Source organism: Oenanthe melanoleuca, chromosome 3 (assembly GCF_029582105.1).
Source record: "Oenanthe melanoleuca isolate GR-GAL-2019-014 chromosome 3, OMel1.0, whole genome shotgun sequence".
In the NCBI taxonomy this organism is placed as follows: Eukaryota; Metazoa; Chordata; class Aves; order Passeriformes; family Muscicapidae; genus Oenanthe; species Oenanthe melanoleuca.
Genome location: NC_079336.1, coordinates 48,653,791 through 48,794,742, shown reverse-complemented (window position 1 = coordinate 48,794,742; position 140,952 = coordinate 48,653,791). Strand labels below are relative to the sequence as shown.

Below are 140,952 nucleotides of genomic sequence, written 5' to 3'. Positions count from 1 at the left end.
CTGCTTTGTGTTGAATTAAGTTCCTAGCATAGTAAATCATTATCAAGGACATAAAAAGCTGATCTATATGGCTTCCTACTCACTGCATAGGAGTTGTGGAACACAAAAAATGGCAGATGTTCCCACAAGGATTTAGCAAGGGTGTTTTACTCAAGATCATGCAAATCTATGGGAGATCTGGAAAGAGAACCAAGCACAGCTTTCCAGCCAGCTCCCTGATTAATCAGCTATCCATTCACAGTGTGGTAGCTGCACCTTCTGCAGAAACAGGCCTGTTGAAGGAATGCCTTCCATCTGCACACCAAAAATTTTTATGTGGTCCAATAGTGATTGAAAATGCAAATCTCCAGCAAGCTGGAAGCTTTACAAAAGAAACCCTGATGCTACATCCAGTTCTTCTTTGTCTCTGAGTATGTATTTTTGTTCTTGGCAAAAGGTCAAAAGCATAACAATAATGCATCCATATCCCCTTCAGCAGAGATGTTATTTTGATTCAGCAAACTTCTATGATCTTAGCTGTAAACAAAAGACCCTGACCAAGGATCAGAGAAACAGAGATTAAAATGATGGGATGTTTTTGATGGAAAGGAGCAATATGATAATAATTAAAGTATTTTCTATTTCTGTCTTTCTCTGTATGTAAATGCATCATGACTCCTGGTCTCCCTCATTAGTGCCTAATTAAAACACTTGCAGATTCACATTGATTTGTAGATTATTTTTTAAGTGCCTCATATTGCATCAAATATTATGGACTTAGTTATACAAAAGGGTGAATTATATCACCATAGCAATCATGCCTCTGAAGTAACAGTTAACAAAATTGTAGATGTAGAAACACGTATTGTAAAGAGGTCAGTCAGAAATCCTGTTGGAATATTTAATTTGGATCCAAAGCTACCCCAACAGCCTCAGTGCATTACAGCTCTTTTCATAGTTTTTTAAAAACCCTTAGATATAAGCTAGGGCAAGAGGCAGGCTGTAGGGCATGATGAGCCAGTGTTTTGATCTGATATAGCAATCCTATGTTACTGTGGTGGAAAAAAAAACCAAAGCATACAGATACAAGAATCCTATTCTGTAATCAACAATGTTCCTCCCAATATTGACACACTTCTTCCTATATATGTTGAAGAGGTGAAGAAAATCAAAAGGCTCATGTCAAAAATTATTTTTAAAGTACCCATGATTTTATAGCTTCAGAGAAAAATAAGATAGGAGAAGAGAGACTTTAAAAATTCTGCATTGAAATCAGATTAGCCATGCCTGTCATTTTGCTTCTCCCTATGTCTGTTCAAATGTGAAGTGCTGAACACACAAATATCAATACATGCAAGCTGTTCCGAAAAACCTGACTCTCTTTCAAATATATGAGTTTTATTTGACCTTATGAAAGGTTAGATAAAATGCCAGAAATCTCCCTTTGTGAGAGAAAATTCCTTAATCTGCACAGACTTTTCTGCAGTGGAGAAAATCATTGCTGGCAAGGCATGCAAACATATTTCAAAGAACACCTCCATGCCTTGCAGTAACAGTCAGGATTTAAAGATGAGTTATATTCTGTGCAGGAGGATTTGAGTTTGCAAAGTCACTCACAAGGCTCCCAGAGCAGGAGGCTAAAAGAGGAGATTCACCTGACTAAATGGCTGTCTTTGCAACAAGTCACCACAGGATTTGTTTTTCCTGAATGGAGAACTTCTTTACAATGTCAAAGGTACAATTTATAAAATGAGCATCTGAAAGAGATGAACTGGAGCCTTCTCCATTGTCTGCTGAAAAGTCTGTACTGTCTAGCTCAGGCAGATCCATTACCTCTGCTTCTGCCCAGGACACATTTTTCCATTATTAATAGAGCTGGTACAAAAGTGATTCTGGTAAATACTATAAGTGAAATTTTCTTGTATAAATGTTTTTTGGGGTTTTGTTTCTGAGTATCATGTACCCTTACACTGCTGTTCACTGGCTTAGGGAACTAATGCAATTTTTTTGGGGATGGGAACTTGGGATATTCCTGCTCCAGTGTGCTCAGCATTGAGGTCGGAGGGGGCTGCTCAGGGCTGTGCCCCCTCGGGGCTGGAAACCCCCAGACCAGAGCCAGCACAGCTTCCCTGGGCACCCCACACCTCTGCCCTCTGGCCCCAGGGGAGAAATAAGCTTTCAACTGCTGCAGAACTGACAGGAGACAATGCATAAAGAAGAGCTGACTTTGTCTTTCCATTCACCACACTTCCTAGGAGACCTGCTGAGGTACCTGTACAGCAGCACTGCTCCACCACAGCACATGCTCTGTGTCAGGACTCACTCCACTTCTTCAGGCCAAAAGAAGGTGACAGAGAATGTGGTGGCAGTAAATCTCAACCTTATTATGAATAAGAATTTAAGCTTTTTTTCTGGTCTGCAAGTGACCAAATACTGCTGAGAATATAAAGTCAAGATAAGGTTAGGGATAATTGTACAGCAGTCAAAGCCACTATTACTTACTGCTGGTTTAACTATAGAAAAAACAGAGCACTTGAGAAATGTTGTTTTCAGTACACTCAGGCTTCAAATATGATTTTCAGTCTGGCCTTTGCTAATAGGTCTGTTTCATGCCCATTTCCTACTTTATATCTTCAATCAAAAAAGAACAACAGATCACCATCAAACGTGTAAAACTTCTCCAATTTGAAGTCTTAGAATTATGATTTCCAGACCTGTTTTTCTCACTGGATTTGGTTAGATGAGCACAGCAAAGTCATGAACTCGTGCTGTTTTGCAGTCTTTGGGATTTCTTTCCTGTCATATTAAATCATGGCAGGGAAATGAAAAAAGATATCTGAATGAATGTCTTTCAGCAATATTACATTTGAATAATTTTCTGAGCACTGTTTCTGAGTCTTTAAAGTCATCATTTCATATTACTTATTTAATATTATGCTGATTATATTCATATCATCAGCATAATATAAAATAAATAATATGAAATAATACTTCATGCATGTCTTCTATACAGATAATACAGTATTTTGACTATACAGTTACCAAAAGTAATTATACACACAAAATAGTTTAAAAGATTCTACACTTATTAAACTACAGTCAGGTTATTAAATTTCATATATGATATTTAAGTTTAAAATCACTAAGTTCAGGGGGGAAATAATTTAAATTATTTTAAGAAAATCCACATCAACAAAAAAAAAAAAATTAATTTTAGTAAGAACCAGTATCAGTTTGCTTTGTCCTTTTCTGTGAGCAGGTGGTGTAAACACATATGCATATTTCCAAAACATCCTCTGATACAAATACATCCAGCTCTATGGTGATTAAAATCAGATCAGACCTTCAGGACATGTTTAATCAGCTCTGAGATAATTTACTTTATGTGACTTGGAACCAGTTGTAGTTTTCTCGATTCCAGAGAAAGATATATTAGTCTACCAGAACAATTCCACATCACAGAGGTTAAAATCAAAGAGTGCTATTACATTCCCAGCAAAGAAAGACACTGATTTAGAGAAGCCAGTAACAGGGCTTGCAAGATACTAGATTGCAGAGTTGTTGATTACAAGGCACATATTGTTCAGATCTGACAATTCCATTGGTTCAAAAACCAGGTTTCCAAAATTTCAGTATCTTTAAAACTGTAAAGATTAATTTTATCTAGTTTAACTGAGACTTCATCATTCTATCTGTTTATCGGTCTCCAGGATTCACTGTTGCGCATTAACTATCATATTAACCACGTTTTGACAGAGGTACTGAGGTCTCACCAAGTTCCTGCAAATGCAGGGAAAATCACCAGCCAGGTGGAGTGCCAGAGGTGCAGCAGTGGTGGAAAGGCAGGTTGGCACTTCTCTTTCTTGCCCCACAGCAGCAGCAGCCAGCAGTCACCTTCTCTATAGCACTGGAACAACTGGTGCTTGGCCAAGAACCATCATAAAGAAACAGGTTTGGCAAAAGGGGTTTCTGGAGAAGATCAGCATCTTTTGACCTGTCAGGAAAAAGAAGTTCCTACTCTGACCAGCTGAGGAGGGCTTGTAGGAAAATGGGTGGTATCGTGGTGGGGAACACAGAATTATGACGGTGAAGGAGCAAAAAAGAGTCCAAGGGAAAGTAGGGTTCCTCAGTTCTGCTGTTCACAGAGAATGGAGTTTTATAAAATCCTTCTTGTGTTGTGTCCTCAGGCTATCTTGGAGTCAAGTATTCCAGCTTTTCCCTGCAGGTAGGAAGTTACTTTGAGTTTTTTCATTGACAGCAAACGTTCTCACAGCTCTGGGGGATGAAGCATAAAAGAAAGAAACTAAAATTTTAAAAAGCCACTCAAACCCAAAAAACCAGGCTAAGCAAACAGACAAAAAGAAAGAAAACACAATACAGTTTGAGATATGTGTCTTTAATCAATAAATAACAGAAAATTAAACTGAAAAGAATCTTGAGTATGTAAGATAAACTGTGCCTAAATTATTGCAAACAGATTTTTAGCTGCCTTATTTTTTAATCCCTCCAGTAACAGAGAGGTCCCCTGGGTCCCCTGTTCCAGGGCTTCAAAATCTCTACATCAACCTTACCAGCACCTCCTGCACCCATAGCTGGCACTGTCACTGCTGATGCAATACTTCAGAATAGCAGGAAACCTCTTACCAAAAATGAATTGAGGATCATTGTAAGCCCCTACAAACTGAAATATTCAGAATTTATTCAGAATTTACAGAAAGAGAGGACATATGCTCCTTAGCCATACTACAAAGGCCAATGATCTTTTCCATTTACCTTAACTTTTAATGACATTAGGAAGGAAGAAAGGACCTCAGAAAACCATCCTGTCAATGAAACATTTTAATAGAAACATGAGTTCAGCAAAATTAAGGCAGAAGAGAAAGTCTTGTTTCAAGTTCTTGCCATCACATCTACAGCTACACAAGTTATACAAATGTAATGCACAAAAATTCTTATCAGCCACCTGTAAGTAAAAGTCTTCTTTTAGTAGGAGATCTGCTTTACTTCACTTTAATCTGTGAAGAATTTTCATTGAAAAAACTAAGTTTTAAGTCAATTGCATTACTTTCTTTGGATTTTGGACAGACACTTGTTGACATTCTTCTGTAGAGAACAAAGTAAAGGTTCCTTTAGAGACAACTTCAAGATGCCTCTTACCTTCAGTTTCCCAGCCTACTTTTTTTGCTGCCTACTACTAAGAAATTTTATGATATGCCACCTCTTTGAATGACAAGAAACTTGACTCAGGATCTGGCCATGGGCATATAGACACATATGACAGACTGAGACATAAGAGTAAATTTAATTCATAGCAATAACTCCGTGTTAAAATATTAGAAGGAAAGATTGTGTTTTCTAAAGACATAGAATAATTTTTTTTCTGTAGCTCTTTCTTAAACAATCTAGATTGCTGCAAGTAAAACAGAAATGTGACTACTATGAAACCACTGCATTGTGAATATTCATCCTTATGCATCATTCTGAAAGAAAAATCATCATTTAAATGTAATTACTTTACCCCAGGGAAGAGAGGCACTTACAAGGAAAAATCCTGATGACTGTAAACAGGTTTTATGGCAACATTAAAATAAAACCAAATAAACACCAAAATACCAAATAAAAAGATAATTTTCTCACAGAAATTATGAAACTCAGTTCTAATTATCAGTTTGTTTTGCTTCATATTTTGAAGGGAGTGCTTGTGTAAATGTATGTCTCGTTATTTAATAGTGCAGAAATACTTAGAGTTTTGAAAAACAGCTAGAATAATACGGCTATGACCTTGAATCTGAATTTGCAAAGATCAATGATCTTTTTTATTATCCCTTTAAATGGTGTCATCCTCCCTTCCTCTCTCCCAAAGGAAGGAGTAGCCACAGCCAAGATTCCTGTGAAGAAACCTGGTTTGTGTCAGGTTCAGCTGCACAGCTGGCACTGGGGAACCAGGAGTCACATTGACACCTCCCTGATCTGACTGCACCATAGCCTTCAGTGAGGCAAATCTCTGCAGAGCACCACTAATTTCCACTGGCTCACATCACCCTCAAAGGTCACTGCTCCCAGGGTGGGCCATGCAAGTGATGCACCAGGCTGACAGGTATTTACTGCTGCCAGCAGAGTTCCTCTTTATCACTTCTAGAGAAACCTCTTTCTGCAGACTCACAGGCTGCTAATATAAACTTCATCACCACTCCCTGCTGTGTCTGGCAGCCTGGTCCCTGCATGCCAGCTGCTTGAGCAAGTTGCCAGGAGCTGGATGGAGATGGATGCCTCCAAGCTGCCAATGCACCTCAACCCATGCTCATGCCCCTGTGTTTCATGCTTTCACTCAGACTCTTCTCAGCCCCAGTACCAGGCAGGCTTTTCTGTAAGAGAGCCTTATTTATCCAAGTCAGGAGTAGTGGATTCAGAAGCATAAATCCTCATTATTTTCTGTATGAAATCTTCATTAAAATAACCAAATTATTAAAAATAATTAAACCAAGTGATCATTAAATAATTAAAATATGTCATACCTATTTTATTAAAACTTTGACTTTCGGTGTTCTTCCAGCTTTTTGCCTGATACTGCACATGGCTTTTTTGGGTACAAATTTCAGGAAAGATGGAAGACTCTACCTGTATGAGTACTGACTTACTTGTGGTCTCTCCTCAGTAGCTGCTCCAGCTTCCCAGTGTCAGAAGGAGCTCCTATCAGAAATGCAGCATATGAGTCTGGGGGTTAGCACCATTTCCACAGTTACCTCCCAGAAACACTCAGAGCTCAAAGCCAGGATAAGAAATGACAAAAAATAGACTGAAAGTCAAAGTCATTTTGTTCTTGAGAGACCTTATGGATTATCCATCCCTGACAGCATTGACTGCTTGGATTAGCCAACTTTCAGAGGGCTAAAGCCTTCATGATTGTTTCTCTCTTGGACACTGAAATTACCTGTAAACTGTCCTCAGGGACCTGCCAAAGGGACAAGCATATTAAGCCACTGAGCCACTCCTTTTCTGGAAACAGACACTAAATAAAAAGGCTAGAGGACAAAGAGGAACTGTAAATGCCTGTGAAACTGTATCCCACTGGCCCATTAAAATTTTTCTATTCTGGTGTTTTTAAATGAATGTGCAATTACTAAGAATACATAATTCTAAATACAACTGTAAAATAACAGAATTATATAAAGAACAGTTGGAAACACCCTGAGAATATTAGTTAGCCCAGCTCTGGCAGGATCAATTATCCCTGTGTCATTCATGAAAGACATATGGCTAAATTGTTTTTAATATCTCCAGCAATTAAGATTTTACAACCACTGCAGATGCCTGCTCATACAGAGCAAAGCTGTGACTAGCAGTGTCAGTTTCTTTTATAAGGAGGAAGTGTTTCCTCATATCCAACTTAATCATTCATAATAAAAACAAACCTTATTGATGTTTCTCTATCCACTAAAAGCTTGGGAAACAATTTATCCTCTCTTTTTCTGTAGCGGACTTCCATATGCCTAAAATCTATTACATTGACACAAATATTTTTTATTCTGTTTTATCCCTTTCTAGAAGTTCTCCTGGACTCTCTCATGCCTTTCTCAAAGTGTAATTACCACAGCAATGTAGCTTGGCAAGAGAGGTCTGAAACTCTGTGGGCTGCATCCCTGATAATGTGTCCCATACATGATGCTCACAGCTGGACAGCCCTAGTAACTTATGTCCAGCTTGTGATACACCACATACCACATTCTGCCTCAAAGGACAAGTATTTCATCCTGGTTCTGTTTTGACCATTGTTCATACCTGCCATTAAGCTTCAACTTTTTCTTTCAGACTAAATTGTGAAGATGTGTCTACATGCCTGCAGTGTTACTTCCCTGTTCTTGATACTATCCAGAGACTTTTGGGATATGCTTTGTACTTCCAGGTACCAAGTATCTTATCTTCTATATGCAAGACAATTCTTTTTTGCTTCTCCCTTATTTGCCCTCCCTGAACTTAGTATAAAATTTTTGTTCATATTATGAATTATCCCATCTCTATTATGCTGGTTATTTCACAACAATGATGAGATTAAGCTCTTTGCACTAATATATAGATGCCTATACAGTATTTATGGCATTTAGTCTAGGAAGCTTTGACGGTTTGACCAACTATTCCCATTTTTATTCTTTCTGAAAAAAAATCTTTAGGGACTTACTGGCTACTATGAATAATATTTTTGTATCTAGAATCTTGTTGTTTGTATTTAGCTAGGATCTTGTCACATACCACTGCTGATGAAGTCTCATACCCCTCCTTCCTAAATCAGAAAAAGAACAATTTAGGATTATCTAGGTGATATCTTGGTGAGATAATTCTCCACTTTTCTGCTGTGAATTCAATTTGTCAGTTGATCACTGAACTTTCCAGCTGAAAAGATCAAAGCTCATGCTCTTGATCAACATTAAGATAGTCAAAATTTGAGTTTCAGTTACAAAGAAAGTAATTACACATGCAAATGTGTCAATTACTTATGCAAATTACAGGTTATATGAGTACCTGTTCATTTGCATGCACGATTACCCAAACTGAATAAGAAACCATGACAAATTTAATGTTCCAATTGGGTGTTCAGTCAGGCATTCAGCTAACTCATGCCTAATTGGGCACACTACATTTTGAAAATTATTTTCCCAGTTTTCTGTTTACCTTTAACATTTTGGGTGAAGCTTCTATAGTAATTCTTTCACAGTTATAAAATTGAACAAAGGGTAATTACAGCTGTCCACAAAGAACACACAGCAGCACTGCCTGTAAGCCTTTTTCTACTTTTCTTCCCAGTTCAGTCTTGTCTAAAAACTACACAAGGTTCAGGCCATGATGTTCATGTCATTAATCAGTTTACAGACTCAATTTCACAGAAATCTATTAATTTTTTTAACAATTAAACATCAACTGCACCAGCTTGCAGAGATTATAACTGACTTTTCTCTCAATTTTTGGATTTAAGGATTGAACTACATACACCTAATGCTTATTCAGCATGAAGTTATGTTTTAGCCAGGATGACATTTAATTCACTGGGGACCAGAATTTTGGTGACAAGTAAATATAGATATTTGTGGATGCCTGATTTATGTGCATAAGTGTCAGTTGGGTGATCATAAATCAGATATCTGCACACAAATATACTTATATGGTGAGTGGCTCTGCACATAGGCAAACTGATAAAGGTATACAGATCCCCTCCTAAATCAGACATGGGTCAATGCCTGGGGTGCAGCACAAGCACTCACACTCTTGTTAGTCACAGCTAAACTGGCTGAAAATTGCTGAAGAAGAGTCTCATAATTAAGCTTGAAAATATTTCAGGAGGAAACCATAAATGTAAAGTAAGTCTCATGAAGATAAGTAATTGTAATTCTATATGTACAGCAGCAGCTTGCAATAAGATTTTATGACTCAAAAATGAGACTGTGGAGATTCTGTGAACAGTTCTTTGGGAATGCAAGCACAGTACTCAGTAACAGTTACAAAAAAATTAGTACATATGGATTTTTTTAAATTTAAATTAATTTTTAAATTTTAAAATTTAAATTTTTTTTATCAGAAGAAATAATGGAAAACATAAGAACTATGATATATTATTTTTCATAAAATATAAGATAAAGGGCATAAAAAGAAATTATAGGCAGCAGGTTTAATATTAACAAAAGGAAGCAAGTTTTTATGAGGTATATAATTAAACTGTGAAACCTTTTGCCACAGGATGATTTAGACAGCACAAATAAAAATAGATCCACACATTTTTTAACAAAACTTGGGAACTACACTTAGGTATTCTAAAATACGCTGTTGGAGATGTCAATCCACTAAACTCTAATCTCAAGTGTCAGAAGTGCAGAGTCAGGAGAGGTGGCATTCTGTCCTTCCTGTATCTTGTAGTCTTTCCCTAAGCATGAAGTGATGCTTACTGTCAGAAACAAACACCATTGGACTGATGACCTTGGTCCATGTGCTTGTATTCATAATATATCTTGATCCTTTCCTTGGGAATTCCTGTTTTCCCTTTGCCTGCCTTGTGTTCTGTTCTTTTCTCATGTAAGTACAGTGTTTGTTCTCAGGCTTATTGAACTGCAACCTATTTTTTTCTGACCATTTTGCCAACTTGTCAAGATCAGATATTTGAATCCATTTCCTCTCATCTTCTCTAGTAACAATAATTACCTGAAGGAATGCCTGATGACAGTAACACTAAACCTTTGAAGACCTGCACAATTAAATTACCCTAAAGCTCATAAAAATGACTGATGCCATATACAAAAGAATTACAGCATTTGAAAATTGTGACATAGATGTCAGGATAGATCAGGAAATATGGAATGTTATGATTCCCAAAAGTCTATATGATTTTCCTTGCATGGAGTTATTTTGCATAACATCACCATTAGTATGGAATATCCTAAGAGTTGTTCCTGACTTATTAAAGTTTGTAAGATTGTTGTATGCACATGTTAGATTAAGACAAGCTTTAAAAAAATGTTTCATGTGATATTATTCTGAATTATTTAATATTACACATTCAATGTAGATTTTCCTTCTATTACCAAATAGTGATACTTAGAGGCACAGAAGCCTTCATGCACTGAAAGCCTGCCCTTGGCCTGAAGACCCCAGAGTTCAGTATTTTCACTTCTGGCATTAGGGCTAGGAAGACAAAGAGCTGCTATGTGCAATATAATGTTGAAGACATTAAAGGACATTAATGCTAGCAAAGTCCCTTGCTAAATGACAGCCAGGCTTGGACTGGGGGCTGCACATGGACAGTGACAGACAGCAGCCTGAGCAGATATCCTTTTAGGTGTCCAAAAATGGATTGCACAAAGGCAGACTTGGGAGATATCTGAACTAATCATTCAGAAACAGAGATGGAAGGAAGGAAGGAAGGAGAGCAGGGAAGAATTCAGGCACTCTATCCTGTTTTGCACCTCTTTCTTGTCCTGTTCTGCCATCTTGCTTTCAGAAGATAAGGAAGAGCCAGTGCTTTTTTTAAAAGTATGTCTGGAACAGAGGGCCTGCATAACCACTCAAACTCCCTCTCCTTTTCTTCAACACCAAGGTGCAGTAAGGTCTCTCTCACAACCTATGATAACTCATTTGAGGAGCAATGTATTCAGGGAGGAAACTGCCAGAAAGAGAGAAGCAAAAGGTATCTCCATTCCCTTCCCCTGGAGATGCTAGACCTTATACTAACTCACTTTCACGAACTTACCTGAAAGTGGACTGCACCTGGGTTAGAGAATTCCCTCAGTGAAATTAGCCATAAATAAATAATTTAATACTTTTCACTTTAAAAGACATTTTGATTTAGATTCTGTAATTCAGTCCCCAAGATGACTGTAGCTGTGATTTTCTTTTCTGAGATTTTTAACTTGTTTGACAAAAGTAATTGAAAAAGTCTGCCTTTCATGAGGTGTTTGATTTAGTGCCACATATGAGTCTTATTACAAAATTAGTCTCTTATACACCAGGAGAGAACACATTAAATGGATTAAGAATGCACTAATTGGCAGAAGCCCAAATGCAGCTGTCAATGGAGAGTTATACTGAAGTGAGGAATATTCTAACAGGATGATCCCTGTACAGGGATTAATTCAATAATGTTTTATTAATGCTCTCTAATACTACACAATATCACTGCTGGTAAAATGTGTGGATGACACATAGATTGTCAGAACAGCAGATAATAATGATGTAGACATCTAACTTGTCAGTCTAGGCCCCTCAAACAAATGATCTTTTCGAATGCCAAGTGTCTCTAGACAAAAGCAACTGGACCATGCCTGGGAAATTAAATATTGCATATGAAACAGGGACTTGCTGAGAACCACACAGAATTAGCAACTGAGCATGAGATTCCAGGGTGATGATGAGGTGAAAGGGAGCTAATGAGGTCGCTGTCAATATGCAAATAGTGGAGCTGAGGTTGGGGACTAGAGTATTCTTTGTTATGTGACACTGGTGGGGCCAGCATGAGTACTGGTGGAGGAATTTCCAACAATTGCCACTATCTTCACACAGGAGCAGCAACTTTCTCATGGTCTGTTGCTCCTCACAGCCTATTCTCCTGTGTCACACCCTTTGGACAAAGACACAGAGTTGTTTCAGGAGCAGGAGAGAGCTGTGAGCACTGGGCAGCAAAGCACTGCTGTGCTTGCAGCCCCTTTCCCTGTTCCTTTGTGATTAGTATCAGCCCTCCCAGTGCCCCATCCCAGAATGAAACAGCAGACTCAGACCCATATCCTTGCTCCCCCACAGCCTGATAACTTCCTTCATTCTTATCAAAAAATATGAAAGTATTTATCTTGCCAATGAAGCTTCATGTATGGCTGCATGTTTTTGGACATTTGGACAGGCATAAATCAGATATGCATTTTTTTCAGTAAGATAAATCTTTGCACACCCCATCACATTCTTGATATTTTAAAAAATATCACAGGGGATGGGGAAAATAATGCAGACTTTCTCAAAGGAGGGCCTGAAGCAGCAGTCTGAAGTGCCAAAATCACCTAAATCTGATCTTTCTCATAAATTCTTCCTTCCCTTGCATTTACAGTTGTTTGCTTTTTTTTTTTTTTTTTTCTAATGAATAACACACCAATCCTCTAGCATGAAACTGAGCTAGCTCCAAATCACACCACATTCATTCCCTAGAATCCCAGAGGATGACCATAATCAATATACAACGTCTTTTTGCAAGACTTTAAACACAGTAGGACTACAACCAATTAATGTATTTAAGAGAAGCCAGCCATTCTAAATCATTGGTAAACACAAGTCCAAAAGATTAGAATGCTGGAAAACCTCAGTGAGGTGCAATAGATTGCTATTATTAAAGTTTCTAATGGGTTCCCATGGAAGGAGTGATTGATTTCCAGTAAAAAGCACTGAAATCACAATAGGAAAGCTACCACCTGCTTCTGTTAAAAAAGAAGGTCTGAAAGTTATAAAGTAGTTTGTGTACAGCACTCTCTTTTCCTGCTGTTAATTCTTTAAATTACCTTTTAACTGCTACTGATACCATTTCTTTTTCATTCATTAGTCTTAGGTGGCCCTGTCACAGAATTCTCATAACAAACAAGAAAATATCCTTCAAACCTTTAAGGAAAACGTTGCCATCCAACACTGCACAGAAATGTGACTGTATAATGAAACAACACATACTCAGATGAATAGACAATTTCATGGCTGGAGCCAGAAGAATGTGGTTTAAGGATGCACAAGAGGGTAAGAGCTATTCCAGCATTACAAGCTCAGACAGCTCATGGAAAGACAGAGAGAAAGGTTTTTTTTAAATTGTTAAGAGGAGCAAGTTGTCATTCTGACGCAAACTTGTGTCACAGGGAGTTCTGGTTCCTACTGAGATGGATACTGTCAGGCCACACTTGGTTTTCAGGCTTCCAGATTTTCTGATGTTGCCCTCAATCATTCAGGAAAAAATAGCCAAACTCAGACACACCAGCAGTACAGACTGTCTCTGGTTATGCAGCCTGTCATTTTTGAAGGACAGCCATACAAATGTTGGTCCATCTCCAGCTTCCCATGTCTGCACAGCTAGCAGTCCTCTGGCTGCTTTCAACACCCCATGGCAAAGGGTGGGTGTCAGCTTAAAGAACTATTAATTTGAGAGCAGCTTCCAACACTGGATAGAGTAAAGCCCCAACAGACACATCGAGATAGACATCCTAATACATTAAACATTTTCCTGCCATCCCTTCTCTCACTTCCCTTTTACTCTTTTGCCTGCTTTAAATCCTCCACATACAAAGCTAGTTGTCTTTTTAAATTACAGAACAAGTGAATACCAAAATAATTTTCTCCTGACTGCTATAAGCAGCAAATAACAACCCTTCCTTTACTGACTGGTAGGTCAAGAGAACCAGACCTGCATCTCCACTCCCTGCTCCCGTTGAGTCAATATTCAGCCAGTACTCAAACACACAAATTCATTGCTCAGAGTAAAGGTCCAAGTTATTGACATCTCCCAAACAAGTTGTAGTAACTGCAATCCCAAATGGGTAAGCATTGCTAATTCTGAATATTTCCTTCACTCTACAAAAAATAGACAATTTTTAAATTTAAAGCTGTGGTAAGTTCTGTCTGCTCCAATTAAAATAGCTGTGTATGTCTGAGTTATGATACCCCCTCAGCAAAAAGATGATGAGACCTTGGAGTGAATCCTGTGACAGAAGCCTTTGGGTCTCCACTGCTGTTTGAATAGAGGCTGAGTTTTTCAAGGAAGAGGCTTAGCTGACCACACAAGAAGTATTCTCCAGATTCATAGGCAATGAGTACAGTGATCCAGCACAGGACCCTATGATTTTGGGATTTTTTAAATTTTTTAAGGAAAGAAGAAAAACATCGAACTGTAGTACACACCCATCTCATAAGCTAGTTTGATTTCAGTCTGTGTTGAATGTAAAAAGGCACAATTTGTTAAGAGGCATTGTGTCTTTTATTGATCCATCACCATGCAGATCAGTTGTTGAGGAAGCCTGAACTCATATTATTCACACTTCTGAGGACATGAATATTCACCATAATAAAGATCAATGTGAAAAGGTTTCATGCCACATCACAGTCCATTCCTTTTGCCTTGTCTCTCAGAAGAGCAGCTGGAGCACATTTCAGTGCTTCTAGCATGAGCAGATCCATCTCCTGGAGCAGGTGAAGGAGAGGTCAGATGTATGCAGCAGAGCCTCTTTGATGACCACAAGCCTTATCAATTGCATTTTATTAAGCAAGTATTGTCCTTTCGAGACCTACCTCTTAACTACAAATAAAAGGTGTAAGAACAGCTTCTTCCACTGTTTAATAACTTGTAAAGAAACAATTTTCTTCTCCTGTGGACTGCCTCTGTGCAGTGCATGGGCTGTTTCAGGTTCACGTTATGCCTCCTCTGCCAGTCATACTAAAGCTTTCCCTAGCTAAGATTTCTGCTTTAGGATATGATGAGTAGTGCCTTAGAAGTGACTGTTCCTCTTTATTGATGAGGTGTATAGAGTTAGGTCACATGTAAATGAAGGTTGGCCAAATAAATAATAAATGCCACCCATTTTGACTGAAGTAGTTATTTGTCAGCTGCTATAATTGTATACTGTCCTCCATGAAAGTATCCAGCAGCTGTATTTTTGCATCAAAACACCACACCAGCAAGAACTTCCCTACAGATTAACAATGCAAAACATAGCACTTGGGGCATAGATTTAATGAAGAGCCCTGGCTCAAGGCAGATGGTGAAGAAGGAATAGTGAGCAATTTAAGTGTCATCATGAAGAAAAAATGATCTATTATAGATACAGATTGAGGAATTGAAGAGGAATTGAAGGGAATGATTTTTGGCTTTGAAAATAATATATAAATAGTTAAAGGTGTAAGTATAATTGCAAGTATAGACAAAGATATTTGGGAAATTGTTTTTCACTGGTTGTAGGAAAAACATTGAGCAACAAACTCCTTTCCATACAGCAGAAAGACAGATGATTTTATCTTGAACAGAGAAACAATGGTCAAAATAATATGTTATACATCTGATACAATTCCACTGTGAATGAATTCAACCTCCAGGAGCTACACAGTCCAGTTTCTCTGAACCTAAGCAATAGCAGCCTTCTCTTCCTTGTGCTGCCCTTGAGATGCTCTGCTCTGTGTGTGCCTCCTGTCTGACATTATTCTTAGGCAGTTACATTTCCATTATACAGCTTTTCAGGGCCAGGAGTGATTTAACAGCATTTTTCTCATTCCTAGCTAGCCCTCTGAATTGTCAGACTGGGATTTTGGAGAATAGGCATGACAACCAAGCAAATAAGGTACTTTTTCTAGTCAAATTTGTATTTTGCAGACATGTTACTCTCACAAAGGAAGAAAAGGATCTTTCTGGATAAAAAGATGTCTTAACATCTTTGCGGACCCCAAAGCTGGCTGAAGTCCGTATGACAGAGAGATTTGCCAGCTGATTCACCCTTGCACTCGTATCTTAGAAAATATACCAATCTCTCCTTGAAAAAAAAAATTAAAGCCATGTTTCCTGCTCTTTTTTTGCAATGTGCCCACAAGGGAGGAAGTAGAACTAGAATACAACACTCTACTTACTTCCCTCTCTTACCAGTTCTCCCTTCACATATTCTCCAAGGTGGATGCCAGTCAAAGGCAGTGTGATTTAATCTTTTGGCTCCCTTGCAGAGAGTTCTGTGTTTCATAGCACACAGCTTATCTCCTAGGGGAGATGACAATAACCATGAATTCTCTTCTCCACTGATCAGAGCAGGGATTCACATATAGATGTCTCAAGTCAGGTAATGTGAATTTCCCACATCTATCTTAATGATATCAAGCCCCTGCAGCATAACAGTCTTTGAAGAATCCCAAAAGAGGACAGCTCTTACAACCAGCAAATCTCAAATCCATCACAGAGTTGGACACTAAATAAGCCTCTACCATACAAGCTATTTCAGTGCAGGCAGGAAAAGCCATACTGGGAAAGACTAAAGGTCTGCCTAGTCCTATTTCTGACAGTGGGCAGCAGCTGATGCCAAGGAAAGATATGAGAATGGATGTTCTCCTGGTGAACTGTCAAAATACTTGGAGTCCTGTGTCTCAAGATATCCCTGAGACAGTGGACATACTCCTTTTGTGTTTAATGACCCTGAATAAATAACCCTTTAATTAATATATTTTTGGAAGGCATACATAATTTCTGCATCTGCATGGAAACGGTAAAAATATTTTAATTAGGGGGTGAATGAAGATTCATATTTTCTTATGCATCCTGAATGTGCAGTCTCATAAATTTGTGTGGTGAGTCTTTGCTCATGTTAAAAAAAAAAGTACCAACAAAAAAACCCCAGGTTATTCAATTTCTCCAAACCAATCATGTGATTTTTGTCTTTTACCACACTTCAGACCACACTGGCTATTTTCAGGGCTGAACTGTCTCATCACATTTACTCTCCATGTGCAAATACCATTACATCATCTCTTGTATCACTCTATTAAACATTTTTAATTTTATTATATTCTCTCTGTGCAAGCAATCTCAATACTGCATGTTCTAGACTGACTCTTGGTGGTAGTCAACAACACTGCAAAGAGAATACAATTTTTAAAACACATAATAACCTGGTGTGCTCTGTGCTAAAGTAAGTTGATTTTCAGCTGAGAGCTGATCAGAAAAGAAAGGGAACCATTACATGCTGGAATAAATACTTTGAGCATGGTATTATTTATCCTAATGCTTATTTCCTTGCTATCACTGTCGCTGTAGATCTTCACTTTCCCCTCTGTCTTATCTACTCCCCTTCCCCTCCCCATTAGTGGTTATTTTTGCTTCCTTGATACACATGGGCTCCTTGGCTACCATTGTATTGAAAAATGTGTTAGTTTTCACATGTGAAAAATTAGAAAGTGATTCTGATATCCATATCAGAATTGTAGGATTTTCAAAAGGAAGATGCAAAGCCACAAACTGATTTATTTAATATGCATGTCAGAAGATCTCTTTGGCTGTCACCAGGTGACAGAGGATGAGGCTGAAGCTTTGGGATGGATGAAGAGAAAAGAAAAAATAGAACAAACCTTTAAATGGATGAATATGGTTCTGAAGGACTGGAGGCACACACTGATCAAATCATGACCTTTCTGAAAAGCACCTACAGCAAATAAGAGATGCTGGTCCAAACAAAAGATTACAAAGGAAGTTTAGTTCATAAGAAAAGTATATGGATTTTGAAATTATACTTGCCTCATATTATAATGAATTGTAAAAAACCCAAAGGTTTTAACAAAATAAAATATCCAAGTTGAAGCAGAAGTATTTTATGCCATTGTTTTAAAAAAATACCATAAAAGGAATAATTTTATCTAAATAAATGTATTTAAGCTATTTTGAAAAATTACTTCAAAAATGTGGATGGTATTTAAATGTTTTACAGTTTCAACTTCTTTTTTTTTTTTTTTTTTTAATCTAATCTAAAATCTTCAGTAGAAAAGACCCTCTTGGACAAATTCTGACCAGTCTCACTCAGGAGAATAGAGAGAAAGATGGGAAAAATTCAAAGGCTTAAATCTGTCCCTTCCCACACAGCCTGACTCATCACACAGATGCAGGAAGCCAAACAGGGTGGCATTAATCATCTGTGCCCTGGAATTATGGACCTCACTATCTGAGGATGGAGGCAATAAAGCTGAGGAGTGTGCAGTTTAAATTTATAGAGCGGGTGCAAGCATTAAGCAAACTTTTCAGAAGACTAGTCTTGCATTTTAAGATGGGAGTTAATGACACGATTATTTTTCTAGTTTAGTAAATCAGCAAGTAACTGACTTTTAGTGTCCTCTCAGGCTCTTTAATCTTATTTCAGTTCATCTGTTATAGGAACCAATATATATTTGCAACTTATGACTTTATATGATAGAAGTCAAGCAACAGAGCACATTCAATTTAAGATGATCTCTTCCATGAGAAATTGTGGCAGTTTGGCAAATGAAATACAGAACCAAAACAGACATGAGAACAAAATTTCCTTTAAAAAGTGCAATGCTAATCATTCAGACTCATGATATTGCTTTAATAATCAGAATAGCAGGCTTGATTTAAAAAAAAAAAAAAAAAAAAAAAGAAAAAAAAAAAAAAAAGAAACATAACACTTTGTTTTAGTATAGGCTATAAAAAGACAGAAAATCAATTTGAAAATCAAAGCCATTTTGAGAAGGAAAATCAAAGTCTGGTCATTTTAATCAAAATGCTCTTGCAAATAATGACTGCAAACTTGAACATTAAAATCAATACCAGTACTGCAACTAGCCTCTGGTAGTTTTCCTCACAATATAAAAAGTCCCTTGGGAAACTCAGCCTGGAAAAGCTGACAGTTTTATTCTCTGCCTTCCCAAAATTAGTTCTCTGATGGCACTGATACTTTTCTCCCTAGGGTGCAGCAGTTCTGTTCAGTGAAGCTATGTGACAAAAATCCCTTGGTAACTAAAACCCATATAAAGTACCATTTATAAAGAAGAGGTTTCCATATCTGAAATGCAAACCTTTAAATGCATATTTAATTACTCCAGCCAAACACAAACTTACTTCTACAATCTGAAACCCACAAATATCACTCTGCAAACAAGCAGTGGTAAAAGTGGTAAAAGGCAGGAGGCAGGTGCCTTTTCATTATATGGCACCCAACCAATGCCCAACTTTCCCTGACAGCCTTTTGTGGTAGATAAATTCTTACCTGGGCTTTAAAATATAAGAAATAAATAAAAAAATAAATAATAAAACAGTGGTCATCTTATTAGTGTTTTTTTTCCCATGTGTGACAATAAAAACAGGGTAAAATTAATTCTTTCCAGTGGAAAATACTCAAGATAAACCACATTATTTGCATTTTATTATCTCTGCAGAGGTGTAAATTGCTGTCATCTTAGGCTTTATATTGCACTGTTAAGGTGTCTCTAGGAAAGGGAAACTAGGCAGGAAATTGGCATCATTATGCATTTCTAAGGTGCTTATATTTAATTATTAAAAACAGCAAATATTTGAATAATAAATTGTGGAGAAAAGCCAAAAAAATTTTTTGTAGGTGCAGGATTGTGAAAACATCATTTGATGAATTACCTTGAAACTGAAAAAAGGACTTATCTGCTCCCCTTCCAAAAACAAACAAACAAAACCAAAAACCCACAACAACAACAACAACAGCAAATAAAATAAAACAGAAAAAGCCCCACCAAACACCTCACACAAAAATCACCTCATCATCAATGCAATTGGAGGACAGGAAAATAGCAATAAATGAAAATTAAAGAAATTCTTCTCTCGTAGATCCACCTGCTTCCTTTCATAATTCAGAACATTAGCAGAGAAATTTAAGGCAATGAACTTGAGAGAAGAACTTGAAGGAAAAAAGCAACGATAGCAGTTCACATTCCCAGCTTCCCTGAAAACCTCTACAAGATCCTCCACCAAACATCAAGTGGCAGAAGATGTTAGTTACAGGAATTGTGACTTCAGGTCAATCTCAGTTAATGACTGAATTTTAATTAATCCACACTGCACTGCAGTTGCCTCCATATTTTACTAAATTCTTATAATGAGGCAGTTTTATCATAATGAGAAATTACCAGAAAGCTAAATCTTAGAATCACAAAATGGTTTGGGTCACATTTTCCATCTCACCCTTAAAGATCATTTAGTTCCAACCTCTCTGCCATGGGCAGGGACACCTTCCATTAGACCAGGTTACACAGAGCCCCATCCCAGGGATGGAGCAGCCTCACCATCCTCTGAGCAAAGTATTTCTTCCTTACATCTAACCTATATCTCTCCTCTTTTACTTTTAAACTGTTTCCTCCTGTCCTTACACCACCTGCCCACGTAAAATTCATATTCCTTGAAGATATGCTCCTTTCCCCCTGTCTTTAATTCTGGAGGTTGAAGACTGTCATTTCCTAAAATGACTGCAAAACACATCTCTTTAAGAGACTATGTACAGGCAGGTTTGCAAGCACTTTTTTTAAACACTCTCTTGAATGCAGCATTATTATTTCATTATTAACCTTAGTCTGTAATTGTTTTTCAAAAGACACTACATGTCAAAGGGTTTTAACGACACTAAAACAACTTAGGAGACTATTGTGGTTTAGCCTGTAAATTTTGGTTTATACAACAAAATCTTAAAAAAAAATTCCCATTAAGATCAGCATGCCAACTGCTTCTTCATCAGGGTTAGGCTTTATTTGGTGATTCTAGGATTGAGATATGGTTAAAATCAGTCTCATTTTTACTTCATTGCTCCATAAGAAAGAAATTACATATCTGTTAAATATGTTTTTATTGTCAGAGACTGAAATGAAAATTAATGCTATCAAACCATATGATTATCTTGTTTCTGCAGCATTACCACTGCTGGAGATAAAATTTAAACAGTTATATTTAAATAATATTTTTATTAATATTTTTTCTGTAAATTTAATGACAAAAGCTGCAAAGTTGTATATCTGAATAGAAGAGAATGAGTGTGTAAAATAAAATATTATCTCCATTTTGACCAGTGTGACATATTTTTGCTACATAGGCACTTTCTCAGTTGCTAATCTCCAGAGGTTTCAGCAGTTAAGCTGATGGATGATGGGAAGAGGATTTCTTGACAGCCTGGTAATCTGTGCAGAGGGAAAGGATGCTGTTGGTCAAGGTTCAGGTACTGGAAGGGCTTTTGACTAGCCAACCATCTGTACATGTCTGGAAGGTCAAGGGCTGTTTTTCCCCACTACTCAGCTCACAGGAATGAAAACAGCACTGCTGAGAATCATGCAGGCAATGTGACAAAATACTTTATTTGCTACTGACACAGAGAACTTTCAGCTTTGTGAACACTTTGTTTCTATTGTGCTCAATAGAGATTTGTGTAAACACTGCCAGTACTTTTGAAATTATTAGCACAGCTCCAAGTTTCACTATCCATTCCTCTGTCCTTCATCACTGCAGCACTACTGTGGGCTGCACCAGAGCTGTGATAGCATGAGATGCAATTAATTCCACAGACAAGACTCCCATACACCTGCAGATCCTCCTGGCCATGCCACTACACTGGTGGGAGTTACACTGACATTCTCCTTTTGACTGTGGGTCGTGTACTAACTCCTGCCCACAGGGAGCAAAAAACATTCCTCTGCCCCCCTATCTGCTTTTGTGGTGCTACATGTCTAAAATGTCTGTGTAGCCCCAGTGTAGGTCCTGTTGCCTCCCAGTTCCCCCAGAACAAAGGCAGGTCTGCCCTCTTTTCCCATCCTCCAGCCCACAGGCTCTTCTGGCAGGAATTGAAGTCACTGGAGTTGCTGTGGACTGAGGGATGCTCCAGCCAGCTCCAAATCAGAGCCAGGCACCCTGAGCATGTCACAACATGCTGTCACAGGTCAACACAAGATGCCAGCTTGGAGTTCTCTGTCATTTTCCCACAGAAAACACCACTAGGGAAGGGGGTCCAACATGGGAGGTGGGTGAGACAAGCAGACACAGGCACACACACTCCCCCCAAAGATGCACACACGTTGTTGGCAGGGAAAAGCAGCCTGGTGACATACAAATGGGTAAAGGTTATACCCCAGAACACTGGCACTGCAAACCACACCATCACAGGGGCTTCAGCTCTGCTCAGTCAGAGGCATGCAGGTGAGGGATTTCCAAGGGAGCACAGAGCTCTATTGCCATGTAGCTTGTACAGTGATGTCATGATGAATTGCACCCTTGTGCAGCAATGGCTTGTATACAGTGTACAACCATGCAGCACCTGGGAGCTGAGGGACTACATTCCCACAGAGATGAGAACCCATCAACACTTTTTCAACTTGTTGGCATAAGAAATGCATCTGCATACACCACTGAAATTATGTGTGAAGCAGGAAGCTACTGCAGCCTATTTTTAGTTTTTTTTAATTTGTGTAAACCAGAAAGATATAGAAAGAAAAGGACTGAAGAGGTGAATAAGTGTCCTTGTGTCTAAAGCAAGACATACTTCAAAACTGACATTAAAGAATCACATAAAAACATTACTGTAATTTAGTGGGCCTCCCTCCCACAGGAAAAACAAAACATAGAGTGAAATATGGGAATTTGGCAGGCAATGCTCCAATGTCACACAGCCTACTCTATCCTACCCTGGTTAATCTCTCCTGAGAACAGAAACATTTTACTGGAGAAAAGGACATCCCTGTGAAGAGCTAATCCCTGATGTGGCACGAAAAGTCAGTGAACGCAAGATGATGCTAGGGAACACAGTACAGGTGAAGCCTAGAGGCAGGAGAGTAGGAATTTTCTTGGAGCGGGAAATGAGCTTTTTTTGACTTCCAAGAGACCGTTCAAAATGGTATTGTAAATGTGAAATATGTTAACTCTAAAACTTACTCATGGGTGGAAAGAGACAGTCAGTTTTACCAGACTTTTCTGCTGACATACCACTTGGTAAAAAAAAAATGCAATTCATCTTGTTAATGTCTTCCATACATGTTTTAGCACAAGGAAGCCAGACAAACACTCCCATGTACAAACACGAAAATATATATGTATTTTAATTTTCATTTGGTCATATTTTATTTAACAGAATGTCATTCTTCCTCAATAACCAATGATGATTTAAAGTAGTAGCACTCTCCAAAGCAGCCCATTGATCACAGAGAACCGATGATATTTAAATATACAATATAAAGAGTGATGTTTCACAAAGTTGCTTTACCTTCAGACTTTAGGTTAGAACACAACAGACCAAAATTAACCATTTCACTAGGTCCAAGAATAAAATTCAAACTGACAACAAGTCGTGAAAAGAGAATAGTTATTGAAACTTTACAGAGAAAGAACATGATTAATAAACTTGTCCTGGCTTTACAAATCTCAGACCCCCTGAGTCCTAACAGTACTAAACTGAGAAACAAACAAATTTTATCCTGAGGATACAAGCACTGTTTGTAAATTACTCCTGTAATTTAATTTTGAATTTTGATATGGTGCTATAATATTTTCCATAAGGCTCCAAAGTAGATTGCTGCATGCAAAAAGAACATTATTCAGTAGTTACTGCTATGCAAGTGCTACAGATCACAAGAGCCTTAAGGCACAGATTGCCAATCTGCAATTTTAGATGTCACCATGACTAGCTGTTAATCATTATTCTCATAACAGAGCTGTATTAATAGATAATGTGAGTGGTTTTGTATTTTCATGAGTGCAGAATCAACAAAGTCAACATGATTTGTGCACAGCCTTCACTGGGACATGAGTACTGCCACAACATGTGGATTAAATGTTGGGGCAGTAGTTTCTACGTGAAGAGTGACAACAGTCAGGGAAGGTAACATCTTAAATCACAGGAGCTGTTTCATCTACACTCCTAGCCAGAATCATTCATTTTGTATTCCCCTATGATGTGGTTGGCCTTGGTCTCATTTTCCATCTCACGCAGTTAACCAGAGATTTATACAAGGGGAATATTTAAAATACTGATCCTCAAGATCTAGTCCGCAGATTATCAGTGAGTTGGGGTTTTTTTACAGTTTTCTTCTGTTATTCATGGAATAAAGTACACACAGAAGACAGGTTGCTGTAGAACACAAGAGGGTAAGAGAAGGGATAAAAAGCTGGGAATGTTTTGCAGAACACATTTCACACAGCTATCTACAGGGTGAAAGAGCTGTAAGAAGCAAATTATTTAAAAGAGTCATTATTCTCAAGCTGAACACTAGCAGACTGCAAAACTATTTTTTAACAGTGTCAGGTAATCCAAATGTGTCCCTCTGAATACATCCATATCTTGAAAATGACATTTTTTACTATTTAATTCCTTCTACCTTTGCTGCATCAAAGATGCATGTGAGCCTCAAGGACAACCATACTTACAGGAAAGTGATAATACACTAAGTGCCACCAAGGATACAATGCAACCAAACCCTGGAAGTCTTTAAGTTATCATAATCTTGGGCATGACTTGTAACAATCACCAATTTAATATTCTTAGGCATTAAGTGCAATGCTTAAAGTTGTCAGTTTCCTTTAAATCATCTCTGCTCTGGGTGACTAATGGCTACAATTAACATCACCAGCAGCAGTGTTTAGAGACACGGGACACAGATCACCCGCCACAGCTCGAAGGCTGCATAATTAGCACAAGACACCAAGGTTCCCAGGGGAGATTTGGGAATCTCACCACTTCCACTCACAGCTTCCCACAGAGCAGACACTGATGCCAGGGCAAGGCAGGCTGTCACTTGAGCAAGTGCTGAATTCTCCCACCAAATTTTCTCTGCAGCAGAATATGTCCCTCCCTTCTTTTCCAATGGACAGGCTGGGGGGGCTCTACCCTTTCAGCTTCTGCATGCCACATGGTAGCCACATCCTGGGAGCTACCGTGGAAACAGCAGCACCAGAGGCACTTCAGGTTTAGCAAATGCATCAGGTTTAAATATACTGAAACTGAGCTTGTGTGGGAAAGTGAGAAACGTTATCTCTCCTTGCTGATGACAGATGCGTCATGGGGTTTGTAGGAGCAGGTGAAAGCCTCCCTCACTGTTAAAATGGCTAACCAGTTCACTCCAAATCCCTAATGTTGTTCTCTCTCCTGCCACCTTTCCTCACAGACATAGGGTTCCTTTCATTCTCTCCTTCCATGGCTTCCATGGCCTTCCAGGGCAGGATACAGCACTCCTCATATTCCTGGGACCCTCTACAGGTGAGGCTCTGCTGTCATGTTCTGACTACTTAAATCATGTTTACAAGCTCAGCTACAGCACCTACCATTTTACATGGTAGCTCATTTTCTAAAGATTTGGGAAACTCCATCGTGGCCATAGATGGTAGACCATGTGAAAAATGGAAACTCTGCTCATAATGTAGAGGGATCATAATAGCCTACTGATTAATTTCCTGGAAGTGTTAATGCAAATTCTATCACATTCACACAGCTTTCTGCTGCAAACTTGCTTCTGTTTTGATTTTTTAATTATTGTGTTTTATCATTTTCTATAATCTCTTCCCTTGATTTTTTCTGCTCTTAAATTTTTATTAACCAAGGGACCTGATTTGAGATGCCTGCCTTTAGGCACTGCTGTTTGTTGCTGATGATACAGCAGCCTCTTTAAGGAATCACAGCAGCATTTCCATATCAAATAAAAATCCTAATTAACTCCTGCCATTTGTCTACTGCAAAATGACAGATATGTCAATTCTCTGGAAGTGAATTCTCTGCAAAAGGATGCTTTGTCATACCTTTATCAAAGAGGACTTTCTGTAAGCCACTTATTCAGAGAGAACAGATTGAGCTGACCACTGTCCGTGCAGTCAAAATACTTTGGCCACACTTTAACAAAATGTGTCCCATAAGGAATTATCAGCACCTTCCTTTGGAGGTCTCTCTATTACACCTGTGAGCAGTGCCCCCCATCCCCTGGATTCTACAGTAATAGCTGATCAATTCAGATTTTGAACTCACTGCAGAAACCTCTTTTTTCTCTGTTTTTAAATTCATATCATGCAAGTGTTAACAGTCTTTTATCAATCAAAGCAGCTAACACGCAGGAGGAGGAGTGACAAAATAGTGGGAACTTCTGACCCATGTTTCAACTTCACCACTGCACAGCCCTGCACAAGCTGTTATTTTTTAACAACAAAACCACTCTGGAAACCCTGCAATCCAACAGGGGTCAATGCCATTTTTTGCCAACAGACCCTTATGAAGGAAACTTATTAAGATCCCAAAAGCTGATAGGAAAAAAATTCCTGCACAACTGAAAGCTGAAATCCAGTCTGACAGGAATTCAATCTGCTAAATACAGACTTTTGACACAGGATCATTCAAAGTTACAAGGCAATACAGGATGTGGGATTCTGCCTACCTGGCTTGCACTTTCATTTGGGGTCACCTGAGCATGCCTCTAAACAAAATGCTGATGTTCCTTGTATAGTTAATGGGAGGTAAGTATCTTGTTTCTTCCCTGACATTTGGATTAAACTACCTTTTTTTCCCAACAACAGACAGGGAAGAAGAGCATTTCATTTGGGGGACATACACATTTTTGCCATCCCCTCAGCAGAAATGGTTAAATGTGCATTCAGATTTAACTCCACAGGGAAGCAGATCACCCTCAGTTCAAAGGTCTCATGGTAAAGTGTTCTAAAGTAACCAGGCATAAGTGAATCGATTTCTTACACAAAATAGGGACACATTATTTTCTCTCCTTCAGTTAAAATCAGACTGAGTGATCAAAGTGTCATCTTTTCCATATAGAAAAATGTTTTCCATTGAGATATGTCTCTAACTCGCTGAGTTCTTGCTTTACTACCTGAGAAATGGGATAACTATTATTTTTCTCAATTTTATAGAATGTTTTGAAGCTTGTGGACAAAAGAACTATTCTCAGCACCAGAAGTACACACACACACAGGCTACTTACAAAATACCTTTCTTTAGAGGGACCTGATCCAGCTAGCCATGTGATTAAGTGTTCTTTTCAGTACAATCCTTTGAGACCTTTGCTCTTGTCTTTCATATTGATATTTATCTACCAAATTTGTCTTGGAACCCCACACTGCCAATAGCACAGCAAAATATTCTCCGGACACAATTAAAAATTATAAAATCTAAAAACAGTATCCCCCTAAAATCCTATTTTAATATTCTAAATAAAATCCTGAAGCCTGACTGATTTTGGTTTTTCTCTCTTGCATGCTCTTTCAAACATGACTTTATAAAAATACTTGACAAATACATACATTGATAATCACAACAAAACCGTATAATAACAGGGATATGACCAAAGCTTATTGCAAAGTGTTTTCCAAGTAATGCTAAGGGCAGTTCTTATGGTGCTTGACAAACTTTAATTTCCCAGACAGAAGAGGAAAATAATAAAAGGCATGAACAAAATACTGTCAGGTTACAATTTTGTCAGGTAGTGTGCTTAGGCTTGGCTGTGACTGTGATTAAATAATACAAAGAGCATTCCATGCAAGGTACTGAGCTAAAACATTTGAGAGCAACATTAAAGTGGATCTGCTCTTCCACATATCAGTGACCTCTGGAGGTCCCTTTTACTCCTCTTTTCCTTAATTCTGTGTTCAGTTTGTGACTAGGCATAGCATGTTTCTAGAGTGCAAAACATCTTTTTAAATATGCTATACAGTAAATTTACATTCCTGTAAAGACATCTCAAGCTATTTTACAACTAATAACTATTGGGAGGGAGTCTGTGTATTTGCTGGAGCTTAGTGGGTCTGATTACCTGTCTCTACAAAGCCAAAAGTCTATTGATATCTCTGATTACAAGGAGGTTTTGGTCATGGAATTTTCCATAACTTTTCCATATATTTTTAAACATTTGTGTCTTGGAGAAGTACGACGATATTTTTAGATCTTATCAAAGGCCCCAAATGATCAATTTTTACACTTTTTTTTAATCCTCCTTTTGTTTACATAGTTGGACAGGTATATCAAGATTCTCCACTAAGTTCCTCATATTGCAGGATATTTTATATGCATCTCAGCATGCGTGATTACAAGAAGGTTTTATTCTACCCAATACACAAGAAAGGTAAGAAATTAAGAGGAGTTCCTCCCAAGCATGTGCATTCTGTTTTTAGCACTTCAATTCTGCTATAAAAATTAGACTGCAATTCCTATGGTAATAAAGATTGGAAAAAGTTTTCAGTCCAAATTCATCTAATAAAAATTGAACTACCTATAAAGATTTTCTACAAGAAAGGCGGAACCCTTTATGTACCCTGATATGTAAAAGAGAAATGTCTTCAAAGAATACTGAGAGCAGGTAAAGTATATTTATTTCTCTTACCCATTTCCATATTCTTTTCCAATGTCACAACTGCAGTTACCACTGTCAGAATTTGCTTCAGTGAAATAAAAGCTGCAGCCAAGAAGACCTGTAGCCCAACTCTTCAACAGAGAGAATCTTATTGAAAAAGCTATTTTGCTCTTGCTAGATAATAAGGTCCCAGTTACACAAAATTATAATATATCCAACTCTCATTTTTTGGAAAGAATGTATTAATACTCATTACCTTAAAACCGAAATCAGACATCAGAAACTATTACATAAATTACAGTTAAGTGCATAAATAAAGGATTTTCAAACAAAAATTCATAAGCTTCAAAACAAATTTTAAGCTTTACACAGTGGAACAGATTTGCATTTTTTTATTAGACAGGTGGTGTACTCTGAAATCAGCATTCTGCTGTCTTACACCACTCTGGACCATGTATCTAAAAGGATCCATGAAAATTTTGATCACCACTGTGTCACAGCTTGTATACATGTGGAGTACTGACTAAATACTGAAGCCCTTATAAGGAGAAAATTTCTACTGATGTTTTAGTTTTATCGGATAAGAATTTTTAAATCATAACTATGACAATATACTATTCTACTAACCAGAAGTGTGGAAATATATAATGTACATTCAAAAATGGCACTTATGCGAGTACTGGAGACACATCTCACTTATACAGCATGATATTACAAGGAATGTGAAAAAACAGAACTGAATAAAATAGCACATAAGAACTGATCATTTTTTCAAGTCTCTCAAACCACAGAAGTAGCATTAGGACAGTTTCTACTACTGACAACTTGTAGGACAGACTGATAAGAAGTTCAGGCTCCGTATCTTTCCTCTCTGCATTTCCTAACCCCTACCATGAAAGCAGAATTAGAAAAGCAGAAAGGCAGTGAGTTGTTCAGACAAGTTCCTGCAAGGTGATGGTGTATTAGGGCATACACTATTTGCCAGTGCTGCTAATGACCTGTGAAGTAGGAAAGCTTTATCTGTGTGTTGCCTGGGCTAATCAAGGGTGATGCTGGAAGAGTCAGAGTCGTCTCAGCCCTGAGAAAGGCTGAAGCTGCCACCACAGGAGTTACAGCTAAACTCGAGACAAGACTTTCAAGTTTTCACTCTCTGCACTTAACTCATCTCAGCCTACCAAATCTTACAGCTGTAATCATCCTGGATGAGAAGAGGTGACCTACAACCAGCAACTTTGAAACTTCACTGATGGCTGAAGTGATGGAAGAAATGTTTTAAACTCTAGAACTTGGGAGGCAGGGTTGCTGTGAGCTATCACCTCCCCTGTGAATTAGTTTTCTTAACTAATCCCTGCACTGCCTGAACATGTTCTTACAATACCTCTAATTATTCATATTTCTTGATGGGCACCCTGTGTGTCTCCCCACTTTGACTGTCGATTTAAGTCCTAATAAGAAACTACATTCTCGCCTCAGCATACCACAGGCTGCACACACATCAGCCAGCTCACAGAGATAACAGAGCCCCTATGTTTCAGCTGATTTACCCAGCCCCTAGTGAAACCTGTTGCCCTTTTGAGGTAAAATGTATTTCTCTATTATGGCACATGTTCAGGATATACAGTTACACTACAACCAAAACAAAGGTGTCCTAAACTATAGGCTGAGACTACAACTTATTCACTTGCTTGGAGTGGGATGCTGTTGATCTATGGAAAGTTTTACTATATTAATAATGACAGTGTCTCAATATACAATCTATAATATATCTAAGTACATTGAATAAGTATGATTTCTTGTATAAACCTTCAATGAAATATACTTATCTAACAATGTCACCTTGTATGCTTGTCAGAGATTGGTAAAAATATATATATATATGTATCCAGTCTCCCAATACACAGGATTCAGTGATCAACCTCTGCTGCCAGGCTTTACTTTCAGATACTGGTTATTATACTGTATTTAGAGGACTAATGTCTCACTCCAAGGGAGAACAGAGTTCTGGAAAAATTCTTGATGTGCACCCAAAATGCAAGAGAAGTAACTCCAGTGTGTCCCACATTACAACACTCAGGTTATGGTACCAAGCCAGGTTACCTGTGTGAATGAAAGGTTAGGAAGAAACCTCAGAGTCCCATACAGCTAAACGACAATGCTATCCAAGAGTTGGTTCCAGTTCACCTGTGATCTTTCTCACAATGCACATGGTTTGTGCTAAATCACAATCCTAAACCCCAGTGTTATTTGAGAAACCAATTCCTGCAGCTGTGACACGTTCCACTAATTACAGCATCTCCCAAGTACTTATATTCCCTCTTTATCTTACCACACTATGTGAGCATTGCAGAAAAAATCCAGTAGTCAATGTACCAGTTGGCTTCCCATGGGAAGGACAACATTTAATTGGCTTTGATATTTTTCTTTGTTCAGTACATTTCTCTCTGTGCATGTGTGCGTGTACATGTGAGAACACACACATTTTCTTCTCTTTTTTATGGTGCACTTCACTGACATATTTAATAGTCACTCATTTCCATAGCACTTGTTTACCATAACTTACAAAGTAAAATTGGAGGATTATATTGTATTTACAAACAAGTTGGCACTTACAGAATAAATTATTGATTCCTTTTCTTTTTTATTTAATTTTCTTTTTTTTTTTTTCTCCACTTCTTTTTCACCAAAGGGCATCCAGAATTCAGGCAGAATAGTAACACCTGCTGCCAATATGCTACATTAACGTGAGTAAAATAGGATTCCAGATGTTACACTCTTTCCCAATGACTTGCTTGTTGCTGAGAGGCAATGCCTTCCACCTCAGTTCATGTCCAGTGCTCAAAAATTGTTAGTCAAGCGAAAGCAAAGGCTGCATGTTTTCTTCCTCATTCTTATCCATGCGTTTCAGCACCCCAGGATCCACAACTGACTGAGACCTGCAGAGGGACAACATGTTTATTTGACATTTCTAGATCAAGACAAATGAGGGTAAACCTCAGCTTTCTTTTGTTTATTTTAATTTCTGTCAGGGCTTAAAAATAAGGGCTCAGCATTACCCAAGCATCTGACCATTGCAAATCATCAGGAAATACCCTCATGGAGGGATAGCAGGGCTTTAAAGGGCTCAGTGCTGAGCTGTGAAGATAGGAGCAAAAGGTGAAATAAAGTGGATCCTCTCTTCAGTGAAATCATGAGGCAGGGAATATCCTCCATACACAAGAGCAAACTAAGCTGTCCTCAGCAATGACTGACTGTCTCTCCAGAAGGTTATACAACCCTGTGCTGGCAAAGAAGGTACAATTCAGCCACTCAGCTGGCTAATCACACACTGCAATTAGCAGGATGTGTTAGCTGGAAGCACAAGTTGCTCCTTTCTGAATAGCATCTTAATTCAACAGTGTGAGATCCTAAGCCAAACCTAGGAATAATGCCATAGCTAGCAGGATTTCTGGAGCAGCGGAAAAATGTGTCAAACTCACTTTTCAGCTCAACTGAAAAGGGCAGGGAAGGATGATCAGGGCAAATTCAGTGATGATTGTAAAAGTTCTCTAGATTCTCTGATTCAGCCTAGAAGCATAACATGGTACTGGTCCCCTGAAACAGCCATATGTGATGGACAAAGAGGAAAACCAAGTCTCCAGCAAAATCAAAATGTTCCATTGAAAACAAAGCCTGGGGTGTTAAAATGGGGTCTCACATCAGCTATGGCTCAGCTCATCAAAAAGTAGCCACTTCTGGGGCACAGTAAATGCAACCTTTGTTAGATGTTTCCTTTAGTGAGAAAAATCTCATGGAGGAAATGCCTACTTCTCTTTCTTTCTGTAAAGAAGATTTGAGATGACTAAAGAGCATGTGTACATCTCTCCAGTGCAGGCATCTATTTTTGATCAGTGGAAGCACACTGTGCCTGCAGGATTACTACAGATTTGGCCATTTAGAGGACTACAGTGCAGAGAAAAACCTTTACAAATTCTAACCTTTCCTAAGATAAGCATATGGAGTCAATCCCCCCCCCTTATAAACTGGCATCATCCAGTGAAACCAATGAATAAAGCTAATTAGGTCTTTCTCAAAAAAATCTAAAGAAAACTTAAAAAAACACAAGAAACATCTGACTCAAAGCCTAGGTGAAAACTTTAAAAAAAAGGATATTTTCTAATAATATTTATCCCATTCTCATACTAATACTAAAAATCAAGAAAATTAGCTTTAAAAATATGATCATCTCTCTTGTGATAAGCATAACTTAAACTTTTTTAATTAAGAGTGTACAATAATACTCATCCTGAACACCAGTCAGCTCCTCAGGCAGAAAACTAAACCACTGAATTAAAAAGGCTTTTTTAAAATCTTCACAGGATACCGTGCCAGTGCAAAGCTGATTGAAAATTTGCTGGTGGGAAGCTGCACTCATGGAAAATCCAGTTCATCATGATAAAAATTGCTGTGAAAGCAAATGAACTTCAAAGGTTTGCCAACTGGATGTAAGTGCTAAAACTGAGCCTTCTCCTCAGCTGCCAGTGACTGAGCAGACAGGATTTCCAGTTCTCATCTGGGGAAAGCTGAAAGGGAGCTGGGGTGGCAGCAAACCTGGCCTCCAATTACCAGTGAGGAAGTTTTGGCCATAAATTCCCAGGGCCTCCAAAACCCCCAATGCCAAGGTGTGAATGCTGAACTGCACAAATCCTGATCTATGGTTTGTAAGCTCAGATGCCCAAATGCCTTGAAGGAGGAGAAATAGTTTGTGCTCAGTTTTAAACCAAAATTTTCTCTCATGTGTCATCCCACTGAGCAGCAATTCACAAATGAAGGTATGTGAAAGGAAAAGCATTAAGTCTATAGCTCCTTCTCTTCTACCTACATCTCCCAAATAACTTTACTAACATTACTGAATACTTTCTGAGAAAACACAGTGGGACAGAGTTATTCTACAGAGTTATGCACCAAGTCCCACTGCAGAGGTGAGGAACCAAAGCACAGCTCCTCTGCAAAGTTTATCAACACGAGCATCTGCCCTGCTGGGTTAGGAGACAAGAGGATGCAGGTCTCCAGCTGGGTGCCTCAGGATGACAGCCACGGGTGAGCACAGCCACAGGCTAACCTGACTGCTGAGATGTACAGCTGCAATGTAGCCAGATGACCTAAACAAATTCTCCCCAGGGGTCTGTGCTACCTCCTTATCTCCATCATCCTCCCTCCCCGTCATCCAAAGGTAAGGTCATCCAAATTTCAAGGAGATCTGGAAGATCTAATTTTAAAATGGTAAGCTAAATTAAATAAAATAATTGTTGGAGATCTGCTAGATGCTCGTGAAATTTGTTCTAAGCAAAGATTTTTAATTGCCTTAGTAGTTTTTCTATATGCTAAAAATCCTCTGTGCTAACATATACTGACTGTGGGTTTAAACTGAGAGAAACAACCCATCGGTTGCTGAAACTAAGTTTAATTTAATTTTGAATGAAATACAGTTTATCTGTTTTCTGTGTTTTAACAGAGTCTGTGCACTTAATGCACTGAAGTCTTGGGACTTTCTGTCAGTCTTAGCATTAGCACAGTAAGTCTACTTAGTACTTTTTATGTCCAGCAGCAGGAACAAGGATTCCAGCAGATGCTGGAGGCATGCTAACTGAGAAATAATGCATAGAAGGTGAAGAAATTTTAGCATAATATTATCTAAATACAGATTTCAATATGTTTATTTTCTGCACTAGGTCTCCTACTTTGTTAGTTCACCCAGACTGAAAGAATGTCGATTTGAAGCTTATACTGAAGTGTAGTACAGTATGAAAAGAGTTTTCAATAACAAGTTAAATGAGAATAAAAGTTATTTTAAAAAGAGTTAAGAATCTGGTCAACTCACTGCTTTTCCACTTGATAATAGGCTTGCTTGAGACAATCTGGAAAACTGCTCCAAACAGGCTGCTCCAAAAGGACTTGCCACAGCCCTTCCCATAATTTTTTTGTTGCACTTTTGGATGAAGTTATTTACTCTCACAAAACCATTTTGCAGCAGAAAGACTTCTCCATTTAAGTTCCTTAATTCCATCCTTCTGTTTAAGATAGCTTCTCTATTGTCTTATAATTCTTGTGGTATGGGCAAATCATATATAAGTGTATTGCTCACCTTCCTCCTTTTCTGGGTCTTTTTCTCCGTTCCATTTTCTCCATTACTTGTGTTAGTGACACAATTCTAGCTTCATATATCTGGGCATTGGGGATTTTGGAGGCTCTGGGAATTTATGGCCAAAACTCCCTCACTGAGAATTTGAGACCAGGTTTGCAGCCATTCCAGCACCCATCATATAGTTTCAGAATATTTTTTAGCTTTATATCCTAGCTCATTTCTATCCAGTTTCTTGCTATTTCCCACTTTCTATAGAGTGGAGGTTTTTTTCAACACAAAATCCTTAAACTTTATTGCTTTTTTCTTTTTTTATTTTCTATAGCAATCTTATTTTGTCGCCTCTGTTTCCACAAAAATATCTCCCTTTTAAACCACACTGTCCTTCCCAGTCTAGGCAATATTTTCCAGCCAAAATCATCTTCCTGGCTGAGAAATCTGGAAATATTTTATCCTGTTTGATCTGCTTCCAGAGTTTCTTTTCCCTTTTCCCTCATATGCTGTCTCCTGAAACTGGGTTCCCAGCCTAGCATATCCTAACTTAATTTTAATGGCTTTATATATTGGTTTCTGCCTTGTTTGTTCTTCTTTGATCCATTGCTAGGCCTGCCCCTTATGAGCTGCATTCTGACTTTTGCTACCCTTTCTGCTGCCCTTCTGCTACCTTTTCTATCACAGTTGTAATCTTTACCTTTTTCTCTCTTACTGCCCTGACAAGCTGGAATCAGATTCATCCCTTCCAAGCTAATGACCTCACTGCTTCCATAGTTACTGGAGAGGTAATCAAGCTCTTCCTATACTTTATTCTGAATGGTAAAAAACAGCAAGCAATAACACTGTACATTTTCAAAGAGAAGAATATCAGAATGCCAGGATGTTTGCCAGACTAGAGTATAACAACTGGCACTTATTTTGATACTGGTTCTCTTCATATTTTCTCAGGCATGCAGCCACTGTTGGTTCAGATGTTGTAAATGTCCTGGCACCAACAGGCTGGTGGGTACCAGGCAGTGGGCTATGAGATGGAGGAATATAATAGCTAACATCACCACTCAGAAAGATAACTGGCCCAAATTTACCCTCTGCATGGAGGCTCACTCCAGCTAGCACTGTTTCCCTAATAAATACTGTAGGCTGAGGTGAGACAGCTTATTCCAAAGACAGTGCTGTGTACACAACCTATATGGCACCACAGAAATAATCAGCTGCACTGAGTTCAGAACTCACATGGGTAATAATCGAGGCCATGATCTCTCATCAACGCTGATCTGTTTAAGAAAAGGGGAAAAAAACCCAAAAACCTATGGTCTTCCTATATAATAGACTGAACTACCTACAGCTTCATAAAGCAGGAAGAAGGCAAATGTTAACCTCATGGCAATACTAGAAAACAGTAGTACCTTTACCTCACCTTTTCATGGATTTGGGAGAGAGGTCCTTTTCTATATCCTTTGCAGGAGTGCTGTAGGAGTCCGCATTGCATTCACTGTCATCGTCATACTCATGGTCCAGCAGTGTTCTTGCCCACGTCCCCATGTCATAGGGGGGCAACATTCCTCCAAACTCTGAAGGCAGGATCTCAGGGTGGATGAGCTGATGCAGGCTGTTGAGGTTGTTACCGTGCAGGAATATCTGTAAGTACACATGCAGGTAAAAACACAGGGGCATCACCAAAAAACATCAAAGCCCAAATGGCATCATCATTGTTAGGAGGATTTTTGTTCAATTGAAACATTCTGGTTGTGTTGGGCTAGCAGAGGTGCAGAGGAAGGCACACATCACCTCTGCCTTAAGAATGGTCATACCATGTTCATAAATCACCAAAGTGATTACAGCATAAATAACTTAAAATGTTTGCAGGGAAAGGGATTTAGGGGGGGTAAGAACTTAGGGGGTGTTTGGTAGCTAGATGGACAGAACATTAGATAGACAAGCTGCCTTGTTAACCTCTTGACAATTCCTCTCCCTAATTCTGTGAATTAAGTGAATAAATTAAGGCTATAATAAATAAATAAATATAATATCACCATATGTAACAAGGAATATATATTGACTTTCAGCATGCAAACATGAGTTCTATAAATAAGACAAATTGTTCAGTGTAATGATAACAGTGTTGGAAGTATTTTCTTCCTTAATCTAGTCATACCGGTAACTGCCATTTATACTTGACAATACAATGAAGTGAGTAATAACAGAAATAATCCCTGTGATATCACAGAGGGAACAGCTGATGGACTATTTTATATTTTGCATCAATGTTTTGGTAAAATGATGTTCATATATACTTTAGTTTAATATATCTGTGTATTAGTACAAGGTGATATGAATGCTTGTATTTATGTTCATGTTTAACTTTAGTGTTTCCCCTCAGAGATCTTTCCCATTCCAATTCACCTTGCAGTGACTCCTCTGGCTATAGCTTTAGCATAATTTATAAGAGTTAAATTCAAAAGACAGAAAGACAAAGATCAAAATATAAGCTTGTGTTTCATTGCTTACTTCAGACCACCTTCCAGTCAGCTGTGGACCCAGGAAAATTAATATGACTGTGCAAAACCAGTGATTTTCTTCCATCTCAGAAAGGAATTTATCCTTTTGTGAAATAACATTTATTGATGGTGAAAGTTATTAGCTTTATGGTGCCTTTACAGCTAAGTAATTCTTAGCAATGGTTTTTATATATAGCCTAGTACTGCATTTATCTGAATACAACTATCAGTTTCAAATAGACATGATAAATTAAAAAAATACATAATAATTCAGGATAAAAATAATGGATAAATAATAAGCCTAAATTTAAAAAACAAATCTAAAGAGATTTCTCTTAGGTTTGGGGTTTTTTTCCCAATCATTTGCTCTGCATCTAACCATTTCTTTAAAGCTGATTTTAAATTTCATGTGCTGGTCATAACTTTCACATTTTGACACTAAGTTTAGAACTGTAAATCAATATTTAACCACCTGACTACTTTTTATAGGCATTCAGTATTGACAAAAAACAGTTGTAAAAAGTCAGCATTTCTGAAAATATATGCCATTGATTCAGGTGTCTGAATAAAAATTTAGATGCTAACTGATAAGCCTCTGTGTTCAACTGCCTTGTCACTTATTTTTAATGCTGTAACACTCCTATGAGCTGCACTTTACTCCCTAGTTATGCACAGGCAGCACTTGAAAAGGCCTCAGACATATCTGGCACTACAATGTTCTCTGCAGAAGCTGCAGTCAACAGAGTGCAACTGAATCCTGCAAAATGGGGCTTCATTTACATATTTATAACAGATATTACATAAAGGGCTTTGTGATCTATAGTTCAAAATCTCTAGATACCAGAGGCCTCTCAAGCATAATCTGTCAGTAAAAAATCAGCTCAACACCAAGGATCATTGTGGCCTTGCAGAGTGTGTTTGAGGAGAAAAAAATACAGAGCTGCTTAGGAAGCTGATTCCATTAAAAAAAAAAAAAAATCATCATGTTCTTTGCAGTGCTGCTGTACATGATGTTGATTGTGCTTTCCTGGATGACAAAGTTCCTGTTAGAGAAATAATATCATTCTATTGCTATCACCACCAAGCTCTAATTTAATTGCACTGATGCAAATGGTACAAATTCAGAAACATCTCAGAGGCTGCTCATGCTTATGCACAGATGCATGCACACAAATTCCCTTTCATTGGCTTTCATTCAAATTAGTATTTGCAAACTAATACTACTAGATGCCAGCTGGGTATTTTAGCTCATGCTAATGTCAAGGAAATCACACTAGGAAAGGACTTTGTAGTCACTAACTCTGTTTTTAAAAGGAAGACATAAATAATTTTAACAGAAATTAAACAGAATGGAATTGAATACAATCTTAATAGAAACTGTAATGTTGGCAATATTTTTTTATATAACCCCCAGGAGCAAACATATGCTTGCATTTTAAAATACACTTAAGTGCACCGCTTGACTGTGTCCTTAAAGGATAATGTTGCATAAGTTTCTAAAACAGCTGAAGGTACCCTTTACAACACAGATATATTTAAACATTTTCCACTAATAGCAAGCTGATATCTCAGGTTAATCTACTTTATTAGAGTATGATGCATCTGCTGATGACAACTGCGAGGAAATGGACAGTTAAAAAGAAGAATACCCTTTTTCGTGTCTTCTCCTTCAGGAAGGGCCGGATAACTGTGTACAGGGCATGGATATACCACGGCTGATTGACGAAATGTATTCCTCCAAACCGAGCTGGAAAGCTGTCCTGTGTGTCACAAAATAAATACACACTATTTGAGCCAGTTCTTAACATATGGAGCACATGCATCACATACTTTCTTCTTTTTTTGTCCCCCGAATGCCTTCATCTTAATAAAAAACCTTTAACAAGAAGAAAGATTATTCAAAACTGTGTCCTCTCAGCTGTGCTCCAACCTTCCACACCAAGGAGCAACACACCTTGGACAGAGTAAGTGTGGAGGATGTGTGCTGAGATAGCTTTGCTATTCAAATAAAGGCCTCTAGCCTCCAGAAATGCTTTAAACATTTATGATTTGCCCATAATCTATCTATGCAATGTATTTTTCTCTTTTCCCACTTCTATGCATTTTATTCATTTTAATAGTAACAATCTCAACTCTTCTAGTGTCATTGAAGAGTGTCACTAAAAATGTCCCTCATCTCCACCTTAAAAAGAAAGTGTAACTCTAAACTACTATTCAAAATGTCTCCAACATTACCCATATTTCATAAAACTGAGGCTGCACTAAACATTATGCATAAACTGTTATGCAATATCCATGACAGTAATTCTTGTCACATAGTCAGAGGCCTTCTGGGAACTCAAATGTAAGGATAGCATATCTGTAATGAAGAAATGGTTTTTCTTTTTTACTTGCTGAAAATCACAAGGGGCAGATAACACACTAGGAAAAGATTCTGATATGCATTTTCAATTTCTAAGTCGAGAGAATATGCCAGAGGGTTTGGCAGTTTGAGGAGGGCAGCAACTCTGTCCTGGAATACAACTGCCAAATTCCTTGTGTTGTCCTCATTTTGTCTTTGCCTGGTTCATCATATGCACAAACAATAAGCCAGCTCTTATGTTTCCTAGAGGTGCTCCACTGAGCAAGGAGGAAAGAGGTGTAAACAGGTGCAGTTGATGCATGTCCCCTTTTGCTGGCTTATGTCAGAAACCTCCTCAGTGAAGAACCTTCTCTTAGTCACCCAGACTTACTAAATTAATGGCTTTCATTTGAAGCTTAAATCAACAGGTGACACAGCACAGGCAGCCAGGGTAGTCACTTAGACCAAAATCAGGTTTCTCACAGCAGCAGCAGCAGCTCCTGTTTGACCATACAGGCAACAAACAAGGACATCCTTTCCAGCTACACCTCCTCCTCTTCCTCCTCTTTTCCTCCTCCTGGGTGGATGCAATAAAGGCAACTTCAGGTCTGTGCCACTGGGATCAAAGGCTCAAAAGGAGGCAATCAAATGGTCTAACATGGTGCTTTGTGCAAATAGACTTATTTTGCCTTCTCTGGAAAGCCCTATGGAAGCACCCAGCAGCTTCAGTGTAATCTGCAAAGCATCACTTGAAGCATAGGGTCATACAGCACACACCAACAAAATGGCCAATAAAAGAATTATAAACTGCTCCAGCCAATCAAGAACTGTCACAAAAGCAAGGCAGAAACTGCAGGAAGGAAATCTTTAATTAAATGTTTCCAGATAGGAATACACTTTGAAAAAGTTCAACTGCCTGCATATCCACAGAATCTCTCTAGTTCTGTGAACGTGTTTAGATCTGTGGGAATAACAAAGTGCAAATCACAGACTCTCTCCAAGGATCCATTCACATCCTGTCAGGCACACCAAACCCAGGAGCTCTTTTCAGCAAGGCACCTGTTGCCTTCAAATTGAAACAACTTGCTGGATTTTCCTTCAAGGAGCCAGTACCTTGACAATAATTTACAGTGAGGATGACAAGCACAACACACACCACTCTCATCTGGCTGGCCAGAGCACAACAGCCAATGTAATCAATGGTCTGTGGTCTGTTTTGCAGCTTTTCTCCAGAAACTTTTGATTAACAGCAGCTTTGAAAGAAAATAATCCTATTGAAAGATTGCTGCAGAAGCCTCATTCTGCTAAATGCCCAATTCCTGTCGCCTCTAACTAAATGTCAAACAGGATGGTTGATAATTTGACAGGTAATTCACCCTGTAAATCCACAAACACCTTTCTGAGGACACAGCTATGATGTGCAAAAGGTAGTAAATTATGGTTGTATCATAGTGATCCAACAAATCCATTAGGAAGGATAAATCATGGATGACACCTTAACCTTTACTTAGAGGACATACAATTCATCTACAGAAGGTTGTATTTATTTGGATTATCAGGGCTGGTTCTCCAGCAAAGAAATCTGGTGCTCCATGCTGCAAACCATGCACAAGAGAGCACCCACTCTGCAGAAATCTCAGCAGAGCTGAGGGCCACCCAGAAACTGAGGACACCTGGTGAATAAGATCTCAATAGGCAAACTGACATGTACAAACACAGATTCAGAGCAGACTGCCAACAGCATTTGTATTCTAATGTGGCCTCAGAATGCTCTGTATCTTTGTAAAGATATAAAATTTCTAGCACACAAAAGGATTGTCCTTGAAAAGTACCCCTTTGACACACCTACTATCTTCTCCTGCCTCTTGGAAACCATTTACATGGAGGATCACGAATATATGTGGAATGATCCTCACCTGATCTTAAAAGCCAGTTTCAGTGTTTCTCAGAAATTCTGAAGGCATTTTCTGGAACTAAAGAAGATAGGTATTTATCAGTCTCTGTGACTGAACCGAGGTGCCCAGATTCAGAAGCACTTCCTAAGGTGTAGTTAGGACCACAAAAAAATTGTGCCAGAAACAGAAAGGGTGATTTGGTCAGAATGATCCTGCATTGTACACAGTGCTTAGACTAACATTCAAAAGCTGCTGAAAGCAGATCCAAAAGCAAACCTCAAAAGCACCTGCTGAAAAAATAAAAAAGCAGAATAAGCAACTACATCTGCTAGAGAAACAGGTGTCAGAAGGTTGCCTTGCTCTTCTCAGATATACCTGATTTCCACATGGGGATTTGCCAGACAGATGGTCAACCTACACCAACAGCAGGCAGGAATTTCTTTCAAATCACTGATTCTTCTGGGGTTTTATGCAGATTAGGTTACGAGCACGGTGGCAGCCACAACTGCCTCTGCAGACATACTGTACTTCAACAGATGAGCCTGTAAACCATGAATCACATTCTAAGTAAAAGGAATCTCTTGGCAGAAAAGAGTAAGAAATTGAGATTAGATGTAAAGTGAGCTGTGCTTCTGACTGGAAAAGTAATAAATCTGCAAAAAATAACTAATTGTGTATACACAGTGGGTGGATTTTTCTTCACATTCACCCTTCACATAACCTCTGTTTCAGCAGCAAAAACTTTTGCTTGTCTCTGATGAGCACAGTCTGTGACATGGCTATGCCATAGACACAGACAAGCAGGCAGCTATCATCAGAGACCACAGACTCTGATACAAGGCTTGCAAATACAACTAACAGTGGGCTGCCAAGGAAGGGGCACACCCCTGCACTGCTGCCTGCAGCACTGGGGAATGACCAGAACAGCCCCTCACTGGGTCTCCATCTCTGGTGAAATGTTCTGTGGACTCACAGCACAGCAATTTTAATCTCTCTGCCAAACATAATTTATAAAAACTATCTTTGCAAGCTTTCTCTCCAAGGACCCAGCTGCTGTTGCCTGCTACCACTCTTGGCACACACTAAGAAGCCAGGTTTCCACTTGCCAGACAGCACATTCCTCCCTGTGCTGGGCTCAGCCATCACCTGAGCCAGCTCTCAGGGTCTCACAGAGGGTCCTCTGCTCCCCTTGGGCCAGCAGGAACTCTTACAGCACAGGTAGTAACTGCAAAACCAGTATATGAAATTTTCAACATGAGAGGAAAGTGCCAAATTCCTACTGAAAACCAATGTGAGTCTTTTTAATGGTGTCAGGACTGTTACCATATCATAAAAATGACCCATCTTTTTATCTTTACCAAATGCCAAAAATCAAAGAACTTCTGGAAGGCCACAGCATTTTTCACTCCTTGAGCATGTCTACATTTAAATCTTTGAAGCCTACTTTTCATGAAGCAGCCCTCCTAGCTGAACTCAGGACTGCAATCAAATTTGTTTGCACAGCTTTTAGAAGTGTAGTCTTGGAAACTGCTGAGACCACTGTGTGCCCACAGGTGCTTTGGCAGCCCATTGCTATCAGAGCTTTTAAAAGTATGCTGCACATCTACAGCAGACTGTCTGGACACCCTGCCACATATTAACACTGAAAGAGTGCATGGGATGTGTGCTCTGGGGTTATTTTTGAGGGTTTGCTGTCCTTACGTGCAGTGAAATTGTTTTTGTGGACAGTCTAGAGACGTCCTTCAAAGGACAGTCTAGACAAACATAATGAATATGCTCACACCCTTTACTTAAGGCTGCACTTGAGTGCTCTGATGGATTCAGCTGTAGCATCTGCAGACAACAAGAGGTTACAAAGTCACAACTGCAACAGCTGTGTCTTCATAACAAAAATTGCAAGTTCAAAGAAAGTATATGAAACTATTAAAAACTTAACTTAAAGACTTATTGCTTAAGATAATACATTAGTCCTCCTTTAGCTTTTCCGAAAAGCCAAGCACTTCAGGGAGAAAAAAAATTATGATGATGAACCAAAATAGTATCTTTATAATAGAAGGCTCCACTAGAAAGAAACTGAAACATTCTATCTGCTACAAAATGCATCATAACTAAACTTAATTTTGTTATAGAGAAGACTATGGAAACTCATGGAAAGAAAAGGCTCTAGCTAGAAGGAATAGTTCACATTCTTAGTATCCAAGAGCTGAACTACCAGAGGAACCAAGAATCACTGCCACCTACATCAGGAAACCACTTCCATCCTGCTACCAAACTGTAACTTTCAACAAAGGTAGGAAAGAACAAGGCATTTTTAATGCCAAACTTCCTGCCAGCATCCATCTACAATATGAGTACTTGCAATGCCTCAAAGCAAACTAACTTTTATGTCAATACTGATCACCTATGCTCAAGGTGTGACTGGAACCAGGGGTGAGGACTGGATGATGAGGAGACTGGAAAGTGAATCTTTGGCATCCTAAAGAATTTGGGTTGGATTTCTTTAAAGGAAATATATGCTAAACACACTAGAGAGAATAAATGACAGGTGAGGAAAGAACCTTTCAAAACAAAGGACAATGCTGGCACTGAAACAAAGAGAGAAAGCTGACCAGGAACACAACTAGATTGGAAGCTGGTAGGCAACTTTGAATTACCAAACATGCAACAAGACTGGCAGGGACCAACACCTGCCAGCACCCTAACTCATTCTAAGAAAATTAGTAAATTCTGAAGAAGCTAAGCTTCAGGTTGCCAAACAACAGGAGACTTTCCATTTGCACCTCTTTGTTAAGGCTCTTTAAGGCTCAGAAAAAGAAAAGTCTCAGGTGGTGAAATTTTGTTTGACCCCTGGAACAGCTGCACTAGTGATTTCCCTCTGTAAGACTAAACTGTTCTCTCCCAGTCTAAGCTTTTCATTTTTATTATACAATGTTGAGCAATTTCTAAGACAAACAAAAAGTGCCCAAATAAATTTTTGTTACTCTGTTCAACCAAAAGCACAGTACCTAAAGGCAAATTAACATCATTCACTGACATTCCTGCAAAACAAGATTTAATTATCTAGAACTGGATGTTGTCATTTTTGCTAAGAAGCTCCCAGTGAAGTAATTTGACTTTTGGCAGTCCTTTTCATTTCTATTAGTCATTTTATCTTACAGCTCATATAGAAATATGTTAAGTTGAATGAAATGAGAAGAGAGATTGTATCCATCCAGTGAGAATATTGCTTTTTTATTGGAGTATCTGTTTTAATTTCAAATAGTGTTCCACCTTTCATTTCAATATGCTACTCATAAAAATTATATATTGTTTAAATTCATTAGGTGGGATTTAAAAGTCATTTGACCATATGTGTCTGTATGTTTATATATAAATATAATAAAATTTAAAACCTACACAGATTTTGTGCTTTCACTGTTTGGATAAAGGGATTATATCACTCTCAATTTTTAATTAGGTGGGCTTGATAAAGAAAGTATTTTGTGTAGAACCTTCATTTTAATTTGAAATTACTTTATGTCTCTGCAAATTACCTTCAATAGGTTTTAACCTCTTTTTTTTTTCAAGTTTTCATTAGAAATTGTGAAATTCTTTAGAAAATTTTTCTTTGTTTTAATGGGGACTTGGCATTTTGAACATTGGTTCTTGGCCTATTTGTTTAGTTTAAAACTTGAAAATGAAAGCTTTAATTTTAAAGAAGAAATGAAAAATTCTGTTTTTCAAGAACAATACTGTTTTCAACAATCAGTGCTGCCTCTTTTCTAACACTTCCTTTGGAATGTGGGATATTAAAAAGGGGGAAAGGAACCCAAAAATTTTTACAGCCAGCTATTTTCCAAATTAGCAAAGCCAGAAGAAGAGTAAGAAGGAGGGTAGAAGTAGGTTCTTCTATTCTGTTTTCTACCCTGTGATGAAAATTATTCTTTACAATAGACAATTATCAGATGGTGATTTATTCTATGAAAATTGCCATAAGGGGAAAAAAAAGTCTGCTTTCCAGGCAGTTTGTGAATGTCTTATTAGATTAAGATTACAGACAAAGAGAAAAAAACCCTATACTGCAAACTGCTGTGCATAAATACAGTAGCAATACTTTCATAATACTGGTGCAACAAAAATAATGTGGAAAATTACTGTTCACAAAGGATTCCATACTCCAGTTCCTGAAGTCAGAAGTCTTTGGCCAGGGACTGCACAGCAAGAGCTGAAGTGCCCCACCAGCATCTCAACTTGTACCACCCTCGTCCTGAAGTCACCCTCTTTCTGTCAGTGAGGCTGTCCAAAGAGCCCCTGGTCTCTGCCAAACTGCTGACCACAGGATTACTGTCAGGATGCTTTTCATCATGCAGAAAGCTTCCCACAGGCTTGAGGTCATTTCAAAGAGGAGCTACCAAACACCACCCCCTTCCTTGTCCTGATCACTTTCAAATATGGGGAGGTTAAACAGCACCTGGCAATGAAGGCATATTTTAGGATAATGTTAAGATGAGGATTGAAAGAAATAAGGTAAGGCAGAAACCACAGTAATAAGGTAAAAGTGAGGAACAGAAGAGATTAAATTAAAAAGTAATTCAGAGAGAGATATCAAGATACTACTGTGATGCACAAGAGAAAAACATTTATCTTATTCCCTCTCTAGCCCCCTTATCAAAATTATCAATTATCAATTACTGGAAGGTAGGGAAAGAAAAATAGCAAGTATTCCTGCATGGAGGACTCATGTTTTACAGTCACATCTCAAGACTGATTTTACAGACCTAAACTCAAATAGGGTAAATAAATACCAAATCTTATCTCTTCCATGTGACTTCACATATCAATCCAGCTGATAATCTCCTAGGACCAGACCCAGCCTAAGGATTTTCAGTTCAGGACTGACTTCTGCCAAAATTTGCAAGAAGCTAATCTGAACCTGTCCAGGCAATGGGGTGCACAGGTCTGCAGATCTATAAGGCAAAGAAAGATCCTGCACAGAGGCAAAAATGCATGTTTTGAAATACCACTGTATAGCTATCTAGTGCCAGTAAGTCACTGAGTTGAAAGACACCATTTCTCCTACCATAATATTCACTTTTTCTTCCCTGGAAATGGAGAACTTCTAAACTGCTGCCTACAATTTTATCATTCAAATTTCCTCCAAAAATGTAACTCTCAGTTTCAGACAAGATGCATTAAAATTGGATTAGCCCTTTGTAAGTTTCAATTTACAACAATACAATAAATTGAAAAGTATAGAGTTTCAAGAGTTATTTCATGAGCCATGTGTTTCCTCATACTATGAGGAATCAATCTCCATCACTGCAGTAAGCACTAAAAGCCATAATCATTTTAGCCATCCAATTCTAATCTGTCACTCCATGCAAATCACAGTCCTGAGAATTGAACTGAACTGTAAAATTGGAGTGATAGTGATTTAAGAAAAATCAGCTGAGAACAGCCACTGAGATCTAGAATGCAGCATAATTAAGCTTTAAATTACTGATGAAACTGAATAACTGACTTGAGATCCATTAATAAGTATTATATTTTATTAAGAGCAGAGGTATCATGAACTATACAGCACACATAGTTTCAAGAGGTCAGTTCCCCACAGGATGAATCTATTTCCAGTTCCAAAAAGTGTTCAAATATCTTTGTCATAGTACAGAATGAAGATTTATTTCAGCCTTTCAGCTTTTAAGAAAGCCTTAGTCTGAACTGCACAGCTACACTTTATCTTTTCAAAGGTGCTTGAAAAGATATGATTTCCTACATGCTAACTCCACTTCAGCTTCCCTCTTCTTCTGCACTCCTGAGCAACTGCTGGTGGTACACACATGCAATATGTGCCAGGGAGTCCAGGCAATTTCAATATTGTTTGAGGGAGAACTGTCATTCAAGTTATTACTCTAGAGGCCCCTAAATCACTGTTGTTGAATTCTAACTTCAAACATCAACCCCTTGTCTTTGTAAAGTCATATAATCATGAGTATCTCTGTGCTAGCTTCTATGGAGGAAACCTACCAGTAAAAACCAGATTCACAACAACTGGGAAAATAAATAGTTGCATGTTTTACCATACATATCTAGGGCAAGGCTAGTCTGTTTGCTGTGCTATCAGGGTATGCCAGCAATGCAGAAATGTGATGGTAGGATCTCTCCTAAAACCACACTTTTGAAACTCTTGAAAATTCATGTACAAGGAGCTGGGAGATCAAAACCAGAAATGCAGATGTCTTCCTGCTAAGACAAAAGTGGAACTCACATGAATGTATTCTTAGCAAGAGAAAACAACAGTAGCCTCAGTTCACATCACATGGATACCCACAGAGAAAATAACTCAACCCTGAAACAGTCTGGAATGTGGGGTCCAGGGCTGGGCTTCCCAGTACAAAGCAGACAGAGCCATACTGGACTGGCAAAGGGCCAGGAAAACGACTCAGGGATTGGAGCATCTCATATGGACAGAGACTGAGAGAGCTGGGAAGGTCCAGCGTGGAGGAGAGAAAACTCAGGGGAATCTCAGCAATGTACATAAACACCTTAAGGGAGGGTGTAAAAAGCTGGAGCCAGGCTCTTTTCAGTGGCACCCAGTGAAGAGGATCAGAGGCCATGGGAACAAACTGAAACACAGAAGGGTCCTTCTGAACATAAGGAAACCATACAAGACCACACAGTTCACATTAGACACTGATGAAAAATATAAAATCACTGAGGTTAAATAGTCTTTTTACCTGGTATTTTTCAAACCACCTACCACAGTTGTGCTATTTTTTGGAATTCCTCAGCAGCAGAAGTAACCAATGTGACAGACACCTCAAAGGCAATTAAAAAAATTATTTGCTGGTAGATATTTAATATTTACCCTATGCACATTACTCAAGCTTCTTGGCTTGGCTTAGGTCACTCAACAAGTGACAGTGAAAAATGTGCTTGGCTTTCTCCATCTAAACTAAAGCTTACCTTAACCTGCAAACCCTGACATTTCATGCATCACACTCTCTGAACCAGGATTACAAAACATAGCCACTGCCAAGCTGTCTGCACAACACTGAACAAGTTCAGCTTCCAAAGGCTGGGAATGAACTGTCTCCCCAGTTCTGACAACCACCAGTGAGCCCACCTTTTCAGAAATGTCAGAGGGCAACCGAGGCAGCTCACAGATCAGGAAAAGTCAGCTACAGTCTTAACTCCATTCATTAATGACACCTCTAGAAAAGAAGCTCAATTTCCATTTTGAAACTGTCAATTTGCTGCTCTGCTCTTAGCTCTAGCAACACAACAAAGCGTGGTTGCATCTGAAAGTATGTCTTTTTTCTAAATATAGTATTATTTACAAAGATATTGCTTCTGCATATGTAACATCTTCAGATGTTTAAAACCAGAGATTGCAAAATGTTTATTGCTCTACTGCTAAAACCTTACTCAGATTGTAGCATCTTAAGTGCAATGCAATACACTAGACCAGTGTAACCTACTTTTTACAGGAAGCCTAAGAATGTATGCAAAAAGATGCTCCTTCTCTCACCTTCTATTCCACTTCTCTGATTTAGCCACATTCTGATTTGCAGCCCTATTCTACAGCATGGCTTACATTTTCTGCTTTCCTCTACTCCTCCCGCTCCAGTTGATGCTAAGCAGAGAATTAAACCCCCAGCACAGGGATGATGGCATACAGCATGTGTGAGTGGACTTAATGGAAGGCAGAGGCACCCTGCTGCTGCCTCTTGCTTCCAGCCACGAGCAGCAGGCAGGCTGGGCGCCGTGCTGCCCGGCACATCCGCGCATCGCATCCTCGCCGCTCCTGCTGCTGCTGCAAAGGGCCCCCTGTGACACCCTGGGTACCTCAGGAGAGCCTGGAAACACAGAACTCCTCTCTTCAGCCTGGATATCATTCAACATTTAACCCTAAACAAGCTTCTAGCTCCGCTTAACGGAGCAGTCAAGAGTCATTCCTCAGCACACAGGACAAGCTGAAATAAAATCAGAGACAATGCTAAAATAAGTGGACATGGCCTCTTCCAACCCACCCATTCACGAATGGAAGCTGCTGTTGAGACCGTGTCACAAAGCTCTCGCACAAAAAAAATAGTTAAGGCAAGCAAAATATGTGTTAGGTATTAACAGGTGTGGGGTCAGAGAAGATGCAGATACAGACTCAAAATGTACCACATCTGGACGCATCTTCAATTGCCAATGAAAGGAACTGCATTGAAATCTAAAAGGAAATAGAGTGCATGTGTGTCTGTGTCTATGCATAAAATCATTATGCCTCAAACAGCAAATTGATCTTTAAAAAAAAATATTAACATGGGCAATTTGGCAATTTCCAGTATTCCTTTAACACAGATTTAAGAGCTCAGACTATCAGCGTAGGACAAAAAAGGCATTTCCTATCTAGCAACCAGAATCAGTTCTTTGTGCCCTACTGGTAGATCAATTATGTATTAGAGCTGCTGCTGCTTGACTTTTAATCCACATTAGTTCACAGACCTTAAACAAATTTGATGTTACCATATTAAAAAGGGAAAGCACTAGAGTAAGTTATACATAAATAAAAATGAAAACAGATCAAGCAAGAGACCAATTAATCAGTCAGATGCTGGCAGTGAGAGGACAGGCTGCCTACTGCCAGAACACAGGGAAATAAGAAACACACAGATAAATAATTTAAATTGCCTTAGATGTAATTAAATCCAACCTGGAATAACTAATAAGATATATAATATATAACTAATAAGATAATTTTTAACATGTTTCTTTGCTCACCTTAGTTTTGGCACTTCAGACAAAGAAATTTGCTGATGTGTATATATATGTACAGTGTAGTACTATAGATCTATAATACCTGTTCTCATCTTGAATTAACAACACTTCCAGCCACATTCTGGATATCAGACACCAGCTGTATGCTTAGCCATTTAAAGATCCTGGCTGTGTATTTACTGAAATAGATCATTTAAAGCAGTACTTCAGTCAGCTCTGCTCATTTTGGAGCCTGGCTGATAAACCTTCACACATAGCCGAAGCATTAAAAAATCTTCCATTTTCTGGGCCCAAATTCCTGCATCATCATATCCACTACAGTCTTTCAGCACTAAAATTAAAGGCAGCATGAATATTTAAATGTTCTGTGAGAAGAATGCAGCAGCTAAATCTGCCATTATACAAAATGCAAAGGCTACCTTAGAATTTGAGTTCACTGGAAAGAGGGAAGGAAGGAAGGTAGATGTTAAAAAAAAAGCAGGGGGGAAATTATCTCAGAATTCTTGCCAGCTATTGCTACTGCCCTAGGAGCTGTAGTTTGAGTGCTCTAAGCTTCCATTTCCTTACAGAGACAATGTTATTTGGTTGAAATATTTTTTTCTTACAGTGCACAACAGTCTCTCCTGGAGACAAGAACAGATACAGCCTAGAGGTAAATGGGGACATGAGGTATCTGAAGGCTCCACTCAATGCTGGAAACTTACCCAAAATTAAACACTTCAATTTTGACCCGTTTGATACTTTTAAAACAAAAAAATCTCTAGAAAGGAGACATTTTACATAAACATTTTCTTTTAGTCATTATGGAAAATCTGTGATTCTTCTTAGAAAGGCTTTAGAGTTAAAAGTTATAAAGTTTCTGTTTAAATTTTTAGAACTATAGCCTTTGTTTTTTTGGATAAGAATGCAGCATCTTGGTGCTATTCTAAAAGATTTCATTCTGTTGCTTGCTGTGATCATACACAACACAAGCTTATGCCAGGATAAGAAACTGAATTTCATGCAGATCTGATATGGAGAGTTATGTGATGAAATAAATCACAGACAAGCACAATCCTGTGTGTTCCAAGACACCCTCAGTATTCAAAGAGATTGCTTTGTTATTTTAAGCTGTCACAGTGCTGCAAATTTCTTTGCCCAGTCCTGTGGCTGTGACAGACCTCACCTGCAAAGTGAGGCCATGCTGAAGGACCTCCAGGTGGAGCTCAAAGTGATGCCCAATGGTTGCTGGCACTTCAGAAACTGGTTCCTCTCCCCCACCTCAACTCTGCCCCAAAATTCCAGCACAACTGAACAGTAGGTATACTCACTGAAGCTGCAAGCTTTCAGCAGGAAAAAAAGGCAATGAAGGTCCTTGACCATTTCTGGGTGTATAAAGTCCCATGGTGCCATTTTGCAGACAGAGAAGCATTAATGTGAATGACTTGGTCAAATATCAGCTAGAGAAATCTCATTCTGCCTTTCTAAATCCTCTCTGTACTTTCAGCTGACTCCAGCATTTTCACAGCAGAATTCAGCTGCCTCCAAGTGTCATCAAGAGCTGTAAAACAGCAGACATGACAACTTATCTGATGTAAGATGTGGTCGTGTCATCACTACCAGTGTTGTAAGAGTTTACAGCAAGTGGGTCTGAGGAGCTCAACCAGCTCTGTGACATTCCAGTTCTGCCCATCAGCCTGCAGGGGTGAGTGCAGGCCCACCAAACATCTCCAGAGCAGTGTACAGCCCACTCACTTGAACTCACTGTGGACTTGCAGTAGCTGTACTCCATCATTCCTGACTTCAGAGACAGGCCTTTCCCTAACAAAATGTAACATAAGAAGTACCAAGGTACACAAAATAACATTCTAAAAATTACAAAGCAGCATCTGTACTGCACAATTAACAGCACCCAGAAACATTAACGGAGGAGAATAAATTCTCTGTAGTACTGTGAAGCTATTAGAGTAAGTTATAGCCACCATCCCTCCCCCAAACAGTTTGGAAAGTAAACAGAAATCAAGCACCATTTCCATAACAACCTCTGAATGTAGCTATGTGCTTAAGTTAACAAAAATAATAATAGTAAGGACATAGCCACTATAGCAGAGGGGAGCAGCCCTGGGCATGTCTGCATTATTATTACATAGTTACACTCTCTTAGAGATGTTGTCCACTGGCAGCTGCCCATTATAAACCAGCAAGAAACTCAGGAAAACATGAAACAATTTTAAATTATTATGCCTCACACAAAACAAATATATTCACTTTCAAATGTAAGCTATGGATTTTTTAAATTCTATTCATTACAGATTAAACCTTCTAAATATCATTAATTAAACATAGTGGCTACTCAAGCACTATGAGGTCTATTGTGTAAATACATGTTAAGGAGTCTTAAGAAATATTTTTGTCCACTAGAATGATCTCTACTGAATAGCTTCTTTTTTATTTTTACAAAAATTATCATCACACAAATGCTTCTGTTCATATCATCTCTGTTAAAACTTTTACTGTCCATATTCTATATATAGTCTGAAATGGTGACTAGAAATGGCTGCAAGATATAAAAAATTCTCCATGCAAAATAATGCATCATTATTACTTTGTTAGCCATCAAGTCTTCAGCATCCCAATTCATTTTCAACAGCACCGAGAAATGTATTGCCATTTATATTTTAGGTAAGTTATAATTAATTAAGGTAAGTTATAACAAATTAATTAAGTTCTGTCCATATTCCAATTTATTCAGCAGGTAACTCAAAGGTTTCAACCAAGAACCCTGGGATCAGTAACCACATTTGGTAAATGGGGAAAGTTTGGGAGAAGAGCCCAGGTCTGAATACCAGTAACAAGTGAAGGACACCAGAGCTCACTGATCAGCAGATCTAGGGAGAGCATGTAGGGGTTCTGGAGAATCTCAGTGTTCTCCACAACTGCCTCTGAGGAGCTCGACTCTGCATCAGGTGAGAATCAAGTGCAGTCTGGGTACCCAACTCATAAATTCAAAATAAATAAAATCCACATGCAGGGTTGTAAATGTTAATAACTATTTCTGATAAAGAGAAAATCATCTGGGCTATGTGAATCTCCTTTTTGAAAACAACATACCTGTCTGAAAACAGATCTCCACTACTGAATATCTACCGAATGTTTTTTCCTATGTAAGAGGCTTACAATAAAAGAGGCATATAATAAAAGCAACTTATTCCCTATCATCAGTAGGGCAAACAGCACAATCCCAGTGGGAATAGGAGCTAGATTAATGGACAAGCTGAAATCATAGTAAATAAAAAATGTGAGCAAGACGTTTGCATGATTTTGCATTTCACAGAGGAAAAAAAATTATTTACAAGCATTTTATAGGTTTGAAATAAAACTCTCCCTCATTGTGTTGGTTTTCTTTGACACTAACATAAATATAGATGTAGATGTGTTTGCAAAAAAAAAAAATTAACTTTTCTGCAACACTATTGTTAAACAAGTGTTGACAGATAAATATAACTCAGCATCCCTGCAAAGACCTTACAATGTATTTCCAATAGAGCACAAAGTTTATAAAACAGATGCGTTGTTGAATGATCAGCAGGCTGTATATAGTTTTACCTAGTCCACACAAACTAGAATTCTTCCCTGATCCATACCTATCATACTGGTATGTGCTTTTCAGTACTACACAAAACAGTAACAAGTACAGATGCTATTTACTATCAAAGCATGTGCACAAGTATGTGCATCATCTACAGTTTCTGCAGATGAAAAGTATTCCCAATGAGGATCATACTGCATTACCCTGGACATGGCTTCCAGCAGGTAGGGAAGATATTTTCTCTTCAGATGAGAGACCTAAAATCATGCCTGAAGCAAGAATCAAACCAGAAGTCAAAATTTTGAAATTCAAGCAAGTAACTCTCTGTCCAACCTGGCAGGCCTAGCTTTGTTTAAATCCACATCAAATTGACACCAGCTCTGATGATCTCCATGGACAGGCAACCGCTGCCAACTCTCCAAAGCTGCAGGGCTTTGGAAGCACAGGAGGCTGCACCACAGCTTGCAGGAGTATGGACACAGAGAATAAAGAGAAAACATAAAGACAACAGAAAGACACCAGCATCATGGCTGGGAAACTCCTGCACTGGAGCATCTTGTCTAGCTCAAGAGGAAATAGGGTTTGGATCAGTTTTGGTAAAAGTCACCAGCACACTCACTGCAGGTAACCACAGAGCCTCTTCTGCAAGAATGGACAGCTGCATTCATTACTTTAAATATGATGACTAGAAATCTGATTGTTAAAACTAATTAAAGATATTTAAAAGCTGGGTTTGACTCACTGTTATGTAACACTAAGGGAAATCAGATCTATTTTAGGACTCTAAAAATGAGGGCAAGACAAATGGCACACACAGACATGAGCCTCTATCCCCAAGTCTCACTTCACAGGCTGGATATCTCCGAGCCTCAACACACTCACCTGTTACCTGGGAAACATCATGGAAATTTGACTTTCCAGCACCACCACCTCTAACTCTATGCTTGATGACATTTTCTTGCAGTGACAGCTCCTATTTTCACCCCTCCTGCTCCTTCTCATTAACATATAAATTCATTACGGTACATTTTATTCTAAAAGAACTTGCTGTCCATCCCATTTCTATTTTTTTGTTAATGCTCAAGAAACGAGATGCCCTCAGTTGCTGCATTATCCATCCTCTCTGCCTTCTCCCCAGTCTCCCTGATCCATGCCAACTCTCCTCCCCAGGTTTCAGTGCCGTGGGTCACCTTTCACCATCCCACAGACTTCAGCACTTATTCCTTGCTCACTTCACACTGAACATCATCCCTTGAGAGATCCCTTTTCCTACGAGTGTTTCAGTGTCATTCCTGTGTCAATATGCATATAACCTCAGCTTGTATCTCCCACTGCCAAAGCCCACCTGTCATTACTACTTGTCTGAAAGCTCACTAACAGCACTAAGCTCAAAGTCACTCTGTTTTTATTTTTTCTAGCATTGCAGCAATCTTCACAATGCACTCAGCCAGCAGACTCTGCTTCTCTATAGAGTCCTGTTTCCCTCTAACACCAGGGTCTGCAAGGCCAACACTCACCACGTCTTTCCACATACAATGTTGTGGGGGACCTGACCCTGTTACCTTTAATGTCCCACCACCACATTTTGTGCTGCCTAGAAGTTATTCTAAGGGTTGAGGTTTTTTTAATCAGTATGGGTGTGATGAGCCCAGGGCTGTGAATTTCAGTCCATACTGAAATGATCAACCAAGAGAGAAAGGATAGGAACACATCACCCACCTAATAAAAATAAAAAGGGAAACTAGGCTGACACTATTTGGGTGACCAGAATTGTGATCTATGTGAATCCTGACTGAATCCCCTTCTAAGTTTTTATTGGGTATTGAAAAAAAAAATCAAGGTTCTGAACAAGGAGGAGTGAGAGAAGCAAACAACACCTGGCCCAACAGGATGCACTTACAGCAAAAACATTCATTCTGAAGCCATCTGCTCTGCAGCAAAACACATCTCCTGCAACACAATACGTGACTCAAAGCAGATTATGCCTGGGCTGTGCAGCAGAACGTGGAACAAAGCGAGTCATCCCAAACCAAGCCCCCACGGGGCTGCTGCAAGGTCGGGAGCGCCAGCAGGAATCGGAGCAGCGAGCCAGGGCTCCGCTCGCTCCATCCGGCCGCACCTCGGGAGCAGGGACAGATGGTGCCAGTGACTCAAGAACGCCAAAAGGCTCTATCTCACAGCAATAACCTATGTCCCAGCCCTGTGGCAGTCTGTCAGCCAAGCAATTGCATTTTTCAAGGACGTAAGTGTGAACTTGGTGCTGGTAGGAAAACATAACGGAGCGCTCTCACAGACAGCCTCTCTGCTCGCAACCTGGGCAAAGAGAATTCTATTCTGCAGTTTCACCTGTGTGCTCCCCTCTGGGAGAAGGCAGGGCCTTGGGTCATAATGCTTAGGAACATAAATTACAGCTTACAGTACTTCTTCTGACTAACTTTACATTGTCAAAAACCTCTACAGGAATAAAAAAACTCGAGGGAAGCATAAAAGATTGTGAGCAAGACTTTATAACCTTAAACAAGATCAATCCAAACTTTAAAATCTGTAAAAAAACCCCAACAAACCAGATCCTCCAGATTCTGCTTTTTTATTTTCTGTTTTTTTTCAATTACTATATTTGCAAAATAGGACAAGGCAATCTCAGGTCTGTTCTCTGCCTCTTTAATATTTTTTCCATTTGCAAAGTGTAAAATAATTGCTTCCCATTTCTACTGTAGGAAAAAAATTGCTATTGTACTTCTTTACCCCAAAAGCAAGCACTGAGTGAATAAATGCAGGGAAGCACTGGCTCAACATCTGGTCCCATACAGAAGGCAGGACTAATTTAGGACAAATAGAACAGGGACAGAGTTTTGCATAGCTAGACCAAGACCTGGGCAGGAATGCACTGCTGAGAAGACCTGCAGCAGTAACAGCTCCTATGATGGCATTCTTGGAGACACAATGCTGTAATGACATAAGCACATTAAGCTTCATGGAGAAGAATAATTTTCTCCTATTAGACAAAATAGCACACAATGAGACAGCTACATATTGGCCCAAAGTGCTGTTCTGGGGAGCTGTTCCACAACAGGAGCTTTATATTGCACCTTATGTCCCTTACAACACAGATATTTCTGCTCTTCCAGTCTCAGCTCACTACACCAACCACTTGAGGGTTTGTAAGCAACAACTCAGTTTCCATTTGCCCTCCCAGCTCAGAGTTGTTTCTCAAAAGTCCCACCCTGCTTCACAAGGGCCCTGAAGTACTCTACTCTCTGTCCCATTCTTTTTTCCCCATGTGTTAGTCTGAGTGCAAGTTCACACACCACCTCTGTGCTGGTGGCTCACATGGAGATATCCCCAGTGCCCTTCTGAATAATAACATTAATTTGCAGCGTGTTGCTCTAAGAAATGTCCAGCTAAAGCCCAATGTAGCAAGAAAAAGGGGTCCTAAACCTGCCAGCCTTACTTCCATTCTCAAACCTTGCACATGACAGAGCTGAGTCATTCATCACATTCAGACCCTGTAATATTTGAAGCCCCACACATCTCACCTCTATTTACATTCTGCAAATTCTCCTTGCATGGTGTTGCTTAGACAATGTGGCTGTGAGAGTGTGCTCACCAACGCAGCAAATTATCTTTTTTCCAAAAACACAGAAGTGTGGCTTTCCTGTTTTTCAGGGAAGACACCAGTGCTGCAGATGCATGTTTTTTCATCTCAGTCCTCATGTCTGCTTTCCTAGCCTGTGATTTAATGAAAGATTAAAGACTAGCTTATGAAAGTTCACCACGGCAACTGCTGATGTCATTGAGAGCTGGATTCCCAGTTGGGGCTTAAAGAAAGATGAAGACCATATTGATAATTGACAATATTTCTGACATTACTCATCTACCTAATTAAGCCACAACTCCACACCACTACATATGCTCAAACCTGAATGAATAGGAGATGTAGCACCATTAATATGTTTAGCTATTGATGCTACATAAAATTAGCCCACAGAAATTTACTGTTCATGGAAGGTGTAGACTATTTACTCCTTTCTTACAAAGCAGCAGAAAAACAGAATTATTCATGCATCTACTTAATTATGTCATGCCTTTAATAATCCTACTGAAAAGTATGTGCATTCTTCCTCAGAAAGCAAATCTAAATGCTGCATCCTACAAGCCATAAAATGAAGCAAGATTTTTTTATTCTTGCAATTGCAAGCACATTGAAGCATTGAAGGAAAGGAGACACGCTGACAGCCTGGACAGCTTTGCTAGTAATCATTGTCTTGTTTGCCATTCTTTAGGGAAGAGGTAAAACTTTTGTCTATGTACAAACACAAGAACAAAAAGCACATTCAAAGCAACCAGAGCATACATATGTTCCCCTTCTGATTCTTTCTGAAACAAGTTACTGCTAAAATGCCTTTATGGTAGTTTGTTGCTTGCTTCATCCTCCTACAGCAGCCCAAAAGCAATGTACTGATGGGCAGTCAGGCCATAGCATGGAGATACACCCAGCAAAGGAGAATATCACCCAGTAAAGGAGAATATCTGCCACAAACTCGTAATTTTCAGAGAGGGCGAATAGGGGGCTGTTCAGGACTTTAGCAGATTTCATGAGGAAAAAATGCAATTAGGGGAGGAAGCAAAGGTTGATTACACAGATTCAAGAAACACTAGCAATAAGTGCAAACAGTTATGCTTCACATATCTACTATGATTACAAGTATTTTGATGACAGGAATGAGAATGGAGGTAGACAGACCCTCTTCTTTCTGCATTTAAGTGAAAGCCATGAGACCTGGAATCATGCCTGGGTGCTGGACACACAGCCAAGAGGCTCTTCAGTTCTACACAGTGTGGCTGCCATTCTCATCACAAAAAAATGGTGAGGTTGTGAAAGAGGAGCTCTTAAAACAAGACACTTACAGTCCTCATACATAACAAAAACAATCCACCAAGAAGATTTAATGGGACAGAGTATCAAGAGGATGAAGAAAAAATTACATAGTAAGGCTCACCTTCCATGTAAGATGCTGAACACACATGGTCCAAGATGTTCCCATAGATCTTCAAATAAATTCATTCTTAACTGGCTCTCACACAGCTGTCCTTAAAGGCCTTTGTGCTACTTTCATTTGATACTGCATTGATTTTCTCTGAAGCTTCCTCCTATCATGGCTATCCTGATCAATTAGTGTGCTATAAATAGAGCAGTCAGATTCCTTTCACTGTTCTCATTAAATTGCACTCCTGCTGAATTTCTGTGGAGAACAGAATTGGATCATACTGATAGCAATAGCATGAAGATGTCCTAGGGTTTTCCAGAGAAAATCAATTGCTCAATACTCCTAACAAAATGCTTTAAAAAGCATGACCCAATGGATCTCAGCTAATGCCCAAAACATATGTCAAACCTAGCTTGCAGTTCTGCATCTCTAAACCACTGAAAAATAAAGGATGAGCAAATAAGTGGTTAAGAGCCTCAGGCAGCTTCTCATTGATACATAATCCCTTATCAAGCACAACTATTTAACTGCATCCCCCGGATGGAGTTAATGGAAACATGTTGCTGGAGGTATGCAGATATCCCATAGAATTCTTCTGGAAAATGAATTGAGAATTTGAGGAAGAACACAGTCTCAAGGCATGCCTGGTGCCTGTCAAAGTCACCATGTAATGGTGGTGTGCTCACTGACTAAAACTAGAGGGGAATGTTATTACCTGGTAAAGGTTAGTTACTGCAGCAGATGTGTGACATCTATGATTTCGAAAATGTTAATCTTTATTTTCCAATGGTACATCAGAATAACTTTTAAAAAATTTGTTTTTGAAATGACATTTTACTCAATGAGATTGATAACAGCCATAAATTCTGAAATATAGTTGTCTCATTTGAAAAATTTCAAAATATAAAGTGAAGGGCAGTTTTTAGGTCTGACTTCTGCCCAACACCTTCCTCTATCCTGTCTTCTCCTGGCATTCTTAGTGTTCTCTTTTTCCCTCTGTTAAGCATTATCCTTCAAAACATTTTCCATCTTCCTCACAAAATGAATCTACATTTTCACCATATACTCTTCTGCAGGTTGAAAATCCTTATTGCAAAGGCTGGGGTTACAACTGCACTTGAATTACTGAATGTAGCCAGTGTTTCTACATGTACTCACTGTGTCTGGAGCATAATCCATGGAGCTTCTGCATAAAGACCAGAAAGATCCTCTGCAGATTTCAGAGGACTGGCTGTACCTTGCAAAGACTTTCTGAGGAGAATGCTGGAGGACTACCAGTGCTTGATGATTTGCCCTGGGCTCTCTACGCTTTGTACAGTGGCCTTCAGCCAGAAGTTGCAGTGCTCTAAATTATACTTTCAGTCAAATAGCTTAGCTGAGATGAAGGCACACCCCAACAAAATAGGTAATAAGGCACATTCAGTGCAATGTCAGGTAAGAATTAATGAAAACTGAAGTTGAAACACACCTTTAGGGAGCCCCTCCCCTGAATCACAGCAGACTTACTTTCTCCTTCCAGAAAATATTTCCATTGGTGGAAATGGCCAAGGGTTAAAAATCCAGTTCTTCTCAGAAAGAAAGTCCTACCCTAAAAGATTTTTACAGCTGTAAAGGATTCCTGAGAAACAACTCAAAAGAGCAGGGAAATAACAAATACATCTGAATACACAATCTTTAATCACTGATTAAAGGTGGCATTTTCCAATGACACTGTGTGATATTAGAGTCAGTCCTACAAAATAAGGGACAGGGATAATTATTTCATAGTCAAAACCTGTACTGTGAGGGACAACTAAAATGTAACCCAAAAGAACAAGCATAGCCAGAACTGTGCTGGGGAAGATGCTGACATGAGGCTTTCTCAGCATCAGGCGCTGAAGTGAATTTTTTTTTTTCAATTGAATGTAAATTTATTTTCCTCAAAAGGACAACATGTTCAACCACCTTGGATTTCAGTCCATATCCACATTTGGATATTTATTATGTGCAAACATTACTACCCAATCCTTTTCATTACAGAAATCACTGGAAAAGATTACAAGCACTATTTCATATTCATACTTAATAAGAAGAGATGTTTTTTAAAGAACGTATTCGGATCTTTACGAAATATGCAGGAAAAGACTACAGAAATGCTTTTTGGGGAAGAGAGCTTTTTTTTTTTAAGTGTATTATCCACATTGGAGTATGATATTTTAGAAAGAATTAATATCTAATTTTTTCTTCAGAAATACAATTTTCCTAATTTGTTATATACCTAAACTTTCAGCTCCTGAACACCAAAATGCCACTTATTTAAACAGTTATGCCTATTAAAACACACAACAAAAATTGAATTTCCTAAATTGTTTTATGATTAGGAAACATGAGATGAGAGAAGCCATCAACAGCCACATAATTTCACATTTTTATGGTGCTTCCCTCAGAGAAGTTTCCCACAGTTGTTTTTAACATTAGTGAATTATGACAGCAGTGTTCTTCCTGCACAACAATCACTTATAAACAAAGTCAAAATTTTGCTTATAACCAAAGGCAAACTGGATTCATAAAAAATAATTGTCAAAGGAGGTGAACACTTGCCAAGGAATATAAACCAAAATCACAAAAAAATACATTGTATTGTTTTGTGGATGGATTGCTGTAAGGCTTTGCTGGCAGAAGCACTAAATGCATGGGCAGTATGTGCAGAAGACAGTAACATAAAGACAACTCTGCACAGCTAATAAGATCACAGGGGATTTATTAGCATCATGGAAAATAAAGGTTAGACTGGTTTCAGAAAATAATTACAAAATGATCCAGTGTATACTTTTGATTAAACATGAAATGCATATATAAAATGGATTGACAACACAGGTAAACTGAACACTATAAAAAATAGATTTAGGCTATCCAAATAAAGAGGATCCCACTTATTTTCACATCTCACTATCTCCAGTGCCAAACAAGTCAGGAGGAACATCTCCAGGTCCTGATTCAAATCACTGCTGCTGCAGATAGGTACTGCATCAAAACAATTCCTTTCTATGGGTTACTGGGAGTCACATACCAATCCCTGCTTTGGACCCAACAGCACACAGTGAAATAGAAAAGGGTTTTATAGGAGCTGACATTTTGAAATAGAAAAATTAGGATTAATGCCGAGAGGAAATCTGAAGAGCAAGAAGTCATAGAGAGGTTTCCAAAGAATGTGCCAGACCTGCCTCCAAGCTTTTAAATTAAACTGTGAGGAGCACTAGAAAATAAAATGCACAGGATAATCTTGCCTTAGCAGGAAGGTGAACTATGATCTTAAAACATGTCTTCTGTCTCTAACATTACAATTTACAACAAATTAGTTTTAATTCTGAGTGACCTTACAAGGAAGACTACTATTTATTCCCTTTATGGCCTTAAGATACTGAAGAAAAGAGAAATATTTAGACCTTGACTGAGAAAAATCACTCTCAAAAATAAATAGATATTTTGAAGCTGAGGAATCATTATAACCATACTGTGGTCTACCAGAGACAACAGAAAGTCATTCACAGTGACAAGAATTAATTGTCTATACTAAGTTTGTGCTACAAGCCCTTCATGCTTGTGTCACCTTAGTATTGTATTAGTTTCTCAGCCTCAGAGCAATTTAATCACTCTTTAGTTAATGCAGATAGATTCAGTTTCCTGATAAAGAGAAGAAAAACAGAAAAGTGGACAGCATTTAGCAAAAGCTCAAGAAGCAGCCTGCATGTACTGTCATCTCATCTATTTTCTTTCTCCCAAGATGCAATAATTTTATTTGGATATTTTTCTCTGTTGACAGAGCTGATGGAAAAATGTCAACTATGAACATTTTCATTGATTTCTACACTGACCACATATACTTTGTTGAGTAGAAGAAAACATCAGATTAAAAAAAAAAAAAATCTTCTTTTTCTAGATCATGGCATGTCATTCCAGTAACATCCTCAGAAGCTCCCAGTGTCTCCTGCCTGGCCCCATGAGCACCAAGTGTACCAAGCAGGCTGGCTCTGGTGTGAGGGACTAATAGGAGAGTTTCCTCAACAGCCTGGTGCCTAAAGGACTCACTTGGTATGTAAACACATCAGGACTCACTCTGCAGTGCTACTTTCATGGCTGGTATGAAGAGCAACGGGAACACCAGGTAAAAGAGGATTGGAGATGGGAAGTTTGAAGGTGATTGGAAGCCAGATGTGGGGAGCATTTGGCCAGTGAGATCACAAAAGGCTGAAATCTCCTAAGGAGTCTAAGATGAACTTAATGTGTCATGCAGTCATCTCTGCTGACTGAGGTTTTGGAGGATGCCACCAGAAAAGAGACACAAAACACATCAGTGAAGACTAGTACAAAGTAAGACAATGTCAGCAGGAGTGGGTTGAGGAACTGGGGAAACAGCAGGACTGTGGCAAAGCCTGCTCAGAGCAAAAAGGGCAGGAGGAAGGAGCAGAAGAGTCTGTGCCAGTGAGATCAAAGTGCCTGAACAAAAGCCAAGCTCCCCACAACTAACCACGCCTTGCTCACAGCAAATATCTGCAAACCACTGGCAAAGTGCCCTCTGTCCTTCTTGCTCAGGTTCACATGGAGGATGACAACCCACCAGCTCCAGCAGCAGTGTGGAGGGTGGGTATCTAACTCCAACAAGCCTCCCTGCAGTTTTCAGAAAGGTGCCACAGAGCAAAGTTTCTGGGGGAGGAAGGGGCAGTTCAGTTTGCTGCTTCTTCTCTTTTGTTTCAGAGGTGGCAGCCCACGTGGCACCATGTGCATTCAAAGAGAGTCTAATGAGAAGCTCTTAATTTAGCCATGCTAGAACTCAGACTCCTGGCTTGGGGGCTCAAGATCAAGACTAAAGTCTTGAATCCTCTGGATCAAAAATAAATGTCAGCTGGGTTCTGAATATATAAGAAATGATTGAAAATCAGACCATAGCCTGTCACAGTGGGCACCCCAAATTAGGAAACACTTAACAGTAATCTTTCAGTGGAATTATTCTGGGTAGGGGATAGGAAAATAAACAGAAAAAAAAGATTATGGTATCCCCTCATCTTAAAAGTGTGTTTTTGAGAATGCATAAATCAACAGTCCAAAGGCATTCAACTTTTTTTTTTTATGAGCATCATAAGAGACTCTAGCAAGGAAATTAATTATTCTGTCTTCAGACAACAGGTTAACAGCTGGAAGCACACTGAATAATGGCTGTGTCGATACAGACGTGCCTGTTTGTAGCTGAACTCGAGCTGTGGTCACAAAGCCCTTTCTCACCCAGCAGGTTAAGCTCATCCAGACAGCAGGTGAGGAGCTAGAAATAACAATCACTTCCAGTCCACCCTGTTTCCACAGTACATTGCTGCTAAGCCTTTTTATGGCCTTTTTACAAGTGAGGAAGACCAAGTGTAAGCAAGCTGTTGAAAATAACAAGCTCTTAGGAAAAATATCCCATTTAACTGCTGATGCTACAGAACATGAGTTGAACTGCTATGAAATTGCACTGTTTACACTCTGGGAAGTCCTGGGCTCAGGGGACCCTAGCATTTACAAACAACTTAATTCTTTGATTTAAAAAACAAACAAACAAAAAAACCCTAAATTAAATTATTTACTAGACTTCCTGAAAATGGAAGATAGTCCCATTAAAAGCTTGAGTCTGCTAGTTTTTAATATTCTCTTAAGCAATATGTGAAGTGTCAGGATCCTGTTCTCAAAAAATGGTGGAAAATTCAAGCACTGAGTGAGAGGGGTGTATAGTTTTAAGTCTGGATGCAAAAACATTTAAAGCTCTATTTTGTGTTTTTCAACTCACTGCTGCTCACTGCTAGTACTAACTGTTCCTTCAGCTCATTATTAGCAATCTTATGCACTGCACAGAGCATGTGACCAAATAATTACATGAAGTCATGATACTGTTTTCAGAGGAATCCTTAGTTCTGGAAGTTCCTGTCTTAGGAATCCTTGGCACTTCAACATGCATAGATGCAGTCCAGAACCAGGTGGCAAAATTTAAGCAGTCTCTGCTTGCTGAACCAACCCTGATGTTCAGTAAGATTCCCTGCAAGACACTGATACAGTTCACACTTAGAGAAAATGGGAATAGGAAGTGGTGTCACTTTCATCACCAGACTGTACATGGTCTGTGTTTGGTACTTCCAGCTTGCACTGCTGCAGCACATCTGGCTGGGGATATTGCTCCTACAGCTCACAAGAACAGCTGGGTGAAAGATGTTTTTGAAAGTAATTGTAGCTGCAAGGATGCTGCCTTCATTTACTTTCAAGTTTGCTTTCATTTTTACAGGAGTGAGCTTGTTTTAGCTTATGAAGCCTTCCTCTGTTACAAAAAAAAAAAAAAAGACACAGTTAAAAGCCCTGCCTTGTCCCCCATAATACTACCACTGTTTCTCCCAAACACCCTTGTCCCAGATGCAAGAATCTTCTGTCTTCTGCAACAATGCTGACTGTCCACATATGCTCAGCTCCCCATTTAAATGTGCATCATCTTTTTTCCACCAGCTTTTTAACTAGGGGAAAAGCATTCACACTCAGCCACCAATAACTATACGCTTTTGCAAAGTATTTGGATCTACAGCCTGTCTGAGTGAAAACATGCATGAAAAAAATCTGTCATGCATGCAATTAGTATTATGCACTAAATAGAAATCAATATTTAAGAAGGAATTAGTGGCCCAGGTTTTAGAATACTAAATATCAGTTAATCAGTTAAAGTGATTCATGCACACCTATAGTGTTCCATTTTGCAAAACTCAATTTTAATTACCTCCAAAGCTGTCTGTCTGAGTTAATAATAACAAAACTTTCAATATCATTTTCAAATTGAATTTTCAGTTTTTGAAACTGTTTTCATCTGCCTTATGAAAACAATGCTTGATAACTAGGGGGAAAAAAGTCCATATAGGGGCTTATGTAAAAAAGGACTATGACCAAGAAAATAATGATACCTTGAACCTCCTCCCTCTTTCTGCCTAAGTGTTCTCAGCTAGGTGTTTTGGCAGCAGGGGTCAGGGCAGTGCCAGAAGCAGCAAAATAAAAAGCAAGTTTGCAAGAATGGGGGGATAGGAGTGGAATATACAACACCTGATTTAATTATGCCACGCCAAAAGTCCTCCTAGCCTTATATCCTGTCCTTAACAGAGGCCAGAAAAGAGAGCCTAGAGCAGCTAAAACTTGAACTACATATGTGATTATTTCCACACAGCATCCACCTCATCTCCAACTGTACAGCCTAAAGAATTCTGAACTTTGGTTTGGTTTTTATATATTTACTAATCCTCAGTTCATCTCTCTTTTCATTTTCCCTAAACACAGCTAAAATTTAAGCATCCAGAATTCCTCATGGCACAGAGTTCTGCAAGTCAGATGTACAAAGATGTCTTATAAAGAGCCAGGTCTCCTGCTAGCATTACCTCATGATGCCCATTCTTTAAAATTTAAATAACAAATAACATCTGCAGCTTGTCCACTCTCTCCAGCCATCCATGATCTTGTTTGTATCCTGGTCTGACCTCATCAGGGACCCTGCTTTAAGGAGGTTAGATTTACCAAGCTCCTGAGGTCTTTTCCAAGCTGAATTATCCTATGATTTTATGGTTTTATAGATTTCTGTACTTTCCCTCTGCAGTTTTATTTCTTCCATCCAGATGAATTCCAGCCAATTTAATTGTTCCTTATACAGAAACTATCTGATACATTTTGGGTTTTTTGCTCAGTGTTCATCACTGTCTATGGAAATTTAGGACTCGTTTTCTTCAGAGCTCTCAAAATTTTTGTCTTCTATGGGAAAAATAGCTGAAGCACCCAGATTGCAATCCATTACTGGTGAAGGAGGTAAAATTTTATAAAGTTTTTGAAAGAGACCTTCTCAGGGCACTCAGACATTGAAGCACACAATGCTGCAGCACTCCCTGTTTTCAGGAACACAGGTGCTGAGTAACATGAGCTTCTTCATAAAGCCCAAAGTCAGTGACTGGCTACAGAAATCAATGAATGGGAAAAAGTGGGCACCTAAACACTGGAACTCACAAACATCCACACACTGAATGCACTAGGGAGAGTCAACACAAAGTCCTAAAGTCGAGGCATGTGTTTCAGCTCTCAAAAAATGTTTTCCTTCTGACTTTACACTAGGGAAGGTGTAGGAGCTCTAAGTGCAAATCCTCCTTCTCACTGATGAGGAGCAACAGCCATGCTGTAGGCACAAGCATCTGCAAGGAAGAGTGCTGCTCCTTTTTTCCAAAAGTACACAGCCAGTGTATGAGCAAGGACTGGAGCATCAAGAGCCCCAGTCAAGTGCCCTCACCTTCTTGTCTAGCAAAACCACTTGTCCTACAAATCAGCACTGACCTACACTGCACCAATTGTTTGGCACAGCACTGTTGCAATGGCTATGCTAGAATTTCACATCAGATTACAGATAATCACTGTCCTGTAAATGCCATGATCAAAAGTCTCTTTTCCTGGAAGCATCTACCTAGGAAGTTTTTCTAATTTATACATGTAAGTTTGGGTATGATTCTTTTCACACTCCCATTTGACACGTATGCAGACAAAGTATATACCAGAACTCATCTTCTGTACGGTAGAAAACTGTATATTTACTTCTCTTACTTTCAAAAGCAATTTCCTAAACATTAAGCCATTGTGAAAAGCCAAAAAATGCCATAGCTTGTGAGGTCTTTGGTACATACCATAGTGAGTACTCTGTTCACCATGGAAGCTAAGCAAATATAATGCAAATTCAGTAGATTTCATTCAGGAGGCAAAGGGATTTGGTTAACATCAAATTCAGTGGTCACTAATCCCACTCTCACTGTCCTCTTCTGCCTAAGCAACTCAAATATTTAAATTCTCCAAATGGTAAAGTTCAGCATCTTGAGCCCTGTTAAATCTTATAAGCCAAAGTAAATTTCATTTCTCTGATTAAATAGAAAGTATTCACAAAGATCATAAATAAATAGTGTGCGTGAGTTGTTCTTGTTCTTTTTCATTCTACCTGATTAAGCACTTTTTACTTTGACATCATTCAGAATTATGTTTTCACTATGCATTCTCCTCCAAAATAAAAGGCAGTAATTAAAATGCCTTTTCCCTCTCTCTTCTGGAGCATTTCATGCCCACTTTTGCATCTCTGCAGCAAAAAGCACTGAAGGCAGTGACCACAAAATGATGCCATAGGGGCTGACCGCCCTCAGACTTGGAATATTTGAAATTACAAAGCTGGGGAATGGGTAAGTTAAGTAAGCCAATGGACTTCTCCTTAATTCAGTCATGAACCAATTGATGGCAGAAGTATGAAGAGCCTCAGAGCCCTCCTGAAGTTTGGTAGGTCACCCCCCCATATTTTTTAAGATGCAATTATTCACTGAAGCTCTCCTCAAAATAACCATCCCTGGAAAATGCCCAAGAAACACCATCACATGAAAACAAAGACCACTAAAGTATTTATTCATGTTCTAAACCAGAAAATAATGGCTAACTTTGAAAAAAGCACAAAAAAGACAACAACTTTGAAAGCAATACAAGGAAATGCAGCACTGCTAGAGCACAGGTCTCACTGCTGCCTTCTAATGTAGTTGTGAAGACAATGAAATCACACTGTTGCATAAGGAGACAGAGCAAAATGAGAACTGAGATCTTTGTCTCATGTCAGTACCCTTCTGTGTGCAACAGCAGGCTGAATACTAGTTGAGCCATTTCATCAGTTAGATCAAAACCCCCTATTACTGCTATACAAGTTTCTTCAAAAATCACACTATCACAGTGAAAAAAGTTCAAAGGTAAGGCTGTTATGTTGCTTTACGAGTTATAAAAATGTATAAATGTTAGAAACAGAAGAGGAATACATGTCCTTCTAAAAGCAAGGTACACTGCCACAGGAGTGAATTACAGATACTTTTAACATGGCAACTCAGGTTTGTGCAGAAAACAACCACTTTAACAATTTTAGTTTCTCATTTTAACAAGAAAAAAATACCATAGGAAACAGAGTTACACAGTATCCTTTACCAATGTGCCTGTGCCATGTAAAGTGCATCTGCAATGAGCTGAAAGAAATTTAAATCACTGCATACTCAGTCCCAGAAGCTGCTGCTCAGATTAATCTTGACCCAGAAAAAGAGCCAAGCATATGCTGAACCTTGAGTAAATAAAAAGTCCTAGCTAACTGTCCAACCACAGGGCCCCACACTTCCATGACAAATGATGTAGAGCCTGTCTCTGAAAGAATCAACAAAAAAAAACCAACCTGGCATGGCAGCAGAAACTCCTATTTCATTAGCCCTGTGCGTAATTACAACATAAACTGATTACTTCTAACTTCCTGTTGCAGAAGCTACCATCTGAATTTACAGAAAGCCAGTCACTTTGGAATAAAGACAAAAAAGTCGCCTCGTATTTATAGCAAGGAAGGAGCCTACACATCAGGAGTTACTGCAGTTAGCTGACTGAGTTCACACTTCTGTCACAAGTAGCTTGCCTGAACACCCACACCTCAAGGTGTTAATAGCCTTGCTATTCATAAATTGTTGGGATTTTGTTTTGTTTCAGTCTTTTTTATTGACCTAGATTTGTAATGAACTGCAAAACGAAGCAGAATTAGGATAAGAAAGAAAATAATAATGTTACCTGAAGGCCCTCTATGGCTAATCTAAGCATGCTTGGTGTGAGTTTGGAGGCCTGCTTGAAGGTGAAGTTGCTCCAGTCTATAATCAAAACAAATCCATTCACTTGCAGCTCGGGGTCTTCTATCATGGCTTCTAAAGAAAGAAGTATGGCACGCAAAATATCCACCAGCGTGTACCTGAGGAGGGGAAAGGAGAGGTGGTTAGGAAAACAGAAACAACCACAGTATTCTCTGAATATTCTCCCTTTGTCAAAAGTTTGAATCAAAGAGCTTCATTAGAAGCACCTAAAGCTGGGAAATCCTCAAAAGCTCAATTAGTTGAGCTCATCTTCTAAAGAAAGATTATGTACCTATAGACCATCAGCCAGCCACAACAAACCACAAGAATGTAACATGATACCTGGAAAGGTCGACCTGGAACAGAGACTCAACAGAGCAAAAGGAATAAAATAGTTATTTATGAAAGGATACACCTTGGCAGTGCAAGAGCCCGGCCAGGGCTGCACCCAAGTCAAATCCAATATTCCAGTCACGAGTTTCTACACTTTTATAAGTTTTGGTTCATTGCATATTGGGGTCAATTGTCCAACCACAGCCCCAGGCCATGAAGTCTCAGCCCCCTGGCTTGCCCCCTTTCTGTGAAGAGAATTCACTAACACCTAGTAAGAAGTTTCAGAGTTACACACTAAGCAGCAGAGAATCTGAAAAATATAAAAGCTAAAACCCAAGGCATCAACACATCAAAACCAAATTTGAACTCTTCTGCAGTATCCTAAGCTGCTTTAGCATCTTTATGTGTAATTACATGTCCGTATAAGAGCTTCTACACAAATCGTATTTTTCTAAAATCATGATTATACCAAAAACAAAGACTAATACCAGAAGAGTAGATCCAAAGTTTCCTCCTATATTTTTCTGAGGAAATGAAATAACGGGTCCTACAAAATTATCAACTAAAATCAGGAATTTCCACATGCTCTCCTTATCCCACTCTCTGTGTAATTTTTTGCTCTTAAATCCACAATTACAGAAGGCTGATTACTCAAGGATCTTAAAAGCAGAAAGTAACATATGCTAGGGCTTTGAGGTGTTTGTGTAATGAAGGTGCCCCTGCTCATGGCAGGAGAGTTAGAACCAGAGGAACTTTGAGGTCCCTTCCAACCCAAACCATTCTAGGATTGCAGGACTTTATAAACAGTTACCAAAACAGACATAAATTTGCCAGCCCACACCACTATATCAAATAAGACATTAGAAAGTTAAACCTGAAAAATATCAGAAATACAAATATTCCAGTTAAATATTCAGTGTACAGATATTTTTAAGCAAGGCCCTTTAAATGTCCCCCATGATGGCATCAAACAGAAATTTTCAAAATTGTGAGTTGCTAGAGAATTCTTCACCATTCTGCATATGTAGAGAAGAGCATGTCTGTCTACTTAGAAATTACATTAAATAATACTGAATTCAACTTGCTTCAATACAATGAGTGCACTGTTCTGTTGTGGATAACTGTATTTTGAAAATATCTGCAAAAGGAAACAGCACAAGTGAAATTAATCTGTTGTAGCTGACTTCTCACATCTTTCCATCCTTGTTTTTTTTTGTTTTTTTTTTCACATTCACTCCTCTCCTTTGAACTTTTCTGAGAATTGACTCTTTTCTAATGCTTTACTTTTCTGAGATCTAAGGTTTACAGGAAGTTTGGAATGTCTTGGTCTGAGGACGATTTTGACCACAGCTCTTACAAGGAATAGACATTAAAAATGTTCAAATTCTAAAATTGCCTCAACCCTACTTGACATTTAGGCTGTCCCATTCAAAAGATCTCATTCTGCAGAAGAGCTCCACAATGCAGAACTCTACATCCAATCCTAGAATAAGGATCCCAAATTCCTGATGCACATCTCTAATGTCCTCCCTAAGGAGTTTAAGGAGACATCACATGCCTTGGATTAAGAGCTTCCTAGTGGCACAAGGTTGTTAGAAATCTGGTGCATCAGACATAAAGATTTTTTGTTTATGAGGCCAGTCAGCTCTCTAAGACTGACCATAAAATGCTTTTTTTTTTCATATCTAGGTGTTAAATACAAGATGTCTACATGTAAACAGAAATACACCTAATTATGTGTTGAATTCATTTAAGTCAACAGGAAAACTGTCAGGCAGTGATGGGAACAGGATTTCAGCTGCCACAGAGAGTAAATAACAGTGACAGGGCTGGGTCTCCACAAATCTGTGGCATATTCACCACCACCATAACTCCTATTATAGGTCTGCTAGTGTAAGAAATACAGTCCACAACAATAATATTTATGTTTACTCACTGAAAATAAGAGAGAAGTCCCTCACAAAACAGGTCTGGCTAAAAGCAAGCAGGAACACTTTCTGCCAGAGGGAGGTATCCAAAGTATTCTTAAAGTCTAAAAAGCTATATCAGGAGTACACAGGGACATGTCACTAACAATCAAGCTTCCCACCCCAAATACCCTTCAGGGCAATTAGATGAAGATAGGAGCTGTTCTTCCTTCTGTACTGGATCTCTTCTCTTGGTTTCAATACCTTACTTAAGTACAGTACTGAGCACCAGAACGACACACAAATCCATTAGTGAGTACTTAAAGAAGCTTTTGCTATGAATACATGCTAAGGCAAGCCAGAAATGTAAACCTGGTGTGCCAGATGAAATCTTAGGTGGTGCAAAACGCTGAGTATTGAAAGTATCAGTTGCACAAGCCAAGCAAAAAACATGATTGAAGAATCTGCATGGAAGTTTTAACACAGCACAGAGTTATTTGTGTAAAGAGTCAACTTTAATCCACTCCAGCCCCACATTGTCCAACATTTCACCTCACTGCTACTATAGTGTATGCCAGCACTAAGATGCACAGGCTCTGCCATAAAATACACTCTACCCCTGGCTGGACTTCAGGGAAATTAAAATCCTATGTAAAAAGAAGTTGTGAAAAATTACTTTGGTTTTTGTTGCTGAAATTTTTATTCCACACTGAAATTACTTTCCATATAGATTCAGAAATATGACAAGTCAAAAGTGAGAAAAACAGGACAAGCTGGTGAGTGTGAAACATATTTGGTCCTGCCTTTCTACTTTGAAGGAAAAGAAAAAAAAGAAAATATTAGCCCTTAATTTGAAGAGACTATGGTGTACAGTCTGAGGGGAAGATGGTACTGTTTTATTCTTACCAATCTGTGCTAAGTAAAAATGTGCACTTAGGGAACAGCAAGCCAGTCATTTTGCCCTGGCACAGTTTTTTAATGACTTGCCCCAGTGCTGTCAGATATACAGGGTGTGCTGGGCCCAACTGGCTGCAGTGCATGTTCTGTAGCAGCCTGAAGTTAGGCTGTGAATAAATAAATCCTAATTTATTTATAGCTAAATCCAGTTGCATTAACTTTTAAACAGACTCTTATGGGACATATTGTAGCTAGCAAGATATTACTAATTGCTAGGATAATCAAGAACTCACAGTTAATTTAAATACATTTAATGCCTTCCATTTATAGAACCATGCTTAATTCGATGGAAAACTTGGACAAGTTTTTCAGTCCAGTCATTAATGTGTGTAACAAATGCTGGAAATATCACATATATAATGCACTCTTAATGTTCCTTTTTTTATGTGGGTCCTAATTTGAGACTGAATGAAGCAGGGACTGGTACACGAGACACTCCACTTGCTATCTCTTGAAATTTTTTATTCAGGTTGACTTGAATGTAGTAGAACCTGAAAAGGTGTGACAAGTTAACAGCCACGCTGATAGTGAATTTTTCAAATGCTCTGGTAGCTTTTGGCTACCATTTCTACCCCAACAGTGACAGAGCTTTGGAGGGAAATGCCTCACTGGGGTCTTTGTTAAGAAACAAAGACCTCAAACAGTTTACTGAGCATCCCACACTTGCAATTTAAGAGTGGCAGCAATTCCCTCTTTACAAAAAAGAAAAGTTATATGACTTTTTTCTGTGGGGCATGAACAGACTCAACATATTTCCAAGGATTTCTTTGGAAAACAGTCTGGCAGACATGGCTATCAACTCTTGGTAATAGTTCACTAGGACCTTTCACCTTTACCTCTAAGTTATGTGGTCTACACATCCTCTTGTATGCATCCACTGTGATCTCCACCAGGCCAACATAAAGAGACAGGGAGAATTCAGGGTACAGATGCCTCATGTCAAACTCAGCTGTGTCAGCTGTTTTCAATACTCTATGCTCCTGATGATGAGTGGCATCAACCATATCTTCTGTTTAACCAGATTCTGGTTCCAGTCAATTCACTTTTGCCCTGAATAACAGATAATCTGATTTAGCAGAGTTGCCCTACTATCTCTATGGCTATTTGTCATCTCCTCCCTAAAAGAAAGAAATTTGAAGTCATTCTGAGAATTAAGACTGAATGGCACAAATCTGCCTCTCATGATGTGAAGAGATAAATTGTAAGTCTCCTTTGCCTGAACTGGAGCCATATGTCTCTTGAAGGTGCAAAACACAAAAAGAGTTTAGTCTGTATTTTAAGCTTCTCACCATTTGGACAAGATAAGGCTTATGTCAAATGAGCTCTTGTGCCACTGTGATTTAAAAGAGAAAGCTGGTCAAGTCTCTAAGCCATTATCCCATCTCTAAGCTACTGTTCTGACTCAATATTTTTAGAATTTCACCAAAACAAGAGCTCTCAAGATACACAAACGATGAATTAATGCTTCATACCTCCTTGGTTTGTCAGTTTTGGGTACAGATTTCAATCATGAAAAGATGTGAGACTTAAAGTTCTCTTATGGCTACTCTGCTTAAATAGTGAAAGAATGCCCTGAGGATACCTTATTCTAAAAAACATAAAGCACTGTTACAACAAATGCATAGAAAACATAGAAATAGTTTCAATATTTTACCAGATTATCTTTTAGATTCATGTTTAATACCATTCATTATGCTACATATTAGCCCAGTGTCTAACAGTCACAGCCACAGATAAAGACTAGCTGATCTAAATTTTACATTGATCAAAAATCTACCTAGCCAAAATCCCTTTGCTCTAAATACAGGTGTATGATAGACAGATCAAGTTACCTGGGGGAAAACTAGGAAACAATAGAACAGCATCAGTCAGCAGGAGTAACTGTAGAAAAAAATGACAGTGTTTACACTAGTTAATAGTAATCATTTGGAAGATATAACTTCCAAACAAAAATTGACTCTGCTAAGCAGTTTTTTTTACTGTTAATATGTTACTACTATTAGCATTGCTATTTATTTTGTCATACTGCCTCCATCAGAGCTTGAAAAATACCTTGCCATCTTGCCTGTTGTTTATAGTGAGCTGAGGAGCTGACCAGCCTCCTCATAGCTACAGAAGTTAAATTTTCATTTAACAGGAGGAGAAGTTTCTAGCACTTGTGCACGTGAAAACCTGGTTTTGAAAGCAAACCCATGGACTCTGTCTTTGCCCTGCTCTAAACTGTCTGATGCAACAGCAGAGCCAGCAGTAAATGAGTGCAGGGGATTTCCATATTCACTGAGGATGGTGTGAGCTGACTGGGTCACTGTGACACTGACAGAACTAGGTACCATTGCACTTTGCTAATGCACTTTCTGGGGAAAAACCTGAGATAATTAATACTGGAAAGGTTTCCAACACATAGCATCAAAATGGACTGATATTCCTAAGGAATGTGTGCCAGGTGCCAGGAAGCATACAGAAGACCATGCATGACAACAGATCCCTTGCAGCTGAGAGCTGAAGTTAATTGCACTATTAACTGAAAAAAACTTCACCAGCTGGACATATTAAGAAAAAGGGAGTCTTCAAATGCACATAGACACCTACAAGCCAAATGTAGCTAAGAGTCAACAATCTGGAAGCTAACAGGGAAGGATGATCCCTCCCTGAGTGCTATCCAGCTTCCTGGCAGGAATGCCACTGACCTTCATTCTCCTCATAGTGCAGACAGGGTGGAGAGATAGGCTGCATCCCACTAAAAAACTGCTGGGCTGCTGAGCACGTTATCTTTCACCTTTCCCTTTTCTGTTTGTTTGTTTTAAACACATGTCTGATTGGGTTGTTCAGATGGCAGGACATCTGGTACAGTTTTCAGGCCCTGCTTTAATTTAATGATTTAACATCTAGTACACAGGCTTGTTTTACCACAGGAATTTTTTGCCTCCCACACTTTTCTTTCTAATTGGAACTATGTAAGTCATAGGCTGAGAGTGCTATATAAATCATCTCTAGTATATCTGCTATTCATCTAAATAACAAATTGGAACTTTTTATTTCTAATTGTTACATCCTGGCCATAACAAGTTGCACATATATGATAAATGTGGAGGCTTGCTGTGCTCTATTAACTTGGTTTATGAAGCACACAAAGAGGGCCTAACAAGACAGGCTTCAATAAGTAATCCTCCTATTGCTGCTGTAAGAAGAGCATTGGTTTATGTACAGCAAGATCTCAAGTCAGTTAAGGCATAAGCTTGAGACATATTGAATAGCAGCCTGGGTACAAGTTCCACAATGCTTCCTGCCCAGGTTCAGCCACTGAGCATCAGATAATGGAAGGCACTAAATTAATTAGAAAAGAAAGTGACCTAGCTCCATTCCCAGATGTGTCACTGACTTGTCATGTGCCTTGGAGCAAGCCACTCCCCGCAGCTGGGCTTCAGCTCTCTCTGCTTTGTCTGAGTGGTCTGTCTGAAAACAAATCCCCTGCTCTGGAGGAGAGGCGTGCTGTGAGCACGCAGGGCTCAAAAGCAGTAGGCAACCAATTGCAAACGTGTCCATTAAGTACTCTAGTGTACCCCAGCCACTTTGTCATCATAGCATAAATAATATTAATCATACCGATAGGAATTCATGAAAAAAAACACATAAATTTATTGCTGTGTCAGCTAAGCTCGTGTACTTTAAATATCAGCATATCCAACATCAAGAAGAAAATAAACCTACTCTTTCTACATGAAAATTATTATTTTAAATGTTACTTTATCTCTGCACTTGAATTCTTGATATCATTTGACTAGGATCAAATCAAGTGATATGGCAAATGTCACACAAAGCTTTAGGATTCTTTCATTAATAAGAAACAACAGTATACAGTAGGTCATGCTACCTTTAACAAGGGAACTTCTTTATCATAGACATACAACTTAATAAAAATCCTAAACATCCGTTTCTCTGCTAATTCTTCCTTCAGGGATTTTTAAGAGTTTGTGGAGTCGTTTATAAAATTAAAAGTTGACCTGGTCCTTATGTAGGAAACAAGGATGGTCCTTATCTGGGGAAGGAAATAAACTCAGCGAGTCCTTAGCCTCATCACCACTGCTCTTCACTCAGCTTTTATGCTCCATCTGCTAGAAAAGCAAAGCAGAAAAAGGATGCTGGCCCCAGCTCTGCATATATTCATCTACCCTTTCTAGTCATTACTCTGGCTGTGGGCAGTTTTGATTTGTGCCAGACAGCTTTCTCCTAGTCCCTATGCTTGATTCATGGGTTAGCAAGGGACAGGAAACTTCTCCCACAGATAGTGTAGGTGTAGCTGCCATGTCTGAAGGAGAGCAGAGCCAAGGTGGGCCAGCATCCCTCTGGACAGAGACCTGTCCGTAGCTGTAACACCAGCCGGGGCAGGGAGCTGTGGGAATGCTCCCTGCCATGGCAATCCACACAGCTCGCAAGAGGACAGCTAAACAAACACCTGAAGGGCAGACTTAAACATGCATCTCCCCCAGATTTTGTCCTTTCTATCCACACTGACAGTTGTTTGAGTCCCCCCAAAGGTTTCACACTAGCTGAGCTGAGGGTGTCTGCACTGAGCACTCAGTGCTACTGCAATAAGGATGGCAACTTACAAGATTCTAAGTTTTCTCACTAAAACGTGCTTCAGGTCCTAAACCTGCACTCAGGTTAGGAGCAGAAGAAAACAATGCAGTACTCACAGAAGCAGGTTTGAGAGAATTTAAATGTACTGAAATCAAGTCATTTTTGTGGATATAATTTTAGACTGCAGGAGAAACTGACCATGACACCCCTACAATGTATTCACAATAAACAAATAGTGTCACATAATATTAAGCCGGTTGCTAAAAAGGGCTTTGATGGGAGACAGCTCTTGGGTCACCCTACTAAATCATCTTCAGGCTAGAGCAGTCCCCAGAAAAAGACCAGAAACTGTTCTAGAGATTAGTCTTCAATCTGCTATCAAAGCTTTGTTTTCTTGGATCTTATTATGCAGAGAATTGACATTTGGAGCAGCATGCGTGGAAAAAGAAGTGGTTACAGAAACTTCCATCCTGGCATTTTCAGGTGGCTCAGGAAGAGCTTTCTTTAGCTGAGGGAAAGGATTCAGATTCTCAGCTTCCTGCACAGGCAAACTTTTCAGCTCAAAATGCATGATGGATACTCCTGTTCTACACACAGCATCTTCCACCTTCTCCCATGGCACCTGAGCAGCTCCGTGTGTGCTGAAGCAGAAAGACCAGCCAAGAGTGCAATCAGCCTTTGTCTGGGGGATAAGCACATCATCTACGTGCCAGCTCACCTCGGCTGAAGGGAGGAAGAAGGGTGTAAACCTCCTAGCAGACAACTGAGAAGAGCATCCCAGCGGTGTCTGCTCGCCTCCCAAAATTCACATCCCAAAGGGTGAGCTGGTTGAAAGGGCCCTAAGCCACAGAACGTACTACTTCTTTATCCTCTCCCTCTGCCTTCCAGGCTGCTGCCCAGCCCCCTGTGGGCAGCGCCGGGTGTGTCCCTGCTGCCCACCCTCTCTCCCTCTGCTCTGGCACGGCTTTCCCACCCATTGCCGGCGGGGAGAAGGGGTTCAGGTGGGCGAGTGGCTCTGCTTTTACCTGCTCTGGTCCCAGTTGGCAGCAAAAAGGACGAGGATCTTCCTGCCGTAGTGGTCCAGGTTGGCCAGCCCGCCGGGGAAACCATCCTTCAGCGCTTGCTTGATGCCCGGGTCTGTGGCCTTGAAGCTCTTAAACATGTCCAGGTTCTGCTGGCGATATTCAAAGTATTGGGCCAGGAGGCGAAACGCCTCGAAGTGCTGAAACTTCCTGGCGCGCAGAAACCGCAGGATGAAGGCATCGTCGGTGCGGAGGAAGCCGATGTCCGGCCGGGTGATGACCATGTCCCGCACCTCCTGGATGTCCTGGTGCAGGGTGTCGGGGTTCTCGTTCAGCTCCAGCCGGGCTTTCTCCAGAGTCTCCGGGGAGAGCCCTGCCTGCAAATGAGTCATGGCGCTGCCCTCCTGCTGCTGCTGCCCGGCTGTGCTGCCTGCGCTCCTCAGCCCCCCGGAGGCGGGGTGCCCCGGCGCGGCTGCCCGCCGCTCCCCCGCCCCGCCGGGCCTCGCCCCGCCGCCGCCCGGCCCCGCCGCCGCGGCCAGTCCGTCAGCGAGCTGCGAGCGGCTCCGGGGCTGCCAGGCAGCCGGCTCCCGGGGGGGCTGGCACCGACACTGCCCCCGGGCTGCTGGCGGAGCCGCGTTATCTCTCTGACATAGCGCCCTCCCCGCCGCGGGCTCCAACGCGCCGCATCATCCCCGCAGCCGCTCCGCGGAGGCGCCGAAACCCGCCGGGAGCGGGGCTGCGGGCTGCCGGCTGCTGCTCACCGCCCGCCCCCGCCGCTGCCGCTGCCGGTGCCGCTGCCGCTGCCGGTGCCGCTGCCGGTGCCGCTGCCGGTGCGGATCTCGGGCGGCGCGGCAGCCAGGAGCCCGGGCGCTAGGCAGGGCGAGCGGCGCCCGGGGATGCTCCCCTGGCCCGCGGCTGGCAGGGGAGATGCCCTCCCCGGAGCGGCACCATTTACGTAAGATCAGCGCTCGCCCCGCTTCAGAAGCGTCTCCCTGGATTTGAGGGAGGGTTAAGGGAAAAAAAAAAAAAAAAAAAAAAAAAAAAAGCACCACCACCACCAAACTAAAAAAAGCCGGCGAGGAGGAGGAAAGCCGATCCGCAGGTACTTCGCCGGCGCGGAGCCCGGAAAGCCAAGCGGAGCCCCGGCCTGGATGGAGGATGCTCGTGCCCCCCTCCCGCGCCCTCCTCCGCTCCACGCCCCGGCTCGCAGGCGGCACCAGCCGGGGCTGCCCGCTGCGCGGCCCCGCCTTGCGCGCGCGCCCGCTCCCGGCTCGGGAGCGCGCCCGCCGCTCCCCGGCAGCGCTCAGCGCGCAGCCCGCGGGGGCGCGGAACGCGGTGCCGCCGGTGCGGGGCGGTGGCCGGGGGGCTGCGGGTCAGGGAGACCACGCGTAAGCCCCCGCGGAGCATCCCGAGCGCCCGGTGACCGTAACGAGATGCTGTTCATCAAGATGTGGTTTTCCGAGCAATCCTCTCTTGCGCCTGAATTTCCTAACATGAAGGACTGTGAGCTTAAAAATCTGGGAATAAAATGAAGCAGCCCTGTTTTGTGGCCTCGTGTTGGATGCGGCATGTCTTTAGTTGCATTATATTGCAAAGGGCAAAAATATCCTGCTTCTGTGTGTAGAATATTTCCGTGAGATAAGAAGGCTTTTTTCATGCAGGAAAGTTTGATGCTGCAGTCTCTTTTGGGGAAAAGTTTCGACTGTAAAATATTTGACCTTTGTCTGTAGGACTGGACCTTCCCGATGCAAATATACCTGTGAAAATCAAGCTTACACAAAAGACACGGCGAACATAGGAAAGCCTAAAAGCTGTACCTCCTCCTCCTCCTCCTCCTTCCTACGGGAAGGGCAGCTCTTTGGTACTGCACTGGGCTCCTTTCCCGAGGTGACAGAGCACATAGGCTGAATTACTGAAAAGGCACTGAGGTCACTGCTCCGTTTAGAAGGTGTACATGGGAGATACACCAGAACAAAGCATAGAATGGCTTCTCAGACAAATAGCAGGGCTCATAGAAACATGTCAGTGATAGCCTGCGTGGGCTGCAGGCCATCACCAGGTGCTTGGCAGCAGGAGGGAGCCCTCTGCAATGAGCAAGGTCTAAGCAGTGAGCAACGCTTAGGCAGCAAAATTGTCATTCCTTTGGAGACTGAAGAGAGTTTTTCAGGTTTACTGCATTTTATATGGATTCCTGCACTGAGACCAGACTTCTCATGTCCTAGCTTAAGGGAAAACTTTTGGAAGGACCAGTCTAATAATGCCCAGTCATTGTGCCCCAGCTCTGTTCAATCTGAATTTCATGATGTGATTTGAGATGTCTCACAAGAGAGAAAGACATCCTATCTATCTAAGGGCTGAATCACTCTCTAAAAATGCTTATCTCTCTTTGTCTGATAAAATGACTTTAAATTACCCCTCTTTTGTAGATGGGATTCATCTGGGTTGATACCTTTTTCTTAGAGCAGTTATTGCTCCAGAAATAGTTTGTGCACTTTTTTTATTATTTTCTATTATTCTGAAATCATTTTCTTTTCTCTTACTATCTTCTACATTACCTCTGCAGAGAGCCTTTCAGAATAGCAGTTTCCATCACCCCTGTGGAACAAACTGCCAGACTTTTCCTGCCATCATTTTCCATTTCTGATGCTTCTGCTCTGCCTTTTCCATTGCAACTAAGCTAATAGAAGAGTAGGTCATGTGACAAGTGCCTTAAATCCACTCGGTGCAAGGCGAGCCGCAGGCATCCAGTGTCTGGCAAAATCAAGTTCATAATATATCCTGTCTGTGACCTTGTAGTGGGTTTATGCTGGCTGAATGCCAGACACCCTCCAAAGCCACTTCTCCCTCCCCCTCACAGCTGGACAAGGCAGAGAAAATATAACAAAGGGTTCATGAGCTGAGATAAGGACCAGGAGATCACTCATCAAATACTGTCATGGGCAAAAAAGGCTCAAATTACAGATATTAATTGAATTTACTGCTAAGAAAATCAGAGCAGGATAATGAAGAGTAAAATAAGACCTTCTCTGCACCCTTCCCTCCTTCCCAGCTCTATCTTCTCCCCCAGTGGCACAGGGAGACAGGAATAGGTGTTATGGTCAGTTCATCACACACTGTTACTCCCACTGCTCAGGGAGAGGAGTCCTTTCCTTGCTCCAGTGTGGGGTCCTTCCCACAGGAGACAGTTTTCCATTAGTTACTGCAGTGTGAGCCCATCCCACAGGCACACTCCTCAAACTCTGCAACGTGGGTCACTCTTCCATGGGTGCAGTCCTTCAGGGACAGGCTGCTCTGGTGTGGGTCCCCACGGGGTCACAAGTCCTACCAGGAAACTGCTCCAGCCTGGGCTCCTCTCCACAGGTCTGCAGGCTCTGCCAGGAGCCTGCTCCAGCACAGACCTCCCACGGGTCACAGCCTCCTCTCAGGCATCCCCCTGCTCCAGCCTGGGCTCCTCCATGGGCTGCAGGTGGATTTCTGCATCCCTGTAGTTCTCCCTGGGCTGTGGAGAAATCCCAGCTCTGGTGCCTGGAGCATCTCCTGCCCCTCTTCTGCACTGACCTTGGTGCCTGCAGAGCTGTTCCTCCCACATATTCTCACCCTGTTCTCCAGCTGCAGACACAACTGCACAGTAACTTTTTTTCTCCTATTAAATCTGTTATCCCAGCGGTGTTATCACCATTTCTGGTGGGCCCAGCCCTGGCCAGCAGCACACCCATCCTGGAGCTGGCTGGCATTGGCTCTGCTGGACATAGAGGGAGCTTCTGGCAGCTTCTCACAGAAGCCATCCCTGTAGCTCCCCTGCTACCAAAACTTGGCTGTACAAACCCAACACGGACTTCTAGTAACACAATCCTTTATCTGCTTTAGTTTTATTTTGCAAATGGAAACATGACACATATATTAAATTTTGTCCATTATTCCAGAGCCTAAATGCACTGAACAGAGAAAAGAAGCAAGCTGGCCAAAATTAAAATGCGAAAAATTTTGACAGGAAAAGCTATTTCTAAAGGTTCTTAATCAGAGAAGAGGGGGAAAAAAATATCTGTAAACTTTCATTATTGTTCTGTTTTGACCATATTTAAGCCATTCTTCATACCCTTTTTGAAATAATAAAAACAAAAAAAAAAAACAAAAAAAGCAAAAAAAAAAAAAAAACAGGTCCAGAAAAACACAGGAAAAAGTATAAAGGAAGAGAATAAAGAAATATTGAAGCCAAATATATTAAATTCATCAAAAACTCTCCATTTTCTATACACTATCTTTTCAAAGAAAGGTTCCATCACCATAAAAATAGATTTAATAATTTAACAATTTCTAAATTGCACTTTGCCTTATTAAAATGAGATTCACTGAACTTGAACAACATTTCAGGAAAATCATTTTGGCAATGAATTGTTGAAAGATGGTTCAAAGAAACCTCGTGGAGGGCAGTGTGGAGGTGGAAGGAGGTGCTTAACCAGCTCTTTCTTGAAGTGAGTAGATTTAGGAGGCGGTCACTATGAAAAGCACACATAGCAAGGCAGTCTAAAGGCAGAGTAGGTGACAAAACAAGATATTGGTCATGTTCAGTCTGAGCCACAGACAATAATAGCTTTTGTTTCCCCAATATTTTGAGATCTTGCATGTAAACACATAAAAGATCTTGTTTAAACATAAGAAATTTGGTCGAAGCAATAAAAAAACTCTGTCATCTATAAGAAGATTTATCAAACCAATATAAATAGGATAATGAAAAAATATGTGCCTTCCAACATGTTACCCCACCTAAGTCATGAGGGGAAAAAATGGAGCCACCAGTGCAATTAGATGCAACCTATGATGGCAGAGTGTAATTTATTTATTGTGCACATGCAATTTTCCCTCTATAAAACAGCAGGGGTGTCTGACTAAATCCATTATGTAGACCTCAGCATCTTTTCACTTGCACTTAGAAACTATTTTTCTTTGAGGCTTTTATAGTCACTTTTGCCTGAATTTGATATAATTAAAATCCAAGTGCTCTGCAATTCTACAAGCACTGCAGTTAGGCACCTGATTTGAAATAAAACTTAAATAAGGCTCAAAGGTGTTTGTGTAGGTGTTTGATATCAGAAGTCTTAACTCATGTTCAGAAATAAATTGTTTAAAATCAGCAACAGACCAGTGTATTCAGGAACAAAAATAGAATGCAGAAATGAGATTTAAAAAACATACTGTGGATAAGAAAATAACTGTATTAAAATGAGCACACGCTTTCTCTGAACTGGTTTAAGAGACAGTTCTTGCTGTTGTCTTTGATTTAGAGTCACATTCAGCATCCTGCTCTGGACATTCCTTCAGGACAGTTTTTCGCTTAGGATCAAGTTTCCAAGACAGTTTGTCTTATGTAGCTCTGATATAGCTAAAGAGCTGAGAAATATGTTTGAAAGTACATATAACCAGGAATGTATACACTTACATCCATTCCTCTTCAGCAGCATTTTTATGGGTAATATTAAATGTGTCCTTGAAGCTTTTGAAAAGTGCTAAATACAACTTTGTCAAAAGCATCTAAATGACACCTAAATCAAAACTAAATAAAATAAAAATAAAACTAATAAAATAAATATAAAATAAAAATAAATAAAACAGCTAAATTCAAACTCTGGGTCCCATTTTCAGAATCAATTTAGAAACTTCATTCAAGCATTTTAAGAGCATAAGAACAGCTATAGGTGGTCTGAACAAGCATCTTTGTCAGTTCATAGTGTGCCTCCAGAGTGGCTTAATGTGGAAGACTCAGGAACAGTATCAGCTTGTGTTAGGCTCTGTGTCTCCTGAAATGTTTTCTTCAGTGTGAGTTAATCTTTGAAGTCTGCTGTAATACAGGACTTGACAAGTTCCTATATTACAACTGGGACTTGGCAACTGATTATAAAATCATAGAATGATTGGGTCAGAAGGTATCTTAAAGATCATCTAGTTCCAGCTCTCATTCCATGGGCAGGGATACCACCCACCAGACCAGGCTGTTCAAAGCCCTGTCCAAATGGGCCTTGAACAATTCCAGGGATGAGACATCCATGACACCTCTGAGCAACATATTCCAGTCTCATCACCTTCACAGGAGAGAATTTCTTCCTAATATTTAATCCAAACCCCTCCTCTTTCAGTCTAATGCCATTGCCCCTTGTTCTATCACTTGTGAAAAGTGATGATTAATCTCTGTCAAAAGTCCCTCTCCAGCTCCTGCAGACCTCCTTTAGGTACTGGAAGGTCTTCCCAGAGCCTTAATGATCTTGTTCATGGCCTTGTCTCACTACAAATAACTAACACAACTTCCCAGTTTTAATCTCAGTGGAAGCCACATGAAGTTGAGGGTTAGCTCAGATCTTATTCTGTAACTGAGTTATAGGAATGTAGCCCTGTGTCTGAGCATGATAAGATACATATTTAAACATATTTGTAGAAAATGTCAGGATGCTTGACCTAGAAAGTCCCATTATATCAGAAACAAAGGAACTTCTAGAACTGAGCTTTATAGGAAATCTGTCTGCAACTCCAGATGCCAACTGGCTGAAAAATTGGCTTCTGAGAACAAACTAGGCATCTGTCTCTTATTCATCATCATAGGTCTCTAACAACATAAGGATAAATAGCTTTACAGGAGACAAGGCATAGCATCAGACCCTAATCAGAGAAATATTTCAGTATGACAAGCCTACTCACAGAATCATAAAAAAAATAAAACTAGAAGGTATTTTATGAGATTGCCTAGTTTATCTATCCCCCATCCTGATGGATGTTTGTCTGAATGGCATTTAAAACCTCCAGCAGCAGATATCCACAGCTTTTCTAGACAGTCTATCCCAGAGTTTCACTATTTGTTCAGTACGTTTTTCCCAATGTTGGGCCTATCTATCACTTGCTGCAATTTAGCCCTCTTTTTTTTTTTTTTTTTTTTTTTAATCTTATCTACTGTAGACAGACAGAATAATTTATTTATTTATTTGGAGACTGGTATATAGTCTAAGGTAAAAATCTCCTCCTTTTCGTAGCTGCACAGCCTTTGTTCTGGCCTTTAAAACACTTCAGATGTACAGGGTGAGGGGATGGGTGTCAGGAGGGCATTAGCATCCTGGAAAAAGCATTTGGATGGGCTTTTCCTTCTACAAGAGGTCTTTGCTTTCTTTATGCAATCCTTGCTAGATGAACTTCCAGAGGTGTAGTTGTAAGTAGCAATAATTAATCTGTGATTTAGAAAATCTGGCATCCCACAAACTGATGATACACAAAAGTAAAAGTTTCACCTGGCAATATCACCAACACAAATACCTTAACTGCTGTATTAATTTAAAAAAAAAAACAAACAAACCAAACAAACCAAACTTAGGTAACTGCAAGACTCTATCAAGCAAGTTCAAACATTAATTCAGTGTTAGTAAAAAATGTACTGGAAATGTAATGAACTTCATTGTTATATTAATACCACATTAACTGGGAGCAAAGCACTGAGACATATTTCACTATATAGAAATATTTCACTGCTATAGAAATTTGCATCACAGAGGTATGTAGGGAATAAAAGATAATGAATTCATAACTGAGCCAATACTTCCAGTAAGCTTAGTCAAATGATGAGTTAGGACACTAAATATTCCATAGTTTTGGTACATAATTAATACAGAATGCTGAAGAATGCTAAGGTTGGAATAAATGTACATTTTATTGCAAATGCATGAATGCAGTCCTGGAACAAAATTATTCATTAAATCATTTTTAATGCAGATGTGAGAACGACATGTAAGTCTGAAAGGCTTTCAGTGATGAGCTGTGCCTTGGGTTTCTTGAAGTCAATATTCAGACTTGCATACCAAAGTAGGTGATCAGTTTTGTCCTTGAACACATCCCATCACATGCATGAGATGGATCAGAACCTCAACTTAGGATGCAATGTAGAATAACAAATCTCAGTTCTTTGATTATACTGGCATTGCCTATGCCAGAATAACTGCAAATTCATGTAATTGGAAAACCAGGTAATGTTTGGTTTGGCTGCACAAAGTATGTGTGTTTGTGATTTCCATATGCTTCATTCAGGTACTCAGGAAGCTGAGCACTTTCCAAGCTAGTATCAGCTATTTTCCTGTTGGGAGAGATGCTGTAGGATGGATTCAGTATTGTGAAGGTACTGAGAAAACTCCTTTGCCAAATCTGGGGACATGTTTTAATCTTTTTAAGTGTGATTATGGGAAACTTCAGTATCTCCAGCTTTAAAATCTCTCATTGGTTGTTGTTTTAGAGTAAGTTGTCAGTGGCTTATCATTCTCTTGGCTTACTTTTCTGTCTGTCTGTGTGTTTTTCTAACTGTTTATCTTGTTTAGAGCTCATTTGCTACCAAACAAGTAAATTTCCTATTACATCCTGGCTTCAAGCTCTCACTTCCTGATATTTCTTTATAATATTTTTTAGTGCCTGCTTTGTCCACATGGTCAGGTAACTCTGAAGTTCCTCCCTGGAAGCCTGTTTTACTTGCTGTGTGACATGGATCCCTGCTGGCATACACAGCATCACATTTTATCTCTAGAGATGGCACTTTGTACCACAGCAAACTTCTTGATAAGACACACAGAATATTTTTTCTCTTTAACACAGCATGTCCTGAAGGATACTTTTCCCTTGATATGTAGTTTCATAAACAGTTCCATAGGTACTTCTTGGTACAGTATTATTCTTATTGTTCTCTGGACAAGATTAATTCAAGTCACACCCACTGCAATAATGATATATGTGACTCTGCCAGTGCAAGCTGGATGCAATGTCTGACATTAATCCTACAATATCACCACACCATTTCTGGCACTGTTTGATCCCCAGCAGCTAGATGCAATAACAAATCTGTCATTGTTGGCTTGGTTGCAGCCACTGATCAGATTACCTGGTACAACCTGCAGGTGAGCTTTTCATAAACATTCACATCACCCTTTCACACACAGCAGCCTTAAACCACCTCCTCTCTGTAGAATTCAACTGTTTTCATCTACTACAACAATACAGTATGGAGAGAAACATCCATTCTGATCTTAAAGGTCATAATTTATACCCTTTTGAATGACTGAGTTTGTGAATTTGGCTTGATTCTGTCAGTTACTTTGAAATATCAGAAACTGCTTGAAAGCAAAGCAATTGAATAAAGCTGAAGTCAGCCTGTTCTCCTGTGGCAGCATTTTCAGCTTGTTCAGCAAAAAGTACTTGCACTCCATCACAGCACAGATACTTCAGTCACAAAATAATGTAACTACCACAGGCTCTTTTTAGTGATATAATTTCATTAGGATTTTCCAGTTTTCTCCTTTCTTTGAAAACTTGGAACATCATCCATATATTTTGTGATTTTCTATTTTATTTTTGGAAAATATCATGAAGGATGAAGAAGCTTGCTGCTTTTTAAATTTGTCACTAGCCTTTTTTTTTTTCCTGTTAAAGAATTCAGGCTGTTTGAGAGCTTCATCTATTTACTAAGTCAAAAAACAGATTGCACCCAAAAGCTATCGAGTGGCAAAATTGCCTTATGCTGTAACTTGTTTCAAAATAAATGGAGCCATTGAAAGTCATTAAACCAGAATGAGAAGAAAGGTGGCCTTATTTTCTAAACTTACACACATGGAGAGCTTGTTGTCACAGCATCTTACAGACAGTAATGGTAGCAGGCAACAAAAGTTCAGTTTTCTTTGAAAACACTGATGGAAAAAGCTCAATGCTAACAAATGTAGACACTTTAGGTTTTGGAAATGAAGTTCATTCTGCTATGCTGCAAGTGATTTGATTTTAGTACCTTAAAATGTCACTTAGGATTCAATTCTCTTGCCAAAGCCACAAGCATTTAGGGTTTATTGAGATGCCTTCAGAAATGGCACTTGGTCTTCAGCCCAGACCTATGCAGGTGCCATCTGTATCTCAGGGAATCTCACTTGGTGGTGGACACCTGCCTTTTGAAAAGAAAATTAAGAGCTATTAAATAGCAACAATGTAGGATTGCACATTTATTTGCAGTCCAGCTTGAACACTTAGCTATCTTTTGGCTGTCAGACTTTTTGTTGAGCTATGGAATGGTAGGAGGGGAAAAGGACATATACACCTGATCTGTTAATTAGAGAGACAAGCAACAACTTTTAGTTTTGCCTAAGTCTAAGGTCCCTTTATCACTGAGAAATTCAAGGAAGGACAAGTACAGAGTTAGCAAAAAAAAGTGTCAAATACTCTTAATAAACTCCTGAGATCTTTCCAGGCACTGTTGATTCACACCAGAGGCTAAACAACAGAAGATTCATAGGTTGCATGGCTCACTTTTCTTCTCTGCAGTGACTTTGCCCCAAAGACAGGAGCAAAAAGAAGCTGGGGCTGCATTAAGGCACACAGACATATTTGCAGCAACAAAGGGAACCCTTTGTTGAACTCAGAAGACCCAGGGAGAAACCCCAACATCTTCTACAGTTCTTGTTGGTGACTGAGAGACCAATGGGTAGAAGAGATGCACTTTCAAACAGCTGAGATTATCAGAGGACTGAGCATTTTCAGGACTAAGAGAAGAAATTGTGAGCTCATTTTTCTGTCCAGTTGGAAGTGTAGGAAAATAAATGGAATCAAGAGGTAACACCATGGTGTGCCCAGGGCTCAGGAGGCTTTGCCCTCACCTTTTTTGCACTAGCAATACTAAAGGTGAAGTGCCTTGCTATCTTTCAGTCTCATCGAGTTTACCAAAGAGCCTAGAAAGGACCTGAGCCCTGACCCAGTAGGTTTGTAAATAAAAATAAAATATGATCTGCATTTTACCTTTTATTTTGTATAGCCATAAACTGCCCCCAAGCCCTTTTCCACCTCTGTAAGTTCTTTTGAACACAGGTGTTCTTTTCTGACCTTTAGCTCCCAGCTTGTTTCAGTGGATTATTTTAGTTGAGATGATAGCAACAAATCTGGAACTAATTTACTTGTTTTCACACATCAGCACTATGAAAATACCATACCAACATGAAGCCTTGCTCCACAAAGTCTGAGGAACTTTTCATACTGCCTTTGAGAAGCAAAGGAATACACTCAGTTCTTAAACTTCTCCAGGAATACTTCCTGCAACACAGCTTAGACTAACACAGCAGTTCACTTAAAAATATAAGGTTCTCTAAAGCATAATGTTTATGGAAAGTTTGCCTGCCTTACTGTTGCTAGTGAAATAAAAACAACTGTATGTATACCATGGTGCTAACTAAGAAATCTACTGCTAAGAAATTGGCAAAATTCAGAGAAAGGTAAAACCTGAATCATCAGATGAAGTGTCTTCTCAGAGTCTGAATATTTTGTCAGAAGCTCATAGAAAATGTATCTGAATGAATAGGAAATACTACTGATTAAGCAGCAGGTGTACTTCCACAGGATCTTTTTCTTTCAAGAAAATGGGTATTGTATCATATAAAAAGGCACTTTAATTTATTGGACAAAAGGCATTTGATATTCTAGCACCAAGAATTGCTAAGTAAATCTTTGAATACCTCAAGTCAGAATGCCATCAGATTTTAAGCTATCAGGACCACACAAAATGAGTCCAGGATGTGCCCATGCCTGTTGTAAGAGAACTTCACAAAATTAATTCTGAAAGGACATTTGGCATAAGCAGCATCTCTGACTTCCCTCATACAGTTTCATAGTCTCTGGCCCAGAGATAAATTTCAGTTTAGCACAAAAGCGTTCACCTTCTTAGCTGCCACAAATGGTAATGAGAATCTTTTGCTAAACCTCTTCCTGCAAATTGGAAAGTTTACATTTAAAGGTCAGAAGGTTTCCATGGCATTTGAAGACAATGAAGCATATTCCCATGGCAGTCTTTATGCTGCCACAGAAAATCAAGACGCTGAGACCCAAAAATCCTCCGAGTTGCATTTGTTATGGTTTATAAAGAACAGGAAACTACGTTGGTTTTTAAAATATCAATAATCCAGCCAGATTCTCCTGCACTTTGCTCTGGAAATAACCACAAAAGCAAACTGAGTCTGTATCAAAATGAGTGGTTCAGAAGTCTGTCTAAGTTTACAAGTTTGGTTGAGGTACACGGGTGGTTTTGAACAAGTTTCTACTGGCCAAGTTTGTTTCTACCATGAAACAATGGCAAAACCAACAAAAAAAGTCAAGGAACTCACATACACTCTAATGCTCTTACATACATATAAGCCAAAAAACTAAAGTGGACAGGCCCTAAGAGGGTTTGAGATGTTTGAGTGGGATTTTATGAAAATCTGAGGTAGACTGTTGTGGAGAAAAGGATGACACAGGTGTCTCTGCTCTCAGGACCTGAATGTGTCCTGTGATTTGAATATGGCCATTTTTCTGATTCTGTAGAATTTTTGACAATGGGCTACAGAATAGTTTCTTTTTCAGAGAAACAATTACTTTATGACAGGTAGCTTGCATTTCTTGCCATTTAATACACAGAACCCCTCCTAAGATGCAGTGATCGGTCCAAAAGGATTGGAACAAGAAATGCAATAACATCTTCTCTGTTACTTTTCCACAGCATTATCCCATAGAATCTGCCTAGGCAGAGATTTAAAGCTGTTTTCTTCAGATAGCTGAAGCAACACATTGGTTCTGTCTCTCACAATTTATGAAAAAGAGTTACAAAACTAGAATCCTCCTAAAGGTGCCCCTACCATCATTTGTATTGTATGGCCACATGCTGTATTAAAAATGCTAACGTTTCCTGAAGAAGCAAGAAAGAAAAGTAGATAATTGGATTTTCTTCTGCTTGTCAGGAACATACCACTCAAGACTAGGCACTGAATGGAAGAGATGCCACTGTTTAGTAAGTCATGGTAATTGAATAGCTGACCTAAAAGGTCATTTGACTGTGAACAATAGGAATCTGTTAAGGGTTTGTCACTGCTCCTGATTATATTATCAAAGCCTTGCTTAGGAAAAGTCACAAATGCTTAGGAGGAGCAAGCACTTTCTTCTGTTATCTGGATTTTTATTCATGTAACTACACTAACCTCAGAAGAATTATCTGTGATTTGTAATAACCAGAGATAAGAATCAAGAAAAGATTGCTTCTTTAAGTTAGATATGTGTCCCATCTATTTCATGGTGCTATTTCAAATTAAATGTAATAAAACTGGATATGTTCTGTTTGGACACAAATACAGATTAAAGACAAATCAGAATATGTTCTTGATGAAAATTGACACAAGAGAAGATGAGCTTCATTAAACTGAATGTCTAAGGTAATAAATGGTGGACAATGCTGAAAGTACTCCATCAGCCAGACAAATCACAAGTGTAAGAAATCTTGTTCTATCCACTAGCATTCTTATGTGGATCCTTTTGTTGAAGTCTGGATACTGAAAAAATTTCTTCTTAAAAAGCAGAGTCCATTCTCCAGAAACCTTCTACTCATGATGAAGAATTTGCAAAATAAACATTTTTTTCTATTCTTTGCATTCTGCTGATGTAAAATTAGGCATTTTTTATTTCTTTGTAATAGTTGTAATAGTTTCTACTGTGCCTTTTATTGAAAAGTGTTGAAAAAGTTTTGAAATGTGCTGCTTTCATGTTTCATATTTTCTTTTATTATTTCCTATATTTTTATTCCATAATCCTTTCTTTTCTGTGTCTCTAACTCTCGCCCCATTTATCCCTTTTCTTTATTGCCAGTTAGGCTGGTGGCTTGCACAGGAAAAGAAAGAATGAAGGTGAAGGAGAATTAAAAGAATGAGAAAAGGAAAATTGAGAAGAAAGAAAAAGATAAAGCAAAATATTATAGTGTAAGTTAAATAAGGAGGAAAAAGAATCTTTTTAAATAAATTGCCTAATCTGCTGAAAGATTTGTCAGCTATATTTTCTGAGTTTCTCGGTTTCGCAGTTTCTCTGTTCTGTGTCACTATAATAAATATCATAACTATCAATTCCAAAAGGCAGCAAGTCCTGGGTTAGGAAGACAGGGCAGACCTGTCACTGGTGAGGCTGCAGCCCCCATTCCTTCTTGGCAGCACATCCCACACCAACCCCACTTCACCATGCAAGAGGACTCCCAGTGTGTGACAATTGCCATCATGGGGATGGCTGTACTGGTCAGTGGCCACAAGGAAGTGTCCCAGAGCCCCTGGTTGTCATCCTGAGTGGGTGGCACCATTTGTGTTCAGACTTCCCAAGAACAGAGTGCTTTTCAAAGTGATCCTCTCCTTTTCAAAGTGATCAATTACTTAGTGAAAGCCAGTGCCAAAATTGTTGCACATAATCTGAGCACTCTTTCCTCCCTTGTGCATTTCCTTCCACAAATGTCATATAATAATAAATATCGAACTGCCAAATAACATTAGGCACATTAGCATTATTCCCACTGAAAATATGTGCCTGTTCTTGGTTATTTAGAAAAGGTCCCATTTAGCAATGCTGTGTCCACTCAAGCCAGCTGCTTCTGATTTCCAGGGCATCTAGTTTTTTTTACCCATTATGGACTATGATTTCCCCAGTTTTACTCTGAATTTGTATCTTCAGTACTGCAAATTATTTATATGACAAGTTTGCTCAAGTGAATCTGATTTGCCATTGAAGTGTCAAAAATAAACTTCCAGATGTTTGGGAAATTAAACCTGACCTTTCAAACCTGTGGAACAACAAACTTTATACTACAATTTGTCATGTAAGCTCCAGCTACTGATGATGAGTAAGCAGAGATAACATCAACTAATTTAACACAATGTTCACAGAAATATCATTGTTTCTTTATTGACATCTACTTTTATTTCAGGTGGTTTTTTCTCCATGACATATCTGCACAGACAGTTGACATATCCACATCAGCATTTGTGACAAATGGCTGTGAAGGTAAGTTGCCATGATAGAAATGTCAAATGGCATGGACACAGATACAGAATGTCATCTTTCCAGTTCTGAAGTGGAGAGTCTCCGTTTTAAAACAAAATCCACTCAGAATGACAAAAATTCAAAGGGATATGTTAGCTAAATGCTGCAGTTTGATTTAGTTCCTATCAAAGTCAGTGGTTTATCTTTGGATAGTTACTCTTTTTTAGAGTGCTGATCTGTAGTTCCTTTGAGCATTAGTGCTTGGACTTAATTGGCAATATAACTGAATGGTCAGGGTTAGTGATGCCAGTGAACATTTTCTTCAGAAGAACAGCATAAAGTACTTGGATCAGTAACAGTAGAAATTACATCATCAGTAACTGCCAAAAAAAAAAATCTTCTTTTATTATTATATAAGAGCACATATATGAGCTTTCATGCTCTACTGATCTTGTGTTTCTAATACAAAACTTCAGAATGTCCCTTGTTCCCTCTTTTTTTACACACCAGTGGAAAGAGAACTTTCATGATGGAAACCAGTGTCAACCTTCAGCCCACTGAAGTCAGAGCAAAGAGTCCAATTGATTTCAGTGAACACTTCATTGTATCCTAAACACATATGTCTCTCAGCATAGCTACAAAAATACTTGGAAATCAATTAAACTTATCAAGTCTTGAGGAGCTAACTAGCCACTTTCCCGTGATTTCTCTTTTCAGTTTATATAGTAGTGGGAGGTCATGGGATAGACTTGACACTTGGCATTATCTTTTCCTTCTCCATGACTTCTCAGGAATTATGCCCAACACCCTCAGGCTGTCACTGAGGTGTCTGCAGAGGGCAAAGCAGGAGAAATGCACACAGGGAAAATGAAAGGTGATTCCAGCAGACAACAGACTCCTGTTAGTCTGTCAAAAGAATTTGTGCTTTAGGTACTTTTGTCACCATTCTTGTCAGGTTCAGGTTGGCATCTTGGGAGTTTACAGAAGTCCTTGTCAGAACAATACAAGTAGAATTACAGAAAGAGAAATGAAGGAGACAATGCAAAAGGAGAGACTTAAGTTTAATAGCGAAACTGCACTTTTCCATTTCTATGTTTTTTCTGCTAGCTGGTCTCAAGCTGACACTTGGCTCTTGTAGGTGTCCTTTAGAGCAGCTAGATTACAGAAGTAGAGGGTAAACTGAGAGAAAATAATTTCTTGGGCATCATGAGGAGTTAGGCTCTTTCTCTATGTGGAGAAATTAACTCTGCTTGGAAAATCCTCCCCAAAAGGATACACACTAGTTAAGTGTTTTTGTTTGTTTGTTTGTTGGTTGGTTTGTTTTGTGGTTTTTTTTCTTTTTTAGTACTTCTAGACTTTTAGATTATATATCGAATTCATGTCCTATAATATGCTTGAAATCTTTCTCCTTTAGTATTGGTGCAGTACCCAGTAGGCAAATTTATCTTAATGTAGCTTATCCTAAGCTCCAGAACATCTGAAAGGGACTGACTGTAACATTCTTAATTTGTATGGGATTCTTGGGATTTTTCTGAGCACACACTATTTTAAAGGCAGCACATCTTGCAAGGACAAGGGGCTGACACAGCTCATAATCAAGATTCTCAACTCTCTTCTCAAGGTAAATAAGCTCTCATGAAATCAAAGGAGGATGAATGCATAGTGTAAAAGTGATGGCAGTAATGCTTCCCCATGTTCTTCCAAAGTTTTTGTCCTAAACTAGACAGTGAAGCTTTAAATTAGATTTACTTCAATCTTTTTCAGGCAATATTTGGAACACATTCTACGATTTGGGTCAATCTAGAACATGTTTATCCATTATGTGGATATGTAACATAATATGTAATTTTTTGTATGTTTAAAGTGGCTTGAGGATACCATTCTAGACTGCAGTGCAGCACAAGAACATTGAGGAAGTAAGTTCTATGCAAGGAGATGTAGGTGAGGTTTTTATCAGGACACATTAGCATTTCATCTGGAATCAAAACCTTCTGTTGGCAGAGCTCCACTCTTACTTCTTGTCAATATTGGTCAGTTTGCAAACATCAGGATAGTGACATGTCCAAAATATCACTGAAGAACAAGAAGGAGGAAATATATTTAAATTGTACTTATTAGAAATGAGTGAGTAATTGATGTTTCTGTCTACAGTCCCATTTCAAATGCATGTGACTTGTTGGGAAAAGAGGTGTGCAAAGGCCATTAGTGGCCTCTTCCTTTGGAACAGGCAGGAAAGATTTCATCATATTACACAGCAAGTAACTTCTCATTAAAACCCTTGTCATTTCTAGGAAGGAGCTTCCATTTGGGAGAGTTTTGCTGGCCAGAACAGGGCTCTGGCATACATGAGAGGACTGCTAGCAAGATGTTTTAAAATCTCTAAAAAGAAATGGAGCAGTGTATTTCACCTATGCATTATGGAAATAAGTGGTAGTATAGTGAGGAAGGACAAAGTGGAATGGGCAATGGTATAAAACAGATATGACAAAGACAACACTGAAAGTGTTTTCAAGAAGGGTTGAAGTTTCTTTTTTCAGTTAATAGCATTGTACAGTGGTGTAGTGAACAGTGGCACTCAATGAGACAAATCATAATTCACCAAAACATTTTCAGTAAGATGAATAAACATACTTATATGACTGGTGGCAAATAATCAAGGAATTTTTATAGATTGGTCCAGGAAGTCACCAAGTGACATCAAACATTTAGTTCAAGTTTATTAATTCTGCTCAGATGTCCAAGAGATTAGGTGCCTCATCATTCTGCCATTTAAGTATTTGCCTCTAGCTGAGACCACGACCTTGATTACTTTTTCTCAAAAGAGGCCAATTTGATACAGCTTCTTTGGCCATTTCCTTTATCAAAAATGTAGACATGCACCCAACTAGTCTTTATTAACCTTCTTCTAAAACTTGTGGGAAAAATACTGTTATTTTTCCTGTTTTCAGTATTTTTCTTTCTTTCTTTTTTTTCTTCAGTCTAGTCTACATGTGTGAATATGAAGACAGATGTTATCTGTAACCCATGCCAGCCTACAGGCTGAAAATCTGTGTCAGAATGGGCTAAATATGTACACTATTGCAATAAGAGTTATTTAGGTGCAAGCAAAGCATATCTCTGATACAGCTGAACAGTGCCAGAATCAAAGTTAACTTGTTTCAGAGGTAAAAAAAAATTCAGAACTGCTCTTGATGGGGGAGGACCAGGTTAGGGAACATTTGAACATACTGAACATGTGCAAGTCCATTGTGCCATGAACACTGAGGGAGGGGGCAGATGTCACCAAAAGACCCTGTGAAAGCCATAGCAACTGGGAGAGGCTTCCTGAGAAGTGGAAGGAAGAAAATGTCTCTTCTGTCTTCAAGTGAAGCAAGAGGGAGGATTATGGGAACTAAAGGTTTTTTAGCACCACCTCTCACCTGGGGAAGGTGCTGGAGCAATTAATCCTGAAATAATTCCCAAATATATTGAAGGTGATTGGGCATAGTCAGCAGGTATTTATAAAGGTTTATTTGTTGTGGTCTATCCAGTCCTGTTCTGAGCCAAGGAGCTGGGGCAGATGATATCCAAAGATCCCTTCCAATCTCATTTATTCTGTGATCCTATGATCTTTGCTTTAGGATAATACTAATTCTCACAAGTTCTACTTCCTAAGGAGAATTGCAAAATTTACTGTTCCAGTCTTATCTTGAAAATTGAAGGGATAATCCTCAGGGCTTATTTCACCTGAGTAAACTTTAGTTAAATTTTTCAAAGAAAGTATATTTCATAGCTCTGTCAAAAGAGGTGTAGTCAAATATATTCTTTTAACAACTTCAATAAAGAACCTCTACAAAACCAAATATGAACAGGGAAGAAAATCAGAAGGTAATCAGCAGTTCCACAGAATTCAAGGAAATAAAGATATCCTCTAACCCAGTCTAAAATCTCATTATGTCAGGAAATCTCAGAAGATACTCAAATGTCATTAAGAGGAGACAGCTTGCTGAAATCTACAGATCACGTTTTCTCAGACACGATTTTTATTCTTTTCATGTGATTTTTGGAAGGAAGTGTAATTTCTACCTATGATTATTCTCACATTGCCCAGAGACACTATTTCAGTGAGCACAATATTGGAGACATTCTTTACATACCACTGAGAGAGAAGACTTTCATTAGTTCAGTCTTATTTCCCTCTAGGTTGCCCTTGGACTGCATCCATGTCTCCACCCAGTGAGATTTAATATTCCAGCTTTTGCAATAATATCTAGAATTACATGGTGATCACCCCACAGTCTTACAGTAACCTGGTTCATTCCATTCTATCTTCTCCTGGTTCTCTGAATTGATATTTGTCTCTGGAGGAAATGGAAGTTGAACATTACCTTCCTGGAGGCAAAAGGGGTTTTATACATTTTTAAACTGATCACAATGGTTATTTCATTACTTAAACATTCAAAGAATGTAATAACAATCCCCCTCTGAGAGTCATAGCTACTGGTGCCCCTTCTCTCCCCATTCTTCCTGCTACCAAGGAAATGATACAGGCAGGTACTCCAGGCACTTCAAAGTGAGTGGAATATGGATTTTTGCATAAGTTTGTTATAAAAAGTAACATCTGAGAGAGCTCACAAGGCTGGAGATAAAAGTGTGCAGTGGCCATGGCCCTCAGCCTGGAAATGGAGAAGTCCAGGAATACATAGTTTTCCATGGAGCATTGATGCTCCCAGCTCAGATGTACTTTCTATACCATTTCCCTTTTCAAGCCTGTAGCATGACTGGCACTACTGAAGCCATCAGAGATGCCCTTTGAGGTATCAAGCAGGATTGAGTGATTGAGCTATAAAACATTTCACCAGTTGTATGATTAAGGTGATACGGTTGGCATCAGCTCTAGGTCCTTTACAGCACTGCTGTCAAGAGATGCAGATACACAGGTGGCCCAGGACAGCACTTCATGGGGCAGCCAGAGCACCTGGCTGTGGGTTCTCAGCACAGACCCTTCCCCTGGGGCCTCTGAGAGCTGGGAAACCCCAGCCAAAATCCCAGCAGCTTGTTGGAGTCCAGTCACAGCTTGGTCACTCCACAAATGTACATTCCACAGGAGACTGCCTGCTTAACCTTTACCCTCTAGAAAGCATAAAACCAAAAAAGTTTAATCAGCCTCTGCACAGTCTCCCCTGGTCTTTAGTTTTTATTGTTTCTTTGTTCCTTTGTCTTACCAGTTGCTGCTCATCATTCCCAACCATGATCCCATCCATCAAAAAGCTGTACAGCACATTTTCTGCTCTCCCACTCTCTGATCCAGGTATGCATCACTTCCTCCTTTACCTGACTCTATCTGCCAGCACATGACAATGGAAAGTAAATTCCATTTCCCAAGGTTGCTTACCACATCAGACTGCCTGCAAAAAGAGACTGATTATCTGTAATTCTCCTATCATAGTGAATGGCAAAATCCACCTTAAGTACACCACAGTCAGCCTAAGAGGGGATCACACCTATTTAAAAATGAAACAGATGAGCTTTTTTGAGGGGAAAAAAAAAAAAGGGAGGGGAATACTATTGCTGTAATGCTTTGTATCCTTTGTATTCATTGTAAAATACCCACAGGCTTTCAGAGATCTTGCAATTATTAGAGCAGACGACAGGATATATTTATGTGCTGCTTAGAAAGAGGAATGTTTTCTTTATTTTTATAAACAAGACTTCTGTATCTTTTGACACCTGCAAGCATAATTTGCCTTGTTCCACACATCACAATATTTTTTGCTTCCTGTTAAGCCTTTATCTGCATTAAAACACACTACAGAATCCAACTAAGAAGCTCAATAAATTTAAGAATCAATATTATTATTTTATTCCCTATAATTTTAATTGAAAAAAAAATTTATGAAGTTCAAGAATAGTTTTGAAATATTGTATAAGCAAGAATATAACCAAAATCCTAGAATAATAGAATAATTTAGAAAAGACCTCTGAGATCTTCAAGTCCAACCATTAACCCAGTCCTGCCAAGGCCACCACTACACCATGTCCTTAAGCATCACATCTATGCATCTTTTAAATACCCCTAGGGCTGGGGCTCAACCACCACCCTTAGCAACCTGTTCCAATGCTTGACAACCCTTTATGTGAAGAAATTTTTCCTAATACCCAACCTAAACCTTCCCTAGCACAGCTTGAAGGTATTTCCACTCATCCCATCTTTTGTTACTGGGCAGAAGAGGCCAACCCTCACCTTGGTACCTCCCCTCTTTCAGGGAGTTGTAGAAGAGTGAATGGCACAAATGCATGGTACAAAAAGTTATCATGACAGAAAACACAGCTAAATGTGTTCTGCTGTTAAGACAGATATCCCTGGGATTCAATTTACTTAACTTCAGCCCATCAGAAATTGAAATCTTGCCTAGAATGGCAGTCTAATCACGGGGGGAAAAGAGGCAATTCACTCACTCTGTACTGAGATGGATGTCTAAGATACATAGGATAGATCAACTTTTGGAGAAGGTTCTCTCTTGCTGCCTTTTCTGCTGATAAGAAGGAGACAAGACAATGAGCTTAGATGAGATAATGACCTTTTGGAATACTAGCATTAGGTGAAATTTACCCCCTCTAAATAAAGTTGCTTCTTTCCCAGGGTTTTCATGTTGTTCACGTGTTCGTCATTGTGCATGTAATATGAAGGTCAAATGCTAACAACTTTTTACATGGGATTCCTCCCAGAGATTGACTGGGATTTCCACCAAAACCATTAGAAAAGAGGCCACTGAGTCTGAAAGCACACCCACTGTTGTTCTACCCATTACTCAGCTCCCCTAAGAGCAGCAGCCTCAGGTCCTGAATCTTTCCCATTGTGCATCCATCCCAGCTCAATTCTTGTCCTTGGTCTTCCATGACTTCCAAAATAGCTGTCAGGATCTTTCACTTCAGGTTACAAACATTGCATGCAGCTTCAATAGCAGCCAGACAAATGTATTCAAAATCCAAATCCTTGCTGACCCTTTTAGATATTGAGCACACTAATGATTTTTGTTTGTAGCAAGTGCTTCTTTGAAAAGAAGCTTCAGGGAAAAATATGGTGCATTTACATACAGAGAAGTGAGTTCCCTTTACTTGAGGAAAAACTGCTTCTCTGTATCTCAGGAAAAGGGAGCTGAATGAGCTACTTTTATGGTAGAAAAAGTAATTACTGTTCCCTGAGCCAAAGTGGATCTGTCTAGCTTTGCTTGTGGTAAAGCTGGACACTGAAAACAGTGCTCAGTTTTTAAGTGCTTGTCTTTAAGCTTGAGAATGTCCTGGAATGAACAAACATCTTTTCTTAGAGGCGCGTGCTTTCTGTCCCAGCTGGTGCTTTTTAGTCCTGTAAGCTATTAAAGGAGATCCTGAGAGCTGGAGGGTGGCTTGGCCCTGCCAGCCTGCAGGTCAATATGCCAGCAGCATGCTCTCCTTTGAATTCCCCAGATTTCACTGAAAACTTAACACAGCTGGCAGCTTGGCTTTGAAAGCAATGCTCCAAGGTACTTCCCCTGGGCTCTTTCAGTCTCATCCAATACATTCACCAGCACTTGCTCTTACTGCAATTTTGTGTTTTGTTCATGTGTTCATTCTGTTCTAGTGTTTTGTTCACTTTGCTCTGGCTCTGATTTTTGTTTGCAATTGTCAGTCAGGCTGATGTTTTGAGCCTTGCAAAGTTATTCAACATTTCAATGCAAGGGTCAATGGAAAAAGCTGGCTGGGTCTTAAGTATTCTTGTAGGCTTTGGTAGTCACCACACACAAAAGAAAAAAGACTGAAAAAGAACAGTGAAGATGCTTTGCACATAGATCTGGAAAAATAATCTTGAAAAATCTCAAGGCAACCTAAAAATTGTATCATTCCAAGAAAGAGGGCAGCACAAGATACTTGTCACTAAATTTAAAGCACAAGTTAATGGAGGCTTTGACTGTGGGTTCAGCAAAAGTATTTGTTGACATTGTAAAATGCAAATGAGAGATGACAAATAAGCTACACTTTTAGGGGACTGGGTGCAAAGATGAGTAATGTAAGCCTGATGCACAAGAAAACAATTAGAACAGCACATGACTTTGTCTAGAGCAAAAATTAAATACACAAAATGTTGCTGTGGTGATACAGTGAATAATTGGTTCCTTTGACATCATTTATTGGCTGATATTCTCTCAAACAGAAAAGAATTAGCAAGGACATTAAAAAAAATCATAAGTTAAAAAGCTAAGCCAATTGTGGATATGGCATACACAAATGTATCCCAATATCACTTGTATTTCAGCATTTATTGTCGTTCCAGGAACATGAAAGACATTAATTAGAAGGCAGTTATTTAAATATTCCTTCTGAAACATTATATAGAAATACAAGTGGTTTTAAAACGGAAGTTACAAAGTACTATTTAGGTTTTTTTTCTTTATCATGAAGTCCACGAATCCTGAAAATGAGGGACACCACAAAAAAAGATACTGCAAAAGGAAAGCAATTGCATTCAGTATTCAAACTGTCTTATTTCACAATCCTGTATATGATCCAGGAAAGCTTGGAACTGTTCCCACAGAGCAAAACAGAAGAATAGCTCATACATCTTTTCCTTCATGTAAAAAAGGGTTTGTGTTCATCAGTGTTCACCATTCCAAATCAAAATCATAATACTAAAGACATCCAGGTCTGTAGAGATAAATTTCCTTCCAAAATAAAGAAACAATCTGGAAATGGTGTAACCTTTGTCTTTTTCCTCACTAGGCTAAACAGTGAAAGAAAGCACAGAAATTTAGAGCATATCATATTACAGCATCTCTCTCTGAATCCAATCACATATAATGAAAAAAACCATGACCTCCATTTGTAATTTGATTACAGGAAAACAGAGATGTAGAGAAAGCAGTTTGTCATAAGTGGGAGTTGATACCCTGCAACTAAACACTTGGTAGGTTGATTTCTTTTTTTTTTTTTTAGGTTGCAAATGTTTCTTTTGCACTGTATGGGAAGGGGAGTTCATTAAAAATGGATGTCAAAATTTTTGGCTAAAATCCATATTTATAATGTATTTCATGCACGTGAAGGTGCAATTCTATTAGTTTTTACAAAATTGGCCAGAGTTGTTTATCAGTAGTTTTGAAAATATTGCACACAATGTCCACCATAGTACTGTCAATGAAATTGCATTATTTTGACTGTGTGTTTAAATTCATATCATGATTTTGTTGAAAATTGTAGTTTATAATTAGGATTTCATATGAAAAGTGCTTTTCATTAACAATTTCACATATTAGTACACTAGGCAGTGTTTTGTTTTTACTTAGGGAAATCTCTTTCATCCAGCTACAGCTTCCCAGCTCACATTCTTAACAATAGGAGATAATATTTTACGTACATAAAGATCAAAATACAGATATTTGAGGTATTTTCTGGAAAGCCTCTGAAGATTATAAAGTGAAATGAGTACCATGGCATATTCGAGTTACATTCTCTTTTTTACATTTCCTAAAGAACAGTGAATGCCTGACAATTTCTTATCTTTATTGTATCTCAGCCATAAAGCTTCAGTTAAATTATAGTTTGGGATTTTAGCATTAATATGTTAATTGCTTGAACATCAATTTTTACATATAGTATGACAGCTACTGAATAGCACAAACTATGTATGTATACTAATTCACTTTTTCTCAGATTCCTGTATTCTTCTAGTCTTGTGAATATCTTTGAACAGAAACTTTATTTTTAGGCAGAACATGTTCTTCTACAGGTCCTGCTTGCTTGGGAAGGTATTGATGTAAATGGAACTTGGAGTCCTTTCAGTTTCAAAGAGCTTTTATCAGAGAGATTTAAGAAATAATGTATGCTACTCTCTAGGTTAAAGTTATACTCATTACAAAATAAAGGTTTGTGCACTGATTGACAAAGCTCCTTGCAAACTCTGGCAACTTGTACATGGGTTTAAGTGAACTTTGCTTTTATATCTGTGCTGAATAGCTTCTAACCCTACCAATGCTCTGTGCATCCCACATGGTCTAAAATAACCTGTAGATATCTTACCAAAAGCATTGCTGCAGTGAATGGACTTGCCTTCTCTCTCATGCTGTCTTCCCCTCTGCAAATCTCCTTCTTTCCCTTTTTTCACCCATACAAATACTCCACTCTTCATCTTTCTCACATTATAACTGCTCCTGAATGCAGCACGCTGTTGAGCATGGAGAAAGAGCATTGAAAACAAGAATTCTTGCCTGTCCAATAATGCCATGGCTTGGGCCAAGGCAAGAATTACCCTTTTAAAATCCACCATTCCCATGAAAGCTTAACTTTGGACAAGGAAAGAAAAATATTTTTTTCTTATACTTGGTGACAGAGAAGTAGAAGAGTTATCTCCCCCTGCTGCACATCTCCAAATATTAGACTGGGAGAGAAAATAACCAGTTTTCAATATCCAGTGCTTCAAGGTAAAACACCTGGGACAAAACAACCACACTGACACAAACACAATATGATTTATTACCACTATGTAGGAAAGAGATGCTGTGTCACAGTATAGCACTATGAATGCCATCCCTCCTCAGCAGCAGTCAAAAAATCCACAAATAAGAGGATCACAGTTTATGACAGCCTCACATCTTGAACACTGGGTACACAATATAATATATAGATTTACAGATAATAAAAATAGATATACAATATAATAAAAATATATAGTTGCTTTTTAAAGGGGACAAGAGAAAAAAAAAGGCAACAAATGTAATGGGAAGTGTGGAATAGCGTTTTAGGGGAAGAATTTAAAAAAAGTGACCACACAGACCATGACCACACAGCCTAGAAAAAAGACAAGTGAAATAAAGCCTTTTTTCTGTAAGACTGAAAAGACAACCATTGAATCTTTCAACATAACAGCCAAGAACACACAATCTACTGATTAGACAGCAGCTACATTCCATGCATAACTAAATGGGGAAATCACTTCCAGTGTCAAAAATAATAACAGGCTTAAAAGTAGAGGAATAATGGAGGGCTGGGTTAATTTGTAGTTGTTAAATGTAATGGTCTTAATAAAACCTCAAGGAAACCCTCTGCCACAAACTGCTGAAACTGGGAGAAGACCAAGGGGAGGAACCCTGCACGTTTGCTCAGCTCCAGAGCGTCAGATTCATGGCATTGCAGGAGGCAGGATTTGCAGCTGGACAGAGCTTTGATCCAAAGGAGCAGGGCAAATATTGCACTCTTGTGATAACCCATAACTAACTAAGTGCTTCTGCTGAGACTTGTTTAAATTCAAAACAGTATGTAAAGCAGCCACCTGCTTCCCTTTTCACCATAATGGTTCTGGTGACAATTGGAAGACTCAAAATGAGCCAGATTATGTTTTATGCCTTCCCCCAGAGGCCCTTCCCTCTCAGTGCAATCATACTCTGCAGCCTATTATGATGTTCCCATCTGTCTTAGTCATCATGCAGCCAAGCTATTTGTATTTAGCTCCTTAACCTTTCCTCGTGAATCAATTTCTCTAACTCAGTAATCAACACTGTCTGACAGAGAATGAAAGTAAATCTGGGATTTAGAAATAGGGTTTCAGACAGCAACTGCTGAAGCAAGAGATGCAGAAATTCTCTATGTTCCTTGTACTACCATTGTTTGGATAAACTTGAATACTTATAGGGGGAAATAATGAAGCAAAAATGATTGACTGTGTTTGGAAAAAAATATTGGGCACCGGATAGAAAAAAGCAAAGAAAAGTCTAATAGCAAAATACAGGATTATGATGTGGTTTACATTTTCCTGCTGTATTATGAAAAAAACATCCATCCGTCCATCCATACATCCATCCTTCTGTTCTGTTCTTAACATCCTGTTACTAGCTCTGATTTTGACTTTGACCTAACCAAAAGTATAGTTGTAATATTCAATTAGTGTTCATTGAGTGAACATGTACAGTCTAATCAGTTATGAGGGTTATCCTGTACAGTCTCTTGTTTAACACTGTGCTGCCAAAAATCATGAGTGGCAGCTTTCAAGAAAATTTTGGAATCGAGTTAAAAGCCAAAGACATGCAAATGAACTGAAAAGTGTCAGTCACTGCCCAGTAGTGAGAGCAGCCATTTATGAAGCATTAATGAAGCTCAGTAGCTGCTACAGTTGCTTCTGACTTTCCCAAGCATTACTTTTCCACATTCACGTTCTTAGTAGTTCTCTGTTGAGGACTGCTCTTAAAAAATTCAAGTAAAAAAAAACTTCACGCTGTTCAGTTCCAAAATGAATTAAAGAAATAGCATAAAATTGCTCTGGAGCAATTCCTTGTGTTTGAAACAAGACCTCCTCATGTTTGCCTTGCTGTGGAGTGTTGGTCTAGGTTATGCTCATGGTTGTGTCAGCCAAAAATCATTACACAGTACCTCAGTAGAATGAGGACAACAGCACAAGCCCATGCAGGGGGTCTTCTCTGCTTCTCTGAATTGATCATCACATTATTGGGACTGAGAGACTATACAGAAAAACTTACAAGGTGTTATGCAATGCTCATTACCCCCAGTGGAACAGGAATGGGGGAGACTTCATGCTGTGTTTTACTGTCTCTCCAACTCCCTCACTAAGAAACTGATGACATTAAAGATAGATATCTAGATGTCTAGATCTATACCTATAAAAAAATTTTAACAAAAAATTTTAGCCCAAGAGGAATCCATCCTTATTTATGGACTCTTTGACTCAGAATAGAAACAAGGATTTGATCCCATGTCACACAGATGCCTCATCCTTTTGGAACAGGCAAAAATTCTTGTATTCTGAAGTGAAAGAATCTTTTATTCTTTAACTTCTCACTCTCCAAGGAAATCAAAAGGGTGTCTTGAATGGCCAAGACACAAAATCCATTTCAATGATAGAATTGACTGGGTTTGGGGATGTGAAAATTGGCTTTTCTTCACAACATACTATACTGAAGAGAAGGCTGGTATCTGCACATAAATCAATGCTGCAATTGCTGCTTGCCTGTACTGCATTCCTCTCTTATAACAGCAGGACATTGCCATAATCTTGGCAATTTTACCTGGATATTACTGGCATAATTAGTTCTTTTTTAATGCACAGAATGAATTTGGAAATTAATATCTATTACTAGGAAGCATCTGTGGACAGAGGTAATTTAGCTTAATGCAGCCTTCCTGAACTGTATTTTCTGGTCATTTAATGTGACATAAGCCCTTCAATAGCTGAAATGCATTTATTTCCATATAAAGAAATTTTTCCATTAATAATGGTAAGTCTGATAAGAAGAAAAGACCAGAAGGGAAATAAAGTATTAATTTCTTGATGATAAAAACAAAATTTTAATCATAATAAACTTTGATGACATTTTGTGCTTAACAAAGGAGAAAAATGTGTATCATAGCCCAGCATGCAAGGGGGAGGGAAATTTTAATAAATACGGCTTTATAAAATAATAGTTAAGTAATTCAACTTGTGAAAAATTACAGCTTTTAAAATTTCTCAATATTTGGCATCACTTGCATTATTTGAACTTTCATTTGCTCCTGAGCAAACAATAATGTATTAATGGACACATAAATCTTTTTTCAGAATTATTTCAAGACATAAGGAAAAGAAAAATCATTAAGTATTTGATGACAGTTGCAATATCTGCCTGATTTAGAAGCAGATCTATTCCCAGAAAAATACAGAGAGGATGGTAAAAAGATGATCAATAAAACTCTTCTTATAAGTATCATATGAAAGAAATAAAATGAAGGTAAACTAGATTCGATGGATTCATAAATTAAACTGCAAGTGGAATATAATTTGTTTATTTTTCTCACATTTTTGTTCCACTGAAAGAACAAAACCAAAACCAAATTAATTTAAAACATTTTAAAATAAAAATTTCACCCACTGAAGTCCAAGAGAATTTTATCACTGCTTTCAGCTGGGATGGATTATCATTTATTCTCAGCTCTTGCTACAACTAGATCTTTATCTTTGTGGATGTAAAAAAAATTGTTGACACAATAAATCCACTTAGAGATGTCTTAACAAGTTTTCAGCCCTTTAGCCCGTGTTCAGAATAGAAAGCACTGTAGAATGCTTCACCTGCTTTGCAGTGGCAGAGCAGCAGTGAAAATGGCACAGAGGGTGGGATGAAGACATCTGCTGTTTCATGTCGTTCCACCCATATAGCTGGGTTAAATTCTCTTAGTCAGAGATGCAAATTCAAATTCAAATCTATTAACATTAAGCCTTTCACTTTATTTATTCCAGTTGTACTGAGAGTAAAACCAGAGGTAGGAAAGTGGTGTGACACAGAGAAGACTAAGCTGGGAAGGAATCAGAAGCTAATTTCCTCATCTATGGTAAACCCAAGCTGCACTGCTATTTCATACATCAAGGCCTCAAGATTTTGTCATTTTCTGACACTGCTGATTTGTTGCTTGGGGTTTTTTAATCTTCCTGAGGAAACATGCTTATAGTGCATGGCTGGGAGTGTTACACAATAACTGGCCTATGAATTTTTTTGGTTGCACATTTTCTTCCTCTCTGCTTCCATTTCTCTTTATTTTACTGACCCTTCTTCAACAGAATATCTGAGCATCTTCTTATGAACAATCCAAACCACAAACTAAATTTGTTTCCTACCTCTTAAAAATAGCAAGATTCTCTTCTTTCTTGAGCATATAAGAAATTTAATTTCTTTTTCAAGTTCAGGGCAATTTCATTTTGCTGCTTTGGTTCTCAGATAATTCATAATTGACTTGGAAAAAAGTCAAATTCAGCTTGGATCTAATCCATATCACAAGAAACAAAATCACAGCTGACAGTCTTGTTAGCACAGTCAGCAGAGAAACCCAGAGCCTGCTTCTATAAACAGTACTCAAGCAGAACTTATATTCTGAGCAATTTATTGCTAAGAATTTTGCTAGCATGTGGACACTCATGAAATTGAGACATTTCTCCCTTGAATGAGACCCTGTCTGTTTCCAAAATTACACCAGTTTAACACCAAAAAATTTTTAAAAAAACCAACCAAACAAAAAAAAACAAACCAGCTTTTTGAAGAAATTTTTGTCCATTGCTTATGTAGGAGCCAAGAGATTTTTTGGTTGAAATAAGATTTCTTCTACTTAGAAAAAGTTTAAATATTTGAAATAATCTGCTTTCCACCTGAGTGAAAATGTTCATATTGGTTCTTGTAATGACTTTAGTTGTAAATAAAAGCAACCCACTCAGGTAAGCTAAGGCAAAACCACTTCTTCACCAGAAAGGTTAATTGTGCCAGGGAAAGGATAATGCTTGTCCTTGTGTCTAATCAAGGCATGGATAAGCTCTCATTACTCTTACTTAACCTGCAGGAGAAACTGGAAAGCCAGAGTTTGTGGTGTGCCCAGCTGGTCAAGGGATTGCTTTCCTTTCCCTGTCTGGTGCTTGGGTCTCCTGTGCAGTTACACAAATTCAGCCCCATCAGATGCCACAGGAGTGTATGTTCAGCACCAGTTGCTGCTGATGCAGCTCCTTATCTCCCTTCAGTCCATGTTGCATATTTTATCATTCATGTTTACTCCTTTTGAAATGTAGAATAAAAATCCCTTTTTCCAGTAATATTTTCTCTTTCCTTCCCTCTGCCAGTTTTATTGCTGTGTCTCTTAATTGCTGTCTTTCACTAAAGGTTTCCAGGTTTCATCATGCCAGTAAATAAATTATTTCCATTTTAAACTCCAAATACTCTGTTCATAGCTGTCAATGGCTAATATATTCATTCATATCCTGAAAAGGCCCCACACCAAAACCTAATTAACATTTATTGAGCAGAAGAAAATTGTATGGAAGAAGCAGTTCTCTCTAGCCTGTATAATATATACTTGCCCATTTTTCCTTTACTGGTTTTGTGTCCTTTACCCTTATCCAAATGGATTTGCTCTACCTCCCTCTGCTTTAGGCATGGCACACACAGACCCCCGTCCCCCCACCCCAGAAGCCTGTGAAAGGCATTTTCCTGAGAGCAGTGGGTGTCCTAGTGGCATGGGAAGGCTCCCCACAGGTCTCCAAGTTCATTGTGAGCAGACATGTAGAGCCATGGCCAAAGCCACATTCCTGTCTGCTCCCAAGCTGTATTCCTGCACTGCTTCTCCTGCTCTCACAGTCAAAAGTTTGAGGGGAAAATTTACTAGACCAAACTTCACAGTTTATATTTAAGATCTCATTTAATAGAAAAGGAACCCCTTCTCTGGCGGTTCATTTGAAACTGTCTTAATTCTATTTTAAGGGGCATCCCTCTCTCTCTAGTGCAGCAGGTATTTTTTGTCTCCCCTGGCAGTGGACAGTGAACAACCTAACATCATTTCCTAATCATCCCAGAGGTACAGAGATGTGTCCCACGGTGTAAATGCATCAACAATCAGCATGCCCCCTTCCATTCAGCTGAGACCTTCCCCACAGGTTCTCTGCCTGGGCCCTGGAGCTGGAAACTCAGCCTGTCCCCACTCCCACCCCTCCCTAAATCTAACCCTCAAAGGACAAATTCTCTTAGCATTCAATAGGGGAACAATGCAGCTGAATCTTCAATAATTTGGCACTAATCTGATACTAACTGTCTGTTGGAGGGGTCTGGACTTTCTGTTGTGAGAAAAGCTTTCCCATACTGTACTTTGTTCTCCTGCCAGATCTTTTGTTTGTATTTAATTTTTAAGAGTGGCTTACCCAGAAGAATTGATATGTACACACATCCACTTTGCTCTTTCACAGGCTGAATTTGTCCACATGAGTGTGAGAAAACTCCGTGGTCTCTATGCAGTTTCCAGCACCAGTACTACTTTGGCTGAACATTGTGGAGGCAGAGGCTACAGAGAACCTGCTCAGTGTCCAGGGAGACCTTAGAGCAGCCTTGCAATACCTAAGGGATCTGCAGGAGAGCTGGAGAGGGACTTTTCCCAAGGACATGCAGTGATGGGACAAGGGGGAATGGCCTCAAACTGAAAGAGATTAGATTTAGATTAGACACTAGAACGAAATCCTCTGCTGTGGAGGTGGTGAGGCACTGGAACAGGCTGCCCAGAGAAGTTGTGGATGCCCCATCCCTGGGAGGGTTTAGAGTCAGGCTGGATGGGGCTCTGAGCAATCTAGTAGGTGGAAAGTACATTCTAACCCCATGGCAGTGGGAGTTAGAACCAGATGATCTCCAATGTCCATTCCAACCCATTCTGTGATTCTATGAAATGAAGTCCTTTCTGTGAGTTTCAAAGCTGAAACTGGTATGCACAAGAGGGACCAAACATTTTTACTGAAGCACGTTAATGCCCTCTGGAATAAGATAATTATTACATAAGTTTTAATTCTAGTAGAAAAAGCTATATTTTAAAAAAAATCTTTATTATATTGTCATTTAAAGATATCATCATCTTGTCTTGCTTCAAATTGGAGGGCAATATGCATATGACTGCAAACAACAGATGAAAAGTTCATTCTTTCTTTTCAGTGACACTGATCATTGAGTTGTCATAAATCTGTGAAGTGCAGCTCTACTTTCTGTATGAACCTTGGACCTACTGTTTCTGTGGTACAATTATTTAGCTATTAATTTACACAGCAAAAAGAAAAAAATAACAGAAGTGCTTGCAGATGAATGTTGTCATTTATAGGTCTAATCGCAGAGTGATTCTCTTTGTAATCATTTACAAATTAACTAATTGGCTATTTTTAAGAAGCAAGATTTTTTAACTTAAAATATTTTCTCAGATTTTTTTCCTAAAATAATATCAAACCAAGTGGTAGAGGCAGTTTGTTGTTTTTTTTTTTTAATTATTGATTATATTGCTGAAATGTAGTAAAAGGATTCTGTTCAAATAGATAAAAGAAAATATTTCCCATGCTATATTTAAATAACTCATAGGCACCTCAGGCCAGAATCATCAGTCTGCATGTGACAGTGCTGGCCATCAGGTGTACCCAGTCTCTGGGGGACTGTAATAACAGGTGTTACTCAGGCTTCTGTTGCAAATTGCTGGTTTAATTTCTTCTGCTAATAAAGCCTTTGCACAGCAAGAGCAGAAAGGAACTCTCTCACAGAAATGTGGCAATACTCCAAAGCCCTACAAACAAAAGTTCAGTGTGAAGCATTGTGGAGTCAACACAAAATTATTTTAAAATTTAACTTTTTTTTTTTTTTTCCTAAGTGGATATTTGCAATAACAGTTTACATATTTCCTTGAAGGTTTAAATTTTAATAGGACACTTAGTTTGAGAAAATGGTATCAAATGGATCCCCAGGAGGGGGTTAAGGTACTGAAGGGAATAAGGCACTTGGAAAAACTCTGGGCAAACTGATTAAAACAGGGGTTCATTTTCCCTACTTCATAAGGTGTAAACCAAACTAGCTGTCTAGATTTCCAGTGTGTGGGAAGAATACCCAGAGGACAATTCATCACAATTAACTTAGGTGTAGTCAACTTAAGTGTTTATCTTAGGCTGAGACAAAATAAATGTGCTCTGAAGGAATCCTTTCTGTCCACTAACTATAGGAGTTTCTTTCTTCAGCATATTTCTCCACTGAAAGATGTGGTTTAAATTAAACATATAGGTTTTAGACAGCAAAGTGAGGTGAGATATATGGCTTGCAAAATAAAAAATGGGAGCAACATCAACAGCTGAGAAATAAAAGGAAACTGCAAAAGGCCTTTGGGGTAATAGGAAAAATGTGGAAGATGGGAAAAAACATAATTAGGCAATCAAGTGGGGTCACACAAAAGGATTTGAAGAGCAAGACAAAATGGTTTCACAGCAACCAGGTGAATCTGACTGGGCTGTCACACAGTATAAAAGAAAATAGAGAAAGCGATTAGAGAAGAGGTTTGCAATAATCACTGCAAAAGTTGCTCAATGCACAGATACAAGAGTTTCCTGTATGGATGCAAGAGAATTGCCAATCTTTGGGATATTGTGAAAATACAAAGGGTATTCAACCGCAGTATCTTCAGAAGATGAGGAAGGCACTGAAGGTGAAAATGGGTTGCATTTTTACTGTAGTAGATAAAAAATATTATATGCCAAATTGAGTGAAAAGATTTTTTTTTTTTTGTCTTTGAACCAGATCTAAACCTCACAAAGAGAAAAAGTCTATTGCATGTTAATGTGGATTTTTTTCTGGTTGCCTATTGAGGCAGAATTGCTGGCTGAGATGCTAGAGATAAAAGAAACATTTATGTGGAAAATCTTAAATCATAGACTATAAAAGGGAATCTATTCCATTGAAAAAATAAATAAAACTTATATGATTAAATAAAAAAAATTTGCTCCTTGGTTATTCATTATATCACCTAGTCTTAACAGTCTGACTATACATTTAATAGTCTCAGTCTGTAATATAACAATAAATATTACATAATCCAGACAAAGAAAGAGCAGATTATTTGATTCAACCAAATTAGAATAATGGACTCATAAATATCAAGTGACTGCAAAATGGCTTCCCACACCAGCTCATTTGGACATTTTGGGAAGCTGTACTATAAAAGCCTGTGGTGATCATCAATAACCTGTGTTATCTGAAATCAATCACAAGGTAACTGAAGACACTTTCAGAGCAAATCACTGCTTTGTGACTCATATTTAACTAAAATATTTTTATATTTTCCTTGCCCATTTTCCCAGCCCAAAATCTGAGCTGTACTTTTTTCTGTTTTTCCAGGAATTCATCTAGGACTCGTATTTTTGTCTGTGATGTTTTGACTGCATTTAAAGCATCAATGTTATGAATCCTTTCCTGTCAACTTTTGATTTACCAAACATTTGGCCAAGTCAATGAACACATTAAGCTCACTACATAATACCAGATGGCTTTATGGGCTTGTGTCCTCTCCTGGGCAAATCCTGCTGTCATCTCTGAGCATCTGCATGGAGCCACAAGGGATGTGTGCACTTTTCATTCATTCAGCTGGGTCACTCATCATTAATATTCGGAGGAGGAAAGGAGGTGTCAGACAAGAGAATTGGTTCTGGCTTCTGTTAGCACATTGACATGTCAATCATCCACCCTAGAGGCTGCCAGGCCCAATTTAGAACAAAAGTAGCTGCTGGGCTGAGCACAACACAAAAGGAGAGGAGATTTCTTTGTGTTAAGCAGTGCAGAAACGTAATTAGAGTCTTCCTCACAACCAATAACACATGAAACCCAGTCACAGGCAGGACATACTTTGGGATAAAATCTCTGACCCCAATCACGTTATGAATGATTCTGTGCAATCATAGGGTGTTCTCAGACTGAAATTGTATTTTAAGTGCCTCTCGCAGGAAAGTGGTCTGACCCAGCATGGTGATAACTGGAATATGTTAAATTCCCTGCAATTCCTTACATGACAGCTTTGATCACTCATAAAAGGTACTGTTGTTTTCTAGATTAATGCAGTCACCTTTAAAAGACAAAACAGCAGAAACAAATCAATCCTCAAGCCGTTTGATCTCAGTGCAATTCCCCAGTAGCTGCATGTGCAATAGCCTCCTAGTGCTCCCTACTGGAGTCCATCCAGAATGCCTCCTGCTTCCACAGGCAGCTTTACAGGAAAAAGGTGGGCATGATAGCAAAACCCACATGTGCTGAGCTGCTTGGACTAGGACCCAGGAATTCCTGCTCTATGAACCCTGTCTTTCAGCCTTGTCTTCCAAAATTTTCATCTTTTTTTGGACGCTTGAGATAGTCAAAACAAACGTAAGCATCAGCAATGAGAGTGTTTGCTTTCACAGTTCATGCTTGTGTACCCTTAAGGTGCAAAAGTTTCATATTGCTCTGGTAGGTGGCTTCTCTCTCAGCAGATGCACTAACATAGGACATCTTTCAACAAGCTTTATAGCAGCAGATTCAAACCCCTCAGACACTGGGATCTGAGCGTCAAAGTTTTTATTCTCTGGCCTACGTTGAACCAATATCCAGGCTGCAAATATTCTGAGGAAGATTAAATATTTATTGTATTGATCAGCTCCATCTCTGTGTGTAAAATCTCCTACCATCCATTGATATTTAGAGAAACATTTTCTCAGGACAAGCCACATGTACACCAGTAAATCTCTGTCAGAATCAATAGACAGACACCTTTCTATGCCAGCTGAAGAACTGCTATATTTAGTTTTAATATAAGGTTGCCAAATACATGTTCTTTTCCCTTATGCTTGCAGCCATCTGCTGTTTACTACATGTGACACAAGTAATCCACCCTGAACTTCTGCCTTGGTCTGAATGTGACTAAGTGTGGAAATCTTTCACCTCCAGCATTTCTCATTGTTTCCTATACTTAATTTATTTCCTCAGGAAAATAAATGGGAAAAAGAGTATTTCAGTGTCTTTAATCCTTCAGCCCCACTGACTGTATCTGACTGCATCACGAAAGATGCATTCCAACTGTGGCCTGGTTTCACAGTGAAGTTTTATGGCCAGCTATATCTGACCCAAACTATGAGCCCCACAACTCTATTTCAGATCCTGTAAAAGAAACACATAACATCAGCAGCCAAAGGTTGTAGCTAAACTGCAGGAGAAGCAAACAGTGGCAGCGGGAAACAATAAACCACTTCTCCTCCAGCTCTCATAGCTATATATCACTAATGCTGTTTGGTCATAAATGTGTTTGGCTCACAAGCAGGTGAGAAGGAAGCCTGACCTCCCTACTTATGTAGCCACGCTGGTACAAGGAATGAAATATCACAAAATATTTTTCTTTGGCCCTTATTTATGCTCTATTTGTACAGATATTTTGATAGTCAAGTACCTACAGACATTGTTGTACGACTACACAAATTATTCTGTATCTCAATAATATGATGCCATGCCCACAGAAAAATTTAAAAAGACAGTGATTTGAGAATTTTTAGTAGTGCATTTTAATCACCAGCATAAGACCACTTATAGTCTTTTATAGTCTAAGAGACTAAATAAGCAGCACAGTGGTACTTTTACATGCCTTAATAAATGCTACTATTATGTAAATTATATTATTCCTGCCATTAATATCACCTTCAAATATATTCTTGCCTACTTCATGTAGTGTTTTAGTTCACTGAAAGGATATGGCACACAAACTCTGGCCAAAATATCAACATCAGTGAAGTATATGTCATGGCTAAAGAAAGATGCAGAGGAGCTTTTGTGCTCTCTCACAAATGGCCAAGTCACTGTATGTGAGTCCAGAATCCCTTCTGAAGCTGTCTCCTCTCAATGATGAGGGACCAAGGAACTAATGCTCACACCTCTTTTTTTAAAAAGGTGTATCTTCAGCAAAATTCTGATCCTTCAATGCTTCAGATAAAAATATTGTGCAGAGAAAATATGTATATCAATATCCCCACCACTTGTCACAACATGAAGAAAGGAGGCTAACTCAGTTCAGAACAAGTGCCATCACTGATGATGTAAACATTTGTATGGCAAGTTACTCAGGGTGCAGTTATGCAAATACATGTCAAAACTGTGTTACAAACACACACATTTAGCACATTGGTGCTAACCTGTCAGGAAAGACAGGAGCTCTGTTTGCTCAGCAGAGATTTGCTGTGTTCATTTGTCCTCTTCTGTTCCTCACCTCTAAAACTGAGATGAATGTAATTTTTGACACATTAAGGAGATGTATGAGGTCTTAAGGAGCAATATGAATAGCATTGGTATAAATATTTTCTTTTCACTGAAACTGTTTATCCAGGAGGAATGTGGCTCTTTCAGGATAAAGATGCTCCAATTTTCAACACACTGACAACATTTTGATTACTAACATTGTATTTTCTTCCCCTTGTTTCCACCAGCATGGTTTTTACATAAGACACAACTGGTCCCTCTGTAATTCATCTCCATACATAGCATTTCCACACACAACTTTATGAACTCAGAGATAAATAGTTTGAGAAGGCCATCTGCTTTCATTTGCATCATTCTCCATGTGCTCTCTGATCTGAGGTTAAGTTTAGCAGCTGCCTAATGCACAGTCCCAAGACTGAATTTTCTCTGTTTCTTGTGAGGAAAGAACTCTTCTCTTTATGAAACATTATAGCTGTTGCAGGCGAGGGGCAGATACACAAAATAGAGGGATGAGCCAGCATTATTGTTCACTCACAGTTTAAGGGAGATTTTTCACATGTAAAAAACTGCATGTGAAAAGACTCTGTACCGCAGTACTGAAATAACCAAGATTTCTGAATTGAACTTTAAACAATTGAGTATTACCTAAGAAAACTCACACCAAAGCATCCAAGAGAATGTGCAGTATTTTTTAATGCTGAAGACAAGTTTAAGAACACATCCAATGGAGTCCACTCAGCCACCCAACAGAGCTTAAGTTGAGAAAGCAAGGAAATAAAGTTAATAAATTGAAGAAAATTTATATAATACTTTGATTTTCAGAGATTAAAAACTAAAATCCCTATAATACAATAATATTGAAAAGAAAATGTTTCTTGTTAAAGTCAACTAAAAGTCATTTATAGGACTAACAAAAAACAGCTTCTTTCATTGAGGGTTTAAGAGAAAACTTCTCTGAGAAGACTATGGCTCTTGATTTTTGATTAAAGACAGAAACCTACATCTTCAGGGTGGATCAATATTCTTTATTATACTGCTTAATGCATATGCTGAGATGAAAAAGCACTTCTGCTGGTGTAAATCCCAGAAATCTCTTGTAGTGATAAAACCTTGAAGAACATGATGCCTCAGGTCTTTGCTCCCTAGTGTGACTCCAAAGCAGAGAAGCCAATCAGCTTCTGTGGGACAGTGCTGAGCTCCATGGTGAGCTTTATCAATGGATGGTCCAAGAGATCCCTGCTGGAAGAGCTGTTAGAGGCTATATTCACAAAGGGATTTATGGCTGAAAATCCCTCTTCAGGTCCTTAAGTTGTTAGACTTGTGCACCAGCAGCACTCAGAGATGTGGCTACCACTAGGAGGGAGGAGGGAAGTTTCAGGGAAGTTTCAGGGAAGTTTCAGGGAAGTTTCAGGGAAGTTACAGGGAAGTTTCGGGGAAGGGAAGTTTCAGGGAAGTTTCAGGGAAGGGAAGTTTCAGGGAAGGGAAGTTTCAGGGAAGTTTCAGGGAAGTTTCAGGGAAGTTTCAGGGAAGTTTCAGGGAAGGGAAGTTTCAGGGAAGGGAAGTTTCAGGGAAGTTTCAGGGAAGGGAAGTTTCAGGGAAGGGAAGGGAAGTTTCAGGGAAGTTTCAGGGAAGGGAAGTTTCAGGGAAGGGAAGTTTCAGGGAAGTTTCAGGGAAGTTTCAGGGAAGGGAAGTTTCAGGGAAGGGAAGTTTCAGGGAAGGGAAGTTTCAGGGAAGTTTCAGGGAAGTTTCAGGGAAGTTTCAGGGAAGTTTCAGGGAAGTTTCAGGGAAGTTTCAGGGAAGGGAAGGGAAGGGAAGGGAAGGGAAGGGAAGGGAAGGGAAGGGAAGGGAAGGGAAGGGAAGGGAAGGGAAGGGAAGGGAAGGGAAGGGAAGGGAAGGGAAGGGAAGGGAAGGGAAGGGAAGGGAAGGGAAGGGAAGGGAAGGGAAGGGAAGGGAAGGGAAGGGAAGGGAAGGGAAGGGAAGGGAAGGGAAGGGAAGGGAAGGGAAGGGAAGGGAAGGGAAGGGAAGGGAAGGGAAGGGAAGGGAAGGGAAGGGAAGGGAAGGGAAGGGAAGGGAAGGGAAGGGAAGGGAAGGGAAGGGAAGGGAAGGGAAGGGAAGGGAAGGGAAGGGAAGGGAAGGGAAATGGCAACAGCCTGAACCAGGAGTGACTTTCTGGAGGCCAGGCTGAAAGAATGGCCTTTAGGAGAGATGAGATGACAAAGACTTGCACAAGGGAAAGAAACAAGGTACAAGGCAAAGCTTAAAAGATCAAAGCTCTAAGATGAGTACAGGAAATGTTTCCATGGAAAACATCTGAGAAAGAAGCAGATCATGGAGGATACTGCAGACCAGAACCATAATCTGCTCAGATGCAAGGCTTCATGGGCTTTTGGGAAAAGGTCTTTGAGAGAAACTGAAGAGACAGGAGTTGGTCCAGCACAAAGAGACAAGACACAGGCACCTGAAGTGAGTTTAATCACCAGGTCAAAGCTGATGAGCTTTAGCAAAAGATGTGCAACAGAACAAAAGCTTCAAAGATCTCAAGAAATCCTGGTTTGGCTGATGGAAGAATGGATTAAGGAATCAAAACAAAAAAAGCTTTAAAGGAAGAAAAATGAAATTTTATGGCCAAATTCAGAGCAAAGGGAATGAGGATGAGGATGAGAAGACAAGTGTGCTGCTAAATATAGCTCAGAGGAAAATTCAGCAAGCCAGAAATTCTGACCAAAACTACCCAAAAGAAATGAAAATACATCAAGGAAATTGTTTGGAGGAAAGAAACTACTGCTCTCAAAGACAAAACTTGGTGGTGGGAAATGTAATCTACAGGAAACAGAATAAACAATTTGAAGAAGCAATCAGAGAAGTGATTTGTTGGTAAGAGTTTTGAAATCTGTTGGAGAAAAAGCTAGAAAAATACCCAAAGCACCATATGGCCTGAGTCAAAAGGAGAAAAAAAATACTGAATATTTAAGCAAACAACTAGATATCTTCAAATGGCTCTTAGACTGCAAATAAACTTAAAACTTAAAGAAAGATTATGGCTAATTTTGTGTCCAAAAGATAGCTTGCAATTATTCTTTTTGAGATTTGTCAAGAGCTCTGGATTGTATTGAACTAAAATGGATTCATTTCAACCTTGCTGCATCCAGTGAATATGCCAATCACCATCTCTCCTGGCAGCCTGGCCCCCCTCCTTCCTGCTCTGATGTCCTTTGGTGGCACAACACTTGAAACACATGCTAAATATACCTAATTAATATAAATTTCAAATATATTTAATTGATTTTTTCTAAATAACCTGATTTATGCATGTAAAAAATAGAGATCTCTTCACAAGAAATGTTTACCCTTCATTAACTTTTGCAGTTTTGAAGAGAAAGAATTGCTTATATTTGTGCAGGTGTTTTTGCCTCAGGAATGCAACATAAAATACAGAAAATTTTCAGAGTTCAGAAACTAGAAGAGTTATTAGTCCTAAAACAAGAATGCAATTATATTTAATCTAGCATGTTTAGATTTCTGTTGTTAATATACCATTAGCCATTAACTTAGGACAAGCAACAGTGTCACCTGAAAAAGTTGAAGATCTTTCTCTCCTGGAAAAGGAAGGCTGAAACAAAGTTAAAAGACCTTTAGGGACTTCTGCCTTGTGAAAGTAAGTTTGGGTTTTCCCAAGCATGTGGCTCAAAAATAATGTTGCTCTTCCAGAAGAACAAAATTTTGAGCAAAGCAGAAAAATTTAGCAACCAAGAGAGCCTAACCCTTTCACAACCACTGCTGAACATCAGTATATTAGTTTTGTTCAAGCTCCTGTGTGAAATTTCCTAGCTTCAGGCTGCAGCCCAACAAGTCCAAAGCACTTCTTGACAGAAAAAAAACGTAAAGCCGCATTTTGCCAATATAAATCAACTACAGTTTGAAAACTTGTTCCTGCTAAAAATTCAAAGCGATTGTAGAAGCAGGATAGCCTGTCTAAGAACCCTACAGTTGGAAATACACATGTTCCCAGTAGGATTGAGGAATCTAATTTGTAAATCATAACAGCAAGATATTTGCATACTTTGAAATCTACAATATTTTCTACACTGCCTTCCAATGCATCATAGTCATCTGCTGAGATTCTGGTAAATCTTTGCTGCTTTTCAGATGGAGCTGGAAAGTGTAATGGCTGTGACTCTGATTTCTGTGTGCTGAGACTTTGGTGAGGCACAGGCCATGGACTGATTTGCTGCTTGCCATGCACTTATCAAGTAAAGAAACTTACTCCAGATCGATAAGGAATGCTAATACTACACAAGTCATATTATTTCTGGATAAATATAGAATTGCATCCTACTTCTCCTTTAAAGAAAAGATGATGTTACTCTTTCTAGCCTGAGCAAAGACCCAAGAATCTGGGGCCTTGTGATTTATTTCAAATGCAGGAAAAACTGCCAGAGGCCAGCACATCTTGGATATAAATTAGCTTATTACAAAAAATGTTCAAAGCTACCTTTCTTCAGTGCAAGAGAAAATAAACAACAAGGGCAGGTTTCTCATCAAACAGATAAAGGTTGTTTCTTTTGAACAACACTTAGAATTCTCTCTCTGTTTTCACCCATGCCTGTTTATAATTGTGTTTTGTAGACTTTTCTCTTGGTTATTTCTGACATTCTGCATCCCACAGATTTGAACATCATCGTATTGCAAAACCCATCTGTGCTCTGTCTTTTTTAGATAGAAACTATTTTCGTTTCAGTTTTCTGAATACCTACAGAAGCATATTCTTTTCCTACCTTTATCCCTCACAAAAACCTTTTGTTAGACCTAGAAGCATTTAATGTCATCTAGCCAACTATAACAACATCCAGGTTTTGAACACTTAGCAACAGCTACAGAATTTCTCATTGCTGCCAACAGCAGCCATATCCAGCCCTGTGCCCCAACATCTATTTCAGCAAAAGGCAGATAAAGATAAATTACCCTGGTGTTTGGAGATAAAGAAACAGCAGCATAATAGTTCTCATACATTTTAGTGCTCCAGCTTCAGAGAGGTGCAGTGACAGAAAAGGAATTGACTCAGGAGTCACTAGACAGACAACAGAACAGGATCAGCTGGGTGCAGGAGGAGGGAGAGATCACAGCAGTGCTGCCTTTGGGAATCCTGTCAGTGTCCTGAGTGCTGTGAAATATACAACATCCAAACAATAATATGGACTCAGGACATTGAAACATGGTCTTACTTGTCTTTCATGCTGCATTTCTGGAATACTGTTTTTGTTTTGTAACAACATCCCCCCCTTTTCCCAATCAGCCATATCTGAGAAGAGAATCCACTGCTCCTCTCAGTTTTGAACAACTTTGGGTAGACATCTATCTAGATATCTGTGACTGTGTCTGCAGTGATGTGAAGGTCTTGAAGCCTTAATCCTAAAGTGAACTCTACACAACAAACAAGCTTTTTGCTGGATTTCAACTGAGACACACGATATTTACAAAAATATTTACAAAACTATTTTGAAATTTAAAATAACACCCATGAGGGATTTCAAAGCAATGTTTATAATTGATTTGGATAAGCTCAGCTTTTAGGATTACTTCCTGCTACTTTTTAAAATAACTGGATTATCTGAAGGATGAAGAAATCTTTGACCTATATATTCTAGTTACTGTCTCTTTCTTCCATTTACTTGGTTTTAAAGCACATTAAGACAAGCTAACCCATATAAGTGTCTTGTGGGACATTAGATCCAATTTTAGTCATGCAAAAAGTACCTGTGTACTATAGGAAGACAGATGGACAGGCTCTTATTTTAGCACATACTGCATGGCAGAAAAAAAAAAAAAGCGGTGGAAAGCAGGACTTGAATTTCCCTCTATCCCAAAAAATTACAATCACAGAATTGATCCAGAAAATTATAACACAATAAGATAAAACAAACAGCAACATAACACCACCAAACAAACAAACAGCTCCCCCCAAAATCCACAAAACCACTTTCACACTTCTCATATCAGTGTTGGTTACCTGCTCATCAAAGCTGCAAAAGCTACATATTATCAAGGAGAAAGGACAGACAGGAGTGTGGCAACTTAATTTATCAGTGAATTACAATTCCTGCAGGGAGGATGTGACAGGCAGAAGAGAGAGTAACATTAGGGGAAATTGTTCTTTACTAGGAAGGAAAAGAAAAGTATTATGTAAGGAAAAACCACAGAAGTACTGGTCCAAGGGTGTGAAGCAACTAACCATCTCCAAGGACCACAGTTATTTCAGATAACATCTCCCAAATGTCCAAGGAAATCTAAGTCTCTTGACTGCACATCAAACCTTCTTATTCTTGCATGGAACTGGCATAGAGTAGCACCCAGTGAGGCTGCAGGGATGTGGTCCCAGGGCAGGGAGGCTGTGGAGATGCTGCCCTGGCTCTCCATGGGGCCAGTTAAGCCATGTAAAAGTATGGATGAGGTGAGTTTCCTGCCTCTGCACACACAGATATTTGACTTCATTCCCCTGTACACTGGCGCCACCATCTTTACATTCATTCTTTCTTTGAGCAATGTGTGATTTACATAGCACACATAGCACCCCTGTCCTCCCTTTCACCCAGGAGAAATGCACACAATGTTCAATGCTAAATGACCCACATGGAAGAATACCTGACTGACCTAGAGGGTGATAAGTTTTACTGTTAACTCTTTTTTCCCCACTTGCCTCTCTGACATTCTTCACTGAGAAGTCAATACCATTATGACCCCGGAAAAACAATGTGTAAAACAAAAACATGGCACACATACAGTCCTTTGGTGGTTTTGATTTTTTGTTCTCTGAATAAATGAAATGCCCCCTCCGCACTTTTAAGACAAACAGATTGATTTGAGAGACAAAACAGAGAACAGTAACATTTCAATTTAGTAATAAACTCACAATATTATTTTCTTAACCATATTTAAATAGCTTCCCTACCAAACACAGGCATTTCCACACTGGGACAGGGGAGGGCACTAAAGAGTTATACATAGATCTGAAAGCTGAAGTAATGTCCAACATGTAACAATGATTTCAGGCTCAGCATGAAAAAAAAAGCTTTGATACAGCCTATTTTAGTTGCTTGAACTGCTTCCTTAATCGTCGGGAAAAGCTGCTGAAGCTGAGCTTTGCTTTTGTAGTTAATCTAATATTTCAGCCAAGTAAGGAAAAATACGTCCCTGTCAATAGTTTTCTAAGAATATGTTGGAATCTGAGAGAAGTAGACAAGTTTGAACAAGACTAGTGTGTTTAGGCATTAGTTTTATTTGTCTCTAGTCAATCAAATTAGGTTTTAGGATTAAAAAAAATGTTGTTCATAAGATCCTTGCTCTACTGGGCTAATACCACTACAGCATGGACTCAGTTCCTGGATAGTGTCAGTTCGGACAATCAACTGCAACCATTGCTGCACTGTCAAGAAATCTCCTGCAATACTATTTGCAAACTTACTGCACTTGTTAGCTCCTTATGGGAAGCAGTGATTCACCTTCATGTGCATGTGGGTTTTGTCAACAGAAATGAACAACACACAACTATTTACATAATTAATTACCATCAAGCTCAGAGTAGCGTACGAAGCTGAGACAATTCTTCCCATTTTCTGCCTGTCAGAGTCCACTATCACAGCTCAGAACATGAACTGAGGCCTTTCTTTGTACAAGAACATCTGAATGAAGACTCTTTTAATTATAGCAACTTCTTTTTAATTAGTGGATAATTCTGTAACCAGTGGTAACATTTGTCACGGTGCAAGGCTACAATCAGATCTCATGCACTGGTGGATGAATTTCTCACTGCAGAGATCAGGAAGGCTTTATGAACAGCATTTAATAGTACAACAAAGTACAAGTACTATATTTTTCTATAGAGCTTCTTTTTTCTATTTTTTCATACTATGCAACATGTAATAAAGCAGGAGTAAACCTGGGTGTGTTGGTCAATCACAGGAGAATTATAAGGCAATGGTATGCAGTGCACACAAGGAAAAGGAATGCTAACAGAGATGGAGAGGCATGAATGCCACTTTACAGGTCACTGATACAGTTCTGTCCCACTGTTCTGGTCAATCCTGATCAAAAATATAAAATCTAAAAAATAGAGCAGAGATATCAGAGGAAGACTGTTAAGCAGCCCTGAAACTCTTGAGTTGATGGATGTCCTGTAGACACTGAACACATATGTAACAAATCCTAGGGCTTGATTATGATATGCATCCAACTCTGCATCACAGTTTTCACTTAGCAACTCCAACAGATGCTCTAGGGTAAAAGGGTAAATGCTCTAGCCATCTGGATGACATCCTCCTTGTTGACATTTTAGAAGGAGTATCACATGCAGCAGAAACAGAACTAGGGAACAAAGAGGCATGAAGGAGAATGCCTGCCTGGAGAGTCCTAGAAGACAGCTCATGCAGAGGTGTGATGGAAGAGTCCAAGAGCAGAAGTCCTCCAAGAGCTCATCACTCCATGGCCAAGCTCTGCTCTGGTTTCCAGAGAAAGGCAAGCTTGCTGCCTGCCTTCACGGTACAGAGGGACAAGTCCCCTAACAGCTCACAAGGCTTGTTTTTCTCTCCATGATCACAGTTTCCCATGACAACCGTGTTTTTTCTCCATAGGGACGCTATGCCTGGCTGCCAAGAGATGGGCTTTTGTGAGAAACAGAATTTTCACAGAAGCTGGACCTGTCCCCATCAGATGGAAATGGTTCAGGTGCTTATGGTGTCCAAAGTATATACAATGTGACTCCATTTTTCCACCTTTGAAAGAAGCAACAATGAAAACCACATTGCAAACAGAAAAATTAAGCTTCTTTTGAATTTCCAAACAGAGCAAAGAAGGAATCACTTTCTCTTAAGAAAACACCAGGAGCTTGCAAAAACAAGGACAAGCTGTGCGAACGTACCCATCGTGACTTTGTGGGTGTAATAGAAAACTGGAATCACAAACGCACACCATGTGTTACAATATTTTTTTTTTGAACGAGATCTGGCTGCTGTGCTAACCATATTGACTCTCCAAATCAATTGTGAGGACGTCGCCATGAAAAACAGGATAAAGGGAAGCGGTTGGTGTTCCCAGGAGCTCTGCGCTGGGGTTACTGGAGGTTGTTTCCTCCGCGCCCCGCGCTGCATCCCGCCGTCCTTCCGATTACACGCCCCGCTTTTGTGTGCGCCGGCTTGCGGGGGGAGCAGCCCCGCGGGCCCGCGTTTTGTTCCCTTCATTACCATGCAGACAATATTCGCCTGTTCTCAAGGAAGGTCTGGGAATCCCTGCTCTTTTCCCAGGCTTTCTCCTCGCCCATGAAAAGAGGAGAAACAACGAGAGCCTGTCAGGCGGCGTCTGGCCGAGCCATGGGCCGATGGTGGTGCGGGCAGCAGCGCGGCCCTGAGTGGCTGCGGCCCGGCTGGTCATGCTCTGTCCAGGCAGCCGCCCGCACCTCGCACAAAGGCGCCGGGGGGAGCCTGCAGCGGCCAGCAGAGCGCCAGCCGAGCATGAAGAGCGCGGGGATCTATCTCCCCGGGCAGGCACGGCTCCCGGCTCCCGGCTCCCGGCCGGGCGCTGCCGCATCCCGCATCCCGCATCCCGCATCCCGCAGCCCGCATCCCGCATCCCGCATCCCGCGGGGAGCCGCCGGTGCCGATCGCTGGCCGCCGCCGCAACGCCAGTTTGTGAAATTGGGGCTGGCTGGGGCACGAAGCAAACCAAATTTGTTTTCGTTTCGCAGGTCTCAACCGATTGTAAATCAGCGTAAATTGCCTCCAGCGGCAGATACACTCACATAAGATCAGCACAAAAGCCGGTATCAGATAACTGAAGCAGCTCATCTCTACAACTTGCACAATTCCTTGTTGGGCAGTTAGTAAGCTAAATGTCTCCTAGCATACATTTAAACAGAAACATCAAGGCAGTAGGTTTAAAGCCTGCTTTTTTTTTTTTTTTTTTTTTTTTTGGTCATTTTTCAAATTGAATATTTCCTAAAAAACATTTATTGTTCTCAACGAAAAAATTCCTTAGTCAATCCTTTGGTGATTGCTTGTCATCTTTCCGGTTTAAATTTTGAAAATGAGTCACATTATTACAACTAGAGATAGGTTGCCACAGAAAGACAATGAATGATTCTCAGGCTTGTTGTATGATCTTTCCAGATACCCAACACAAAATGCAAACCCCCAAATATTTGGGGTTTCTTCACAGTAGAAAGTAGTAAATACAGGATTTATCCTTGCTAACAAACTTGTTAGCTGATTCTACTTCTTCAGTCTTCATTCTGCTTTCACTGCCTACTGAAGGCTGACTCCTGGGGTGACACATTCAAACACTTCGTGTCTCACAATACCTACAGCCTCTTGACAGATCCATGGGGAATGAAAAGCAAGAGTTTGCAGTGTTTTCAGAGGGGCAAGACACTGAAGGCACATAGCCAAATTTTTCTGAAAAAACACTAGACCTAAGTGAAAGAGGAAGGAGGATGAGTGGGAGGAATTAAGTATTCCATGTTATCTGAAACATCTCACACCTTAAAATTGGATCAACATCGATGTACCAGTCAATGTACTTTTCAGATGCAACTTCCCAAGACATTGTGGTATCATTTAAACTTGCATAAGGGGTGTCAGACAGCATGCATGTTTTACATGCCTTCCAGAGCCTTGAGTTTGAAATGTGCTGTATTAAAATTCAGCCAAACTATAGGTTGTAAATTAAGTAATTGTTAATTGTAATGAAAATAATTGCCCAGGTAGCTAACCTGCATGCCATTATACTCATCAAAACACAAAAGAAAAAATGAAGACTAAAGTACTGATTATCAACCAGCAACATCAATATTCTTCAAAAATAGCTCTCCCCCCAAGTTTGTCATCAGATTTTTTTAAGTACTTCACAATGCATTTGCAATTTTCTATCTGCTACATCCATTTCTCAAGAGCATGCAGGTGCTGCCTGTTTCTGCAGCTCAATGAAATACAGTGCATGCACAAAAAGTGTAATGAACATTTTAATTTGGGAGATCAGAAGTTGTCTTGTGGGCAGTTCAGTCTCTCATTGGCATTTGGAGACTGACAGGTAAAAATGATGGTGCCAAAATTGAGATTTACAGCAAAGCCATGCACCCACCAGCACATTCAGGGTCTCTGTCTCTTTACCTTGCTGTATCTCATATATCGTACAGGCAGATGTTTATGACAGCAGGAAATGTATGCAGAAGAGGGGCTACAACTGCACTAGTAAAATCAGAAATTAGAAGTGCTTGGAAATTGGAAAGGTTTTCTGTATTAAAAAGTAAAATTAACAATAGCTGGGGAATTCTCTGAGCCTGCCACTGTATGTTCTTACAGGAGCTGGGGAGAGGAGTGTTTGGGGTTGATTTGCTATTGAAAGAAAAAAAACCCAAATAGCAACTAAGAAAATTTCGGTCTTCCCCCAAGCAGTTTTCTTTGCTAATTAATTTGTCTTCATCATTAGACTTTTTTCTTTTCCTATAACAAGCTACGTTGTATTCATCTCAGTGCTCTACTCTCTAGCAAAGACTACAATTCACACAAGGTGCAGTCCTGTGCTGTTAGGATTCTCATTATGACTTGGCAATTCACAGTTCAACCTGATTTTACCTCACTGCCAGTAATTCCTTCCCAGAGCCACCTTTCAAATATGAAATCCGAAAAAAACTAACAACAGTGATTCTTAAACATTAGTCCTGTTCTGGGTGTTATCCAAAGCAATGGCTTCTGAATGTGGATCTCCCATCCCTGGCAGTGTTCAAGGCTGGTTTGGAAGGGGTTTTGAGCAACCTGGTCTAGTGTAAGGTGTTCCTGCCTACTCTAGAGGGGTGGGACTAATGATCTTTAAGGTTTCTTCCAAGACGAACCATTCAGTGATTCTATCATCTCTTGTATTTCTCCAACCACTTCCTTTTTTAGTGGGTCCTCTAAGCAAAGTCTAGAATTGCTTGAACTATAATTTTTTAACATCTAAATATTCCAAGTGACATACAGAAAATGTGTCTAGAGAGAGGAAGGTGAGGCCTGTGAACAAAGTACATTGCTTTGGTTTTATCTACTTTGTTATCATGCTTACAATTATATTGCAACAGGTTTTCCCAGGCAAAAACTACCCAGTGTTGATACTGATAGTGACTGAAAAGCAGCAGAACAAACAGAAGCTAGTGAAAATATTCAAACAAACCACAAAAGATAATTAGGGCAATATGCCACTTGAGAATCATGGATTGCTTTGACAAAGTCATAAATTATGTTAAAAAAAAAATAAAAAATAAAAAATAAAAAAGAAAGAAAAAAAAGATAAAAAGATAAGCAAAACCTACATAGCCCTCCAGAGGAAAAAAAAAAAAAAAAAAAAAAAAAAAAAGCCATCTATCTGTACTTAGATAAATATGTGTGTTTGGTTACTTTTGACCACAGTGAGCTCCATTGCAGGGAATAAATATTTCTAGTTGCAGAGGGGAGATCTTTACACTTCAGAAAGGCAGAAAGCAGAAGAGGCTTTTCATTCTGCTGTGAGATGCTGGGTTTTGTACTTGTTGTGTGCTTGGGGACCCAAGCTTTCATGCTCATGGGGAAGTAAAATGGTTCTTTATGGAGTGTTTTACAAGGACTATCAATCATTCCAGTATGAGTCTGAAGCAGAGGGGAAGCAAAGGAGAGGTCATGCACAAAAATGGTTGTGTTTCAAGACATGCAATGAAAGATTTGACTGTGGGAAAGCAGATTCACATTCATGCAGACCCTGAACTTGGCCTTACAGAGCGGATAAGTGCTGCTTGTGCCTGCAGAATCCCCTCTCTGAGGTCTACCACCTATAAAATAAATCCTGTAATGAAAGCAGATCACCTCATAATGCAGTCCTGGAAGGGGCTGATTCATCCAATATCTCTTGCTTACAAATGTACCACGGGGTTACCATAGTTCAGGCAGCCTCATTAAAAGCAGTGCAAAACACGCAGAGCCTGAATGGAGATGAAATAAAAGCCCTATAGATGGTTGTTACACATAATCCATTTGTTACTATGCTTCAGGCAAACAAAGGAGCACATTGTTCACAGAGCTGCTTTCTGCCAGCAGCAGAACAAATTCTTATATGATTCTAGTGAATATTTTACAACATTCAACAAAAACAGAGTGTGCCTCCTTCATAATGCTAGTAATTCATAACTGGGAGAGGGATGAAGGCAGAATGGAGAGTGTGAGAGTAAAATAGTGAGATCAGGTAATTTGTAACAGCTGTACAAGGAAACTAAAATTATTACTGAGCACCTGAAGACCTCCACTGGAAAACAGATTGAATTTTTTATTCTTTTATATGCATTGCCTATAGTATGTATAAAGTATAGTATATAATGTACTCCCAAACCACTAAGTGCAATGGTTTATCATTTTGCATAGCAATGGGTGAAAATGCCTAAGTTCAGAAAGGAAAAAATAAAAGGATATTCTTGAAATAAAAGCTGGCCAGACACTAAAAACCCTGATTGAAAGCATTGCATGAAGCAACGAATTTAACAAGTATAGGACCTGTCTAGTTACACAATAAGAAAGTTTAAAATATAATTACTATTTCTAGTTCTATATTTGGCATTTATGTTGAAGGCTTTTTTTCACCTGACAAATTATTGAAAAACATAGTTTGCAGTCCCTGTATTATTTGCTTTCTCATATCCTGGGTTAAATTATGTAGATGATGTAGATGCAGACTTCATCCTGACATCACTGGAGTTACACCAGACTCTAAACATCCCAGCCTCGGGGTCAGCCTAACCAATTAGCACTTTTTTTTCACATTTTTCATCACTCCTTATTTTGCTTTTCAAACTGTGTCTTCAGGAATACACTTTCATTGCTCATAAATGTGAACAAACAAAAATCCCCAAAGTTGGATTTCTAAAAGGAGGCTAAACACTCCTTAGGCTGGCATAAACAGAGGTGGGCCTTATACCTAAACAAAGGCAATGTGTGATTATTCTTCAAGCTGAACATGCAATACACTACACAGAGCTAACCTTTTGCAATTTAGGCACAGGACACTGATCTGTCACCACACCTACAAACAAAGTGTTAAGAAAAAGTTATCGCCTGAAAAAAAAAACTAAGAAAAGGGATATCAGAGACAGAGCCCAAAAACCCCAAATCTATTGTGAGGGATTATTTAGCAGCTGTGCAACTGCATCTGAAGAGATTTTCACCTCCCCTGGTCATGATATGACTTACCCTGGCTTAGAGGAGAAGGGGCAGGTCTGTCTCAAATGGCCCTAGCTCTCCTTCGGGGGGGTGGGGTAAAGCAAAGCAGAGACCCTGAATGCAGTTAGGGACCTCAAAAAGGGAATCAACGTATCTGCAAGGAAATGGCACACCATGAGGCCCTGGCTGTTAATGCTATCTTTGTCCTGTGAAGAGAAGTGGCTGCAAAACATGGACTGGTGAAAAGACGTGAAGACAGCACTAGGGCAGATATGCAAATTTCTGTGGGAAAACATCCCCTTGGAGGCATTGAGAAGCACTGACATGTTTTCACATAAATCATTAAGCAAGACAGGATCCTATTTTCCATCCAAAAGGCACTCCAGAAGCAGAGGGCCACCCCTCTTCCATGCACAAACAACCATTCTTGCCTCTATCCAGCTGTTCACACAGCAATTGCTTTTCTGTATAACTACATGAAAGTAGCAAACATGATAAGGGTTGTAAGGAGTTTATCATTTGGGTATGCATGGTAAATACTGATAATTGGGATACAGGAAGAGCCACCTACAGATTTCCCAATTGCTGATTTTCAGGATTCTAAGTTTCCAAAGTCATTCAAGGCACTATGACACTGTGTCAGCTGTAAGGTTTTATGGACTAAGTAAGCAAGTAAATGCAGGAGTGAATGGGAATTTTTGGACTGTTACAATGGATCAAACCTTAATTGCAGGCATATTCTGAATGCTGGACTCCCCTGAAAAGCTTGAACTGATACTATGCAAAAAACCTTGATAAGTAATAGCTGACATTTAGCAATTAAATAAAAGAGGAAATATGACTGGGTGACAGAGAAGGTTGCTGAAAGAAGCTGTGGATATCCCACCCCTGGAAGTGTTCAAGGCCAGGATGGGTGGGGTTTTGAGCCACCTGGTCTAGCAGAAAGTGTTCCTGACCACGGCAGGGGGATTGGAACTAGATGATCTTTACGCTTCCAGCTAAACCATTCCATGATTCTATGACAGGGAAAAACCTGAGGCCTTAGAGACTTTCGAATCCTGAGTAGAGGGATGGGCTTAGGAGAGGGGTGGAGGCTGCCCAGGGGGCTGCTGAGGAGGGCAGGGAACTTGTTACTGCTATGAGCAGTGGCACCTCCTGAGCAGCACTCCAGCCCCAGCACCTGCACCCGATGGAGAACCACTGGACAAATGCCCTGATCAGCCCAGTGAGGGTGTTGTGCTCTGCCCTGCTGCCCCACCAGCCTGCCTCTGACCCACTCCCCCAGATCCTAATCCTCCTTCCCCTGACCAGACTAAAGGGAAAATCCCCATTTCTTGCTGACAGGAATCCCTCCATCCATCCCTAGTCTCACACACTGCAAGTCACACACTCCACTTCCTCCCATGGGTCACTTTGAGGGGAGCTCTTCACCCATACAAATATTTAACAACCGTTTTCAGCAGAAAATTCCCAGCATTGCATTGGATGAGACTGTGGGCTTGGGGCAGTGTAGTGATTAATGGGTCCTCTGCAGAACAAAACCTCCTTAGCTCTGTCACAAGATAGTTGCTATGGTTTTTTGACATTGCTTAGCAGAAATTTACTTTGGCCAGGGGATTGGAGGAGGGGAAATATAAAAAAAAAATACTATAGAAAAGCCCTCCATTGTACACTGGCAACTATTCTGAGCAAATCCTGTGCCTGTATAGAATTTCAAGCTCTGTGTAAATACTTTCAATCAGATTTAAAAAACAAAACTAGAAACAAATGAGGAGACTTTGCTAAGAACAGACAGCTTGAAACATCTTGTTAGCTATCAATAAAATCTGTTAGAAATACTAGAAGGTTTCAGCTAAGTTGATGTAAAAACAACATCACATATCCTGTGAGAGACTAAGTTAAATGTTCTTTGCAGTGACTCAGTTAAGGATGAGTAAGAATGCACACTCCATTGCAATCAGCTGCAACAGGCTGAGAATCTTTTAGCACAATATTTTACCAAGGTCTCAAATTTCAGCTGGGTCTATGGCAGATGGCAGACTTCATAGGTGTAAAATGTTCTAATATATCAGACAAGTTCTGCCTAAAACATCCAACAAAACAGGAATGAGAAGTTGGCCAGGGAATGTTTTTTAACGTGTTTAAAAAATGGATGCTTTTATAATGTGTAAAAAGGCCAAAGAAGCATACAAGAGTTTTAAGGCACTCTACCCGTCTGGAAGAGGAGTCTTTCTGCATGTATTTTGAGTGACCCAATGACAGGCTTGTATCACCACCTCCACTTGAAGGAAATTCCTGCTAGACTGAATACTGGAAATTTGGGTTTCAAGGCTTATATAAGATCATAGAGAAACTGCTGTACTTTAGCAGCCTTAGACATGCCTAAACTGTCTTGTAAACTCCAATCCACGAGATGCAGAGGGCCCCACCTCCAGTCCCATCTCCTTCAGTCATTTCATTTCTTCAGGCTGACAGTGAAAACAATAGAAGTGATGAGATCACATCCAGACACTAATGAGTGTGATCTAAAGCAATTAACGTGTCCATCTGGACGAACATCACTTAGGTTTGGATCAGAAACACACCTTTGTTCAGTTTACCGATCATACTCACTTACTGTGCCTTTATTCGTGTTGCAGAGTGCTCTTGGAGAGTGCTCTTTCCGATGCAGCTGCAGCTGGCAACTGCATTTCAAGGGTACATCTAACATCCTTCAACTGCTGCTGAAATGTGCAGGAGTCAGATCAGCTCCTCAGCACCAACCCTCCTATTAAAGAAGGCACTCCTACTAGGCTGCAGTTCTTGTTAATGTAGACATAAGCTTCCACAGGATTCCCTGTGGAATTCCACTCAGTTCTTCCCTGGATAGGGGCTGAGACCTGTACCTACCACAGTATCCAGGACCCATCAAGTGATATGACCTCTAGAAGCCAGCAACATCTAATACCCAGAAGTGCAACATGGCAGTACTGCTACAAAGAAGTAGCAGTACTTCCTTTGAAAACTAGTTACCTTCAGAAGGAAGAAGTTAAATCCTAGAATGTTTGAGAAATCCTTGTTTATATGCCTCTAGCTCAACTGCAGGTAAATTAAAACCTTTTCACTCCACTAGGTGGTGTAATTTGTCTTTCTGTCAAATGTAGCCTTATAAATATTCCCCCTAACTCTTCATTTCAAGATGGGGCCATAAAAAATATCATCTGAGAAGTGAGAATCTGGTCTGCGAGGGTCAGCTACTCTATCAGGTGATACTTCTTTGATGTTTTCCATTATTTCTTAGAAAACTTTCTGTTCGCACAGGATAACTTTCTTGTAGAACACTCCTAGATGCATGAAGGAATAAAGTAGGAACCCAAAACAAAAACATCACGGTCTCCCTCTGTTTCCCCTGACACCCAGGCATGCTGCCTAGGTATCTAAGGTATTCATGTCTTTTCAACTGCAACATCTCTGCAACATCCTTTACCTTCAAATTACAAGATGATGCAGTCAAACATACAGCTGAATCTTTCTTGTCCAGCTACACTTGCACTTCCATAGCTTTAATTACATACAGAAAAAGCAGAGAATGCCAGTCTGCATAACAGGGTGTATCTTGGGGGACATACCCTGGCTAAATGTAACCCTGGTGGCTATAACCCTCTGCCTGAAACAAAAAACCCCTTAACTGGTGCCCTTCAACTCAGCTCAATTGAAGCCCACATTAAAAAAAAAAAAAAAAAAAAAAAAAAAAGTATGTCTGGATCATATATAGCTTGCTATTTAGACATTTGGAGGCATTAATATGTTTATGTTCTTTGAACAACATCTACTGACACACAAACACCAAAAAAAGTAATCTAGTAAGCAGGATGCCCAACATCCCATCAGCAGCATATCCCTCTTCCTAGAATTCTGGAAGCCTGTAATGGAAGAATACAACTAGATAATTTTTAGTGTTTCCAGGATGTCTTGCTGGTATTAAGTTTAAATAGAAGCCACAGAACTCACAGAAACAAACCAGCATGGTTGAAAGCTCGAAACCGAACTGAACAAAATCCATCTGGCACATTGGAGGAAGCTCAGCTATCCTACCAGCTCCAATTGCCCTTATGCTATCCACCCACAACTCTGCTTGCTTCCCTTGGAAAATGGGTACTGGTAACAGGCACCTTTTTAGTAAACACGCCTATGAGAATCACAACCAAGGGACACATAAAACACGCAGGGAATCATGAGATTTCAGAACAGAAAATTTATGGCACTTCCTCACAGTCTGTACACTCAGAGTCTGTACAGTGCCCACGTTAATTTAGGTTATTTACATATTCAGATCTGTTTGAGGCCAGGCAGAGCAGATAGCTCTAAAGGGTTTAAATGCTCACCATAGCACCGAATTTAAAATACAGGACTGCCTGCTGTGCACTGGAGGATTTGTTTCTGAATGCAAATTCAACAAACCAACCATTTCCTCTGCGGGTGATTGATGCATGAGAAATCAGAGGTATATGCATCTACAGTTGCCCATGCTATAGACTCCAAAAATTTATCTGAAAATTTTCTGCTGAATATTTCAAGCTTGAGTACAGACAAACCCAGGAAGTTCCGCAACAGCTGCAGTAAAGGCTTTAATCTCATTATAAAAAAACCCATCAATTGGATTTGTTTCATAGCCACTTCTGCAGCTCCCCTTATTCAAGGATAATATAGAGCAGGGTCTGTGTTGTATTTTATTGATCAAATTTCCAAAAGTATAGCTCTTTGTGTGGCAGAAAAATAGGTAAAGGTCCTTCTTGGTTATACACACACCAAATAAAAGGCCATTTTAATAGCATCATCTTGTGCATATATTTAGCCATAAGAAGAGGCAGAAGCAATCTCTGCAATTGTAAATTTGAACGTGATAATCTTCATATTAAGTACTAGACTGCTCTCTGAAAAACAGGAAACCTAAGAAACAACATGACAAGTAAATGTTTACCTGTGCCACACAGAGAATGTAGAATATGCTAAGTCAAATTACTGATGTTGATCAATTTAAACCTGGTATGTGGTCTGCTGCAAAATCGCATATGAGGACACTCCTTGACAGCTGTATCAATGTACATAGTTCTATTGTAACAAAAAAGCACTCTGTGCAGGGCAAACATATTCTGAAAAATTAGATTAAGCATTTACAGGATCGAGGTTTGTGTTCCACTAAATCACTTTTATGCCATCATTAGAGTAAGCCCCTAAGAAGTGGGTTTGAGGGATTAACAAGGAAAACTTGGCACAGAGAGATATATAATACTGGCATGCATCAACAACATAACTGCACTCAAGTCTCAGCAAATGCAGGTTTTGCCGACTTCTGTTTGCAAATTTTAACAGACAATGGTTGAAACCTGCCCCCATAAAAATCCCATGCCTGAAATGGCATTGCCTATGTTTACACACCCTGAGAAGTAAGACTTGGATTTACAAAGACCTGGGTGAGTAACTTCTATTCCCACACACTGGGATGCCTGTCACAGAGGGTACAGGACACTTGAGACAACAGCAAAGTATTTGGCCACTGTTACATAGCAAATAAACTTTTATTTAGATGATAAAGGAAAACAGATTTGCAAGAAGAAAGATCTAAGGAGTTTTACTGCTCCCCTGAAATGTAGAGAAGTCCTGCAGGCTTTCTGTCAGCATGTCAGTGCTTGCAGGTTCTTTAAATCACAGGCTAAAGTCACTATCTGCATTAACTGCACAGAGCTTTCATCTCCACATTGCCTCCTGATTGATGCAATCTGTGTATGAGGAGTAATCTAAATATTGGATTGCGCATATTTGGCAGGTCTTGCACCCCTCTTCACAGAGAATAGTTTTGTCATAACTCACAATATAGTTACTGTAATACTGCTCAAACAGTGTGCTGTTTGGCATAGACAATTGCCTGGCCATTTCATATAGGCTTTCTGGCTTCAAGTCTTCAATGCCATAAGTTTTAGTCAGGATGTATTCTAATTTCCAGTTCGATTCATTTTTCTGGTTGGCGTCTCTGAGGTCCAAGTAAAACTGCCAAAGATCCTACAGTTAAAAAAAAAAAAAAAAAAAAAAAAGAGAAAAAGCAAGAAAGAAAAAATAAGCACTGCTGTATTGCTTTCTTCCCTCTGCTTCATTAAGTCTCTGGAGTGATATATTGATTAGGAAGCTGTCACTCCTCATTATTCACATGTGAATAGAAGGTCACGTCCCACCCCAAGAGCTGGGCTTACACCCAAAGCTGGTACTTGCAGAGCGGTAATGGTGGGGGGATGGGCCGGAGGAGAAAAAGGAGCCACAAAGGCAGCAGTGGCAGTTAGAGGTCTTTCCTGTCCAAACTCCACAGCACTCCTGTCTGCCTTAGAGTGGGGCAAAAGGGTGGGATCCAGACGTTTCCTCTTTGTGGGCACTACTGAGGGGCAGAATGGACAGGAAAAGAATGGCCCAGGAAGAAGTTAAGGAAAAGGAGGGATGTCGATGCAGGAGTGAAATCTGCACAAGAAAGGGGCAGCCTGAATTAGCACAGGTCTCCAGAGAGAAACCCCAGTCCCAATCAAGCTGCAGGGTGCATTGTCACTGAACTTGGCAGGGTCAAGATTTTATCCTGAATTACAGAGAGAAAGTCTAAACCATTCACAGCCAAAATAATTACACAGGATTCACTTTATCTCCAAAAATCACATGAAACTACAAAGTAGAAACCTTCTGCTTTTTATTTTCCTTCAAAATTTATCTAACATTTTCTATAAAAGCTATATATAGAAAAGTGCATGATTACAAAAAACATTATATGGTTAAAAGTCGTTTCTTCATCAGCCCTTTTACACCCTTTAGAAACATTTAATTGGGCTGCATCCCAAAACTCAGGCTGTCTCCAGCAAACAATACTGGCATGTAAGCATGCCCAGTATTTAGGTGAACCTCTTGCACCCTTGCAGAGCACCCTGCAAATAGTTTTAGGATTTTGCCCAGAAAAATTATTTTATCCCACATCATAAGAACATTTGATACAGAGCAGAAAGTACTGGGTAGTTTTGCAGGTACAGAAAGACAACCAAGTTCTGTTTCAATTTCCTTTCCCGAGGAAGAAAAACTAAGAGTAGACATCAAAGTCCCATCACCAGCAGCCATAATACTACAGAGGCTGCCATCTTGCTGTAATTTTTACTGACACTATGAAGTCTTAAACAATGCTTTTCAATCTTTACTTACCAGCAAGCTATAGTCAAAAAGATCATATTGATACAATCTGACACCAGGGTTATTGGACTCCATTTGCACTACACTCTTCACTGGCGTTACAGCAGGTGCCACAAACAAGGAATTGACTGGCTTTTCTGCAGAAAAAGGCAAGTTGAGGAGACAGTTTCCTTTCAATCATTGCTTTTTCAACACATGTTTTTGTAGAATACCAACACAGCAAAAGCAAGAGTGACAGGCTTAAAGAGATTAGAATTTTTTTTCACCTGATTTAGCTGCATCACTGTGAACTGCCATACTTCCAATGGATAGACCAAACCCTGTGTGAAACACCACAGTACCCACTCCAGCATGTACCACTTAAGCCTGTCCATACTAGAGGCTTTCCAACCAATTCTACTGCCTGTGCAAAATTGCAAAATGGTCTTCCTATATGTAAAGTTTCTGTATTTTGTATATTTCTACTAAAGAAATATAAAAAACTTTAGTTGCTGTTTCCATACTGTATCTTTCATGTTGCTTTATGTATTTGTGATGTTATTAGAAACACCAGGGTCTGTTTCATCACCTGACCCTGAGTAGCCCAGCACCTACTGTGTGAGCAGCAACCTTTAGAGCAACTGAAACATGAGGATGCACGTGAGTTTTATTAAGACAGAATGTGGAGATGAGTACATTGAGAAGCTCTCTGTGGAACAAAAAGGAAGGCCTAACTATTCCCATCTCTGAGTGCCACAGCAGTGAAATCATAATATCAGCCTCCACATATAGGCAGGATTTTGAAAGCTTGGAAATCAGTAGATTCTTCTGGAGAAAATACAGCTGAGCTCTATTTCAGTACACTGGTGTTGGCTACAATATTGAATTTATCTTGAATTTTCTGGAACTTTGTCACGAGGAAAATGTCCTGAATAATAGACAGTCTAAAACTGTACAGACAAACACAATGTGTATTTGATTACTATTTAAATTTTGTCAAAAGATGCAAAATTACTAACATAATTGGGAAGTAGTTACTTGCACATGCAAACTTTAATGACAAACACCAAGACCAGTGAAATTTGCAGTAGAGATGATGATTTCAAGAACTAATGGGACAGTGTAAAACAAATATAGGTGTAAGACTGATTGAGCATCATTAAAAAAAATAATGATAAAGAAGCCAGTTCTTTCACTGGGCTGGAATCTTTTTATTTGCTAGAGATTAACACCATGTAAAAACATAAAAATTTAGAATAGTGTTACCTAGCCAGCACTTTGGGAACTGCTCATATAAGTTTATATAAATCATAGATGAAGAGCCATTTAATATTTAGGTATTTTACATAGCTCAAAGCAATGAACCTCTTACTGTTCTATGGTGAAGACAAAACTTGTTATTCTGTTAGAGATGTTACAAGTGCTCCATATGGCCATGCCCATGCTTAGAACTAAGGGATTTTAAAGCAATAAACAAAACTTTCAACGTGGGTGATTTTCTTGAAGGGAAATTAGCTGATCTAAGAGATGCAACAGGCAGAGACTTTCTTTCCCCTACCTCCTGCTTACCCTTATCTTAATTAACTTTGAAGCAGCAGGGAACTCAGCAGAGAGGCACAGTAATGATGCAGGAAATACAAGAACATAGAGCATGTCTAGCTGGCCTGAGAACATTCCCTTTGACACATTACACAATAGCAACTGGCTGGTATAATTTGCCCATGTCACTGAGGGAGCAGAGAGGAAAGACTAGAAATTTTTGTCAAGGCATAAGCATTCATTAAAAAAAAAAAAAAAAAAAAAGGAAGCTTGGAGAGTCTCTGCTGACATCAACAAAAAAAGGCAGTCACTCTTGCAAGGTTCTCTTTGGAAATAAAATTTGAGTTTGTGAGAGTTTAACTCTTGCAGATAACTAACAGTATTTTCCAATTTCCTTTTTTCAATGATTATTTTTCACACAGGCTGACTAGAAAGAACATGCAAGAAAGTATTAATTTGCTTTCAGTCAGGAAGAAAAAGTTCAGGAGCCAACAAGCATCATTACCTTCTTCATCCAGGAGGACCATGATACTATCTCTATGTGTATGTCCAAAAAACTGGCCCGCAATAACACTACTGTATTTGCGAAAAATCTTTACCAGTCTCTCATTGTAATATTCCCTGATAGCTGTAGTGTTCCTTGCATATGGCAAGTATCCTACTGGCACATGACCTATTATATACACCTAAGGAATTAAATACAGAAAGCACAATTAGCACCTTCATTTGAAACTTAAAATCTTAGCTCTATCCTAGAAGTGGTTACCACAGTTTCATAATAATGCTGCCTTTAAAAATGGCATTCTAAAAGCTGTAAATCATGACTTTTTTTTTTTTTTTAATCCCAACAGTAAGATCTCTTAAGTTCATAATATCAATTTAGTACCTTAATGGGGAGAAAAAAAAAGTTCCAATAAATCTATGCATGATTTTAGGCCTAAGGAAAATGTTATCAATTACTTCAAATGAAAAAAATAAGTCACTAGGGCAAGGCTTGTATCTTGGTATCTGAAAGGGATAGAAGAAAAAATTTAGGTTTGAGCATTACAGAGTCTGCACCAGAGAGTCAGAGAGTAACCAGAAACATGGATACCTGGTTAAAACCCCTCTGTCTGAGGTAGAGACTTAGTGCACACTTAGAGACAACTGCACACACCAACTAATATGCTGCAGGGCTTCCTGAGGAAGGAAATCTCTCCTTTCTCTTGACTGTAATATAATATCCCAAAATTGCAACACAGTAGCAAAATGTAAACATGTTTAAATTAAACACGGTTGCTCAGATGATGATCTAATCTCCACGTCAATCAATCAATCAATCACTCAATCAGGAGCCAACAATTTAAACCTTCACTTCAAAACTTGTGTACTGTAAGACAAATTACAATAAGACTCAAATCACAGGAATTACTGCAGCTTAGCTAAGTTTTGTGGCTGATAAACACTTTTCTAATTTCTCTTTTTGATACTTTACATTACAATGCAAATAAAATATGTTAGTTTTTGTCTTAGACCAAGAGCATATATTTTAAAATTAGAGGCTACGTGTAAAAAGGTCAGAAACTGATTTCCTACAGTATTTTACATGGTAGGAAAGAAAAGGCATTTTACTGTATAATTTGAGAAACTTCATTCAACTACTTCATTAATTGTTGCAGTAAAATGTGTGTATTAAAGAATTATTTAAAATAAAACTTTGTAGTATCTTTGGCAGCTTTATTATTCTTCTAGAAGCATGTTAATACTTTCATTATCTCTACTTCTTTCCTTTTTTTTTTATTTTTTATTTTTTCAAAATTGAAACAAATAATGATGGCTTCTGTTCCTGATCCCTACCTTTTCCTTCTTTTGTGAAGAGGTTTCAAGTATTTCCTCCAGCCAGGCAAACTGGTTAGCTGGATCAGTGATATTCACAGTTACCTTGTCAGGGCTGTAATATAAATTTGTGTTCAGACTGATTATCCTGAGTGGTTGATGGCTATTACTGGATTCAAACAGCTGTGTGTAGAAGCCACCTGTGTAAATAAGACCAACACCATATAACAAATTAAAGATTTCAAAGCACAACTTTACAATCAAAGTATACCACTGCCAAAATACTCAACCTTTCTCTTTCTAATAAAAAATGATGCTTATTCAAGCCACAGTGACCTTATCACAATAGACATGTTAACAATGTCTTCAGCCACATTTTACTTGAAGTTGACACTGAATTATTTATGAATTCTTGCCTGTACTATCTTTGTGTTTATTTGACAGTATTTAGATGCAATTATCCAACAGACATGCAAAAAGTGCCCTGTAATCTTTCTTCCAAATTGACAAATACAGTAGTTGTTAAAGGTCCACACTTCTTGAAATACAGCAAACATACAGGCTCCTTCTGGAAGAACTGTTTGAGTTTAGTAGCCTTGTACTTTGAAAGCCATTGAACTTCAGTCTGATGATATGAGGAAAAGTAAGGATCATATTTTTCAGTCCTTGCTCCCAAAATTCTCCATGGCAGAGCTTCTTCAGTAGGTATATCTTCATAGTTCATGGACTTCAATGGAGCCATGGCAACAGAAGCATAACAATATAATTTAACATAAGGTCTTCCTCTTTGAGTTTTATTATCCTTATTCAAGTTTCTACTTCCACTCTTATCCAGAGTTTACTCTCATTCAGGACACAAAAACACAAATTAAATTTTCAAATCCCTAGTGTTTGAGTAGATTGGAAATTGGGTTCAACTTTTCAGTCCTTTGCTAAAAAGAAAAATTCTAATAAGAATATAATTATTCTGCCAGTTTAGT

The 140,952-nt window shown here is 39.3% G+C and overlaps 2 protein-coding genes across 2 annotated transcripts in view; both read right to left on the bottom strand.

Moving 5' to 3' along the window:
- Positions 1-23,032: 23,032 nt before the first annotated feature.
- On the bottom strand, positions 23,033-78,389 carry CLVS2 (clavesin 2). The gene is made up of 5 exons (XM_056488597.1): positions 77,923-78,389; positions 69,067-69,241; positions 38,550-38,660; positions 35,820-36,040; positions 23,033-31,223 (listed from the first exon to the last, which is right to left on the bottom strand). Exons 1-5 carry the CDS (start codon positions 78,309-78,311, stop codon positions 31,136-31,138), a joined length of 984 nt encoding a protein of 327 aa, XP_056344572.1. The 5' UTR covers positions 78,312-78,389; the 3' UTR covers positions 23,033-31,135.
- A 56,595-nt stretch (positions 78,390-134,984) lies between these two features.
- SMPDL3A (sphingomyelin phosphodiesterase acid like 3A) overlaps positions 134,985-140,952 on the bottom strand; it is a 13,184-nt gene continuing 7,216 nt past the window's right edge. The window contains exons 5-8 of the mRNA XM_056488061.1: positions 139,994-140,172; positions 138,663-138,843; positions 136,652-136,776; positions 134,985-135,484 (exon numbers count right to left, since the gene is read on the bottom strand). Coding sequence (XP_056344036.1) covers positions 135,173-135,484; positions 136,652-136,776; positions 138,663-138,843; positions 139,994-140,172 — 797 coding nt within the window. The 3' untranslated portion in view covers positions 134,985-135,172. The remainder of the gene's footprint in view (positions 135,485-136,651; positions 136,777-138,662; positions 138,844-139,993; positions 140,173-140,952) is intronic.

Excerpts from the sequence above, each read along its gene's own strand:
- CLVS2 (XM_056488597.1), bottom strand. The coding sequence starts at position 78,311 with ATGACTCATTTGCAGGCAGGGCTCTCCCCGGAGACTCTGGAGAAAGCC. Across the intron at positions 38,661-69,066 it reads TAGCCATAGAGGGCCTTCAG|GACAGCTTTCCAGCTCGGTT; the intron begins GTAACATTATTA and ends TGTGACACACAG. Across the intron at positions 36,041-38,549 it reads AGGAGAAGACACGAAAAAGG|ATATTCCTGCACGGTAACAA; the intron begins GTATTCTTCTTT and ends GTGTACTTACAG.